The 144,179-nt window shown below is 43.1% G+C and overlaps 1 protein-coding gene across 4 annotated transcripts; it reads right to left on the reverse strand.

Annotated features, from left to right (window-relative positions):
• Positions 1-18,129: 18,129 nt before the first annotated feature.
• HNF4G (hepatocyte nuclear factor 4 gamma) lies at positions 18,130-78,424 on the reverse strand. Of its 4 annotated transcripts, none has more exons than XM_081919796.1 (11): positions 78,232-78,335; positions 54,591-54,676; positions 35,874-36,045; positions 31,960-32,054; positions 27,614-27,720; positions 26,023-26,178; positions 25,164-25,251; positions 24,053-24,205; positions 23,128-23,364; positions 22,198-22,317; positions 18,130-21,159 (listed from the first exon to the last, which is right to left on the reverse strand). In XM_081919796.1, exons 3-11 carry the CDS (start codon positions 36,017-36,019, stop codon positions 21,041-21,043), a joined length of 1,221 nt encoding a protein of 406 aa, XP_081775922.1. In that variant the 5' UTR covers positions 36,020-36,045; positions 54,591-54,676; positions 78,232-78,335; the 3' UTR covers positions 18,130-21,040. The 4 variants fall into 4 exon arrangements, with proteins under 4 accessions (XP_081775922.1, XP_081775921.1, XP_081775923.1 ...); XM_081919795.1 differs by lacking the exons at positions 54,591-54,676; positions 78,232-78,335 and adding an exon at positions 38,607-38,776 and having other exon boundaries at positions 18,130-19,443; positions 21,104-21,159; XM_081919797.1 differs by lacking the exon at positions 54,591-54,676 and having other exon boundaries at positions 78,232-78,424.
• Between the last annotated feature and the right edge of the window lie 65,755 nt (positions 78,425-144,179).

Consider the following 144,179-nt stretch of genomic DNA (forward strand, 5'->3'; position numbering starts at 1 on the left):
ATTTACAACTGCATATCAGTATTTATCCAATTATTTTCCTTCTAAATTATCCATACTTTCCATTTCTTTACAAGTGTGGTTAAAATCCTGCCAATGTTTTGACCTGCTTGCAATGGTCTCATAAACAATTTATAAACTTTTCCCATTCTTTTTTTAAAGTTCTTGTCTTCTTGATTTCTGAGCTTCCCGGTTCATTTTGACATCTCAGCATAGTCCATCATCTTGGTTTGCAATTCTTCTCTGGCCAGGGTTGACTCTTCCTTCCATCCCTGGGCCAGTAGTATCCGCGCGGCTGTTGTCATATACATAAACTATATTTTCTGATCCTTTGGGATCTCGGTACCTGTAATTCCTAATAAGAAAGCTTCTGGTTTTTTAACAAAAGTTATTTTGAACATATTTTTTTCCATTTCATTATATATCATCTCCCAAACGTTTTTAACTACTTTACACATCCACCACAAAACTCCAAGAACTGGAATTTTAGAGGCAACTCGAGAGTGCCATGTTTTCAAGGGCTATGTCTCAGATCCGGCTGAATCCTGTATCCTGAACTGATTTGCTCTGACCCAGATTGAGGCAGCCCCAGATGAAACTGAGCTGAATGAGGTAGCCCCCAGACTGATCCAAGGTTGTCAAAAGCAGGGTCTGGTAGTGAGGGAAGGGAGGAGGCGACATGCAAAAATATTCTGTGTGTCTCCTTTTCCTCCTTCCAGTCTGCATGCTTAACGAGTGTCTTAAACATGTGGCCATGTTTAAGGAACCACATCTCCTTCCCCACCTCCCACCTGATTACAAGGCTCCAAAATTGGCTTGGGACCTGGACCTGGGTCACGTTGGCCCCAGACCATCCCAGGTTGGAACAAAGCTACTCTGAAGCACTGAATCAGGCTATAAATCAGATAAGGGGGGCTGTGCATTGCTCTAACTTCAGAAGGCATGCTCAGAGGTGTAGGAAGCGGGGGGGGGCGGAATGCCCCGGGTGTCATAGCTGAGGGGGTGATATTTGGCACACCGCTCGCACGCCCCCTCAACTCCCAAGCCTACCCCGAGCCATCGATGGGGGGCAGACAAAAAAAAATCCACACTGGGTACCACGTGATCTTGCTATGCCTCTGGGCATGCTACTACTTCTGTTTAAAATTGTGCTGCAGACCATTTAGCACTGGGTCTCGGGCTGGATCTACACACAGGGGGAAAACCCGCTATAAATAAGTCAGAAATTAAATCATTATAACAAAAGAAAAAGGAAAAGTACGTAAAACCGCTATACCGTGGTACCTCGTGTTACGTTCCTGTTATGAACGGAGCTCCGGAACGGATTAAGTACATAATACGAGGCACCACTGTAGAAAGGTTTTCTGCTTTCTGGCTCTCTCTGGTGTTGTATGTTTATAACACATTCAAATCGCTGTTTTTGGACTAAGACCTTCGTGTGGCCCTTCCAATGACTGCTTTGAGCATTGGTACTCAGACGGCAGCAGGACAGCCAAAGAGGAGGGAAAGAGGAGCAGGGAAAATGGGAAGGGTTGTAGCTCAGTGGCACAGCATCTCCAGGGAGGACCAAAAAAGAACCCGACCGGAAATACTTCCTGTGTTCTAAAACTGCCAAAGCAGATGTACCCTTTCTTTACAATTAGTACCACGGCCATCACAATTGGCCCCATACAGTGGTACCTTGGGTTACATACGCTTCAGGTTACACACTCTGCTAACCCAGAAATAGTGCTTCAGGTTAAGAATTTTGCTTCAGGATAAGATCAGAAATCGGGCTCCGGCGGCGCGGCAGCAGCAGGAGGCCCCATTAGCTAAAGTGGTGCTTCAGGTTAAGAACAGTTTCAGGTTAAGAACGGACCTCCAGAATGAATTAAGTACTTAACCCAAGGTACCACTGTACTGAGTATGAACCATCATCCATTCTAACTGACAAGTACTTTATATTATTATTACATGAGTGTATTAAAGTAAAGAAAAGCCCTGCTTAATCTGACCAAAAATCCATCTAGTCCAGTGTTCTGTTCTCACAGTGGCAAACCCGATGTTTATGGGAAGCCCCAAAGTAGAATGTGAACACAATAGCACTCTGGCCAGAATGTTAGACTGGAATTGTGTATATTTCAATTCAGATTGTTTGACATTAAGCCCACTCAATAGTCTTTAGCAAGGTTCCATCTCAGCAACATGGCTGTTGTGGGGATAAAATAGCAGACATCCACATAGGCTGCTAGAGTTCTTTAAGGAAAAGTCTGGATGCAAATACAGTATGGCAAATAAAAATTAACATTTTTTTGCATTCATCCATTTATGTGATAAAAAGCGTGGGCATGTCCTTAACTCTCCCATGGAAATGAGTAAGACTTAATAGTGCTTAATTTGAGCTCAGTTGTGCCCTTAATACCGACTACCAAAGTAATAACATCCGATACAATATGCATACTCTGATAATTCAGTTCCATTGCCGTTGATATAGAGCAATAAATTATCCTGTGTTCACGTACATATATATAGAGTACATCTGTCAAAAATATTTCTATATATCAGCAAATCTGCAGTTCTCGGTTTGAAAACTGCCATTTTTCCTTTGCCTGTCTCATCTCTCTTGGAAGGGGAAAAAATCCTAAATATAAAAAGAGCATTTGCTGTTGTCTTTCTACTAAAGCTTTTAAATTTAAGAAATAATAGATGCCTGTCTAGACAACCCTAAAATTGTTTTAGTTACTGATGTATGGATGACTGATAAATGTCATCTTTTTCTGCCTGCAGTGCATTTTGCATCCAGTCTACTGACATTTGTCTATAGCTGACCTGATTTTGCATGAAGCATTTAAAATTTTACCACTCCGAAACTTCAGGATTCAGTGTGCAAAAAAAAAAAAAGGGACTCCTTATATCTTCCTCTTTTCTTTTCTGGTAGTCACATTAGCGAGAAAGATTTGTGCAAAGACCCCAAATAATGAAATGCATTGCATAACATTCCAGGTGAAATAGCAATTAATTCTCTAGCTTCATGTTCTCGTCTCCCTGCACAGATAAAAAGAGAAATGTTAAAGTATGGAAATAATGAGCTAATTTCGTCAAATATACTTGCTTTTGAAGTCAGTGCTGCAAATGTGCTTGTTGTTTACCACTGATTACTATAAAATCACAGACTCATAGAATTGCAGAACTAAAGGGACCATGAGGTTCATCTAGTCCAACCCTCTGCAATGCAGGAATCTTTTGCCCAACGTCGAGCTCGAATCCTGCGATGAAGATTCTCATGCTCTACCGACTGTAAAAGAAGCTATATTTCTGTCAATAGCTCTGACTCTGGGTCCGGAATCTTACATGTGCCTGGGATTCCCAGGACTAGCAGGTGAAAATCTGAAAGCACAGGACTCTGGACTTGCCACCCGTTTTACATTTTACAAAGAAAGATTCCATTTAAGTATAGGTTTGCCGTTCAGCTGGGAAAAACACCACCACCAGTTGAACAGCGTATTTTGTGTGGCATAGTCAATGCTACTCAAAGTAGCTTACAGTCAGTAAATTCAAAAAGAAAATGCTAATGAATAAAATAATATAATATCCATAATAAAACAGTAACCAGAGACTATCAGCATAAATCAGGGACTCATCAAACGATCGAATTTCCAACACCGCCATTAAAATCTCCAGCCAAATCTAAAATGGAATTGGAGAATAGGCATCAACTTAGCATTCAGTAATATGGTTCAGTCCCAGTAAAAAAAAAACACACCAAAACTTCTTCCAATAGTGTTCTCTGTGAAGGGTGGGAATATGCACAGCTAAATCCCAACCATCAGAAACAACAATGCATATTGAACTCTAATTTTGAGACTAATAAATATAGCTGCCCCATTCAATGGCCAACCCTTATTTATAGCACAAGCCTATGCCTGCTGCTCAGAAGTAAGCCCCATTAAGTTGAATGGGACTTTCTCCAAGGTAGGTTTGCGTGCAATTAGTCCCTTAGTGATTAATCTGCAGGGCTAAAACCATATTTTATATTCAGGATTTGCTAATTTGTCCATATTGCAAAAACAGTAGGAAAAGGTTGTCACCTTCCTTGAGCTTGACAAGTGGCAGTAAAGCATTGCCTTTTCTAGGGTACAAAGTCAATGATAGGAGGAAGCTTCACCCGCTGGCTTTGTACTTCTGTTCCGGCTCTCCAGGAGAGAGAAAAGAATGGGCAGCTCTGAAGAAGACTAAGTATGGAAAAACAATGACAGAAGTTGTCTACTCAGTGGCTCAGAAGAACAATTGCATAATGCAAAATAATAACACTGAGAATTTCTATAGCATACTTTAAATACTTAACGTGCTTCCTGTTTATGATGGGCAAGATCTCCTTAGCTTAGTTGTGAATTGGCTCAGAATGTTAAGTGAGCTTTCCAAGAAGCATTCAGGAAAAGCTTTTCCCTTTGTTTGGCTTGGCTTGAAATAGTAGTGCATACATCCCCACACTAATGTTGCTGTGTGTATGCTCCTGATCACACTACTGCCTGGGAATTGTAGTTTGATGAGATAACCATATGCATGATTGACATGGCACCAAATGCATTATCTGCTGCAATGCCACAGCTCAGACATTGCCACAGTTTATTTCTATCATTTATTAAATTTATATCCTGCCCTTCCTCCCTAAGGAACTCCAAAAATGACTTGATTTGTGCACATTGCATTGTTTTGTAGCTTATGTGCCCATTAAAAAAAACCATGCAGCTTCATGTCAACCCCTCAGTAGAGCATCAGACTCTTAAGATCTCAAGGTCATGGGTTCAAACCCCACATTGGGCTACAATATTCTGTGATAACCAATTCTATGATAACCAAGGAGAGGTTAATCCAAAGTAAGATATTAACACGGAGGACTTTGGTGAACTCACCTACTTCATCTAGACACAATGGGTTGTAGACAATGCTAGTCATACTCAGAGTATACCCAGTGAAATTAATAGACATGACCAACTTAGGTTCATTAATTTCAATAGGTCTGCTCTGAATAGAAGTTAGTTGAATACAATGCCAGGATTCCTACATAGGTTCATCTTTTTGGTGCTTGGTTGTGCCATATTGCTCTCTGTTCTTATTGTACTACTGTGTGCTTTTTATGGTTGCAAGGGAACCTTGTAAGGTGAGGTAGGAAGGCTTTTATAAATAAATCCTTCTCATTTAAAATGCCAGGCCAGAGAAGAACTTGGGAAACGGTGCTTGATCTGGAATGCATCCAGCCTTTATGACCTAGACAAATTTGTATCTCCGATCAGGTAAGCACAATCTTCACATCATCACTACTTATGCAATTATCTCAGTGACAGCCCTGTAAGAAGGCTAGAACTGCAGTTTAGGGGCAAAGGATGAATTTGAGTTGAGATTTAAATCAAAGACTTTCAGACTTCCTGCTACAACTCTTTGTCCTTGGTACTCACTGAGCTACCAGACATTTCCTCTGAAGATTGACAATTATTTACATCTACTTACTAAGGAACCCCAGAGTCTAGCAAGACTGGCCCGTACGGGCAGGGGTACCTTTACCTTTACCTTTACTAAGGAATAGGTAGAAACTTACATGTATACACTAGAACACTTTTTTCAGGGTGGGATGGAGATGAATCAGTATTCTGCAGAAAATTGGGATGCTGCCAAAGTTGATAATTATCTGGTCCAAGTGTAGGGAACCTTTGGCCCTCCAGATGTTGCTGATCTACAACATCCATGGCCATGCTTGTTGGGCCTGATTGGAGTAGAGGTTCCTCAACATCTGGAGGGCTCCAGGTTCCCCACACCTGATCCATATTATGACCTTGCTCCACCTGCAATGCTTGGCTCCATTACAAGTAGGATCGCCGCACACCCCACAATCCCTTTTTAGTCTCTGTGCAAAGTTCTCTATCACTGGGAATGCTGCAGTAACAGTGTTAATTGCAAAGCTTAGGACAGGGGTGCCCAAACTTTTTTTCAAAGAGGGCCAGATTTGATGAAGTGAACATGCATGAGGGCCAACCGATTCAAATTTTCAAATTGAAGTTGTTCAGCTTTTTTTTATGATTTACCCCAAAGTTGCTGAGCTTTTTTTAGGATTGAAGTTGCTACAGACCAGCTCCTATCTAATCATATGTTTCTCCAAAGAATCATGAGGACTGGAATCTTAGCTCGTTTTAAGGGAATCTTAGCTCATTTTAAGGGAAAAACAGGCAGGGGAAAACAGGCAGCCCTGTTTAGGGAATCTTTTAATGTTTAATAGGTTATTGTATTTTAGTGTTTTGTTGGAAGCCACCCAGAGTGACTGGGGAAACCCAGCCAGATGGGCGGGGTATAAATAATAAATAATAATAATAATAATTGTTATTAATGGGCCACAGCTCAGGGGGGCAGCACCTGCTTCGCATGCATCTCCCTCAGGCAGCATCTCCAGGTGTCGTTGGGACTGCCCCCTGGCTGAAACCCTGCAGAGCCACTGCTGCCAGTCAGTGTTGGGAATATTGAGGTAGATGGACCTGGTGGTCTGACTTGGCAGCTTCCCTAAAATCCTGGGCAGAGTTATGGAATGAATGCATGGGGGGCTGCATGCAAAGAAGAAGAAGAAGAAGAAGAAGAGTTTGGATTTGATATCCCGCTTTATCACTACCCGAAGGAGTCTCAAAGCGGCTAACATTCTCCTTTCCCTTCCTCCCCCACAACAAACACTCTGTGAGGTGAGTGGGGCTGAGAGACTTTGAAGAAGTGTGACTAGCCCAAGGTCACCCAGCAGCTGCATGTGGAGGAGCGGAGACGCGAACCCGGTTCCCCAGATTACGAGTCTACCGCTCTTAACCACTACACCACACTGGCCATATGCAAAGATATGGGGGTGCACGTTTCTCTGGCTGGTGGAAAAGGCTTGCTTTTGAACCCCCCCCCCAAATAAACTGTCCCCCCCAAATATTGCACCCAGAGAGAGTGTGGAATTGGTCATGTCAATGACCACAGCAAATGCCCCCCTTTAACCCAAGCAATGATTTCCAAACGCCTCCAAGTACTTGCCCCCCCTGCCCACTCAACGCCCCCCCCCACAATAGCCCCTCTTTTTAATAATGCCCACTTAGTCTATATCTGTCCCCATTAACACTCCCCCTCCCTGTTGCCCTAGTGGTATTTCCCAGGTCTCCCCTCCCCCCCTCACTTCATGGTCTCGCCCATCCTCCAATCCCATTGGCCTCCGCAGCTGCTCACGTCGGTCCACTCTAGGTAAGCTTTTTCTTCTTCTGCGCATGCCTTCGCCGCTGCGCTCTATTGGGCAGAAGGACTCGTCGGGTCGCGCTTCTGGTTGGCTAAGATGAATAAAACTTTGCCCCACATTCAAGCGAGTACTTACCGCCTACCGGTAAGTAAAAAAAAAAAGAGCGAGAATAAAAGGTGAAGGCTGGTGGCCGGCGGCAGCTACACGGGCCACATGACAAGGTCTGGTGGGCCAGATTTGGTCCGCGGGCCTTGTGTTTGACACCCGTGGCTTAGGATATTATTAACCTCTAAATATCATAAACTGGAAGGGACGCGGGTGGCGCTGTGGGTTAAACCACAGAGCCTAGGACTTGCCGATCAGAAGGTTGGCGGTTCGAATCCCCACGACAGAGTGAGCTTCCATTGCTCAGTCCCTTCTCCTGCCAACCTAGCAGTTCGTAAGCACGTCAAAGTGCAAGTAGATAAATAGGTACCGCTCTGGCGGGAAGGTAAACAGTGTTTCTGTGCGCTGCTCTGGTTCGCCAGAAGCGGCTTAGTCATGCTGGCCACATGACCCAGAAGCTGTACGCCGGCTCCCTTGGCCAATAAAGTGAGATGAGTGCCGCAACCCCAGAGTCAGTCACAACTGGACCTAATGGTCAGGGGACCCTTTACCTTTACCTTTACCTTTACCATAAACTAGACAACCAGTTAGCTGTCTTAGGGAAAATGAATATCCCAGGGTCCCCAGTGGCTGGCACGCTTGGGGGAGTTGGGGACAGAGAATTTAGACCTCATTACCCTCCCAGTAATATAGCTGAGAGAACAATAGGAACCAAATTCAAAACTGGACGTATTAAAATATAAATAAGAAGGCTATTTCCTGACTTTTGGAGGGAAGGAACTCTGTTTTCTGAATCCAGTTCTGAACAGAGGAGAGAGACATTGCCCATCACTAGCAAAATGTCAAGCCCAAGTAGGCTTTGATTCCAAGTATTATACACAAGGCATAATAAGAAAGTTTCCCATTTTTGTGTGAATTTAGAGAACTAAGTTCTCTGACTTTCATTCACATAGAACAGTTGCTATTTGCAGAACTGCAGCTAAGGTTATGATTGAAGAAGCTCAGACAAGTCAGATGAAGTCCTGGAAAGGACATCAGGAAAGAGTTGAAAATAGCAATAATACCGTGTAATGAAAAAAGGAAAAACTAAAAAAGACCCGCAAATCCCCCTATAGGATAAAAAGGAAAATGGTATAGGGATGGGAATTCAATTGCCATAATAAAGCAACAAAAATGAATAAGAGCAGCATCCATGCAGGGATGGTAATTGCCTTTGCATCCAGTGTCTAATGCTTGAAATAAAATAAAATAAAAAAGCTATAAAAGCAGAAAAACAGGAATAATCATCATCATCATAAACAGTTAGGTCCCATTGTGATTGATGGTCCTCCTGTGTCCAGTTTGCCTCTGCAAATTCAATTTGTAACCAAATAAATATTTGGCACTGCTTGCTGTGGTTCCTGCGACAGCAGCAAGAAATCATTTGCACATAAATAGATTTGTCCTCAAAAATGCAAAGCGTTCCATGTCCATCATCCCAGAGGTGAGACAATTCTTTACAGCTGATAACTACTTTTCCATAATGCCCAGTGCCAGGTAGGAGTGTCAAAGTTCTTTTTTTCTTCCACTGACAGGTGCTATGTGTCTCTAATAGGGTGCCCAAGTGTCCATTTTTTTTCACATGATTTTTCAGGTCAGTTCTTCACATTTCTGCAGCAATTTGTGGGGTTTTTTTAAAAAAAGATCTTCATGACAATTTGTCAGCACTTCGGGTCTGAATTCCTCCTAATAAACATATTTTTTGAATGCAGTTTTGACTAACATACAAATTTATGCAAGTGATTCCCCCACCCCCATATAACACAATTGATAAGTTATTATACCCCAGCATATGGGGGGTTTTCTCCTCCCACCCCTTTTACACATTACTTGCCTGGAGGACTGCATCGCAAAATTCAGAGAAGGGCACCGTTCAAAAAATGGCTGTGTTTTAGTTCTTGTATTATTCTGGGAAGTGCAACTCAGGTAGGTTTGTGTTTAAATGAGTACTGGATCAACATTTTCCCTTCATCCCTTAGCCTGGCCCCAACTCTATGAGTTATAACCTTTTTTAAAAAAAAATTGTTTATTCCAATTATTATTATATACCACTTTTTACTTCCAAGGAGCTCAAGGTGGGGTACATGGTTCTCCTCCCCCCCCCATTTCATCCTCTCAACAACCCTGTGAGGTAGGTTAGGCCAAAAGATGAGGATGATGAAGAAGAAGAGTTTGGATTTGATATCCCGCTTTATCACTCCCTTTAAGGAGTTTCAAAGTGGCTAACATTCCTCCTTCCCCCACAACGAACACTCTGTGAGGTGAGTGGGGCTGAGAGACTTCAGAGAAGTGTGACTAGCCCCAAGGTCACCCAGCAGCTGCCTGTGGAGGAGCGGAGACGCGAACCTGGCTCCCCAGATTACGAGTCCACCACTCTTAACCACTACACCACACTGGCTCTCCACACTGGCCCAAGGTCACCCAGTGAGCTTCATGACTGAGTGGGGATTCAAACCCTGGTCTCCGAACACTCCTAGGGGCTGAGGTCCCTTTGACCCTCACAATAAAATATTTGAGTTGATGGCCATTGCCATTCAACTGGTGTGTTTTCACCACATCATGTGATTGATTATATGGGGCAGGGCTTACCTACCCCTTATAATTTATTCAAGATGGCACTCCTGGTTGTAGGACACTCCCCAAGCAGACTGTGAGGGATGCAGAGGGGTGCAGAAGAAAGGAGAGGAAGGGGACTTGGGCTGTCACCATTATGTTTAATATTCTTCAAATTGGAATAGAAGCCTATTGCAATACAGACATGACTATGATCCCCTCTTTACGTCTCTTCAGAGATGAAGCAGGAAACCAAGATAATTCAGATTACAAGAGGTGTAGTGGATTAATTTGTGGTGGAAGTAAAAGAAAGAAAGTTGTAACGAGGGTATTAGTTAACAACGTCCAGAAAGAATTCCAGAAGAGCTGTTCTTGCTTTACAAATGCACTGGACTTTTTGAAGATATTTCTGGCACGAAAGATAAAAGGAGCGTTAAGTGCATTATATATTTAAATTTTCCAAAGGTATTTGAAAAGGTAGCACGCAAGTGGCTTGTTTTGAAAATAAAGACCCACACGGTACAGCAGAAGGAAGAAAGTGAATAAAGAAGAGGAGAGGTGATAGTGGGGAAAAGAAGGAATAATGAATATAATGCATTTCTTTAATGATGGGCCTATTCTCCTGAGAAGTCTGACAAGCATCAAAGATAACCCTGCTGCATGGAACCAGTGCAACTGTGCCTTTGAAATGTAATCTCACAAATATGCTGTCATTTGACTGCAAGAGCAAAAATGTTTATCTACAATGCAAAATTTTCTTTATCTTGGGTTTTTGAATTAAGCTTCCTTCTTGGTGCCAGACAAGGACAAGAATAATTACTACTATTTCTAAATAACTGTGTGTGGTATCTTTAAACAACTGGGAGCGGACACATTGAACTCCTTTGTGTGTTGTGGAGCACCATACAAGGAAAGATAGTGAAGAAGAAAACAGGAAAGCACAGTCCTTCAATGGCTTGTATACTGATGTCTCTCAGCTGACGCATGATCACTTCATGCTGAAAGGAGACAATTGATGCACATAGAATTTCCTCCGCAGGGTGGGAACACTGGTCAATCAAAGCTCTTGCCCCCATAGAGAGAACCTACATCCATCTTCTCCAACTTGGTGCTCATTAGGTTTTTTGGATTGCAGCTCCTAGTCATTGTTGCCAATTGTCAGAGATGATTAAAGTTGTTGTAGACCAACATCTGGAAGGAAGGCGCCAGGTTGGATAAGGCTGCCTTATATACCTTCAAGTTGCTTCCTTCAGACTGAACCAATCACACGTCAGCTGAGGGATGTTGCTATCACATGTATCATCTTTTGTCAGGGTGCTGTCAGCGGCTCCTAGTTGGTTGCCCAGGAAATTCTAAAGGCAAGGAAAAGTTTCTTACAGTCCTTTTTTATTTCAAACTTTACAGAGAGAGGCTATAGAACCCAGCCTCTTGGATAATGGCATTGTCCCGAGTAAATCTCCACTCCCCGTCTCGCCCACTTCCTCATTCATCACTTCTACGTGTGCTGCTTTGTGCCCTCTGTCTTTGAGCTCTTTGCTCTCCTACTTTTAAGGCTTGCCGGGTTCTGGGAGATACTTTCTAGTGGTCTGGAATACTTTCTAGTGACAATATGTTAACCAGCTGCTGCTCTGGCTCCGCCTGCTCCCAGGCTTGCCCAACTCCCCCCCCCCATCTGCCTCTGAGCTGTGACCTCCCTCAAACCCCTCTTGCACAACTATACGGTCTTCCTCCTCCTCCCTGGAAGGGTCAGGATGAGGAGAGGGTCTCCACCACCACTCCTCCTCTGCCCAGCCCCTGACATCTTTGAAGGAGCAGAGCTAACTCAGTGCATTTCTGCTGGTTCCCATATGTGCCAAGCCTCCACAAACCATCTTTCTTTCCATGTCCATTGCATTAGAAGTGGGCAATTTGTTGATTAAAAGAGAGTGGCTTCTAACTAGGTTTTAGCCAGAGTAGACCCTCTGAGATAAATGAGCATGTCTAAGTTTCGTTCATCTAGTTCAATGGGTCTACTCTGAGTAAAACCTAATTGAAAACCACCCGAATTTCCTACATTGATTGCTTTCTCAGCTGTCCTTTCTGTCGCAAGCGTACGCCATGTTGTAACTGACCTGCTAGATCTGGCAAAAGCTTTCATATCATGCCTGGTGCCAGATGTTGACCACATTAGATCAAGCACCCTGTGGGCTTGGGGAGGGCTTGTTACCAGCTCAACTTAATTGCATTCAACTTAATTGCATTCCTAGATAGCCCTGCAAATTCTTTTCAGCCGTGAGCCAATCTCAGCACCCATTCAGCTGTGAGCCAATCACTGCCATTTTAAATTGCCAAAAGTAATTTCATATATCGTTTGGTCCAGGCATTGCATTTGGGGTAGTTTAAGATGGTTGGCAGCCAACATGGATAGGAACTGAGGATTGCTCCAGTTCTGCCACTCACACATTGCTGAAGTGTTTCCAGGGGTGGCAGAGAAAGCATGGCAGCTGCTGCAAGCACCCCAAACAGGGCTGGACCCTTCCCTGATTTGGGGGTTAGGAGGGGTCATGGTTGGCCCCATGCCAAAGGCTCTATGAAGTCTGACACCAGCCCTGCTTCATCTGTTAGTGGTGACCATAACATGTGCTATTTCACAGAGAATGATTCCTAAGGAATCCTGACCAGAACAGCAGCAATAAGTGTCCACGAGCCCTTTTCTACAATACATAATGTTCTTCAGATGTGTGTTGAGAAAGGAATCTGGCAGTGTAATCAAAACTTGGTTAAACCATCATACTTCATTTATGGCACCACTGAAGTCTGGAATTCATTCTGCATGAGCCATATTCACAGTGAACAAATGTGTGGTTTGCTTTTTCTTGCATTTGGTAATTGTGGCATATGACTTAATTGATAAGCACCCCTTGTGACTATGGCAAAGGATGGAAAAGGATGCTATGTTTATTTCTATGAGGAAGAGGAACCACTGAGTCCTGTTGATTTCAGTTGCACAGGCTGAATGACCCAAACTTGTAAGTTTCACAGTAGATGTTATTTCATAGAATATAAACATGTTGCCTCAGTAGTGATACTGGAGGCTTGTCCGCCAAGCCTGATTTCTGATTATTTCTCTTCCTTATTAAGTTCCCTACAACTTGCCCTGGTGCTCAAAATGGGTGAAGCTGTTCTGTCATATTAGTAGAAAGTGCTTGTTGCCTTTCTGCTACTTCAACAGCAACGCTTGAGCAATGCTATGTCACTTCATTCAATTTTCAGCCCTCATCGCCTTCCTTTTCTCAGTTTTGATCAAAGTCAAAGGAAGTTGGTGGTTTTGCTCTGAATAAATGCCGAAGAGCCATTTCCTTTTCTTTTTTTATTCTGAAAATAATGCATTTGATTAAAACTGACATGTGCATTCCTAGAAAATTTTAGCAGATTATTCAGTGGCCATTTCATGACACTGATGAAGTTTGCAAGAGTGGGATGGCAACCTATCTGTATGCATTGAGAAGCAGGTCCCACTCCATTCAATGAGAATTGCTTCCAAATAATTATGAAAACAGTCGCAGCAACTGTTTCATGAAAAGAGCAAGTTTTATGCATAAACAGTCATACGTCAGGTTGCAAACGCTGCAGGTTAATTCTGGGTTTCGGTGCTCGCTCATGCGCAAAACCACAAACTCGCACTTTGAGCATGCACAGAAGAGCCGAATCGCATTACGCGCCTGCGCAGATGCAGTGCTGTGGGTTGCGAACGCTGCAAGTTGTGAACGTGCCTCCCGCTCAGATCACATTCGCAACCCAAGGTTCCACTGTATATTGTATTTTCATAAACTGCAACTAGGTAGTGTTCAGATTGATATTAATGAGTTTGAATTCCTCCAAGATCTGTGAACCCCTAACTCTTAAATATTTAACCTTATGTATTAAACATACTCGGGTTATAATCCAGACAGACCTAAACTCATTCAAAACCCATTGACTTCAATGGAAGCATCAATCCATGCTTAAATCTCTCACATTGAGATGGATCTAAAATAAGGCTGTTGCTTGTAAGGAAGCTAACTTTTATATGAATTTCACTGTGACCAGTGCTGCAATCCTATACACACCAGGAACAGCCTCATTGAACTCAACTGGGTATTTTTCTGAGTAGACACAATAGGATTGCATTCTTCGAGATAAGAAAGTACAGTAATACATCTGCAAATGTCCACCTCATCTAGCGTCCATTCCTGTGAACATCCGTGGCAAACCCGGAAGTACCAGAATGAGTTACTTCTGGGTTTGCAGCTTGTGCATGCGCAGAAATGCTAAATTGCACATGCGCAGAAGCACAAACCGCTCCACACGTGTGCGCAGATGCAGCACTTTGCCCTGCGTCCTTTTTAGCGAGTGGCTGGGGCTCCGGAATAGATCCTTGTCGCAAAACAAGGTACGACTGTAGATGAATGAATGTGTCAATCTACTCTTAACAGTCTTTAACTTAGGGTGGCGGTTGTGTGTAGGGTTCAGCATGAATACCTTTCACAACTGTATTTTTTTCATTCATTGATTTCACTGATAGTAAAACTATTTCTGGGAACAAAGGTAATTTAAATGGTCTGTTATTCTGCAAGTTTGCACCCATTTTGAGTACATTCTTTATATTTTAATGTTGACAGTTACTCATGGATGAGCGCTGTTAAGATCCAGCAGTTCTACAGCCTAGGAGCAAGACTTTGTTCAGCACACCAACCTGCTTTGACTAAATCCCAGGGGAAGAGCAGCCGAAGAACTGTTTAGATTGAAAGCTGCCATCTCCACAAGTTGGACACAAATTCACAATTGGGTCATCAAATGTTCGAACTACATGGCTGCTGCTATTGTCTGCCATAAGAATCTCCATTTTCCTTGCATTTGACAGTAGCAAAAATGAAATATGAAGTTGTAAGAAGATATGAAAATATGAAATGGAGAAAGAAATACTTGACTCTAGCTTTGATGGAAATCTATGTGTATTGAATTTATTTTGGCTGGTGTATAAAAACTTTTTAATCTATGCCACTTTTTTTGCCAAAGTAATTTTTCAGCTGCTGTATTTATGTACTTGTTCTACATCAAAGTTGTTTCTGAATTCCCAGAGATCCTGAATCTGCTTCTCCCTTTCTGCCTGCACTTTGAATATGTAGATTTCTTCCCAAAACTTAGAAGTTCAAACTGTGGCCACTGGCTATAAAGCTGAGCGATTTCAAAAAAAGTAATTATCTAGAGTGCTGTATGGCTACCATTTTTTATATTCCTTCTTGTTTTCTTTTCTTTATTCAGGTACGTAAGCAGAGTGTAATATGGATAGTTACCGTATTTTTCTGTCTATAAGATGCCCCCATGTATAAGACGCCCCCTATTTTGTGGGACTCCGATTTAAGAAAATGGGGAGAGATCTATCCGTGTATAAGACGCCCCCAGATTTTGGACATTATTTTTTAGGGGGAAAACCTAGTCTTATACATAGAAAAATATGGTAGATAGCCGCAGATAATTCTATTTAAACTGTACAAAGGTCAGATCAACTTTAGAGGATCCTTCCCCATGTTAATAGATAATCTTTATAATAAAGGTTGCGCTTTTGTATCAGTGCCTTTTTTATAAATAACTCCTTCCATCCATCCCAGAGCTTCTAAGAACAGTAAGCTACATTCTGCCTATGCAAAAGCATTCAGGAGGGACTGAGCAGGCCAAGTAGGAGCGTGGGCCATTGTGAGGGCATGAGCTGGGGAGAATCTGCAGGGTCAGATATGCAGGCCTTGCTGGCTGCATCCATTTCCTGGGCCTGAGGCTCCCAACCTCTGCATTAGAGGAAGGCCACCTTTAGAGCCAAGCCATAATTTGTATCAAATAATTCTTTTTGCCAAGAGGAACATTAAATGGGCAGTTTATTTGAAGCATACAACAATTGAGAAGTTTTTTTTAAAATGCATTTGCCCACCTACAGATACCATCAATGTGGAAAATATTACCTTTAGCCTTCATCATGAGCACTGTAAAGAAGGGCCAAGAGGAAAACATTTTTTCTTGCCTTAAAACAGTCTGGGCTCTATCTTTTTAAATCACTTTCCTGTGGCCTTATTACCTCATCTTTAAGGCACGATTTGCTTTAGCAAATCATTTGGAAAGGATGTGGGGATATACTGTTCCTTATTCCTTTTCCATTACTAACACAAAGTAGGCCATTTGAACAAGTAGTCCACTAAGGAAATGTTGCTTGCTGGGTAGACAGATGGTGGCTAGGACTGGCATTTGCCTATTTCAGGTGTCACCAACCTTTTAAGATACATTTGGATTTTTGAGTGTGTGTTATGGGTGCCACCCCATCTGGTCACTTCTCTTTTCCCCTCCCTCCGATCAGCTCCCCATGAAGAGAAAGTGAGATTTTATTTTTCAAAGGGATCTGGTTAAAGCTGAATCCAGTAGAATTAATCTGAAAAGTACAAAGAGCTTCAAGAGGTAGCGGGAAAGAATGCCATTCTTTCTCTACAACATGACTCTACTTTATCACTTTCTCAAACAAAATTCACTACTTGTTTTACCACAATAAATTTAATCAGGCAATGCCATTATGGGTTCCTTAACTCTTTGGAAGTACAAAGAGCATAGCATGTCTCATAGCTATATAAGTGAGCAGCAAGGTAGCCAGATTTGCTGGTGGTGTCAAATTGTTCAGGTGGGTGAAACAAAAATGGATTGTGAGGTGCTCCAAAAGATCTCCGTAACTTTGGTGAATGGGCAGTAAAATGGCAAATGCAATACAATGTAAGCAAGGGTGTACATTTCAGCAATAAATAAATCCTAATTTCACATCCACCCTAATGGAGTCTATACTGTGGATGATTATGGCTGAATCTACAGGCATATGGAAAACACAGTGAAAATGCTTTTTTAAAAAACGTTTTGAAAAATATATTGAATTTGACATAGCTCACCATCGCCATCTAGTGTCACATTCATATACTGCAATTTACAACACACTCAAAACGTTTTAGTTGCAGCTGTATAGCTCAGTCCCAGGAATGAGATCTTGGCGTCTCAGTGAACAGTTCAATGAATATGTTGATCCAGTGTGGAGCAGTTAATGAAAACGGCAAATTCCATCATTATGAAAAGGATTGAAGAATTGCCAGTTTAATAATAACATCATTATACAAATGTATGGTGCAATCACAATTGAAATGTTGTGTACAGTTTTGGTTCCCTCGCTTAAAAAGGATATCGTAGAGCTGGGAAAAGCTCAGTAAAGAACAACCAAAACTGTTGGTTGGAGTAACTAGTTTGAGTTACAAAACGTGTAGCTTTTCAAGTTTATACATAAAAATAAGGGACATGATAGAGATATAAACAACTATGCAAGATGTGAAGAAAATGGATAGAAGGGGAAAATCTTCCTCATAATACTAGAGCCTGAGAGTACACGATGCTACTGAATGTTGGGAGGGTCAGGAGAAATAAAAGAAAATAAGTTTGCATACAGTGCAGTTAAACTATGGAATTCCTACCAACAGGATGTTGTGATGGCCAGAAACTTGGGTGAGTTTTATAAAGGTTTAGACAGATTCATGGACAAGAACATCATCACTAGCTATGTTCTGCAACCACTGTTGGAAGAATTATGCCTCTGAATACCACTTGGGGAAAGTGCTGTTGCCCTTATGTTCTGCTTGAGGGCTATGGATAAGCATCTGGTTGACCACTGTGAAAACAGGCTGCTGAACTAGGTAGGTCTTTGACCTGATCCACTAGAATGTACATGCAGAGACTGTAAATTATTTTCCTTTTAAAAATTGAAAAAAGACACATAGATCGAAAACATACAATTATCTGACCGGAGAAAAATTAATCTCATCCATTCTTCCCTGAATTAAATCACACATAATTTTCTGATCTGAAACCTCAAAAAGCAAAAAAAAGGGGGGGGGGACTCTATTAACTTACAGTACAATAGCTGCCATCCCCAAAGAGCAATCTCACCTCTTAGAAATTCTAAGGATTTCAATGAACTGAGTAAGAAATAGAAGGAATTTAGCCTAATTAAAGCTCTAACCGATGCAGTTTGAGCTGTGATGTGGTTCTCATCTGATTTCAATAACAGTTTAACTTTTTCTGCTCATAGTTATGACAGCCAATTTTTGTAAAAACAACTCAACAACCCAACATTGCTGTTTACATTATGCAAAGAAAAAAAGTTACTTCAAGGCCCATTTAACATTCATATGTTTTCAATATCTGTTTATTGAGCATTGATGAAAAACAGTCTATCTGAAAACATTTGCAGCAGTCATTTCATGGCTACTCAAGCCAACATCCATACATTACATCATGGTTCAAACAGCTCAGCACAATATACCATTCGAACAAAGCCAGTCATTTTGATTTTGTACAATTAGGCTTACAAAAATAATTTTACACCTAGAAAATAAATCAGATTCTCAATAAATTACAATATACTTATTATTTAACAAGGAAAAGCATTGTATAAAATAGATAACAATATTAAGAGTTTCAAAAAGGGAAAGATCTTCATTTCATTTGGCAGTCTAGGAAATCATTTAGTCATTCATCTGAGAGCTATGTACAGTGTTAAGCACCAAAAAAACTCTGCTCCTCTGCTTTCTTGCTGCAGTGCTCAGGTAACAATAGACACTTGGACCAGATAGGAAGTATCCACAATGTGGACCTGCCTCCTTCACCATCACCACTTTATCTTGTCCTATCCCATCATGAAATGGAAGCCCAAAGGGCAAGGCAAAGTAGAGGTACAGGACCTTGGAGAGCTCCAGGTGATCCACTTACTACTCCAACTACTCCCTTTTATGGTACTCAACCCAGATTGCCATGCTCAGGCTAACTCACTCCCACTCTTGCTGTTCGTTCCCTCTTGGTTTGTTGCCTATGCCAGAGGTCCAGTGATGTGGTATTTGGGACTCTAGGTGGAGAAGCATTTTCTGGGCATTCCTGCGCAAAGGTCTCAGCTCAGGGCCAGTGCTGGACCTGTGTCTGGATTAAACAAATTAATGGAGGGTGAGCCTATTAATGGCTACTATCCAAGATGGCTATGTTCTGCCTCCACTGTTGAAGGCAATATGCCTCTGAATGCCAGTTGGTCAGAATCACCTGGGGGGGGGAGTACTACTGCATTCAGGCTTCTTATAAGTATCTAGTTGGCCACTATGAGAACAAAATGGTGAACTAGATGGGCCACTTGCTTCAAAGAGTAGGCTCTTCTTGTGTTCTTATATCTAACTTTTCCATAGCCTTTACTGCAGGGCCTTCTGGGATCTGCTACCCAGAGTGGGCATGATGACACAACCCAATCTCTATTAGGAACAACTTTGGTGTAAGAAAGGCGCCATGACATTGGTCCAATGGTTTTGATGTCACCGGAAAAGCATGACAAAGAACTGAACTGCAACAGCTTTGATACTATGCCGATAACATCAGAAGGGTCTACAGTTGTAAAATCTATGGATATTTTAAAGTCACGTGGAGGATGTTTTCCCATTTGTTTGTTTTTTCTAGAACAAAAGAGAGAAATTTGGGGGGAAATTGAAATATATCCAGTACTTGCTTATAAAAGCTAAACTTACTTTGCTCATTAAAAAACTTAGCACAACACATAACATTGTGCTATTCAGTATGTGAAACTTTTTTAGTTGCATGACATTTTAAATTGGGTATGCTTATTTTTATTGATTAAAAATCCAGTGTATGACATGATATTGTAAGCTTTTGATATCAAAGTCTTTTGTAGTCCCCCTCCCTTTTTTGCCAGCTGGGAAAATAGAGAAAGATAGAAGATGAAAATATAAACCATCAACATTTGAAGGTCTTGTATGAACTGAAGCAAGCTTCTCGACACTTTCCTGTCTGCGTGTTATAAGAGGGCATGTGTCTATTTTCTAACATTCATCCATTTATTTCACTTGATACAAAAAATGCAAAATAGAATCAACAGTCAGAGGCTGTGCTTGCTAAGCTACTAGCTATCTGAACGTATTCTATACTGAAAAATATTTAGATGTACTTATCAAGTGATAAGACTGTTGCTTGTTTAGTAACCAAGGCAAACATAGTACCAATGCTTTAATCACTAATATTCCCAACTTTGAATGTTGGAACTAAAAAAATTGCAGCTGTGTGTATTGGCTACAACAGTGCTATTTTAGAACACTGCTCTATTCATTCTAATAGAATACTACAGAAGATATGTGCTTTTTTTTTCAATTTCCCCCAAAATTTCTAATTTTTCCACTTCTGGAGAAAGTGTAAATGGGGAAAATATTTATCCACTTTTTGCTAACATCCTTATTTAATTCTTTTTAAAATTATAGTTCACATTTTGAATAGTAGCTTTTTAAAAACACACAGTTCGACATTAAAAGCAGAACTTATTTACAAAAGACTCTTACTTAAGAGCAAAAGACAATACATTTTTAAACAAATCCCACAGCAGTATTCACTGACTTAAAATAAATTCCATTGAAATTAAGGAGATTTGCTTCCGCATAGGTTAGAATCCAATGCATACTTGCCTGAGAGTAAGCTCTGCTGAACACAATGGGTCTTATTTTCGAGTAAACATGTACAGGATTTCACTATACAATTCACACATACGTCACATAGATGCTTGCAGGAAGTATTTTGGCTTTCAACCTCCATTGTATATTCAAGAAAATGAGACACCTGCTTTGATTAACTGTTAAAACTACTTGCTTTGCTGTTTCATTATTTCTAAATTTCAGCTTGCAGTTCTATTAAAATCAGGCTTTGCATTCCGCTAGTGATACTTAAGACTTTTTCATGTATAAGGGGACAATAAATTAAATTTCTTCAATACTGATTCAAACGCATTGCAAACAGGAAACAGCTTCCCCTTCTCCGTTCACCTACGTGCACCCACAAATTATATCTGAATTCAAGCTTTTTTTAAAAAAAAAGTGTTAGTAAAAGTGATTTATTTGTTGTTTTCTTATATATATATATAAAACTTTTCCAAAGGGAACTGTACTTGTCTCTTTAACAGCAGATCTGAGTTATCTGTCCTGAGTTTTCCAGTGTCACAATGGCTTAATGCAGTGCTTGTATTACAAAAAGAAGAAGCATTGATCAATATCACAATGTCTTTTGTTTTGGAAGAGATTGCTGTGAAATAACCGTAACTTGGTTTGCAGCTACCTTGTATTCCTGACCAGAGCCTTGTGGAGGAGAAGGCAGAGGAGTTTCGGGAGTTGCTGGGGAAGAATTGAAAAGGAATTATCAGTAATCAAATCAAGCTTCTCTTAACTTAGGGCTGCGTTGAAACAAGAGGCAGGGAATGTGCTTTTCATGAACGTTTTCCACCTGCCGTGAAGAAGTCACTACTATTTCAGTGAGGGCTTGAATGTGGGAAATATGTCCACAGGGGCTTTCCAGTTGTCAAGGCCTTTCAGCGGATGCTGACTCTCCCAGTGCAGCATAGTAGCTTCAGCCCCACAGTCAATTTGGACTGAGTCACCACCACCTCCCTATACCCTTTAGAGTGAGGACACTGGCTTGTTGGTCCTCAGTGCCATCATCATGTAGCCCAGTGTTTCCCAAACTCAGTCCTCCAGCTATTTTTGGACTACAATTCCCATCATCCCTAGCTAGCAGGACCAGTGGCCAGGGGTGATGGGAACTGTAGTCCAAAAACAGCTGGAGACATAAGTTTGGGAAACTCTGATGTAGCCAACTCTTTTATTTCATGAATTTTTATTTACTTCGTAGAATTTATATAAATTCTATATTGTAAAAACAAAACCAAAAACCCCAAAACCTAAAACATCTAATCTTATTGGTTACATGATATTGTGGCATCATCATATTTGATGAAGGATCTGCAGTTGGCTGAGATAACATCTAAAGAAAGCCCAGAGGGAGAAATGATATCGAAGAAGGAGCAAACTACAAAATGAATACTGTGAACCTCTTCAAATAACAGCGATGAAAAAGGTAGTGTTAAAGACTTGTTCAGAAAAACATTTCATGCACTCTGAAAGCCACTCTTTGAACCCCCCCCCCAAAAAAAAATGTATTTCTGGATGAAGATTTGGCAATGCTACAGCCTAGCCTTCACTAAAAATTTGCTCAATATAAGAAATTAAATTTTAAACTCAGGTTGTTGAAATGTTGTTAGTAGAAAACAATTAAGGTTGAAAAAAATGATGTGAAGCACTGATAACCAACTGAGCAGTTAATTAAAAATAACCCACAGAAGTTACACTCAAGTGATATATTTTCAATAAACTTACAAATCGGTTCTGCATGTACAGGAGCAGCCACTGAACTTATAAGCAGAGTTTGTCCAGTGAGCGGATCTTGGGCTAGATGAGGATGAACTTGGTGGAGATTCGTGGCATCACTAGACGTACCTGCAACAGAAAACCCAAGCGTTTGTCTGTGCAAATGGACAGAGAATCAGAGAACTGTAGAGTTGAAATGGATCATTAGAGTCATCTACACCAACCCACTGCAATGCAGGGATCAACCCTGACATCAAGAGAGTCATGCTGGTTGCTTCTACAAAATAAAATACATTTCCCTCACTAAGAGGAGCTGCAAGACCTTAATTCAATTATTGACAAAGCCAGGATGAAAACAGAGGAAGATGAGATGTACCACTACCCCTTGACTACTAGTTCCTACTGAGTGTCCTGTGAGAGGACATTCTCATAGGGCACAGAACAGGTCAGGCCAGGTGTGTGGCCTGGAGAGAGTCTGCAGAGGGGAACAGAAATGCCTACAAGGGGGGAATTGGTTCCAGGGCCTGAAGTTCTCCACATCTGTTTACATAAAGTTATTACATAAATGTCAAACCCCCTTAGCTTCCCTTAACCCCCTAAATTTTGCAAAAATAATTTTAGACCCAAAAGTAGCAGGAATATGTATCTCGGGGGGGGGCACAGCACTTATATAAGTGCATCTGAGTACAGTGGTACCTTGGTTCTCAAATGTCTTGGTACTTAAACAACTTGGAACCCAAACACTGCAAACCCGGAAGCTGTTTTGGGGGTTATTTTTTGAAGTCTGGATTTTGCATTATTTTCTATGGGAAATTGCACTTTGGTTGTCGAACGCTTTGATTTTGGAGCAGACTTCCGGAACAGATTAAGTTTGAGAACCAAGGTATCACTGTACAGTTAAACACAAAGAAGTCCAATAAAACCTACTGACACACCTACCTCCCAATAACATTTCTTGAAGCAAACTATCAATTTTAACCATTCCGAACAGTTTCACGAATTGTATTTGCTCAATCATTTGCCAGGTGATGCTCTGAAGGGTGGGAAGAAGTAGTAAGAGTTCTCCAAAGCGTCCCCTGGAGTCGTACTGACGGTCATTGATGTAGTCCTCCAAATTGATCTGAACTTGAAACCTTGTGTTCCTGATCTTCATTGGGTTACTAAGTCCTTTTGCATCTTCAAACAACAAAGAAATCTTTCATAAGGGTATGGAAGAAAGCACCAAAGCAAGGAATCATTGGTATTCCTATCCATGTGGGCCCTGGGGATAAAGAAGACTCACAGATCAATCCAAATTCCCCAAATACTATGCTGAAGGGGATTTGGGGTGGAACAGAGGTGTCCCTCCACCATCTTGGGGCTTCCCAATGTAACTGGCCCAAGGACAGATGGGCAGAAGTTACAACCAGTGGTAGCCTGTAGAAAAAACCCACCTCTATACTCACAACAGGGCATTTCCAGAGGAAGGAGGGGCGGACTAGTTCCTGTGCAGATCTTTCTACTATCATGATGGTGCCTTCTGTGCCAACTTTTAAACATCTGCTTTAAAAAATCCTATTTTGCCAGGCCTATGTAGGCAATCAAGACCATATCCTTTGACAGTGGTTTACTGATTGTTGTTTTGAACTTTTTCTGTTTTTAACTGTTGTTGGGAATGATAGGAGTCATAGTCCAAAGACCGGAGAGCATTGGGTTGGGGAAGGCTGACAAAGACACATTTTGTTAAATTAGGAACCACATCAAGGTCAACATTAGCATAGGAAAATCTTCAGCTTTTCAGCTAAGACTATGCTATCCCTAGCACATTGTGTGTGTGTGTGTGTGTGTGTGTGTGTGTGTGTGTGTGTTGGATTCTGAAGTATACCTGGATCAAAGAAGACAATTGCTTTTAAGCAAGCATATTCATTATCATCAATTTGGATCTCCTGAAATGGTCGAATTATCTCATCCAGTATCCTGTTCGCTACTCGGCTGATCTCAATTTCGGAACTGTTGCGATGGATTACAAAATCATTACCTAAAGAAGCAAAAACAAAATCAGAACTCTTCTGACAACGTAAGTAGCCTTAAAATTCATATTCAGCTTCCATTTTCTATAGTGCATTTATGCAGATGAATGTGTTCACAAAAGACCTTTCTCCACACATGCAATATTTATTTCCACAAATAATATGCCAGCAGAGAAATCATAATCATAATATATCCACCAAGAAGGAGAGCAAAATCTTCAAGGTTCATCTTAAGACAGATGGGTGACCGAATCTTCCCTTTTTGAATCCAATATACTTACCATGAATCCTATATACCAGGGTATTTAGCATGGTGCCCTCCATATGTTGCTAACTACATAGCTCCCATCAGGGCCAGCCAGCATAGCTAATAGTCAAGGATGGTGAGAACTGTTGTCCAACATGTGGAGGGCACCCCATTGACTAATGCTGCTATATAGAATGGATTCCATTCGACTTCCAAGGTACGACTGGATTGTGGGAAATTTTAGTGTACATGTGCACTAAGATTCTGATGACTTTATTTTTTAAAAAGTTGTTTACTGATGTGGAAATGTTGAGAACTAAAAATTGGGAAAAGGAGAAACTTTGAGAAACCAAAACTGGCAGATTCACTCATCCCTAGTTAGAGCATGATGTGTCTTAGGTGGTGATCCTATGTACAATTACTAAGAGTAAACCCCAATAACACTGTGCAAAGAATCCAAGCTCTTCCAGTCATTCCATCAACATATTTCAGCAAGCCTGATGGAATAATCTCCCATCTCCTCTACCTGTGGGTGGGTGTGTTTCTCTATACCAAATTTGAGCCAATTTGGGCTGGAGGAGGATGGGGAAAGTCCCATTGTCCTAGCAGGACTCATGAGCCAGCTCCCACTAGCACACCTACTTAGTTGAATCAGGCCCAGTGAGACAGAAAATATGCCCAGGACTGTGTTGTAAAAAGTAAAATAAAGATAAACTTACCTAAAAGAATAATGTCTTTGTAAAGCATAGAGCGTTTTGCTGCTCCAAGCAAAAGGTGTTCTCCAGCATGTGCTCTTAACAGGGCAACCTGGGGGGAAAATAATGTGCATAGAAAAATAGTAACTTCAAAAATAAAGCAAGTGGAATAAGATGAATCACCTACACTAGCTGTTGACACTATGTGAAGACACCCTCCCTCCCTCTTGAAGACAAGAGGTTTCCACTTTAGAAATACAATGGAAGTGTGTCTATTTGGATAAGCAGTTACTCTGTTTTGGCTTTGTTTCCAGTTTCTGAATATGTGCAATACCTGATGACGTCCTGAAAATCAGGCCTTGAGACTCAGTCCCTCAGCTCTCTCTGCTGTTCCTAGAGCAACTAACTTGGTGCTCTCTAGGTGTTTTGGACAATAGCCCTTGCTGGTTAGGCTGATGGGAGTTGTGGAAAGCACCAGATTAGTGAAGGCTGAACAAGAATTGCCCATTGCCTCCCACTACCCCTGTTGAAAGCAGGTAAGAAGAGGCCTTTTGGCATTTTTCTTATAGAGTAACTTGACTGTGTCTCATAAAAGGTAGATTTTTCCTGATTCTTTCACCTCTTTTTACTTCAATCTCAGTTGCTTACTGTGGATTTGTTTGCACCTGGGCTTGTTTGCTTGGCTCCTGCTGTGTGGCGTGATCTTCTCTGGACCCAAGCCTACCCACTCTCTTGAATCTAACTGTATATATGCCAGAACAAGCTCCCCCATGATCTCTGCTTCCCTTGATGTTTTGGCTTAACATCCTAGAAGTGTCTTCTGTGAAAAAAGAGCCTTCAACACGGAACCATTATTGTAGCTTCTCAGCTCATTATCCCATACCTGATCATCCAGCCGTAGTTCGCAAAAAGCTGGAATGTATTTTGCCCATTCTACAAGCACCAGGAGCTGCTGCCTCATAGATTCACATACTTCGCTAATGCCAGCAATTTTCTTAACACTGATGTCAGTACCAGCACAGGGGCTTGAAACAGGGAGCTGGTTATAGTGGAGAGAAATTATGAACTTGCATTATTCCAGCAGTCTTTATAATAAAGTTTTGTCGGCTTACAGTCACCCATTATAAGCCCCCCCCCCCCATACCAACAGAAAATAGGTTTATAGTGAGTATATGCTAGCCCATATATACACCAAATAATGAGTATATCGTGTTCATATGCATGGTGAGAGAGATGTGGGATGCAGTCCTAAACTATGCAATTGCCTGAACTTTGAGCTTTATGGGACCAACATGCATAGGATTGTACTGTTGGACTTTCCATTTTGTAACAGTCACTTCTGCATCCACACTACAAAGTCAAGGAGTTATAGGAGGAGAAAGCAAAGGTGGGAGCCAAAAGTAATAGGGGTTTCTGAATACCATGCGAAGGAAAAGAAGAACAATATTTGCTAAACCTTAAGAGGAAAGGATGAAAAAACGGCGGAGGTTCAGACGAGGAGATAGAAGTAGCATCAAAGACAAGCAGGATCTGAATTATATAAACAATTAGAAGTTGTTCTGTATGGTTTCTTGGTTTTTATTTACTCTTCACCATAAGGTCACAGGTCAGGTTAAAACAATTAAAACACTACATTAAAGGTAAAGGGACCCCTGACCATTAGGTCCAGTCGTGACCGACTCTGGGGTTGCGGCGCTCATCTCACTTTATTGGCCGAGGGAGCCGGCATACAGCTTCCCGGTCATGTGGCCAGCATGACTAAGCCACTTCTGGCGAACCAGAGCAGCGCACAGAAATGCCATTTACCTTCCAGCCAGAAAGGTACCTATTTATCTACTTGCACTTCATGCTTTCGAACTGCTAGGTTGGCAGGAGCAGGGACTGAGCAATGGGAGCTCACCCCGTCACGGGGATTGAAACCACCGACCTTCTGATCGGCAAGTTCTAGGCTCTGTGGTTTAAGCCACAGCGCCACCCGCGTCCCTTTTAAAACACTAGATTAAAAACAGTTTAAAACAACTTAATCACAGAAATAATGTTGGTCTTAAGAATATTCCTACCGCGTGTCAAAAACCAACACTATACCTCTTTTCCTTAGCACCCCACAAACCAAGCTCTGTTTTCACTGTTACAGAAAAAAATGGACCTTTAGAATTAGGCATTCAGCCCCTGATATTTCACTAACTTCAACAGGAGTATTCCAAGTGGTCAGTGAAACATTTCTTCAGATAGCTTACAAATCACACCTGATAGGGCTAATGGCTCTACCTGAATCAGGCGGCTAATTATTTTGAAAGTGAAAGATGTATAAAGCTTATTGCAAAAGAAGCTGAATGAGATTATAATTTTCTAGAGAGAATCTTCCCATCTCATTTCTGTATTGCAAATGCAAAAGGATAGGTGCATGTATAAAACAGAGAACATTTTAAAGGTCATGGGGATATCCTATACGCCATGATGGTGGATTGCTGTACCTGGTGAGAAAGCAACTCAGCCTGGGCCAGCATATTAATAGAAGGAATGTTGCTGCCATCAGATGCACTTCGTCTTGTACTTATCCTGTCCCGTTCATTTTGCACAGCTGGGAAAGGAAACAAAATTGCACATTGGTTTGCATGCAGGCCATGCTACTGAACAGCTTTTCAAAGGTAGCGTTTACATATCACTATAAGCCAGAGTTTCCAGCTAATCTTGGTTTACCAGGAATGAGCAGGGTGCTACCTAATCACTCCTGCTTTTGTCCTCCCCTGGCAAGAGTAGGAGGAAGAAACCTAGAAGCCTTGGTTTGCCATTATGTACAAATGCAGGATTGTGGTTTGCTTCTCCCTAATACAATCTGCAAGCCAACATAAGCCAGTTGAAACAAGCAGCAGACCAACAATAAACCATGGCTTGAGGCTGGCTAGAAATTGTAACTTCTTAGTGAGCGACAAATCATGTTCCTTGATCCAGATGTAATGGGAAGTCAAAGGTTTGTGATTTGTCTATCTTGCTCATGCCAGGGGAGGGGCAATGCTAGAGCAGTCAGACAGCTTGTTTCTTTGCGGCATGTTACAGTGTTTCTCAAATTTGGATCTCCAGCTGTTGTTGGACAGCAACTCCCATCATTCCTGACCTGCTAGCAAAGGATAATGGGAGTTGTAGTTCAACAGCAGCTAGAGACCCAAGTTTGAGAAACACTGTAGGATAAGCCAAAAGTCCTACCTTGTTATGATTTGTGTGCAGTCAAAGTGTTATTAAGAAACTGTATGAACCATAGACAACATTATTGCAGAAAGTCATGGAAGAGCAATGGCAAACATTTTATATATGCATTATAAGAAACGGTCCTAAAATAATTTCTGTTTACAAAGAACACCATTTCAACTTTAGAAATTTTGAAGTCAAAAAAGTCTCATAACTTTTAGAGATAGGTCTGAACCTTTCTTCCTTGCCCCTGCATTCTTTTTTCTGTACAGAGCTTTTGAACTGCTGCAGTAGCTGATGGATTTGGGGGGGGGGAGGGTAAGCAATCACACTGATAGCTATGTTTCAATCTGCATATCACTTCGGGACTAGTAACTTAGGGAAGTTTGCTTTAAAAAGTGGATTAAAAAATAACACAACTCCATCCCTAATGTGAAACTTCTCTAAAACCACTTTCAGCTTTCAAAAACAACTGTCTTCCAGCCAGAGTTCATTTTTAAGGATGTAGCATTGAGAGATGCTAGTATTAGGGTTTGGAGCAGATAGTATGGAACAAAAATAATCGCATACTAGCCTTTCGAAAGAGAATGGCATGGTGGAACACAAAGCTTGTGTTCGAACAAGGTGTCCCTTTTAATGCAAAAATGAAAGAGATAAATAAGACTACCCATCAGCTTTGCTGAACCTATTTAATATCCAAGGTCATATCAAGGAGAGAAAAACAGAGTTGTGATCAACATATTTCTCCATTCCACACAGAACCTCATAACCTTTTGTAAAAGCATCAGTTGTATTTCCAATGATCCGTTTGTTATTTTTAAGGAAGCAATCTGCATCATAGAAGTTGAGAAGGCAGCACCAATGCTTCAATAAAAATGTGCTCAGTGCACTATATAGTGTTCTGCAGTTTATATGAAGAATGAACACGCTTTATAGTGAAGGCGCACTAGATTCTTAGCCAAGGACATTCATGATGGGCCTTTTATTAAGGTCATAATAAGAAATGTCGTACAGTGATAAACACTAAGTGATAAATGGTCACGTAGATGTGAATCAAGAATGATGCTCCAGTCTTTTTTAACTGGAGAAAAGCTATCTTTTTTCATTTCTTAACTCAGCACCTCAACAACAAAATGTAGTTATGCTTTAAATACAAAATTATACCAGAGGACTGGCATCTAACTACTTTGATCACCCTGAATAAATGGTGGGAATGCATTACAAACCATTTTTTTAAAAAAAGAATGAGAAGTTTTTCGGAAATAAATGTTTTGCCTGCACATAATTCAACTTCAAAGTTTGTTACTAGTCAGTTTAAAAAGCCTATTTTTTGTTTTGTTTTTTGTTTTATTTTTAAAAAATGTAATAAGCCTATGGTGAAAATAGAATGAAATGGTATTCCTTAGCTTGGAGGACTCAATGAAGAGCACAAAGGCAATAATGGAGGAACACTGGCACAGCTCCTAGTGCCCAGATAATTTTGTTCCTAAACTCTCGCTTGTGATCCTTTATAAACTGGGAGAGGTTGAAACTAACTTTCATTTGAGGGCTGCAATGGTGGGAGAAGAGGAAAGCCCTGCCAAATATATGCAAGACTTTCTACAAACTTAAAAAGTCTTGGATTTTACAAGGTCATATATACATAAAAAGAACAGTGATAAAACTAGTAAGCAAATACTATGATTAAGGTTTGATGGTGCCAAGTGTGCAACCCAAACCACTTTTGTGCTGGACTAGGGGTTGGATTAGTGTCCCTTCACCCAGAGAATTGAACCACTGTCAGTCCTTACTGATAGTCTCCAAATGGATGGAGACTGAGCTGGTGTGGGAGCCACAGGATCCTGAGCTGTTCCTGCTCCTTGATGGCAGCAAGCCCAATCTTGGTCCAAATGTCTGCTCCCAACCTTGTGCCTTGGCTCACATGAGAAACAAGTCTGCAGATATGGAAGTGGTTCCATAGCTCCATCTCTCTCCACCTCTGCCCAATCAGGCTCTGAATTGCCCTGGCTGCTCAATGGGGCATACTCTCAAGTAGGTGGGTACAGAAGTGCAGCCTTAGCTTAAATTGCAGTTATTTGATGCTAAGCAAATCTTATTGATGTGATTTAATATGTCACGTTTCTGTTTTCAAAGGGATGCACTTGAGAATTTTGGGGAGTACCGATCTGAAATTACAAGTATAGCTGCATGTAAGTCTTCTACAACAAGAGAAAGGTCTTTTCCATGGAAGCACTAAGCAATTTCTGTCTGTCTGTCACACACCCACAGAAGGCAAAACAAAACAACATTGCAAGAAGCCTGAAATTTAACTTCTACTTTGAATAGAAGTACTTCAGCATTACCACCTCCTTTTGACTTAAAAATCAACCACCATACAATGTTTTCACCTGGAATTCAGAACAGATCTGATTTGTTTATTTTTTCAGTGTGAATATGTAAGCTGCCTTCCAACGAAGCTCCTTCAGTCTGTCCAAAATGATATTGAATTCAGCACATGCCGAGGGCTAAAAGCTGCCCTTGTAGACAAAGAGCAGTGGACACTGGGAGTCACGTGTCTCCTTCCCAAAAACAATGTTTAAAGAAGAAAAAATGAAAAGCATCCTCTGTGGAACAGCAGAGTATGGAATGTTGAACCCCACTTTTTAAAAATTCCATTTTTATCTTTCCATGCAGGAAACATAAGAACAAAGGAATAGCCCTGCTGGACCAAGCCAGTGGCCCACTAACTCCAGCATCCTGTTTTCGCAGTGGTCAACTAGATGCCCATTGGAAGCCAGCAAGCAGGACTTGAGCACAACAGCAATGTCCCCTCCTGCAGTTTCCAGCAACTGGAATTTAGAAGAATACTGCTTCTGACCATGGAGGCAAAGTGCAGCCATGGTGGCTAGTATCCATTGACATTCTTATCTTCCGTGAATTTGTTGAATCTTTTAAAGTCATCCAGCAGCCACCACTACTTCTGGGGTGAATTCCGTAATTTATCTATGCCTACTTCCAGACATGCTAAAATATAGGAGAACTCATGAGTCTGCTTTTAAACATCCTTCTGCATAGAAATGAGCTCTGTATAGAACCATCAATGGTTCTATGTCAATGGTTCTTTTTTTCCTGTCCCATTACTAAAGAACTGGATGCAGAAGGTAGTTTGCAATAAACTGGGAATACTATCAATAATATGAGAGGCCTCACAACAAACCTATGTTTCCTATTACTATTACAATTTTACAGATGAAGATCTGAGGACAAGAGTGTATGTAAGGCCACCAAACTACAGCTGAACTCAGATTTTACCTGCCTAAATCCACCACTTTGTCCATGAGGCCACAATGACTTGAGAAGAGTAAAAAAAAATTATCAACTTCAACTAAAACAAAGAATATCTTGTAGCATGCAAAACTAAGGAAAAGCATGCTTTGTTTTGTTTTCAAATGACCCATGTGTCAAATCTTAGCATTAACCAAAAATTACATAGCAAGTTGACTTCTTATTGAAGACATATTTCGACTGCTATAAAAATCTCCTTCTTTTGTAGGCACAACCAATATATATTCATTAGGTATTTGCTTATAGATTTTGTTTCCTGCTAATTGATATGAAGTGTTTTCCTCTGAACAGGAGGTTAAAAAAAAGTTACCTTCCTTCTTCATCCCAGCGCGAAAACACTTTCTTAAACGACAGTATCTGCATTGATTTCTCTTGTCCTTATCAACAGTACATTGCCGGCTAAATCTGTTGGACAGAATCGAGGGTAAATATATTAGAGTGCAAGTAAAGGAGGGTCCTGATTAGCACGGCTGAAACAATTAATGGGCACTGTCAAAACAATGTCTCCAACTATCAACCTTCAGTGGTATTTTTTCTTTAATCAGCCTTGAAACATTTCTCTTTGCCATTCTTCTACGGAATAATTCCTTGTGATGGGCAAGTAAAATCCCATTAGGTTATTCATCATCTTGTGAACGCAAGGCATATAAATTTTGCTCCCAGTCTCGTGAATGTTTAGGATGAATTTTCTTACAGCTTGATCCAGTCCTGCTGGGGCAAATGGTCAGGAATAGGAAATGAAAGAAAAGCACTGTAAGATCAGAGCAAAGATTTGTCCGCTCTGGCACATGATTTCCAAGGGGCCCCCCAGATATTGTAGAAAGCATTCAGGCAAGGCATGAAGGAAACAACTTCCTGCTCTTGCTTGTCCCTGGCATCTGGAATTCAAAGGTAGACTGCCTTTGTTCATGGAAGCTACTGGAATGAGCCTGGCTATAGCCTTTGATAATGAATCGTAGAATCGTAGGGTTGGAAATGACCATGAGGGTCATCTAGTCCAACCCCCTGCAATGCAGGAATCTTTCACCCAATGTGGGGCTCAAACCCACAACCCTGAAATTAAGAGTCTCATGTTCTTACCAACTGAGCTATCCCAATGTACTTATACATTTATAATGTATTAGTTTAGGCTAAGAGATGGTGACTGGCCCAAGGTTACTCAGCCTCCATGGCTGAGTGAAGATTTGAACCCTGGTCTCCCAAGTCCTACTCCAGCACTCTAACCACTACACCACACTGGCTCTATTTTACCAAGCTACCTTTTATAACTGAGTGCAGCCCAATGGTCATATGTGGCCCTAGGCCAAATTTCACAAACAATCACTCAGCTCTTCAGACATTGTGTGCTCACTCTTGCTATCCTGGCTGCCCCTCTGAGAACTGCTTCTGCTTCATGTGTGAGTGTATGTGCACTTGTGTGTCTGTGTGAGTGAGCAGAGGTAGAGAAGAAGAGAAAGAATGGGGTGGCACACGGAACGAAAGAGCCAGGCAATAATGCAATTCTAACCCTGCTATTGACTCTGTCCACATTCACCATACACTGAAAGTGCTATTAAACAATATTAAATGATCATGGCTTCTCTCAAAGAATTGTGGGAGCTGTAGTTTGTTAGGGGTGCTGAGAGTTGCTAGGGGACAGCTATTTCCCTGACAGACCTAAAATTGTCAGAGTTCCCTGTGAAGAAGGATTGTTTGTTGAACCACTCTAAGAATTGACTGATTAAAATGGTATCATAGTATTGTATCTGTATGGTCTCTGGCTCTACCCACCACTGATTGACTTTTCCCATGGGTCCACTGCCCTCCATAGGCGAGAGGGCCTTAACCAAATTGAAAAACAAACCCAAACTCTGCGAGTGATACACATGTCAAAACAAAGTGATATCCCCGTCTGAGATGCACTGACACACCTAGGAAGGTTTTCTTCCCCTGAAGCGACGGTACACCCTATAACACATTTGTCTGTCTACTTTAAAGTATAGGGAGGGAGAGTGCAGGGCTTTCAAGTAATTATGAGGCAAGGCAGGAGGATGCCCCAGCCAGAGTTTTCGGCTGTTGGTCTGGGTTAGACCATCATTTTAGCTGTGGTGGTGCAATTAACTAGAGCTGCTGCGCTTAAAATGGACTGATGCAATCAGGCAAGTTAAATTGCTTTATTTTCCAGGTGTAAGGACTGAAATCAAGTACACACTGATAAATGCTGAGGTTCTCCTGGATTTCAATATTAACATACGGAGATGTCTTTGTATCCGAAAGTCTCAAGATAACTGAAGATCTCGATAAGTCAAGTGATGGTAAAAGCAGGAGGGAGAGTACCTTTTAACCTTGGCAACAGTCCTAGGCAGCCTTCCTGAGAAACGAGAAGGGGATAAAAGGAAATGCCAGAGGGCACCTCGTAGCACAGATCTAGTCAGACTTGAGGGGGGAAAGAACAGAGATAGAGGGCCAAAATAGAGCCAAGGATAGGAAGGAACCTCACAAGACAGCATTGCTTGTGAAGCCATAGCTGGCGATCAAAATCTACATTTGTTGCCATTTGCAAATGAAAATGGTTTGGTCCAGGATTGCAAACGAATGCTGAGGAAAACAGTTTCATCTTTAATGTGCCAAGTACCACTCTGAAAGGAAACTCTTCTGCATTCAAACAGCGGAGCATTGCAAAGATTAAGAGACACGATTAAAAGAACCCATAGCAGAATCTTGCTGTTAAGAAGTGGCAGTGGGCAGCTGAACACCCAGGGGGCTCAAGTCTTGCCAGGACTGGAATCAGAATGAAGAGTTGCCTGCAGGGTAGACTGTTGTCTACCTTCAGTTCTAGATTTTTGGATCCAGATCTGTTCCTGTACATGCCCTCTCCCCAGTTAAGAAAATCATGTGATTGAACTTGCTTTGGCTGTTCCTAATTGGCAAATGTTTAGTACCTACAGATCATTTCGCAGACAGCAACTCCCTATAACATAAAACCATTAATGGGTTCAATCCTGTGGAGCTGTTTGCTAATGAAATCTGCCACTGCCCATTCTGCCTTGCTTTTCAAAGACATATTTTCATCTGAACAAGCTTTAAACCTCCTGTAACTGGCAGATGTCCTTTTTATTGTGCATTCATGATTACCTGTTCTCGGGGCGGTATTGGGACGGTTATACAGTACGTGATCCCATTTTTATGCGTGTCTGTGCCTGCAAAAGTTTCAGGGTAGACATGCCACTTAATTTCCAATCAGTGCATGTCCCGTAACTTCCCACTGAAACCCTGTAACTTTTCATACCACAAAAACTCCAGTTTATTTTCTAGCATGCTTTTGTTAAGCCTTAGCTCAGGATGGCAATACTGTGGTGACATCTGGATAGCATCCACAGGACAACCAAAAAAGCAGAATGGTGAGTGGATGGTCCAGTATAAATCCACCACTGAGGCATTATTATGGAGTCAACAGTGTGTTGAAGAACACACCTGCCAAAAGAGGAGGTGCACTTCCTGGCCTTTACATCACCACTCCATGCATCAGGGTCTGAACTTCTGCAATGAGAAACTGCACAAGTAAGAAACCTGATCTTCCCCTTTTTTTACTTGAGAGCGGGAACCCTGATGCAGACCTTCAACTCCCCCAATGTGGAGGGGGCTGTGTAAGCTGTGACAGTGGCCTTTAGTCTTGGCATTGTGTAGTGGTAAGGGAACATTGGGATGTACCCAATACCATGGCCAGACCATTTGCCCATCTAGTTCAGTATTGTTCATTCTGACTGGCAATGGCTCTCTGGGTTCTCTTGCACACTGCCTGCAACCTCATCTTTTGAACCTGGGACCTTCTTCATGGAAAGCGAGTGTTCCACCAAATAAGGCATGATCCCTTCCCATTAAATAGGACACCTGTCATCTCAATACAGTGGTACCTCTGGTTAAGAACTTAATTCGTTCCAGAGGTCCGTTCTTAACCTAAAACTGTTCTTAACCCGAGGTACCACTGTAGCTAATGGGGCCTCCCACTGCCGCTGCACAATTTACAATTTCTGTTCTCATCCTGAAGCAAAGTTCTTAACCCGAGGTACTATTTCTGGGTTAGCGGAGTCTGTAACCTGAAGTGTCTGTAACCTGAAGGGTCTGTAACCTGAGGTACCACTGTATATTGGATTCTGGAACCCCTCCTGGTTTTATAAAGAGTGGGATAGTAAAGGTTCAAATAAATAAATACTGCATGATGTACCTCTGAGATGGTTCTCCTACCTGCAGGTGTAAACATGATTCTTTCGTATGCTGCGTCGGAAGAACCCCTTGCATCCATCGCAACTGGAGGCGCCATAATGCTTGCCTGTTGCTCTGTCTCCGCATATTGCACAAAGGCCGCCAATTCCACTGTCTGCAGTGTTCATGCCGAGCGGCTCTGCTGAGCAACTGTCTGAGGAAAGGGAAGAACAAGATGTACAGTTTGGTGTAGAGCCTTGACGGGGAGGAATACAACAATGTGGCTAAGTTATACCATCCGGGCGGGGGCTTACTGGCCTTCTCTTTTAATTAGCATTCACCATCCCAAGACTGCAGAAAACACAACATGCCTAATTACCCCTGATTGTTATGCTAATGAATGCCTTCAAACCTATCATGCCCACTTGTCAGAATTTATGATGCTCATGACAACGAATGCTTTTTGTTTAAACTCCACGGCTTGCGATAGAAGTTGGGAGTACTGACACAATTGCCCAGCTCTGCATGTGTAGCTAACTACTTAAATATCTTTGTTAGTTTAAATAATTGAGGGACAATGCCATAAAGCAACATTTTCTCGGAGGCTGGTATGCATTAAGTGTGCATTAATCTTCAGATGACTTGACAGTGGCCAGCAACATGGTTGACTCCCTGTAAGAAAGCTGTAATATCCAGGGGCCTCCATCCACACAAACAGAAACTAGGGAAGCTGTATTATATGTAGTCCGGCCTTGGGTTATTAAGCTCAGTACTGTCTATGCTCACTTCCTACATTACTGGGCAAATCACCCTTGCCTACTGGGATCAGGAGCCAATGGTTTCAGATACTCAATAAATGCTGTAGAGTGAGCCTAGGACCGTCTGCATGTAAACTTATAGCCCTAGCATCAAGCTACTGTATATAGTGAAGCTTTTGGGTTTTCCCCCCAAAGCCAAGGATCTTGTTGCTAAAAAGGTTTGATCAGCTTAGACAGCATCTGTCACCACTGTTTAGGATTTGTGTTTCGATTCAACCTTCTGAGGCAGGTGACTGCCACTGGTTAAAGTGACAGGACCCATTGTTCTTTGGTGGAAGTATGCAGTCTTAATCCAGTTAAGGAGCAACCAGGTGGGCAGATTTCAGCTGCTGGATGTTAGATGTTTTTACTGCATGGAACATACTGGGTTGGAAACCTTGCTGGAATTCTGCGACTGGAAAGCATTCTTATATTCTGCAACCAGAAAAATGTTTATGAAACAATTTCACTACATTAAGACACTTACATAATAGTAAGTGATTCAGCTGTTGTTTTGTTCAAAGAATTCAGTGGAAGCATGTTGGGGTTTGCTTTCGGTGTTGTGAGGATAATGTTGTTGTGAATATTTTTTAAAGGACAGGAAGTAGGAAGCATGCCGAGGTTAATGGGGTATCAGAAGCTATGTTCAATTAAATCCCACCATTTAATGAATGTAGGAAGTCTTACTGGTTGCAACGGCTAAAGAATTCTACCCAGAATTAATATATGGTTACCAGACGTCCCCGTTTCCCAGGGACAGTCCCCGGATTTATAAATCAGTCCCCACACAAAATCCATTGAAGTTGAAAAGTGTCCCCGGATTCATTGAAAAAATCTGGTAACCCTAAATTAATAGTTACATGAAAATTTTATTTCTCTCTTCAAAAATCAAAATTATGAAAACAAATAATCAAATTGGCAGTTGACTGGTATTTCCCCAAAATTTCTTGCTTCCAGTATTGCTCCACTTCTGCCTATTCTGTAATTAAACCAGAGCATCAATGTATATTACATGTATTCCAATGCAAAAGCTAACATTTTAAGTAAAGCAAAGCAACTGTACACTTTCAAAATCATGGGGAGATTTCTCTTTCATTAAATGGTTTTGTTCCTTTCACCTTGATAAATACCAATAAATACCAAGAGATCAAATTTGTGTGAATATAGTTTTAAATGTAATTAGCACTATTTAAGTCTTAAATGTCTTGATACAAAGTATAAAGGATGAACACTTATTTACAAGGAACATGATCAAAAAGATTTAACCATTATGTCCAAACATGTTAATCTGCTTTTATATGAAAAGTTAAATAGTACGGTATTTGCTTCATATCCCATTCACGAGTTCTTATTGCACTCTATGTGTCGGCAATTTCTACCCAACCAAAGTTAAAAAGTGACTTTAACCAAATAGCTAAAAGTTGTCCCAGCTAACCATTAGCCTGGAGAGAGTTGTTGTGATTAACAACTCAGTCCAGTTTGCATATCAACGCTCTGGAAATATTACCGTATATTAAACTTATCAGCTGTAAATAGACATCAATATACTTTTTCTGTGTGACCCATTATTTTTCCCTCTGGACATTTGTATCTTAACTGTCATTTTAAAATATCATGTACAAAAATATTTCTCATTCCCAAACTGCCAAAGATAGTTACTCATGCATCTTACAGTAAATAAAATAAACAGAGAAAGAACCTCCTCTAACATTTTTCTTTGTTTGATTAACTGACCGATGACAATCCTGTTCAGTTACTTTATTATGCAGAACTGCCATTTTATTTTCTGTACCATAAAGATGGTATAATGTTATTAACATGCATTTTGAGATGAAGTCGAGAGAGACACAGAGAGATGTAATTTTCAAAAGCAAACCTCAGCTACACAATTAAGACTAAAACCCTTTTATAATGTTCATTTCTTTTTCTTTCTTACTCAAACACTCAGGTTTTCATCTCTGAGAAGATACAAACTCACCACTGCCATTATACAAGACTTGCATTGTTTCAAACTCCAGACTAGTATAACTGGGATCTAAGACTTCTGTATAATTTGCCATTTCCATGTCCAGGACGGACTCAGAGATCCTCATCATTGAACATAAACCTTGAAAGTGACTACTTCTCCAGGAAAGAAGATGTGAACCACTCTGTTTTTCTGGCAATCAGTAATTGATAATCCAAGTGCTAACTCTTTACTATATCACTTATGTGCAAGGGAGGAGTCATAAAACCAGCTAAGTGTGCCATGCTACGCCTTGTATCATTCCCCTTTTTATGGGACACAATTAGCTATTTCTTGCGATAATATTGGGACATTTCATGGGAGCCTTTAAATGAGAGTTCCAACTGGCTTGACTCAAATGCTTCCAGTTTTTCTTAAAAAACACAACAAAACTGTCCCCCTCTTTTTTGTTGTTGGCTGACAACAGATTGTCTCTTACAGCACACAAATTATAGGACTTAAATTAATAGAAACTCCATAGTATGAGAGCCAGTGTGGTGTCAGGGTTGGACAAGGCCCTGTGGGACCAGGGTTCAAATTCCTACGCAGCCAAGAAGCTCACTGGGTGACCCATGGGCCAGTCTTCATCTCTCAGCCTAAGACACTTCACAGCCTTGTTGTGATGAGAAAATGGGGACAGGGAAGAACTATATGTGCCAGCTTCAGTTCCTTGGAAGAAAGACAAGATATAAAGGTAAACATAAATAAGTACAAGACTGCAGAGGCAGAAAGACTTTTTCTAATTAAGCAGCTGTGATTATTACAGTCCTCCTTGCGTAGCAAGGCAAGAAAGAGGTTTGTGAATATTGTATGGCAAAGTTAGTTCCAGAGAGGGCAACATGGGTCACTACCTCATAATGAATCAGACCATGGGCCCATATAGCTTATCAGCACCGTGACAGACCTGGCAATGGCTTTGCAAAGTTTTAGATAGTTGTGTCCCCCAGACCTACCTGGAAATGCCAGATTGGAAATGCTGTACCACTGAGATATGGGCCTTCCTCTAACTGAGGTGGAAATTGGCAAGCAAGAGATATAAAACTGGGGGGACCGGATCTTAATTTCACATATGGGGTCTGAACAGAGGGTGGCTGACTCAGAATGGGGCCATGGGATTGTACTGGGTGGCTTGATGGAGATGTCAAGCCAGTGAGCTGCAGTTGGTAAAAAAGGTAAATTCCATGCTAGGAATCATTAGGAAAGAGACTGAGAATAAAACTGCCAACATCATAATACCTTTACACAAACACACACACACACACACACACACACACACATTATATGTTATTTATAGTCTGATCTTTAAAACATTTTATTATTGCGTCACAACACAGACTGCTAAATGTTTCTGTACTTATAGACTATTTTCTCTTTCAGAGATATGTATTTAATAATTATTCAAATAAAGCTACTATGAAGGCAATGCACTTTACACCTGTAAGTATGTGAAATGTCAAGGAGGAAGATGGTTGTTGCTCTTTCTGGCTTGACTGGCATGTGTCAGAAGTAATCCTGCAACTGAGATTGAAGATATATCTGACAAGAGTGGCTTTGAATAGGATATTGTCATGATTTTGAAACAGTTTTTTTCTCATAGCAAATACTTACTAAAATGCAAGCTAAAATGTAAAAAGAAAACAGGAACATATATTGTAAAGACAGAATTTCTCTAGATAATTTATCCTAGTTGGAAAAGTACTGATACTTACCCACCTGGATGGAAATGCTAATTTTATTTTCATTAGCTTGGTTTATACGTATTTCTCTTAATGTGAAAAATAAGATGATTTCCTCATGGGAGAGGGAAATAATTTGGTGTATCTTGCTTTGAAATTTTAGAACTGTAGCTATAAAGCTAGTTCACAATATTTCACAGTGTGTAAGTTATAAACATGACAGGCTATGGCAGCAAGCCTCTTTAACTGTGAACAGCATCTAAAACATGTACACTCTGCATAACTAGTCTCCGCCACACATACAACTTACCACAAAAAAGTGAATGAGTTAAATATATGTGGCATGTTTGTGTGTTGGAATTTACCAACTTAGCCCTCAATTATTCCTAGAGATTCTGTTCAGCGGAAGGTTTTTGTAAACCACTTTGAGGTTTTTCCTGCACTCATGAGGTATATAAATTCTATTACATTAATAAATAAGGAAATAATGATGATGATGATTGTGATAATAATTGCAAGTTCATAGTTTGGTCCTGCACCCTACATATTTACACTTTACTCACTAGAGAGACACAAATACATTCTTAGCAACCCCCATGAAAGCAGTCAATCCAGTTCTTTGTTGCAAGTGCGCCCATTCCACAGAAATGCACTAGCTGATGCAGAACGAATACTTTCTTAGATCCTCTATTCAGTGTTATTACTTTGTGTTCTCTGAACATTTGCTGACAAGCTACCACACACACACACACACACACACACACACACAGACACCAATCAAAGTAATTCATTACTTGGCAATGTACTCTTTGTATAATACACTCCCCTGAAAGAGCTGTAAAACGGTGACTTGTTGCATCCCATTAATAGTTAACATGGTATTCTGAACCTTGCTCAAATGGGGGAAAGAGTCTCAGATAATTGAAGTTGTTGATGAAGCACAAAGTAGCCGTCCTACAATTCCACAAATACTACATTCAGGCTTCCACATTTTCACTTGCCATGCTTGCTGTGGTGGGCAACCTGCTGCAGTCTGACAAATGTAATATGCTGACCACTCTTTGGAGCTTTGAAGCTGTGGGAGCATGGATGGGTAGTCCTCCACTCATTTCCTAGCTTCAAGGTTAGCTGGGAGTGGTTTGGTTGCCAAGTCTCCACACTTTCCTGCTTTGGAGCATGAGCTCCTTAGCTCTACGGCCATCAAGTGGGGAAAACCCTCAGGCTCCCTCTCTCATAGAAAAGAGAAGCAGCCTATGTCCTTGGCTGCCACTTGATTGAGGCACTCGCCTTGGTACCCACACAACTTCTACACATCTCGTTCCCACATGAGAGGGGATTTCCATAGCTGCTGCTACTGCAGGAAAAGGGGATGGTGGAGTCTGCTTGGCCAAACCAGCGAATGTATAGGCTGGGGTAGGTTACCACAGTTTTTGGGCTTGGCAAGAAAGGCCAGCCCAACTTGTGAACCCCAGAAAACATTCATACTAGAGCAAGCAAACCGTCACTCCTGAACTATCAGCAGGAAACTGTATGGCAAGGAATGGAAAACCATTTGATTTACTTCTAAAAATAAATATCTCCATCCATGTTCCATCTAACTTTAAATCCATGGAATCAATAGCCAATTAGACTCTTTTCTTCTGAGTAGCTTATAGTACTTATCTCCTCTTGCCTGGAACCCAGGAGGCGGTGGAGGGGGAAAGCGCCATTTCTGTCTTACTCCCTCAGGAGACTCATAAAAGTTCTTTCTACAGCTCTGAGATCCCATTTGACCGTAACAGCTATGGGGACCTGAGCCCGTGTTCAGCAGATGCAACACATTCCCATGTCCCAATCTTTCTCCACTCATTCCTATTTTATTTACAGGTATATATATATTTCAGTTTTTTAATAATTGTTAATCTGTTTAAGAATTAGGTTATAGGCAAATTACAAGCCCTGAATACTGTACTAGTGTTCTTGCTCGTGTGTGGTTTGTGATAATGTAATGTATTTCTGGCCTTCAGGCTTTTGTTAGAATCTCACAGGCCTGAGCATTTTAAAACTTACAGATCCAGGAGTGTGTTTGTGATTCTAGTTGTCAAATCTCAAAACAGATATGGAAGACTGAAGTGTGTACAGAATGGGATTTAGCTCAATGGTAGAGCATTTCCTTAGCCTACAGAAGGTCCCATCTCTTGTCAGGGATGGGAAAGGTTAGAGTTTTATTTAAGAAGCCTTCAAATGTGGTTTTCATACAGCAGCAACATTTGTTTCTAAATAAATCATCTTGTTCTAAACCAAATATCAGAAAAGGAGATGCCATGCCATGCCTCCCCCCCCCCACTTTCCACTTTAAAGACTTTCATGCAGTGATCAATATAACTGCAAATGTTCTTGGCGCACCATGAAGCAGAAGAGAAGAAACTATTATGATTTCTGGGACTTTTACCAAACTGTCAGGATTACAATCTCAAGTATTAAAATGTTTCATGCCAAGAAGTGTCAGGATTAAGAATGTTGTCCTAATACTATTTTCTGTGTGCCTTGCGTATGTGTGGTTTTGTGTAGGTTGTCTCTCCCCAGTATCCTTCTCAAAACTTTATTAATTGCTTTTTCAAACAGCATTTTTAAGATTTCCAAGAAATAAACTGCGAAAGCAAATCTTCACTTGAAAGGCTTATAGCTGCTGAACAAAACTTTTCTTGAGTTCCTTGCCAAATGGTCTAGGATCCCTCAGGATTCAATATGAAAGCTGCATTCAATTCAAAGCTCCTCCTGGGAACAGCAGCAGAAGAGATAAAGTAAGCTTTGAGAAGTTTTCTTTCTTTTTTTCAATTGCCATTGATTTTTCTATAAATCTGGATTTTTAATTTAAAAGATCAGCTCCAGGTGCTATAATTAAAAGTCAGGTCTAAACTAAACATAAAGTCAGAGAGAGAGAGAGAGAGAGAGATGTTATAGGAAGTAACGAATTCAGCAAAATCACTTGGCCTAGAATTTCTCTCATTATATAGACCCTCTTAACACTCTAGCCTCAAAGTTGATTTCAAAAGTATGCAGTTGTTTCCCTGACTCCCTGACCCCTTTCAGTGGCCCTGCTGAAGGAGCCTCCTGCGTTGACTTAGTTTGGTTGTGCACTTTCTGCAAAGGAGAGGGGGATACAAGGACCAGGCAGGGGCATCTTGGGCATTTGTGGGGACAATCCAAACACTGGCCTGGCTCCCTGGTTTCCTTTATGGGCGAAGAAAGAGGAGGTCTTTGGGGCTTCTGGAAAAAATTACCTATACAGTCATACCTCGGGTTACAGATGCTTCAGTTGCATTTTTTTTGGGTTGCGGAAGTACCAGAATGGGTTACGTCTGGGTTTCGGTCGTTGCGCATGCGCAGAAGTGCTAAATTGCGCTTTGCGCATGCGCAGAAGCATGTGTGCACAGATGCACAGCTGCGGGTTGCAAACGCTGCAGGTTGCGAATGTGCATCTCGCATGGATCACGTTCGCAACCCGAGCGTCCACTGTACACAGAGCTGCTTGTATGCCGTCACTTGAGCTGGACATCTTGGCTCTGGTTTTCCATTTAAATCAGGCATGTCCAAATTCCGTTTCGGGGGCCTAATCTGGCCCGCCGGTCAGTTTAATCTGGCCCCTGTGGCAGTTTATTTCCTGGCGTAAAATCCTTAAAAAAAACCCCACAACAACTTCAATCCTAAGAAAAGCTCAACAACTTTGGGGTAAAATCGTAAAATCAACAACTTTAGTTGGCCCTTTGGTTGGCCCCCACGGCCCTTCACTTCATCAAATCTGGCCCTATTTGAAAAAAGTTTGGACACCACTGATTTAAATACACGACTTTCCACCCCCACCCCCACCAATTACTTTAATTTAGCTTGGAGAGAATTGTGTGTCATTTATTGCATTCCTGTTCTGGGGGCAGGGTTTCTATTTAATTTTAATCTCTGAATTAAGTGTAACCTCCATGGTGCTTTAAAAACACACAATAACAATAACAGGCCCTTTAGTCATTCACTCTTTAAATAAAACACCTTTTAATTATATATATATATATATATATATATATATATATATATATATATATATATATATATATATATGCAGGTTTTGGTGTCCTCGGGTGTCTTCCCGTGTAAAAGTTGGGGTGTCTAGGCGACGTTTCGACGAGGTCTCACTCGTCATCTTCAGGCTGGTGCTTTCGGCTTCTTGTTACTGGAACAGAGCAGGATCTCAGTGTTTGAGTTCCTATAAATACTGTTGAGGGGGTGTGGTGTATAGCCTCCAATGTTCTGGGCAGAGAGGAAGTTCCCAGGCTAGTGTGCCTTTTCTTCTTTTGTTCCTTAATTACTTGAGGGATATCTTGAGTGATTTCTTGAGTGATATCCTGAGTACCACTTAGGTGGGTCATTAGGTGTGGATTAGTTGCTAAAGTCTTTGTGTCTTGACCTCTTGAACTTTGTGAAGAGTTTTTCTGAGAAGATGGCTGTACTGCACTTAGTTGTGCTCTGGCTTGGCTTCGTGTATAGGGGCGAGCTGTGGTTTTGTGGCCTGTGTCAGCCAGATCTGTGTAGGGATTGCAGGGGGGTGCAGCATCCGGAGGTGCCACCATGGTTTGGCTACTGGATGGTGTCTGTAATTTATCTGTGGAGGGGGTCTGGGTTTGGGTCTGGTGTGGTTGATTGGTGATGGCGTTCTGTGTGCCTCTGGATCTGGTGTCAGTTTTTGTGGGGAGGGCTAATTTCCAGATGTCTGGCAAGCGGGATGTGTCGTCACGCTTGTTCATGTTGTGAGGGTGTTTCTCTATCTCGATGGCTTCCATGATTATTCTCTTGTGGTGATGTTCCATGTTAAAGAGCAATTTGGAATCTGCAAAATTAATTTCGTGTCCTGTTTCTTTCATGTGTTGGAAAAGAGAGGAAGTTTTTTCTTCTTTTTTGACGGCATTCTTGTGTTCTGCGATACGTGCATTTATTCGTCTGTTTGTTTGTCCAATGTACGTGGCTGGGCAGACTTTGCAGGGTATTTCATAGACCCCTTGGTTTTCCAACTGGATTTTATCCTTGGGGTTTCTGAGGATATTGGCTATTTTTTGGTTGGTGCAAAAGGCTGTTTTGATATTGTGTTTATGGAGGATTTTGCTAATTTTATCTGTAGTGCCCTTGATATAAGGAAGGAGGGCCATGCCATTGTTTTCTTCTGTGTCTTGGTTTTTGGGGGGTGTTTCTTTTTGGATTAGCTTCGTAACCCTGTTTTGCTGGTATCCATTGGCAATTAACACATTTGAGAGATTCTGTAACTCAGTTGTCAAGTGGTCTTTGTCAGCCAGGCGTTTGGTTCTGGAGATGAGAGTCTTGGCTACGGAGTTTATTTGTGCAGGGTGGTGGTGTGATTGTGCATGTAAGTAGCGGTTGGTGTGTGTTTTTTTCCGGTAGATAGTGTGTCCTAGGGAGCCATCAGGTTTTTTGTAGATTAGGACGTCAAGGAAGGGAAGTTGGTTGTTGGCTTCTATTTCCATAGTGAATTGTATTTTGGGGTGTAGGCTGTTGAGATGTGTGAGGAAGCTATCCAGTTTTTCCTTCCCGTGTGGCCAAATTACAAAGGTGTCGTCAACATATCTGAGCCAAAGTTTGGGTTTGTGTTCTGACTTGTCTAAAGCATTGGTTTCAAAGTGTTCCATGTACAGGTTTGCGATGACCGGTGAGAGGGGTGATCCCATAGGTGCTCCTTCTATCTGTTTGTATCTTTGTCCATTGTGGATGAAGTACGTGTTGGTTAGGCAGTGGTTGGTCAGGTCCAAGATGTATTCTGGAAATTAGCCCTCCCCACAAAAACTGACACCAGATCCAGAGGCACACAGAACGCCATCACCAATCAACCACACCAGACCCAAACCCAGACCCCCTCCACAGATAAATTACAGACACCATCCAGTAGCCAAACCATGGTGGCACCTCCGGATGCTGCACCCCCCTGCAATCCCTACACAGATCTGGCTGACACAGGCCACAAAACCACAGCTCGCCCCTATACACGAAGCCAAGCCAGAGCACAACTAAGTGCAGTACAGCCATCTTCTCAGAAAAACTCTTCACAAAGTTCAAGAGGTCAAGACACAAAGACTTTAGCAACTAATCCACACCTAATGACCCACCTAAGTGGTACTCAGGATATCACTCAAGAAATCACTCAAGATATCCCTCAAGTAATTAAGGAACAAAAGAAGAAAAGGCACACTAGCCTGGGAACTTCCTCTCTGCCCAGAACATTGGAGGCTATACACCACACCCCCTCAACAGTATTTATAGGAACTCAAACACTGAGATCCTGCTCTGTTCCAGTAACAAGAAGCCGAAAGCACCAGCCTGAAGATGACGAGTGAGACCTCGTCGAAACGTCGCCTAGACACCCCAACTTTTACACGGGAAGACACCCGAGGACACCAAAACCTGCATTCCTGTACCCGTGAAAATCTACGAAAGCATATATATATCGTATATGCACATTTGTCATCTACACCAGGGAATGGGAAATCTGTGCTCCTTCAAATCTTGTCAGGCTCCAACTTTCATGAGCCTCAGCCAGCGTGGCCAGTGATCAAGGATGTTGGGGATGGTAGTCCAACACTTGTAGGGTCACAAGTTGCTCATTCTTGAGGCCCGCTCTTCTACAAAACCAGAGGGGCCTCACATAGTGGTGCATCATGCAGATAGGGCTGGACACAAGAGGGAGAATAGAAGAGGGCACAGCTCAATGATAAGAGGACTTAAAAGATAATACCCTAGACACACAGAGAGGAGTGCAAGTTGGGGCCACCACCTCTGGCAACAGCCTTGTCTTACTCATAGTCTCACCCTTAGAGGAAGGATGGCAGTTCAAGTTATTGTACTGTACTTTTAAAAGATTCTGCGCTCATTACCAGCTGATAAGAATGCTATCAGAAAGCATTCCTGTGCTATCTGCAAGGCTCCCTCGGCATGCTAATTGTCCTGTTTTCTATTAGAGTTTGATCATTCAAAGCAGGATATAGAATAGAAAACACGCTAATAAAAATCAAGGTTATAAAAAGCTTCCTGAAAAACCAATTCAAACAGCCACTGTGAGTTCTCAGGTTTGCACCCTGAAACAGCTATCGAACTCTCTATTTTCCTTAAACATCCACCATACTTATGAGACATTTCTTTCATGTCACTGTTCTTGGGCTGCCAAATCCTCACCAATGCTCTATCAATCACCAATAGTTAACTCTCTCATCACTGGTAAAAGGTAAAGGGACCCCTGACCATTAGGTCCAGTTGCGAACGACTCTGGGGTTGTGGCACTCATCTAGCCTTACTGGCCGAGGGAGCCGGCGTACAGCTTCTGGGTCATGTGGCCAGCATGACTAAGCTGCTTCTGGCGAACCAGAGCAGCGCACAGAAACACTGTTTACCTTCCCGCTGGAGCGGTACCTATTTATCTACTTGCACTTTGACATGCTTTCGAACTGCTAGGTTGACAAGAGCTGGGAGCTCACCCTGTCGCGGGGATTCGAACCACTGGCCTTCTGATTGGCAAGCCCTGGGCTCTGTGGTTTAGACCACAGCGCCACCTGCGTCACTGGTAGTCCATGTTATATTGAAGACTAGCACTGGGAAGATGTAATCAACCCAACGAATTCCTTAAATTTCAATGAGGTGGGGCAAAAGCATTCCCCGAACATTGGCTTGATCTTCAGTGGATGAGTGAATTTTCAGAATATTTGTCTTTCCCTTAAATACAATTCTGTCAGGTTGCTGTCAGCAGCTTCCGGCTGGTTGCCCTGGAAAGTATAAAGACAAGGAAAAGCTTCTTACAGTCCTTTTTTATTTCAGTCCTTACACAGATAGGCTATAGAACCCTGCCTCTTGGATAATGGTGTTGTCCCGAGTGAATCTCCACACACCCCCATCTCTCCCACTTCATCACTTCTATAGGTGCTGCTACGTGCCCTCTGTCTTCGAGCTCTTTGCTCTCCTACTTTTCAGGCTCGCCAGGTTCTGGGAGATGGAGGGTCTGGAAGGCTTTCTAATGACAACACATCAACTGGGTGTTGTTCCAGCTCTTCCATGATTTCCCAGCTTTTCCCCATCTGCCTCTGAGCTGCTACCTCCCTCAAACCCCTCTTGTAAATCTATATTGTCTTCCTCTTCCTCCTCCCTGGAAGGGCCAGAATGGGGAGGCGGTCTCCACCACTCTTCCTTCTCTGCCCAGTCTCTGACACCTTCCCTCTCCTCCTCCTCCAGCATCTTGTTCTCACACTTCCACAACTTCAAATAGTCAGCATGTGACTATGCTAGTTCCCAGGAGCACTGCTGGGAACAAAAGATGGCTACCATACACAGAATTGTGGCCAACTTGCTAGCACGCATCATTAGACTAATGACCACCTGAAATATTTTTCCATCTTCGCCGTATCAAGCAGTCAGTCCCTGACCTTTCCCTCCCCGACCTGGCCATAGTGATCCATGCGATGGTCACCTCCAGGCTTGACTACTGTAACTCGCTCTACACGGGGCTGCCCTTAGTTTCAAGTCCCAGAAACTCCAGCGGGTGCAGAATGCTGCAGCAAGGCTCCTCACGGGGTCCTTACCATTCACCCAGTGCTCTACCAGCTGCACTGGCTCCCAGGGGAGTATAAGGTGCTGGTTTGGGCCTTTAAAGCCCTATGAGACCAAGGACCCTCGTACTGACAAGACCACCTGGGCCTTAAGGAAACCAGACTATCCTCCACCAGGGCCAGGGCTTTTTCACTGATGGCTCTGACCTGGTGGAATGCTCTGTCCCACAAGACTAGGGCCCTGCAGGACTTGATCTTCTTCCGCAGGCCCTGTAAGTCAGAGCTATTCTGCCTGGCCTTCAATTTGAATTAGCCGGATCCTCTATTCCCTTTTCCCTTTTCTCTTCTCTGAAGAAACCCTTTCTGGGACCCCACATTTAAATTCTTCCCTGGTCTCATTGCTGGCCTTAGTAGGACCAACTTAGTCCTACTAAGGACCAGCCCTGGTGATCATTTGATGTCTACTGACTGGGGTGGTTGGTTTTTTCCCCAAATGACCCCTGAATTTTTGAATTTTATTGATATTGATGCTGCATTTTATGTTGTATTTTATGCTGTTTTATGCTGTTTTTAAGTCACATTTTAATCAATGTTTTATATTTGCTGTTAGCCTCCCTGAGCCCAGTTTTTAAACCAGGAAGGGCAGAGTATAATAAACAAAGAAACAAAGAAACAAACTAAAGTTTATTTGTACAGCAAATCTTCCTCAGTGTATAATTTCACTTTCTTCCATTTATATCCCCCTTTTTTCATCATAGAAGGTGATATACATGGGATTCCAGTAGATGAGTTCAGTTCATTGAGTTCAAATGAGGCTTATTCCAAGGAATTCTGCCAGAATTTCCCCCCCCCCCAAAAAAAACATTGTTTTGACCACTCAGGTTGTAGTTACTTCTTTCCACCATGTGAATGAATAGGAACCACAATAGCTTGAAACCAGACACATGTGTGGACTATAAACCACAAAAGCATTGCCTGAGTGCATCCAGTCCCTAAAACGATAGCTGTGCATATGACTGTCCTCTTGGTGCCTTATCATTATATTTTGAATGTAGGAAAGTTTCTGCAAGCGATCCCCTGGGGATGTGTAAATTAGGGCTGCAAACAATCTCATAGCTGTGTCATCTAGTGTGATCATTTATAAATTGACAAAGAACAATTTTAATAGGTGAGGATGAGACTGAGATCACTTTGAAAGTGTTCAGTCTTTAACATTTGTCTGACCAGGCAATCCTAACCATGCCTACTCAGAAGTCTGTCCTACTGAACTCAGCAGGGCCCCCTTTCAGGGGTTAGGACTGCAGCCTAAGGGCAGGATTGACTTAACCAGACCCATCAGCAGAAGCCCTGAGCAAGGACTTCTACTTACACAATGGGTCTTTCTTCCCTCTCCTCCCCCCCCCCACATGCCCTACACCCCCCAGAATTGGCTCTGGGGTGGATTGGGAGAGCCTCTGGATTAGCACTCAGGGGGAGGGGGAAAGGAGGATTGTTTTGTCTGGCAAGCTGGAATGCTTATACACACAGATGACTGGAAGAGTACCATTTTTAATTCCACACTCAAGAGTAGGCACACAAATGTTATTAAACATGACTACCTTAGGTTGATTAATTTAAATGGATCTGCTCCAAGGAGACCATTGCACCACACTGCCTCTAGGAATTGTGCTTCCATATTTAATGTAGTATAGAACAGGGATGGGAAACTTGCAGCCCTCCAGATGTCATTGGCCTATGGCTTCCATCATCCATGTCCATTGGTCATGGTAGCTCAGATTGGTAGGACCTCCAAAGTCTAACGTTTGGAGAACCCTAGGTTCTCCATTCTTGTTACAGTATGTGAGTAACAGAAATGGAGAGGGGGGGTGTTAACCTGTGTTTCGATTTCTGCTGTGTTTATATAATCAGGATGGTGATAATATTTTCATTTTCTAGAAGACAAAGTGTTCTAGGGTATAGATTCGCAATCATCAGGTGGAGATTTGCTGAGTTACAGTTAAATGACATGTGACTAGTGCAGTTAGTTAAATATTGCTTAAGTCAAGTAACTTATTCTTTTTCCAATTTAGGAGACAGAAAAACTGAGGGAGGGTAGAGTGAAAAAAAGGGGAGGAAATAGGAGAGAGTTCACATGTAAGATAAATGTCATGCTATGGTTGGTTTTATATGATAAAAAGCCTCCTTGTTGAAGAATAGTTAGGCAATTACTACTTTGTTAATAATTTTTCATGGAAAACTTTGGCTCATGTTTGATCATAAACATTTTATGTAGATGATTAGATAAGTTTTATACACATCTTATCCTCATTTACCTTGAGAAACACATACATTCATAAAACAGCTCTCTTTATTGGAGAATTATTGCTTGCTTGGGGTTTTTTACCCCTGAAAAGGGAGGTGGAATGCTAAAAACCAAGACTGGAGCTTGATAACATAATGGAAGGGGGTGCCAAATTTTTATTCCCAGTTTTCCATCTGCTTTCTCTTCAGTGATCCTCTAATGGAAGTTTGTCTATTGAGACCTTTCCATATGATCACTTTTTAAGGTGACATGGCATAGCAACACTTTAGGGCCGCAACTTGGATTTCTCCTACCAACATGTAGTTCTTAGGTGACTGGGTCTCTTCTGTGCTTGGTGGGTTTCTGCAGGCATGAGGAAAGCAATTTCAAATAACAATTATTTCATGGTTCCAGTTACAGATAGGTAGCCGTGTTGGTCTGCCATAGTCAAAACAAAAATAAATAAATAAAGAAGAAGTGTGCATGCACACGAAAGCTCATACCTAGAACTAACTTAGTTGGTCTTTAAGGTGCTACTGGAAGGAATTTTTTTTGTTTTAATTATTTCATGGAAAACCAGCCAGGGGCAGAAAAAGTGGGTTTTGTCTCGCCACCCTTTCAGTAATGGTGGTAAGGATCTCACAAACCAGACAGGTCAGTAGCTTTTAGGCAGGCTGGCAAACGCTGGTCCACCCTACAACAAAGGGGGGGGGTGAGAATGAGATGGTAGAGTGGACTGACCCACTTCAGATTACTGACAGGGATATATTAATCCTGCACACTCCCCTAGGTGACCCCCACAAAAAAATCCTAACCCCCACAAATTAGTATTTTAAGGGAATATGTTCTATCCTAGCCTTTACCCTACTATACTCGTTTTGTATTTGAACTGAGTTTTTAAACGAAATGAGGCATTCAAAAATGTTATCCTCTACCTGTACCCTAAAGTGGCATAGTCTACGCTACCAACAAGCTGGTCATGGAGTGATGAGCTATCAGTCATTGGATTCTTTATGTGACACAGACTCACACACCTCACTTAGGAACATCAAGGTAGCCACATTAAATCAAACTAATTCAATCATTCTTTTGCAATAAGTAGCTGGTAAATGTGTTTCAAAAATCCAATCTAAGTTTCTCTACCTCTACTAATTATTATGTACCTCTAGTATAGTCTATGCAAATCATCAGAGACAGTGGGATCTGTTATTTTTCAGCCTACTCAAGACAGCTTTACATTTTAACTAGAAGCTAAACTGACACAGCAGATTCTTGCTCAAAGGAGCCATGACTAACTGCTTAATGCTTCCCAAGGGGTATGTGTGTTGGCACATCACTGAGATAAGAATTTCAATACATGTGCTTGGCTGCTTGGCTGCGCAATTAGTCTCCTTTTTGTCATTAAGTGAGTTGGTAACAAAGTTTTAGGTTGCCTGCACTGTACCCATATAATGTACATGTCTGAAATTAACATGAAATATGGTCTCTGCTCAACCAGGAAAAGGTATATTTGCTTCAGAATATAGTCGTGTCCTATGTTTATATAAAGTTTCCCTATTAGGGAGTTCTAGGCGCTGTGGGTTAAAGCCTCAGCGCCTAGGACTTGCCGATCGAAAGGTTGGCGGTTCGAATCCCTGCGGCGGGGTGCGCTCCCGCTGCTCGGTCCCAGCGCCTGCCAACCTAGCAGTTCGAAAGCACCTCCGGGTGCAAGTAGATAAATAGGGACCGCTTACCAGCGGGAAGGTAAACGGCGTTTCCGTGTGCAGCTCTGGCTCGCCAGAGCAGCGATGTCACACTGGCCACGTGACCCGGAAGTGTCTCCGGACAGCGCTGGCCCCTGGCCTCTTAAGTGAGATGGGCGCACAACCCCAGAGTCTGTCAAGACTGGCCCGTACGGGCAGGGGTACCTTTACCTTTACCTTTTAGGATTTTCCAGAGAACCTGTTTAGAGCATTACTCTCATTTGTTTGCACAAGGCAAAGGTTAGACTTGATCCATTCTTTATTGAGCATTTATTCTGATTTGTTCAAGAGGCAATTATACAACAAGCATTTGTCCTGATTTGCTTCTGGGGTGTTTACACATCTTCCCACATCTTCAGTACATTCCATCTTCACTTTTCAAACCCTAAAAAGTCAAGGTTTTGTTGTTGCTTTAAGTCAACTTGTTGCTCTAAGGCAACAGAGCCCTTTATCCACTTTAAATCTGCAAACAGGGCTGGCTTACCCATAGGCCCTAGGGGTGCGGGGCACCCAGGCACTGGGCTCTCAGGGGTGCCAGGCCGAGAGTCCAGGGCCGAGATTTGGAGTCCGGGGATTGAAGAGCCAGGCCAGCCAACAGCTGCTGCCATAGGCTTTTCTGTTGTGGGCACTGAGGCTTTTCTGTTGTGGGCACTGTGTACCTCTGCAGGGTGCAGGGATTGCTCTCCTTCTTCCACCCACAGCGGCATGGGAGAGAGTTGCATGCTGCCCCCCCCCCCTAAAAAAAGCTCAACAACTTTGGCCTCTGCCCCCCCCAAAGAATTGGGGGCACTGGGAAGTTTTTTGCACCCCGGCACCACATATGCTAAAGACGTCTACAAACCTAATATTCTGGTATATAAAGCAAGGGCCTATAGCCCTTTTCTATGTGTTGTTCCTTCCCAACTGTAACACCTGAAAAGGATGACCATATACATCAGGGATGGGGAAAATCAGGCCTGAGGGTCAAATGCAGCCCTTGGGCTGGAAAATGTCCTCCATTCCAATCAACACAGGATATGGGCTATTCCTAAGCTAACTGAATAAATGAGATTAATTGGACTAACAGCATGAACTATGCTCATGTGAGTTCATTACCATTTCTCCTACACACACACACACACACTGCAATGCTGGGCTCAAGGTGTGGTGACATCCCTAGTCACTCTTCAAATACCAAGAGAATACTATACCCAGAGCATAGTCTGGCAGTGATGTTCAGCGATGGACAAATACATTTCCAGTCCCTGTCTCTATCGTATGTTATACCTAGGGCTGTGAAGCAGATTCTGAGCCTAATCAGGTTGGCTTGAGACTGTCCCAATCACTCCAGGTCAGTTGAGCAGCCCAGACATATCTGGGGCTGTCAAGGGGTAGGACGTCATGCAGAAAGGAGAGGCAGGTATGAGTGAGAAGAAACCATTAAAAGGATGGTCCTACTGGGCAACTGCAAGTTCAAGGAGAAGCAAGTTCTGTGAAGGCCATTGCAACAGGCAGGCCCTTACACACTATAGCCATCAAGCCAACTTCTTGTATGTCTTTAAATACTCCATTCCTTCTGAAAAGCCTTTCCATTGCTAACTCCATCATTCAGGCTGCCAGATACATACGGTAGTAAAGATCTGCTCTCCACCACTTCCAATACCACAAAGAAGGTTTTCAGTTAAATGTTAGGCAAAGGAAACTCATATTACCTGGCAGGTTGGCTGGGTTAAGTTGTTAAGGGTGGTGGTACAATCCTGATCTCCAGGGTTTTTGCAAACAGGTGTTAGGCAAGCATCTGTAAGAAACGGTTTTGGTGTATGAGTTCTCTAGCACAAATCATCGGAATAGGTGACTCTTGGGGTTCCTTCGAACCTTAAACTCTGATGATTTCACTATCATGTATGCCAGGGTTTTGAGGGTTGTTTTTTTTTTTACTTTGATTCTTACCTTTGAAAATATAAGAGCTTTTGCCAAAGGTGCAACTCAAGATTCAGAAGAAGTTAGCAACTTCTTAAGTTCAAAGAAAATCCGCCAGACATTTCTAGGAAAACGTGAACTCTTTGTACATTAAATATGAAAAGACGTTCTTTGAAAATGTATTTGTAGTTTGTTGTGAGACTACCCCTTGGTGGCAATTCCTTTAACAATTTATGGAGAGGTGGGTGTCTCTAATACCTTAGGTTTTTTTTCACATGGCCTCAGTTCAAAGAACCAGTTTGTACTTGCTTTGTAATCAAAAGAAAGCTACACCCGTTAAGAAATTTGTCCCATATTAGAATATTCAGTGAAAAAAGTTGCCAAGAAAAAAGTTTAAAGAGCTGCTCAATTTAAATGCTTTAGAAATGAGAGGGTGGAAATCAAAATGAATTCTAAGCATGAACTACATTATAGATTTGCCTTGAATTGTCCTGTACCACTTCCGCCCCGGCTCCAATACACAAAAGAGCAACAACGTATGGCGCTTCTCACACAGTTGATTCAAGCACACAATAGCAGTTGTTAGAAACCAATGCCTGATGATCGTCTTCCAAAGCAACTACTCTATTCCAAACTTAAAAATGGAAAGCATAATGCTGGTGGTCAACAAAAGAGGTTTAAAGACTGTCTCAAGGCAAATCTAAAAAAATGTAGTATAAACACTGACAACTGGGAAACAACTGGCTCCAGTTGGAGAACAGCCTTTACCAAAGGTATTATGGGCTTTGAAGACACTCGAACTCAGGACGCAAGGGAGAAATGTGCTAAGAGGAAGGCACGCTTGGCAAATGCACACCATGATCATCTCCCGCCTGGAAACCAATGTCCCCACTGTGGAAGGACGTGTGGATCCAGAATTGGCCTCCACTTACGGACTCATTGTTAAAACTGTGTTACTCAGCTACAAGTGATTGCCAAAGAGAAGAAGAGCTTGCTGGTTTCCCACAGGCATCTGGTTGGCCACTGAGAACAGGATAGTGGACTAGAGGGATGATTGGCCTGATCCAGCAGGCTCTTATGTTCTTATTAGCTTTCTCCGTCCTTGGTTTTTCCCAGCCTTCTTGGGATTTGTTGCCATGTGACAAATCATAGCTAAAATATTGTGGTATCTCGTTCTGTCGCATACCTGCACAATTTTTGAACCACCAAGCTGAGCACAGACCCACTATACCCAGGTTTGTGAGCCTGCCATTTGCTTAGCACTACAATCAGGGACACACAAAATCTAAAGGGCAAAAATGTTGTTTGTGTCTCCTGATTTCCTTCTACTAGGGAGAAAAGTGGGGGTTGGGGTTATGTCCTAAAATATAACCTGTAAAGCTTTGAAAGGGGGAAAGAGACAAAAGGCCTCTTCTGTGCTGACATACCACAGATGAGAGTGGGGGGTGGGGTGACTGTTTTTTCAAAGGATTGTAATCAGAGACAGCAGGTATTTGATCCAACCATCTCAGATCTCGGAGACGGCGACACGTGCTCTGCTTCCAGAGCTACATCCGTCTGCCCTGTGGTGCCCCAGCCAAACTGGGCAAACGTAGCCAGAGGTCTAAAGATCTCTGTATAGGTCATGAACCTACGAGGCTACAGGAATTGTTGAAATGAATACTCTGTGTTCCAGATGCTGTGAGTCAGGGTTTCCCATGCTGTTCTCAAGCTAGAAATGCCTGCTTCTAATCCCAATGACTTTAGAAGCAACGATGAATCTCTCTCATTGCCTCTGCCCCTTTTCCATTCCAAAGCATAGCATCTGATTTAACAATAACCATAAATGACTGCAGCCCGGTATAGGGAAGAAGCACCACAACATAGCAGGGAGGGGGCTGGCCTGTTGGCCTCTGATCATGAACGCAGCAACCTTGTACATCAGAGTGGAGGTTTCCTTCTCTGACATCACTCTTACCATTTTCTCCCCTTCAGCTTTCCTTGCCTTACATTCTCTTCAGAGCTTCCCAACAGAAAGCAATAGTTGGAAACTCTTGATAACCATGCAAACTGGGACTTGTCTGGATAACACTGACCCTGCAGTGGTGGTGAAAAATGGTTTGGCTGACATTCGAATGTGAATTTACCTAATTTGCAACAAAGTCCACCCCTGAAAAAAGGAAACTCCACATTGGCAGATTGATCACTTGCTTGGAAGCAGTTAACTGGCAGAAAGGGAAACCTCCTTCCAATCCACACACAGCCTGCAGCAAACCCAGAGGTGGGGTGGGGGTTGATTGTTCTGTGATAAACTCAGCTAGCTGTGACCATGAGATCTGGCTTATTTCACTAGAATTCCTGGACCATCTATCTCACTCTTTTCCTTAGTAAACACATGAAAAAGTATTAATAGATGCTGGGGACTGGTGATTACCATAGGTGCAAGGAGAAAAGTTTAATTTGTCTTCGTTTAGATTGGCACTTCATGGTAGATTGCAGTGATTTTAATGGAACACCTTTCTTCACAAGGACTGCAATCCACATAAAGCTAGCTCAAACCCTATTAAGCCAATTAGTTCATCATGCAAGCCTGATCTTTACCACGAGACATTCTTTACTCCCACATTGCAGCTGAGAGCTGTAATTTATTTCAGCGGCATTTCTGACCTGCAGTGGATTGTATCCAAAGTACTTAGGATCAGGCTATATATTGGGCAGCTGTTACTACTAAGAAACTGCAGAATAATTTTGGTTTCCAAAACAGTTTCCAATCTCTTCTATATTCACTCTCATAACAACCTTGTAAAACATGTGTAAAATGGGAGCAATGATGACATGAGGAACAAAGAGTGAAGCACAGCCCCTTGGTCAAGCTCAGGCAATGAGTCTATGATGTAGAACTCGAATCCAGGCCTTCAATTTCCAAACCTCTACTCACTAGATGAGATCAAAGGAAGCATCCTCCCCATCCTCCGTGTTTCAGACCATTTGACTATTCCTCAGGAAAATTTGCATCTCTGGTCAGTAGGGATATCAGGGAATTATGATAGAAACAGGAGCAGAGATTGCTGGTGTCTCCTTTTCCATCTGATGTCAAACAAAAATCGGTGCAGTGAACACAATTGTTAGTCACTGTTTTCAGTTTGAAAACAATATGTAATTGATGACTCGCTTTCCCCGCATTTGCATAGCTTTTCCTTTGCACTGAAATGAATTGTGCAGAACAACGTAACGTAATAAATTAACTAGGCAACTTTCCATCACAGTGAGGTTACCAACCGTTTCGTCAGAAGCCAAACTGCGGTGCAATGGAAGCATCACTGCATGTGACAAACACAGGTTGGAAGATAAATCAATGCCTTCGTACATCCTTACTGGGCAGTCGCTAGTCCTATGCACTGAGTGACTAGTGTTAAGAACAATGACGTAGACCTATAATACGTGTGTATGCCATAGGCACCTATGCTATAAAAAAATGTCAGAAAGCAATTCATTCTCTGTTGGTAACACTGCTCAAGTCAGGAATTATGGCTGGAATGCTAAGCAGTGTTGGGAGATTGCTCCGGCATTGCATGCCTGATGGAATGGTCTTCTCTCTCCTCCCTGTGTTGGGGGCAAGCTTGGGATGACAGAGGGGAGGGGAGGGGAGGGGAGGGAAGAAAGCCAATGTACTGGTTCTCACAAGCGCAACTGTTTAGTTGAATCTGGCCCTATATATTTGCGCAAACAAACACAAACACACACACACACACACACACACACAAGGGAAAAAACAATCACGATAAATTGTCTTAAAATACACTGGGTTTTGCCATTTATCTTTAGTTGCAATGGTACCTCGGGTTACATACGCTTCAGGTTACATACGCTTCAAGTTACAGACTCCGCTAACCTACAAATAGTACCTTGGGTTAAGGACTTTGCTTCAGAATGAGAACAGATATCGCGTGGCAGTGGTGCGGTGGCAACGGGAGGCCCCATTAGCTAAAGTGGTGCTTCAGGTTAAGAACAGTTTCAGGTTAAGAACGGACCTCCGGAACGAATTAAGTACGTAACCAGAGATACCACTGTATAGCCTACATGGATCTCACTCTATGAGTCCACCACTGAAATTGTTGAATGACATGTAGACTAGGACCGGACAAACCATATTACTTTCATATGCATTCACTCAGTCTATTTCATTCTATTCCCACATCTATAGCTTATTTTTGTTTGAAAAAGAAAAGAAAATCCATGTGAAAAAAATCATTCAAACATATTTTTTTACTTTATTTATTTAAAATATGCATTTCACAATGTGTTTTGTCAAAATTATTTTATTTGAAAAACCCTGGACTTTAAATGCACTTCGATAGTTTTTTAAGCCAAGAATTGCACTCCCACATTTGGAGAAGTGCAAAATCCAATTTTTAGAGATGTTCAGATCTGCAAATTAACCAGCGAGATGCAAATCAGGTCATTTTGTATGCATCTCAGACATCCTAATGTAGGCTACACTGTCTCTTAATAAAATCTAATTTTAAGGCCTAACTTTAGGTAGGTTGTATACCCCCCCCCCAAAAAAAGAACTTGACTATGCATCCACAGCTTCCTCTTTTTATTATTTTTATTATTATTATTATCATCGCCTGAAGCAAATGCAAGATAGAAAACAAAAATTACTGTAGGCCATCATTGTTCTTTCTCCTTGGGAGTACTGTTCCTAACCTAATCTCCCAGATTTATTTTGGAAATATCCACAATGGCGAGAAGGACTGTATTTAAAAATTAAAATAATATACAATTCAATACCGAGCACTTTCACAGCACACGGATCAAAAATGGGTAAATCTTAAAAACAAAAGCATTGGCTGTAATAACAGCCTTTCTCCCAAAGGGACCTCTATAAGTTTACATTAAAAATAATGGCTGCACAGCACTGAGCATAATAAAAGCATGGAATGGACCGGGTTTCAAACCCACCTCCAATACCATCACTTATCTATGCAAGGTAAATTAGTCTCTCCATCAAATACAGAAAAGCTAGACTCTCTGTAGGAAACATTTACTTTCTTGCATACTTCTTCCACCGCATATATTTCGTGAGCTCTTATACACCTAATCTAATAACCATTAGTAGGACAATAAAATGGCATAAAGTGAAGGGAAGGGCACTAAAGTAATCCTATCCTAACCTGTTTATTTAGCCATGCTTCTTAATGACAGACCTTCGTACCAGGCAATGCCTGTGACTAAGGAGAGCATCACACAACCAGTTTTCCCACACCCACCTCAGCCCAGAAGTTCTAGAGAGCTCTTCTCTAATGTAGAATCGTTAGAATTCACATACTTGTCCAGTTTCGCTCAGGGAATTTTGCCGCCTGTACAAGTTGTCTCTCCCCACTGCCCATTCCACGCGTAGAAAACTGATCAGACTGGCAACTGAATGTTACTTCAGCACTGGGGACAAGGCAATGTCTTCCACCACACCTGTGGTCAGGGAGTTAGCTTGTTGGCTGGGGAAGGCCTTATGGCACACACGTTCTGTTGCTCTCCAGCTTCTACCACCTGAGGTGGCTGATGATCAAGCCATTCCTGGGCACTTTAAACCCATTTTGTCGTTTTTTCTGACATGAGCCCTTCCCATGTGATCTGGTGTGTCACCTTTGCACTGCGGGATTGGGCAGTTCTGCTGTGTCTCCCACATAATATGAAGATAATTTGAACAAGGCAAGAGCGCAGCATGCAGGGTTGGTGCAGATATGCAAGAAATAGCCATTACCCATAGGATGAAAAGAGGCACTCCTTATTCTAGAAAAGCACAGATCAAATGCCTCTTCTAAAATGGCAATTGCTACTTCCAGTTTTTTAGTATGCATATAAAAATAACATATTTGGGTTTGGGGTTTTTTAGAAGTCTGTATGTTTGGAATAAAAGTTCATTCAATCTAAAGCTTTTTTTAAAATCAGATCAATTAAGTTTTACAGCTCGCAGAAAGAAACAATACACATACATTTTACTGGGGTCCATATATAGATTTTGAGATTATTATTATTATTATTATGGATTCTTTTAGTTATCTGGATTATATTCTTATATTTTTATTGCTAAATTTTATTATGAATAGTGTTTAATTTTACTTTATAGTTATTAATATGATATACTTTTATTAGTCTATTGCTTATATGACTATCTGAATTTTGTTATGTTTGCAATAGATAGCTCTATCAAATCTATCTATGCAAGCTATTTTTCTCCTAATAAGCAGTACAGCAGTATCTCACTGTTGTAGCAAAACTGCTACAATTAGCAAGGTAATGATAACTACTGCCACCAGAGGAGCTTGGAGACTGGAAGTGCTCTGCTGAAGAAATGTCCTGACTCCTGTTGTTTTAGCAGAGGATCTGTATTCAAACTTGCTTGAGAAAAGTTTGATCTTAAGGTTTATGGCACCTGTAGGCAATATAGCTCTTTCTTTTTATGGCAAGGGGGGGGCAATAGATCCTAAGCAAACACTGATAAGCGCTCTGTTCTGAGAAGTCTCCACCTACCTAAGTGTCCTGACATTGGAAAGCCCCACAGACTGATAAGGGAAAGCAGCCGAACCTTTCTAAAAAAGAATGTTGTTTGCAGGGCCATCTTAAGTATATCCCACATCATGGTGCAAACATCCCCCTGGCGCCCCCCCCCTTCCCAGAATTGTTGACCTTTTTATAGCACTGCCGGCAGCTTTGCAGGGCTGGAGGAGGCAGGCAACGGCTGGAGGGCAGCTGTAGTGTGGTGTAGCCAGTGTGGTGTAGTGGTTAAGAGTGGTAGATTAGTAATTTGGTGAACCGGGTTTGCGTCTCCACTCCTCCACATGCAGCTGCTGGGTGACCTTGGGCCAGTCACACTTCTCTGAAGTCTCTCAGCCCCACTCACCTCACAGAGTGTTTGTTGTGGGGGAGGAAGGAAAAGGAGAATGTTAAGACGCTTTGAGACTCCTTCGGGTAGTGATAAAGCGGAATATCAAATCCAAACTCTTCTTATCCAGAGGGAAAGAGGCGGAGGCTGGACGCAGCACCTCCCAGCACAGCTCACCTCCCTCATCCACCTCGCTGAAGTAGCGCCATGCCCAGCCTCTGCCTCGTCCCTGGTGCCCTCCAGAACTTGGTGCCCTGGCACCCCTCACCATTTGCCTCTATGGGCAAGACGCCCCTGGTTGTTTCATATGGTAAAAGGAATGACTCAAAATGGAGAAATATTGCAGCTACACAAATATTTTGTACACATCTGTGCACCAACGCACAATGTGTCAAATGTACCCGGTTACTCTAAACCAGGGTGGTCCAATGCCTATCCCGAGGGCCGCATGCAACCCTTGAGGTCTTTTTGGGTGGCCCTAGTCTGCAGCCATGCAGATCCACCATATAGTATGTGCTTCTGTCCAAGGGAACTGAGATGATTTGGATGGCTGCTGTGACACCAAGATGAGACACAACTATTCTCACACATGAAGTCAACCGTACTCAGTTATACAAGCCACCGGATGACCCTGCGCCAGTCACACTGTCTCTCAGGCCTTTGCAGGGCTGTTGTGAAGTTATAATGGGGAAGGGGAAAGGACCCTTCAATACTGTATATTGAGCTCCTTGGAAGAAAAGCTGAATCATATATAAACAACACATCAACACATCACCTCTTTGGGAAGCTTAATACAGTATGTTTGTCTAGCTTTTGTTAACATGTTGCCCTCCAGATACTTGGGACTACAACTTCCATAAGCCCTAGCAAGCACCAACAGGGATACCAAACCATTTAGGGCTTTATAGGTTGACAGAAGTATCTTAAAATAGGCCCTGTAATGAACCAGCAACCAGTGTAGTTCTTTCAAGAGAGGTGTAATGTGTGTCCAGCCAGTGGGACCTACCAGTACCATGGCTGCTGGGTTCTGCACCAGTTTCCACCCTGTCCTTAAGAAGAGCCTCACAGAGAGCTAATGTCACAGAAAAATAAGGGGGGAAATAACCAGAAGAGAGAAGTAGCCAATTGAGGAGTGGGAAATTAGCAACCCCCTTGTCTGTCTGAGGCAAAATAATCCCTTGTGCCTGTTTGCTGTTTAGAGAATATAAGCATATGAAGAACAAACCCTGGCTCAGGTTAAATCCAGTTCGGATGTCTATCTCTCTTACACACAAGCACACATACCTCCTCTCATTTCCCTGCAAACCTAGTTATTTTATCTACCTCAACAAACAAGCTACTCTACCCTGTCATTTCAATTTTCACATATTTTCTGTTTGTGTATTAGTTCTATGATTCAACGAAATCTCATCTCAACCCACTGCCATAAGCAACTGTCTGGAACAAAGCTCTTTCTCAAATTCAATCTCAAACAAAATGAAAAGAAGCAGGGAGGGGGGAGAGAAAGCAAAGAGGGGGGGGAGAGAAAGTGGACCACAACCAATCCTATGAGTCCCATTCTCACAGGTTCGGCAAATTCTTTTTTATTCATCAACAGACCTGAGCTTGAAGAGGCGGCTACTTCTGCAGAGTTAACAACAAAAGGATTAAACAAAATAAGATCTTCCAAGAAAGCCTGTGTGTGAGAGCTTATGTGTGTGTTGGTTGTTAACTCAGCACACAGCTAAACACAGTAACTTTCTACTAAATACCCAAACATGTTTTATCTATCTATCATCTATCTATCTATCTATCTATCTATCTATCTATCTATCTATCTATCTATCATCTATCTATCTATCTATCTATCTATCTATCTATCTATCATCTATCTATCTATCATCTATCTATCTATCTATATCTATACACACAAACACACACACACACAAATATTCTCCCTTATGTGTATGTTAGACATCTCCTGAAGGCATACCTTGGTGCTTGAGGTTTCCCAGCACTGTAATGCTGGGCCCTATACCTTTTGTACAGCTTGATGCTGTTTTTATTCATATTATAAATTTTATACTGGCAATTTCATTGTCTTTTGACATGCGCTGTTTATAGATTGTTTCAATAATAAGCAGTCTAGAATTTATTTTTCTAAATAAATGAAATGAATAAGAAAAAGAAATCTCCCAGTCCCACTCAAGTCTTGTTTCAATAAAAAGATTTATTTATTTATAAATAATAATATCCCAGCCTCTCCCAAGTCTTATCTATAGCTTCCCCCTTGATGTCTGCAGGTCCAATAAAGATGTCCTCATTAGGGTCAAACTACATGTGACATTTGTCAGATGCTTTGCTCTTGCATAGCTGATATTCTAATAAACTAATCAATAGCCAGGAAATGGGAGAAGTAGGCTCTGCCCTTTTGCCCCTAGTGCAGTCCCAACTGGAATCTTCCTTCCTCATCTATTCACCTAGGCAGGGGGCAGCTCCCATTGCCACCTCTAGCATAACACTCTCTTCCCTCCCTTTTTAGCTCTATGAGGAGCCATAAAAAAGAACAGGCCGAAAAGGGTCCAAATCTCACATGGTTCTGCCTGCGATGAGACTTCAGAATCCTTACTGTAAAAGGAAAAGTCATTGCACCACCTTAGCCTGTAGTCTCTCGCATAACCCCAGAGTCCCACTATGTCCTTTCGCTACAGATTGGGTGAACACAGCACCCGTTCCTTTCTCCATGGGAAAAATGTTGCCTTTGTTTCTTTTTTCTTCTAAAGGTTTGCTGAAGCTATTTACAAATGGCACACCAGACTTACTGTACAAAGGAATGTCCTTTGATCACCTTTAAAGCACTACTGTCTGAGTTTAAGGTAAAGAAAGTGTTGTGGTTGTCTGAGAAATTGTTTTGTGCCAATTTCCTGCCTTTACAGAATCCATCGCTGCATAAATGAATAACTGAGGAAGGCTTGGGATAGTTTTACTAATGAAAACCGAAACAAACAAGCATTATCTGTTAGAAGTTGAATAAAAATAATTGCTTGTAGGAACACACACACACACAGTGATCATTACCAATTGTCCATACTTGATAGGATGATTATTCTAAGCAGAATTCTCAGTAAACTCATTAGAAACTTTGTTTTACATTTGATGTCAAGACATTTCAAATGTTCCGAGTTTGTAAAGGTTTCTCTGCATTGTACTAGCCTGTACCATGAATTATTTGCTAGACAGGCATTCCTGCACTAGCTCACTCCTCCCTCCCAAAAGTGCATAAGATCATTTTGAAATTACAGCAATTACTCACATGGATAATATGAGGGGAGAAATATTTAAATGGGTTTTTAGTTTCTGCTAATACAATTTAGCCTCTGTAAATAAGGAAGACGATATACCATCAAGTCATCCATCAGTTGTTTGCAAACCACCCGGAAAAGCTTTCTGGACCACAATGCGAAAACCTCTGATCTATTTATTCTGTAAATGTGTGCGTCGAGAGACCACCAGGCACACATGCAGTTATCAAGATGCTGTGTGACGGGAAAAATAAAAATAAACATACTAATGACACTGTATAACAGTATGTGGGTAAGGCATTTTACCCTTAAATTACATTACTAATGAGGTATATAAAGTGGCTCTAAATGGATTTAGGTCAAGCTGTAAGGCTGCCCTTTAGCAGCTTATCGATTTTCAACAGTGATCTAGAATGTCATATCCCAATAACAGAATTAAATGCTTCTCGTCAGCATGGCGAGATAGGCTACTGACAATCCCATCTCACACATCAGATTTCCGTCCGGCTATGGATAATCCAAAATTCTTCAAATAACACACACACACACACACAAACATTCCTTGGCTGCATCAGAAAACACTAAGATAATGCTGCAGGGGTTGTCATGGATGAAAGGACAACTTCCTGTAGGAAATTGATGTTATGCAACTCCTTTCAGAGAGTGTAAAGACAAGGGGCTTGTTTTAACAAGTCAGTGTTGAAGAATTAGAAATGGGCTGGAAACTACCAGATAGCGTTATAATACAAACTGCTTCCTGCATCCGAGTGAATCATTTTGCGCTGAATTTGGATTTGTGACAACAACCTCTTCCTTGACGGCTTCAGCAGTGATGCAGCAACAGCAGTTACTGCTTAGAAGCATAAAAGCACCCAGAGATTGAGGGTGGCTCATAGATCATGTGGTCCATCCCCTATTTGAAGCAGGAAATCAAACGAGCAAAAACATCACTAACAGATAGCTGCCCAGCTTCTGCTTAGAAACCACCAGGGAGGGAGAGTCCTCAGCTGCACTGGTGGGTTTTTGGTTCTATTGTCAAAGTGTTCTTACCATCAAAAAATTTTGCCTAATATTGCACCCAAGCCTTACTTCTTGTACCTTAAGTCCATTAGATCCAGACCTGTCCTCTGGGGTAGTATAAGGCCACATTTGGAAGAATTTGATCATTTAGTGTGGTGGCGCCTACACTTTGGAACTCCCTGCCTGCTGAGATCAAGAAGGTGCCAGCATCCTTGTCCTCACAGTGCCCAACCAGATTGCTTATGGGATGCTACCAGAGAAGGACCTGTGCACTCTTCTCATCCAGCTAAAACCACTGGGAAGCTCCATCCCAAAGTCTATGCTTCTATCCAGTCTTCCACTTGCAGTCTTGCAGCTAGAACCTCTGGAGATCTGTTGGCCCCCTCTGGAGGAGGAAGGAGGGAGTCAGCTGTGACTCACCTAGCCCAGCAAGAAGTCTCTTCTTCCTCTGAACTGTATTTACTCATGCAATGCTCGTTTGTTTGTTTATACACAAGTACAGAGCAAAATGAAAGTGAAGCCTAGGCTATTTCTTTGTAACGCTGAACCCATTCTGTTTGTTGGGTTTTGTTTTGTTTTTCATTTGTTAACTGGTTTCTCTCCCATGTATTCTGATAATAAATGGGTATCTGTTGTAAGGCCACAGCTCACTGTTGCTTGAGTACAGCTTGCTGTGGAAAAGAGGTGTGTAAATAAAGTGAATTAAATAAGAATATCATAAATGTTGGTAAAAAGCCATTTCTCTGTGATATGCTAGCTGGAAGGTGACTATTTAGATACTTCCCAACTGCATGTTTTGTTGTCCAAAACATAATACAGCCGTACATTGATTCTTGAATGGAATCCATTCCGGAAGTCCGTCCGACTTCCAAAAATGTTTGAAAACCAAGGTGCAGCTTTCAAGCTGCAGGAGCTTCCTGCACTCAATCGGAAGCCTCGGAAGCCACATTGGACATTCAGCTTCCAAAAAACGTTCGCAAACCAGAACACTCACTTCCAGGTTTGTGGCATTCGGGAACCAAAATGTTCGAGTCACAAGGCATTCCAGAACCAAGGTACAACTGTGTGGGAATAGATATTTAGACAACGGAGTAGTCTAGTTGCTTTCACTTTTCAGGACTATTAGTCTCTCCCTCCCTCCCTCCCTCCCTCCCTCCCTCCCTCCCCCCCCCCCCCGTGTGTGTGTGTGTTTTAGGTTCCCAGTCACAAAGACTAGTCAGTTTCACTTCTTTGATTCCAGTTACCGATGGACTGGAGCCCAGAGAAGATTAGACAGATTCCTAACTGCTTAACAGCACAGAACAATGGAACAACATAACATAAACATTCAACACTGAGTTTTGCAAGAAGTTGGGATCCATTTGTGGGCCTCTCAGCCAAGTTTCTAAAAGATACAAAGCACCCACGTTTCAAAATTTGCTTTTAACCATTTTACCTGCCTCAAACCATCAAAGAGAACAAGAACTGGCAGATTTGGCAATCAGATTAAGATGCAAGGCCTCTGTCTTCAGTGTGATTTAATACAAAATACTGTGCAGCATTTCAACTGGCTCTCTGCTTCCTTAAGAATAAAATTTCACAAACAAGGAAGCCTTGCCAGAAATAAATGGGCAGGCAATGGACAGTGTCCACTAGTAATTTCCAGACTTAAAATAAAAAAATTAGGATGGCCCACATTAGGATGGACAATAGATACCACCTTCAGTGCTCTAGAGATAAGTATCACAGAAATTTCAGTATCCATAGTATGTAGCCTTATCCTACGACAACTCTGACAAACATTTTGCTGCAGTGTTTCAAAACCCTGCAAAACCTGTTTGACAACGGGTGGGGGGAACAGGACAAAAGAAATGCATCTGAACCTGAAGGGAAATTATATCTCCGCTTTTCACTCTTTTTTTAAAAAAGGGTTTTATCCAACTAAATTATATTCAAAGTAGAACTGAAGAGATAAGCTAGTCATGTTTATTAATTCCAATAGGTCTCCTTTGCATAGGACTAGTACTGGCTACAGCCCAATATTTTGGCTTTCCTTGGGACTTTATTCTATAGTCTGTCCTTAAAAGGCAACTTCCCTATAGATCCTCTTTACAACCAACTTCCTGCAGCACAGCAATAATCTTTGAAGAGAACATACAGTAGCTTTTCTTTCTATATTTTACAGACTAATGGTAATCATGGGGACCTTGATCAGGTCCAAAATAAGCTTCTTCTTTGGCGATCAGTCATAGCCAAGTTAGATTGTCTTCCATGAACACGGTCTTAACAGTGAGTCAATAAGTGTCTGTGGAGGCCAATTCTGGATCCACACATGGAGACATAGGTTTCTGGGCAGGAATTGATCAAGGTGAGGGTTTGCCAAATGCGCCTTCCTCTTAGTACGTTTCTCCCTTTCATCCTGAGTTCAAGCATCTTCAAAGTCCATGAGACCTTTGGAAAAGGCTGTTCTCCATTTGGAGTGCTCACAAGCCACTGTTTCCCAATTGTCGGTGTTTATTCTACTTTTTTTAGATTAGCCTTAAGAAAGTCTTTAAACCTCTCTTATTGACCACCAGCATTACGCTTTCCATTTTTAAGTTTGGAATAGAGTACTTGCTTTGGATGACGATAATCAGGCAACCAAAGATGACGAATCCAATGAAGTTGATGTTGAAAAATCATTGCCTCAGCACTGATCTTTACTTCTTCCAGTACACTGGCATTAGTTTGCCTGTCTTCCCAAGTGATATGCAGAATTCTTCAGAGACACAATTGATGGAAGCTTTCAAGGAGTTAGAGATGGCGCTTATAAGTGGTCCACATTTCAGAAGCGTACATTCAGGTCGGTAGTACAATAGCTTTGTAAACAAGCATTTTGGTTTCCCTGCAAATGCCCCCTTGAGCTTTTACTCACCAGGTTCTATGGTTCTTCTTTGAACCTCAGCCTTAGCATTGGCATATGTTTCTTTCTTAGTGGTGAAGTTTCTATCTCTTTGCCAGATCTGAAAGGCCTTTCTTTTCTTGTCAATAATGCGTTCAATCTCACTTTCATTCTCATCAAACCAGTCCTGGTGTTTCTTGGTTTGGTATCCAATAGTTTGTTTGCAGGCTTGCCATAATGGATGTTTTTATCTTGGTCCAGTGTTCCTCAGTGTTATGAGGGAACTCTGAAAGCAAATGGTCCTTAAGGGTCATTTGGAAGCAATCCTGCTTAATGGGATCTTGAAGGACTTGAGCATCGGTAGGCAAACTAAAGCCTGGGGGCTGGGTCCGGCCCAATTGCCTTCTAAATCCGGCCGATGGACGGTCCAGGAATCAGCATGTTTTTACATGAGTAGAATGTGTGTTTTTATTTAAAATGCATCTCTGGGTTATTTGTGAGGCATAGGAATTCGTTCATTATTATTTTTTTCAAAATATAGTCCGGCCTCCCACAAGGTCTAAGGGACAGTGGACCGCCCCTCCCCCGCTGAAAAAGTTTGCTGACCCCTGGGCTTGAGTGTTCATTTTGCACCTTGGTTTCCTTCCTTGAAGCCTGCGTTGAGGTATAATCTTGATAGCCACTGTGGAACGTATTGATTGTCATCTGTCCAGCAGTCGTCAGCACTTGTCATAGCTCTGGTAAGGAGCACATCACAGCGATCTTCAACTCAAACAATTACATAGTCTAAGAGGTGTCAGTGGTTCAACAGAGGGTGCCCCCATGATGTTTTAAATTTATCTTTTTGTCGAAAGAGTGTGTTGGTAATAACAAGGTTGTGCACTGCACATATAGTCAAAAGTAAGATTTTATTCTGGTTACTGTTGCCAATTCCTTCTTTCCCAATAGTTCCACAGATTGAAATCTCACCCAACTCTTGCATTAAAATCACCCAGGAGGATAATATTATCCTCCTTAGGCATCTCTGATAGGATGGCATCCAGCTGAGAATAAAAAAATTCTTTAATGTCTTCAATGGCATCCAGTGTTGGTGCACAAGCACTTAAAATAGTAGCCTGTTGGTTTTGGGTGAGTTTTATTCGAAGAGTTGAAAGTCGCTCATTAATGCCAGTAGGGACTTCTGACAAGAGCTTCACAAGATCGCTTTTGATAGCAAAGCCTACTCCATGTATTCAATGTTCTTGTTCAGGTGAGACTTTCCCACTCACCACAAGAAGGTGATGATCCAGTGAGTGAGACAAAAGAAGCACGTGCTTTAGGAATGGGGAAAGCTTGGTCTGCATTTTAATGCAAGCAAACCTAATTTGCACCACCTGAAACAATATATGAACTTAAACGCAGCTAGCTATCCTTTGAAATTCATACTTCTCTAAAACTTGTGATGCAGTTGTCCAGCTAAATAATGTGAAGAGGAATGCAAGTAAAAAGGGGGGAAGTGTGCAAACCTGTATATTTTAGTGACTATAACATACAAAATGCATTAAGGGAATATCACAAGAATATGCTGTTAGGCAAAATTACATACAGAAATGTGCACAAAAATCCAGAATGGATTTTCATAAGGATATTTTAAAACAAATAAATTGAAAACTGATGCAGAAATGGGGAGATCTGGAAACTGGGGAAATAAGAAACTGAAAGAAGCCAACATTGACAGATTCATCCATTCCCAAGATGCTCTGCTAGTTGTGAAGGGTGCACAATGTCTACACCCCCACCCCATTCCAAATACAGAAGCTGCAGAAGCTCTCGCTGTTAATGGCTCTGGCTCCACTACTATTGGTCTCTCTGCCTTCTGCCCTACCAATCTCAATGACTGCCAACGACCAGTGAAAAATTCACATGCTTGAAAGACCTACATTGGCTCCCAGTACGTTTCCGAGCACAATTCAGTTTTGGTGCTGACCTTTAAAGCCCTAAACAGCCTCGGTCCAGTATACCTGAAGGAGCATCTCCACCCCCATCGTTCAGCCCAGACACTGAGGTCCAGCACCGAGGGCCTTCTGGTGGTTCCCTCACTGTGAGAAGCCAAGTTACAGGGAACCAAGCAGAGGGCCTTCTCAGTAGTGGCGCCCTCCCTGTGGAATGCCCTCCCACCAGATGTCAAAGAGAACAACAACTACCAGACTTTTAAAAGACATCTGAAGGCAGTCCTGTTTAGGGAAGCTTTTAATGTTTGATGTATTACAGTATTTTAATATTTTTTGGGAAGCCGCCCAGAGTTGTTGTTGTTGTTGTTGTTAATGTGCTCTTTAATGCACAAGTGCTTACAATAATGTTGATTCTATCACCATAACCTTAAGAATGAAGAGGAGAAGGAGTGAGAAATTAAAATTGTATTTTAAAGTTTGTAAAGCCACTCTGAGGCCCTGAGAGTTGAAAAGGGAGATATAAATCCTACAATAAATAAAATGCAGAGGCACAATCCTAAATTTCACAAGTATTAAAAGTATTTCAGTGCATAACTTTCTCTGGATTTTGCCCAATGATGGTTGCTTATGGCACAGTGTGGACAGAACCAACCCTGGATGATAAACTTCACCTGTTGTATTCTGGCACATTCAGCTTTACCGGTGAAACTAACACTAGCACAATAGGCGATATGCACATTTTTAAAAAGTAAGACATACACTTATTACAATGCCTGAAAATGTGATCACTGTAAAAGGCATACATATAATTTCTTAACTGGTGCCGTATCATAAACAAGGCTTTTCTGTTATTGAATATGCTTAGAATATGTGGAAGGGGAACAAAGATAACCAATTGGTTTATGTGCCTGGAGATAAAGCAGGAAAAGGGAGCCTGCTTGTTTGTCTCTCAAAGGCTATTTGTTTCCTATTAGAGCTCCAGTGATCCTCAGGCCCCCAAAATTGTTGCAAGCACTACATAGCAATCCGTTCCTGTTACTTACAGAGTAGTGAGACATGGAGTCTGGTCTAAAGTTCCCTCCACTCTTTCTCCCGAGGAGTTACAAAGGGCAGGCAGCTAGCCCATAGTATTTTAAAATCTCAAGGGCTGCCATGTCATGTTGTGAAGTAAATCTCATACAATTCATCACCCAAGTTGGAGGAAAATAGTTCGAAGCTCAAAAATAATGAATTCTGTCATTTCCAATAGAAGTGTGAAGGGAGAATTATGAATGAACCTTTTAAAAATACGTGTGTGGAGGGAGATTGCCCTTCTATGAAATGAAAGCAGCACGCCTGTGTTTAAATGGCCCAATCCTGAAACCAAGACCTTTCGCTTTCAATTAACTTAAATTGACAATTGGAAAAGGTTTGAAAATGTAGCCCAGCTCTTTCAGTTTGATAGATTTCAGCTTTGACATTATACGTGTTATTCCAACCTGAATTTAACATATATATATATATATATATATATATATATATATATATATATATGAATGAATATATATGAAAATGCAAAGTGAAAAACCTGATTCAATCAGAGTTGCTGAATTACATTTTAAAATACCTCTAAAGTGATCCAAAATTTAGCACTATTTTTATTTTTGATTCAGCCCCTTGCCAATTATTTCAGTTACACCATTACATCTGTGCTAATTTACCATGATAAAACATTCACAGTCCAACCCAATGTCTGTTTGCCCAGAATTAAATCTTACAAACTTCAGCGGAACTTATTCCCTCTAAGCTTGCATCACGTTTCAGCCTTAGCTTCAATAAGATGCAATGCAAATAAAAGTGGGTGCAATGTGTGTTCCGTTGCTGGAAGTTGCTGCACGCTGTGCTACCAAGATAATTTACTAGGAGAATGCCGTTTCATAAAAGACCTTATAAAATTCAGCTTTGTGATAAGTTGTATCTATCGCCAAAAAATAGCATTCCTTACCTTCAATGGGGCTCTGCATAAGCACTGGAACAATGCAGCTATCAAAAACAATAAATCAGGCAGCAACAAGAACTGGTTCCGTATAACAGATACAGGATATGCAACCCTGCTTACATTTCATGCTTAGCGTCACTGTAATAGGGAATCTCTTAACCTGCTTTTCAACTCAAGTAGGGATGCAAGAAAGGGGTTTTGTACATCTGATTGTTTCTGTTAAACAAGGCATCAAAAAGAAATTAATCTTCACATTTATACAATTGTATACGTTCCTATAAAATTACCATTAATACTACTGAAAAATTAAAGTTAAGATCAATGACTCAGGGAATCTTGAAGCAAGGCTCGCGTCATCTGAATCCCTCTCTTTCATTTGCTATTATGTGGCTAGATAAATCATGTGATTTGCTGCCTGCAAGTCTAAAATTGAAATCCTAAGAGTTCTTAACAGACCTACACCCCATGAAACTCAGTAGGACTTAACTTCAGAGTAAAAACTATTTAATCAGCTAGTAAAAGTAAGTTCAGTTGTTATCTATAATGTGATAAACTGTGTGGAAGAAGATACTATTTCTGTACAAACCACTTTTAACTTATGGAGATACAAATGTTTCTTTGTTTGCATAAGATACAAAGAAGAGGCAGGTTTGCATAGGATTTCCACACATAACTTATTTTCAGTACTGCGCACCATCATATATTTAGTAGTATCTCTCTGCTATTCTAGAAAGAACAATTAACTAAGTAATTTTATGTAACTATACTGGAAGCACAGGATAAAGGGAAAGAAGTGTTGCTAGAAAGCACTGTTATATTTATACATACTTCATGTCACTAAGCTAAACAGAGAGTCAACATTTTGCAGATTCACTTTCAGGTACTCTGTTCACTTGCAACCAAGTGCAAAAAGAGTTAAATTTTTGAATGCCTTCCAAATGCTTTGCTTCCTTCTGTCCTGCAGAAGCTGCAATATTCTTCTTATACTTTGGTATAGTGCTTTCAAGTGCTCAAAGCACTTTACATGCCTCATCTGATTTTGATCCTTACAACAAGGGTGGGGAACCTGTGGCTCTGCAGATCCAGGATGGAAGGAGTTCTCCATCACCACTGCTTTACAACAACCCCGTTAAGTAAGTCAGAGTTATTGCCCACCCCCCATATTGCAGCTGAGGGTAAGTGCAATGGCGGAGGAAGCCGCTCGGGCACCTGGGGAGACCCGCCCAGGGGCGGGGCAAGCTGTCCATAGGGGTGAGGGCGGGGCAAGCTGCCCATAGGGGCAGGACACACAGCAGGGCCTCCAGAGTTTGCCTGCCTCCTCCCACTCAGCCGCTCTGCATCTAGGGGGGAGGCAGTGGGTGAACCGTTTGGGCAGCGTGGAGCCTCCACACACCAAAGCCACCGCACCTCTCTCAACACTTAGGCGCACGGCAGGCCCCGTGGTGACTGCCGTCCGGCATTTTATCACACACACAAACCCAGTGGTAACACCCGGGGAGGTCTGCACCCACAGAACCCTCTTCCTCCGCCCCTGGCTAAGTGAGTGGCTTGACTAAGGCCACCTAGGGAACTTCATGGCAACATTCAATCTGAGAACTTCCCAATTTAAAACTTTGATCCACTACACCACTCCTATAGAAACAAAAGTGGCAGACTGCAAAGGAGAAAACCAGAACAGTGGTCCGCAATACAATTTTAGAGACAAATTCTGAGTTGTGGGAGGGGGGACACAAGGCAGTGGATTACCCACCCTACTGACAGTGCTGCTGAGTCCTACCAGGCAGGTGGAAACGAGTGGGACAATTTTCCCATCTATTTTGCTCCTTTTCTGCATTTTGCCTACCTTGTCCTTAAGAGAATCCTTGTTAACCTGATACCCAAGAATATGAAGTCTGCTTCCCAAATATACAACTTTATTAATGCAGAGCTTCGGGGCCATACTAACTTCAAAAAAACTGAGGTGTGATATGCCTACTGACACAATTCAAATACATGGCTTCCCCCAAAGAATCATGGGAACCACAGTTTGCCCCCTCACAGAGATGCAATTTCAGCGCCCTTAAACTATGGTTCCTAGGAGCGCTGTTTTTCTAGAAAAAGAGGTGCCGGAACTCGCCATGAATGCCTCTCTTGTACTCTTATAATGGCAGTGTTGCCATGTGAATAGCGAAGGGGGGGCAGGGGGGCAGCTGCCCCCCCCAAATTAATAAAAATACATAGTTAACTGATGTTCTGCCTCCCCCCCCCCCCCCCGCAAACAAAAGGCCTGCCTCCCCTAACTAAAATCCTGGCTACGCCCATGAATGGTGCCCACCTCAGAGGTGCTGAAACCAAGTTCCGGCACGTTCCGACTGAAAGAAAGCCTTGGCTAGGAGTCTTTGAGGGAAGTGATGTGTTTTAAAGGCATGTTATGTACACAGCCTTAGAATTTCACAAGTGATTTCCCAAAGGTGATAACTTCTACATTAGACACACACCCCACCTAGGATTTCCTCCCACAACAGACTTCTTCCCTGTGGCCTCAGAAATGAAAAGAACGTTTACCCAATGGCGAGCTACTCTGCATTTACCCAACAGTGAAAGAGAAATGGGATTTATTTCAATAAAACTTAAGGAAAGTTGAGAAAGACGAGGAAGAGTGAGAAGTTTTTTTGTGTGTGTGCTCCAGTTGCATGAGCCACTAAAATGAAAGACAACATTCTGAACAAGGCAACTGCATTGGGATCTTGTCCTACACCTGATTTTTTTAATGTGTATGAGGTGAGCCTCAGGCAGAGCTGCCATGCATCTGTGAGACAGGAAGAAAGGGACAGGGAATTGAGTACCAGGCAATGAAAACAGCATTTTTAACTGTGGTGTTTTTTTTTTCCTTCCTCAAAGCTGCAGAGCGACAGAGGAATCATGGGAAGTATGGAGCAGGTTACAAAAGAGCATTCTAAGTGCTTTCCACCTTAACTCCCTTTACACAAACACACACACACACAAAGGGGAAGAGAAACAGAGAAAGGGATGATCAATAAAATGTTCACAATACTCTCCCCATATCTGGCTTTAACAGAATATTTCATTGTCATGGTTTTCTTTCCTCCTTGTGTATATTGCATAAAATGCAAACATCATACTTTAAGGCTATAATCCTATCCACACATCCCTAACAGTAAACCCCCGTTGAACACAGTATGGCTTATTTCTGAGTAACCGTGGACAGGATTAGGAGGTAAAATGCATCTAGGGCCGCAATTCTATTCCCATTTACCTTGGAATAAGCCCCCTTGAACTGAATGGGCATACATCTATGCAGTTGTGCATAGGACACACAGTAATTTATTAGGTACTGCTTACGGTGTTTAACTCTGTGCCAACCAGTGAGCCGATTCCGGGTCATCATAATCAGTTTTGTCAAAGAGGGGATCTGGAAAGCAGGTTCAGCTTTCTCAACATGGCACTACATGCCTGATGAAATTGTGTTTTTGGCTGGAATTAAAACCACACCAAAGCCCTAAGGACTTTGTGGAGCTGGCTAAGAACTAGAAACCAGTCCTAGAAGGTAGGAAAGTTGGGTCCATCAAGCCAAGAAATAACATGGCTGAAAAAGAGTACAGCATAGGGTTGCTGGGTAAAAGAAAAACAGAAGAACAGGGTTTCTGCAGCTTTAATAGTTGTGCTGAAACTCTGCTCAAACACAGCTATTAAAGGTGCAGAAGTCCCATCCATTTGTTGCTGTTATTATTATTACCTTTACTTGAATAAGCTTAAGGTGGTGAACACAATTCTCTGTTTCTCCATTTAATCCTCACAGCAACCCTGTGAGGGAGGCTAGTCTGAGAGGGACTGGCCCAGGGTCATGCAATGAGCTTCATGGCCGAGTGGAGATTTCAATCCTGGCCTGTCTGGTTCTAGTCCAACACTCTAACCACTACACTGACTGCTACCATAGCTGAAGCATAAAGGCCTGGTAATTGTGATGGGGTTAATAGAGTCAGGTTCCCAATCCCTGCTCAGGAATGAAGCTCATTGAACCCAACCTACCTCACAGGGTTGTTGTGAGGATAAAAGGAAGAAGCTATTGTGAGTGTATGCCACTTTGACCTCCTTGGAGGAAAAAGGCAGGATAGAGATATGATAAAGATGCATTGATGAAGAGGAGGGTTGGATTTCACTTATTGATTTTAAACTAACCAACCAGATGTGGCAGCACAGAGCTATTGGAGCTTGTTTAAACAAAATAGGCTAGCTAGGAATGCTGTGTTCAACAGTGGCGTGTGGCCTTGCATGCATGCTTATTACCACATTAAACAATGTAAGCTCTGAAGTGGAGAAATCCCTATTCCTGCAAACCCTCCACCTCAAAATGAGGGAGATTATGGGTAGCATTCCGTCTAATAATGAACTCAGGAACTGAGTGTCAAGAGGCCTCATTTTGGGTTATCAGCATGCTCAGAGCAACCCTGAAGTTTGCACTGGTGAGATAATTTTTTTAATGTTTTAAATGTTTGGTGTATTACTACGTTTTGATTTGTTGGAAGCTGCCCAGAGTGGCTGGGCAACTCACCCACATGGGCGGCATATAAATTATTATTATTACTTAAACTGAGGGGGAACCACACACACACCCCAAAAAACAATCCTGCCCAATGAAGACCGAGTACCCACAGAATGTTGTGTGCTGTCAGTGGGAAACAAAACCAAAATATGGTGCATTGCTGGGTAACTGGGACCCTGAAGTCTTCCTGTTCAATTGTGATTGGAAGCCCCCCCACCCTCCTCCCAGCATCTGTTATAGATACAAACTCTGTCACATCCATAGTGGACCCCCTACCTGTATGGAATCTCTGATTGCCATCAGAAGTCCTCAAGAGTTTGTCTTCCAGTGTTGTAATCACATGACCAACAAGGAAGAAATGTCTCAAGCCACGCCTCTTTGTTGACTATCTGGAGCCACTGGGAGGGGAAGCCTGTTTCTTTGGAGTGCTCCCAGCGCCCACCCAGCAGGAGTTGTGTGTGTGTGGTTTGTCATTGTGGGATGAAAGAAAAACTCTGCATGCTGCAGGAGGTCCACACTTTTTTTTTCTTTTTAAAGAGTCTGTCGTGAGTTTAAAAATCATTTCAGTGTTAATTGGGCAAGTAAAACAAGAGCAGAATAGCAACTGGGGAGTTACCCTTTGTGGGGGGCAAGGAAGGGAAGTTGCCCCTCCCCAAATCAAGAGCCCATCCATACGAAGCTCTTTCAGGGGGTGACACGTGGTGGGCGTGCAGGTTTGCCCACCAGGCAAGGCGGGCACGTGACACACACAACCCCAGATCTCCAGAAGCCATTGCTCGCTCTCTCGCTCGCTCTGTCACATCCTCTGCTTTGGCACGGCTCGCCCTCAGCACGCGGAGGAATTTGGCTGCGCGCTGTCCTCGTCTCGTCCCGGCCAGGAAGGGCAGTGCGAGGCGGGAGGCGCTGCGCCGCGCTCGCTCTGCCGGGAGGCGCCAGCGGCACGAATGAAACTTACCTGCCGGGTCGAGTTGCTCCTTGGCCCTCGGGCGGGTCAGCTTAGCGGCGGTTGCCGAGCATCTCCACGCCTCCTCCCGCCCCCAGCGCGCCACTTTCTCGTCTCCCTCCTCCTCCTCCTCCTCCTCCCCTCTTGGGCCTTGGGCTTTTTTCGCTTCGCCCAGCTCCTTCGAGCAGAGATCTATGCCTTGGAGGGGAATCTCTTCACTTTGGCGCAATGGCGACGGGGCGAGAGACGGAGCCCCAGCGGCATCAGATCGATTTACTAAACAAACTGAAACGTGGGTGGGGATGTTAAACAGTAACCAGGAGCCTTGAGGGAAACTGAAAGCGGCCGCCGCAGGGCTACCTTTCCTCGTCGCACGACAGGGCCCGGTTTGCCCGTCCCCTGCAGCTTTCCGGCTTGACCGCTAGAGCTCGGCGCCCGAACGCGCATTAAGAAAAAAAGGAGGCGAGCGTGCCTCTGAGCGCATGCAGAGTGCAATTCTCCCAACCAGCAAATTAGCCAGGGAATTGAAAGGTTAGGGGTTTCGAGTACCAGGCAGCCTTTACGTCTTGTCTCCTAAACCCGATCTCCTGTGTGTTTATTGGAAAGCAAACCCGTTTCGTTCCAGGGGATCTGGTCCCGGGTTTGAATGCGGAGGGTTGCCATAAATAAAGGCGGGGAGGGAAGTGCAACTGATAGCGACCGCCTGTCACCTACAGGATCCCGCGCATGCTTCCTCAGCATGAGGTTTCCTGGGGTGCACCAAGGTTTTAGTACTAGCGAGGCAACTGAGGATCGCTTGCGCTCAATATTGCTTACTCTCAAGTAAGGGCAGGGTGGCAGTTTTCAGACTCTGCGCGCGATCCTGAGCATTTGTGTCCAGAATATGAATGCCACAGAACTTACATGGATTTCCTGCGATTCGTATTCTTTAGTGAGCCGTGTAGGTCGCTGACGAAAAGCAGCTCATTTCGCCTCCACCTGAAGCTAGCGTGCATCCAAGACTGCGATCCTAACCCCACATGCTTGGGGGAAAGTCCCATTAAAGTCAATAGGACTTGCGTCTGAGTTGATACATGGTTAGAATTTTGCTGTAAAATCTGTTTGGGGCTGCGGTTTAGTGAATTGCTCGGTAAGGAGAATGCTCAGTAAGGCTGCAATTCTGTACTTGCTTACTGGGAATAAGTCCCAGTGACTTCAGAAGGGCTGCTGAGTAGACATGTCTAGGATTGCACTGCGCTGCATTTCTTGTTTTGACTTCGCTTACCCTGTGAGGGCTGTATTAAAAGGAAACGCGAACCCTTCCCCTCGAGAAATAAGTTTAAGCACGGATTTAAACATTGTCTTCAAATGAGTAGGACCTAACCGTGTTCCGCCTAGGCTGAATTGGTTGTGATTCAAACGAACCTCTCCACCCCCACCTAAAAGTCTACTGCCTTTTCAAGAACTCTGTCTCACTCCAAAGCTAATACGCGCTCACGTCCATTTTGATAGGCCAAATTCAGCTGCCTCCGTAGAATAAACGGACGCAAATAATTCACAAGAGTAACTTTCAGGGAAAGGAGCTTTTCAATTTCCCCGGGTATTCTGCAAGCAGCTTGGAAGTGTCGCGGTGGAATCATTTCCACATTTGATAGTGTCAGACTTGGCCTCAATAGAGAGACGATGTCCGAGGAAGCACAGTTGGCAGCATCAATCTTGCTCTCCTCATTCATCATCGCTTGGGAGTGGCTTCTACTCATTCTGCCTGGCCTCCTCGGAAGTCAGTGCCAATTAATTCAATGGCGCTCACTCCCAGCTGAGTGCGCATAAGATTGCAGCCTGACCTCTCTCTCTCTCTCTCTCTCTCTGGATATTGTTCTCTCTTGTGCTTTTCCTAACCATCTCTTGCATTTATAGGCCTTCGGGTCTGACTCTGACCCAACAATTGCCCCGTCCTCTCCTGCCTATACTGTACTGGCTTCCCTGCTAGATAAAACTCGCCTTCCATTGAGAAGCTCCGCTTCGCCCAGGAACATAGGAAGCTTTCTAATTCCGCGTCCGACCGTTGGTCACACTGACTGGCAGTGGCTCTCCAGGGTTTCAGGCAGGGATCAACCCCACTTCCACCGGGAGATGCGAGGATTGGAACCTGGGACCTTCTGCGTGCGGTGCTTAGTCATTGAGCTACAGCCGCAAAGGATGCATTAACCCCGGATGTGCAGTACATAATTTGAGGGTTGCAGCCATTGCCTTTTATCAAAGACCAAATGCCCCCCGATTAGAATATTAATTGCTCGCATTCTGTGACAGCCTTAGCGGTGAAACGATCTGAATGTTCAGCTAGGTATTCTTGGAAGAGGAGGACTTTTGAGGTAGGAATGGAAGCTAAACATGATCCCTGTCCCAGCAAGGCAATGGATGTAAAAGAAGCAGGCGAAGCAGCGCTGGCTGCGCCTAAACCGATTGAAATCTGCGAGATTCTGCGCGCCTAACTCTGCATAGATCGGGCGGTGGATCTCTCAAGCTGGAGGCTTACTGCAGTTTCCTGTTCGGACAGAGAGTTATTAGCCAGATTGCCAAAAGGGAGCGGAGAACCGCGCAGAGGCCTATGATATACATACCCTTTCAGATTTCCCTTTGCTGCCCCCCCCCAAAAAAATAACATGGGAGGAAGGACACACACACACAAATGAGAGGAGGCAAGGGGGGGGAGAGCCGCGTGGGTGTGCGGTTCTTCCCCCACTTCCCCCCGCGTTCTCTTGGACCAGCTTGTTTTGGCGCAGGGCAATAGGCAAGCTTTCCGGTCTTGCAGAACTCCTCAGCTTTTTCTGCACTTGAAATCTGGAGAGTGCTGTGTAGATTTGAGGAGCTCAACCTCCTCAGATAAAGCCTGCCTTGCTCCTTTTTTCGTGTGTGTCAAATACATGCAGGAGGAGCCTTACCAACGGGATGGTGGCCGGAATTAAACCAGAACCACAGAAGTAAACAGCTATTTGATCTGCTGTGGTTGAGTCTTGATTCTCTTTTTAAAAAGATAATCGTGACTGGCATTCAAAAACAATTAAACCTGAAACAGGCTTTTCTACTTTAGGAAGATGGACAAAAGCAGAGGGCTGCTCGACTCTTTTCACTGCTTAAATCCCCGATCCAGAACTTTGCAGCTGCATTCAGCTGCGTGTGAAACAAGAGGCTGCAAAAGGGAGGAGATATTTGGATGCCACCACAACGAAGCGCCTTCTTTTCAGCCGGATCCGCAGCCCCTTCCCTTTACGCTCCTGTTAAATTCCCACTGGGACTCGGGTTGCGATTCTATTCCGGAGGAAGTATCCTTGATGGGGGGGGGGGCTCTTAATCCCGTGTAAACGCACAGAGGACAGGACAGCAAAGCAAATTCTAGGCTAGGCTGTGCGACAATATTGGCAGAGATCCTAAACACATGGTCATGTTCCGAGGAAGAAAAAGGAAGCCCCATTAATCCTCGCAAATGAAATCCGGGTTTCATTCAGACACTTGGCAATTAACGCGTGACAAACTTGAAAATCCGCCGAATGGTTCGTTTTAAAGAAATGCTGTTTGGGATGGGACGCTAGTAAATTTAGTTTAAGAGAGAAATACTCTTTTTCAAGCGTTTCCTTTTACCCAGAAAGCCGGATCCCGCCAAGAGGGGGAGGATGGGAGGCTTTCGTTACTTAGCGGGGCGGAGAAGGCACTCTGTATATGCCCAGAGACATTACTTACTGCTCTGCCATCCCAAGCCTAAAACATATCATGTGAAACTAGAGGAAGCGATCCTAACCTTGTACTAATACGAATGGGACTTCGGTGGCAGGGTGGTCTATTTTAGGATTTCGGCGCCAATAGCTTTCCCTGGGAGAAATAGGACTTTTGCTGGCGGTGGGATAGGTTTCTATACTCGGGTTTGGTTCTGCCAGAACCATATGGTTTTAAATAAAGCCATGAACTCCTGAACAGAATTGAGTCCGGGGGTCGCGGCTGCGAATGTATCCCCTCCTTCGCGAAATTAAACTGAGTTCCTGGAGAGAAGAAAAGTGAACGATCTGGAAGTATAAATTCAACAGGTGAAGCTTGCCTCGTCCCTGCCTTCCTGACAGCTGCATCTTTACCTGTTTATTTACATTACAATGCAGATCTTAATTTAAGGCTTCACTGCCGGGATATGCTGAAAAGAGCGAGCACCGGGCGCTGATCGCAGCGGCCAACGTATTTATAGTTCTTTTTGCAACTCGGTTAAATTCTAACTAGAATGTAGCTGGTTGAGTTTCCATATATTTCTAAGCGAGGTTTACACGGTAGAATAGTCATTTAATGGTTGGGGATGCCGGCGGGGGGGGGGGGGGCTTCAAGGAGGCCGAATGAGATCCCGATCCTAAGACTGGCAATCCATCTCCCCGCGGGACTATTTCATTGGCCTGCAAATCACGAACCGAAGCGTCTCAAACTGCGCGCTGGCGCGCCATCGCAGCCGGATCCCATGGAACTGGAGCTCGCGAACCTATGTTCAGCTTGCCTCATGTGCAGCTTGTATTAAAACCCCACCGAGGCTTGTTGGTAAGCAAACATGCGTAGGATAGGGCTGCGCGAACGCAAGACGGCAAAAAGCGTGCCGGACGAAACCAGCGCACAATGTGGACGTATCGTGAACTGTGAGGTTCTTAGTCGCAGCAGTCGCGTTGGAAGGTAATTTAGGACAATTCATCGGGATTTAGCGAAGCCTTCCTGTGTCCCTTAATAAGGGAACAGGCATTTAAAAGGACATATTTTGACAGAGAACACCAACAACAGGCTAGCGCCAGGAAGGAATTCTCGAAAAGCTCCCTTCCCCTTTCACGAGGACCCCGTGATTTCGTGGTCTCCTCAAAAGTACACTGCAAATGAACCTTCCCCCCCCCCCACACACACACACTGGAAGGACAACGTTAGAAAGTAGATTCAGCAACGTGGGACTGCACAGAAACCACACATCACAGAAGCAAACTGAATACCCATTCAGATCAATTGTCATATTTCCATTCCCTCTCCTCCCAGTTTACATGGCAATAAAGTCCCATGGATCACAAAGGAATTGACTTCCGCCTTCCAAGGGATCCTGTATGGAGTCTAATCATGCTGTTTTGTATCCCCTTCTCTTCTGAAGATATCTTCAGAGTGTCCGCAAGGTAGACCTGGCTCTATAGCTAGTTGCTGATTTGCAAACATTTTGGACTTCCGATTGCATCAACCGCTAAATGACTTCACCCACTCCAGTTTTAAATGGCTTGGGGCAACCAGAGCGTGCTTTCCCCCTCTCTCCTGGAAAGACTGCGAGCTCCGGTCAATTCTTGGGACTCGAAGCAAATCCGTAGGCTCTGGGGTCCTTTAATTTTTAAGGATCTGGCTTTTGACACCAGGCGGATCTTGGGGGATCTTGGTGTTCTAGCAAAACCAATAAGCTCAAAGCAGATCCCCCTTCCGGCAAGCCTGAAGTCTGCAGACCCCCTGTCCTGGATAACCAGAGGAGCAGTCAAATAAGACTAGCAATTAAAGCGAAATTAATCTCCAGCAGTTAAGCAACAGTCAGTCTCGCTAGTGTCATTGTCTTTAGAAAACTTACATTTAAAAGCTTGATTTAGAAAGAGCCAAACGCCTAATTTCACTAGAGGTTAACCGAGGATATTCTGACGGTCCTATTTTGTGAGAGGCGCTCATATATACCTTAAATCGTTTGGGAAATGTTGAAATCTGAGAAACACACAAACACCCCTCCCCACCTAATTATGTATAAACGACTGGAGGGGAACACAGCCGGTTAGGGGGCGGAGGCGTGAAATATGGGGAGAATGCACCATCTGAGAAGACCCTGCCTCAATTGTTGCCCCTTCCTGAATCCATAAACAGGTCCCCAATTCCCACCACTAACATAGCAGGATTTGGTGCCACTCTAATCTATATGGCATTTTAGGACTGGCAAAGCCTTTATGGTAGAACGTATAGTTTGAATGCAAAAAGTTCCCAGTTCGATTCTGATGGATCTGTGGAAATGGTGTCTCCTGAAACCCTAAATTGCCATTGTCAACACAGTACCTGTATCGACTCCTCTTAAGATAGCCTCCTAGGTTCCTAGTCCCTATTGAGGACGATTTCTCAGCCACTTCTTGAGACAGGTCCACTCCGTGGTCATAATTTCAACAGACCAGCACCTAGGGAGAATGTCAAGTAGCTCCCTTGCCCTTTTGAATGGTGCGGGGTTTAATTCGAAGGAAGGAAGGAAGCTGAATTAAGACCGGTCCTGTTCTCCTCTAGGTTACATATTCTAAACACAGGGACTAGGGAGTGAGTCACATTGAACTCGTTGTGTAAACACGTCTATGATCCTGCTGCAAGACCTGAACAGAAAGCGTGGGCCTGAACACTTCCCTTTAATCCCTCACTTTAAAAAGCCCAATCAAAAACAGCAATGCTGCGGATGAAGCCCCTCAGGATCCGGTGCTTGTAGCAGCTGCCAGCGGGAGGTACCCATATGCCTGTAGTAGCTGCCAGTCATGCATGTATATATTTCCCTAATTTTCACACACCTCAGAACTCGAAAACTATAAGGCATAGGAAATTTTGATTCACGCCAGTGAAGTGTGACACATAAGGTACAGTACAGCAATTTCAATAAAAAATTGAGATGTGGTGATCTGTCCTGAAACAACCCTATCGAAGAACGTAACAGTGGTTAGCCAGACCTCGTTGCTGCTTGCACCCCTTCCCCTCCCCCTCCAAATTCTTATATGGCAGGCCCAGGATACAGCTCATTTTGCGTCAGGTGCTGCCGATCCCGAAGCGCTGCGATCTTATGCAGCTTGAGTTGGGAGTCATTCCCTTGGATTGCGGTAGGACCTGGCTTCCAAGTCAACTCGGATAGGATCGGGCCCCGCTGCCTAGGTCCCTGCAAGCCAGCGAAGCCCTCCGTCGTGAGAAAGGGGTCGGATGCCAAGTTCTCTGAATATCTTTGGCAAAGGGGCTTGCTTTCCTCTATTAATTTATCTGTTCTTTAACCCCACCCTCTCAAATTGAGCACAATTGTCAAGGCACCTGCAGAAACTCTGAACTGGCAGGCTGTACTCTCTCCCTCCCCCTCTCTTTTACAATCCCCTTTATTGCAGGGGCAATAAAGCACCCGGGAGACAGGCGCAGGCTGGTTCAAGGCGCAATGCAAAGCGCGGCGAGGCGCATTGGCAACTATCTGAGGGCGGGACACGCCCTGGGGCTGAACTCAGCGGGTCAGTTTCGCGAAGCGCACGGAAACGAGCGCACGATCCCCAGAATCGAGCCCCCGCACCCAGCAGTCGCGGGGGAAGGTCAGTCAGCCGACACAAGGAAATGCTATGCGCGTGCTTTCCTTGGAAACAGTAGCCCCAGTCTCCATTAGAGACACACACACCGGCTTGTTTATTTGCAGGGTTGCAGCAATCGTTCCAAGACTGCAGATTTCTCCGGATGTCGCCGGCGTCAGAAGTTAGCCCAGCGAAGTTTATTGTCCGAGGGAATGCGTGCATAGGATGGACCTTAGTGAGGGCGTGAGAGCGACCGGTTGCCCTGCCGTGAGATCCAGCTAGTTTCATCTTCCATAACAAAGCACGTGCTGTTCTTGTGTTTTAAAACAAACAAACAACTCAGGATGGGAAGTCAGACTGAAGTGAAGTGGTAGAATTCTCAGAGATGTTGAGCTTCCTCCCCCCAGTGGCGTAGCGTGGGTTGTCAGCACCCGGGGCAAGGCAAGTAATTTGCACCCCCTAACCCGTGGATTTGCGCCCCCTAACCCTAACCCCCAGATGTTGCGCCCGGTGCGGCCGGCCCCCCCTGCACCCCCCACGCTACGCCACTGCCTCCCCCCAAAACAACACACTCCAGCTCTATGAACTATCCCATCTGCGAGGAAGATTTAGCATAGTTTTGTTCCTGATGGGCTAGATTACTACGCGCAGGGAGTGGAGGTTGTCACGTTTTGTTTTTGTGGAGGCGTTTACAAACACTGTGTCCTCCCCTCCTGTGCTCTGAGGTAATACAGTCCAAAATTCTACAACCCTGTTTTGGGTAAAGCAGGGGTTGGCAAGGTTTAGCTCCCCTGGGCCAATTCATTCCAGCAGAGATCCCTTCGTGGGCCAGATTGCGCATGCACCCATGATTCCCAGCACCTACGCAGTTGTGATTTCCGGTGCTGCGGAAGCGAGTCCCCGCACCACGCTGGTTTAGCGCAACACGTGGGGACTCGCTGAGTGGGCGGCTCATTTTGGGGGTGGCTCAGGGGCCGGTTAAATGACCCCTGTGGGCCACTTGTGGCCCAGGGGCCTTAGGTTGCCTACCCCTGCTGTGAAGTGTAGAAGGGCTCCTATACTTCCTTATAAGTAAACCTGCCATTGGTTCCAGTGACTGACTTCTATGAGTGTTTAGAGATCACAGGGCTTCATGGAATTACAGTAGTACCTCGGGTTAAGTACTTAATTCTATCCAGAGGTCCGTTCTTAACCTGAAACTGTTCTTAACCTGAAGCACCCTTTAGCTAATGGGGCCTCCCACTGCTGCCACACCACTGGAGCACAATTTCTGTTCTCATCATGAAGCAAAGTTCTTAACCCGAGGTACTATTTCTGGGTTAGCGGAGTCTGTAACCTGAAGCGTATGTAACCTGAAGCGTATGTAACCCAAGGTACCACTGTACACTTTTACACATAAACACATTTGGTTTATTTCTTGGTAATTAGATCAACAGCACAATCCGAGTCTGGCCTTCTCAGAAGTTAGCCCCATTGAATTCAGCGGAGCTTCTTCCCAGACAAACAGGTATGGGATTTTAGTCTAAAGATCCCAAAATTAACTGGGTTGCAGATGACCAAGCAATGGAAGACACTTGGCAAATTCCAACTGCCGAAATCAGCAGGATGAACAATTCCCAGTTTAAACAGATACTGATCAGAATGGAAATTTAATATTTCCATTTCATGATAATAATAATAATAATAATAATAATAATAATAATAATAATAATAATAATAATAATAATTTATTATTTGTACCCCGCCCATCTGGCTGGGTTTCCCCAGCCACTCTGGGCGGCTTCCATAGAAACCAGAAAACACTAAAATATCATACATTAAAAACTTCCCTGAACATTGGATACAAAATATTTTAATAAGGATGGAGAGATTCCTTCTATAGAATGTTAGAAGAATTGTTATAAGATGTATTGGAAGGAATTCTTACATTTGTTTTCCAAGGCAGAGAGAAAGGGCTTTCCTGAGGCTATAGCCACTTGCCTGGGAGTAGGACCTACTGAGTCTAGGCTTGCACTGCCAATCTCTTAAAGGCCTTGGATGTTGGTAACCATCCTGAGGCAGTTGGGCATCCTCAAAACTGCAAGTTCAAGCGCCACAGCGCAAAGGTATTCAGAAACCTAGCCATGCCATCTAGTGGGCATTCCGGGAAATGACAAGCCGGGTTCCTTAAACCGCCCATCTTTAGACTGAATTGTTAATCCATTTCCAGACACCCATCACTAGCTTGCACATTCAAATGGAAACAATGTTTCGGAGAATGGGCAGTTCCTGCCAGCCGCATTTCATTCTTTACCTGTTTATAATGTGTGAGATGGAAGTTGAAGGGGAAAGTGCTAACAATTAAACAGTGTAGCGCATAGGGTTGCAGAATTATAGCATGATCCTATGCACTCAGTTTATTTATGAATATGCACCCACAGGTCAAAAACACAGTAGCAATGGGATCTCTAAAAGGCATAAACTCTGTCTGTAATTTGGCAGGTTCATGCAGCCTGGGTGGGCGGGCGGGGACTAATATGCCTGCAGTTTTCACCCACTTCTGTCAAAAGGGGGGGGGGGTGTCTTAAAACCATTTTTTGTTTGTTTTCCCAATAGTGACTGGGGGTTGGGGAGAACAAACCAGACTGAGACGTCTGAGTGAGATCGATAAACTAACAGGAAGAACTCGAAACCGACGGGACCAGAAATTCACGGAAGACTGAAGTAAATTGACGGACTATTTGAAAAGTATTTGTGAAGATCAGACGGCATTTGTAGGTTTGCAAGAAGTTCTGTGAGGAGTATTATTGGAAGTATTGCAAAAACAGATGGGGAAGGATAATTTGTTAAGAGACTTAAAGGCAATACAAAGAAATGTTTAAGAAGTAGATAAAACGGTGGATTATCAGAGGTGCTGATGGAAGTAAAAAAAAAAATATTGTATAAGTGATAAGTTTTGTGGTACATTTTATAATTGATATGTTAAAATCAATAAAAATTAATTCAAAAAAAGAAAAGAGAAGTCTGAGTGAGATCAGGCAGCGTTCATATTGCTCTGAGCCAGAGTGGGTTGCTTTACAGAGTACTGTGGGAGACGCACACCCATAGCCTCTCGCTTCTAGGCAATTAAAAAAATGAGTGTACATAGAAATGATTTATTGGTAAATGAGCGATTTCCCCACTCCCCATGTCTTCTAGGAAGATGCAAATCATATGTGGATATTTGTCCTTCAGGCAAAACAACAAGAACAATTCTTAAGGCATCCATTGCAATTTAAAGGAGAGCTGGGAACCTTAGGCCTGGCACCACAAAGGTATTAATGCAGGCTCTAGAGAGGTTTCTCTGGGACATTGCACAGTTGAGGAGCTACTACTCAAAGCCCCCTTTCCCTTGTCACTGTCCACTGTCATTAAGTGAAGGCACTTGGCAAATGCCACATTTAACAGGTTTAAAAGAGAGCTAACTAAGGGATCTAATGCATATATAAACAAGCTCATGAAACCTCTGAGAAAGAGAACCCTGGGTCACTTTGAAGTGCCCATCAATTTGACAGACTGTATTGGCTTTCTCCAAGACAATGCTTCCCATCATTTCAGTGAGGGGAGAAGTATGCTTTATTTACTACATTTCTCCCCTCTGCCAACATTCCTTCAATGAGTGGTTCAGGATGTCATGATTCTCCCTCCTTTTATCCTCACAGCAACCCTATGAGGTAGGCTTAGCTGAGAGGTGCTCAGTAGTTCAAGATCACCCAGCAAGCTTCAAGGCTGGATCAGTTTTCAAACATGGGTTTCCCCAGTTGTAGTACGAACAGTCTAACCACTACACCACACTGCTTCCTGGTGATTAACTGGGGATGCAGTTAGCTAAGGTGGAGAAATTCCTGTTCCTGCCTCAAGTAATGTGATCTCAGCATCGGAGCTTGCACACACACACACACACACGCACGCACCCCTAAATGGTGTCCCACATTTTAGTCACTTTTCCTTTGACCCATAAGTTCATGTTTGCAATTGACCTTTCTGGGAGAAAGTAAACATTCAATTCTCTGCTTCCTCACATTGAAATCAATGGAATGATGATGGACATTTTGCTAGACTGACATTGTGAAAGGCTCTGTGGTGGGAGGACACTCAGTGCCATCACTTTCCTTCAATATCCTTTTATCATTTCATAGCAGCATAAGAACATTAGAAGTTCCCTTACACTGGTCCATCTAGCCCATCATTGCTAACACTGACTAGGAATAGCTTCAGAGAGGAGGTTCCCAACCTACCTGGGGATGCCAAGGATTGAACCTGGACCTACAACCGAGGTTCAACCCTTGCCCTTCTTTGTGCACCCTCGTAAGGTAAAGGGAGAAGAGGGCACTGCCATATTGGAAGGCAGGCGCAAAAGACCATCTATCTTGTACGTAAGTAGCAAGCATTAGGCCAATAAATCAGCAAGTTGAAATTCAAATTCAAATGCATTTGCTGTCTCGGAATCACAGGATACCTGGTAGTAAGTCCCGCTGGTGTGTACGATCCTACAACAGATGCTAGCACGCAGTCCGGCAGACCCACAAGTCCAAAATCCCATCAGGCCAGGTTTCCACCTCTGCAGGGGGAGGGAACCTGGAGGTCAGTCCCACGTAAGCACAGTCTTGGAGCATCCAAGCCGTGCTCCAACCAACATAAGAAGTTGAGAAGACACAGTACATCAGCCCTGCTTCCCTTTTATACATTGTTTACTGATTGCAGCATCTGGGCTTGATGAGGCGTGTGACTCTCACCTTTCCTGAGCCCACTTCAGCTGAGGAATCACACACCTCTGCCTGGTTTAGGGAGGGAGGTGTGATGCTCACGTACATGATGTTGTTGTCCCCCTCCCTCAATTGCCTTCACAAGCTGGTGCCTCTGGCCCTAACCCTTCCCCTGTGAAAAATTTCACTTCTCCAGCAGTGTGATGCAGAAGAATAGATTCTTATGCTTCATACAGCAGGTGGGAGAGACTATTTTTGAAAGTTACCTTTAACAGAAATCCTTGTGCTTAATAATAACAATAAAAAACCTAGCATGGCAGGGGATGGGCTGGGTTAGAAACGTTACCTCTGCTAATTTACAGTGATTTAAGAAAAAAATATCCTTGGGATAGCTCAGTCAGTAAAGCATGAGACTCTTAATCTCAGAGACATGGGTTCAAGTCCCATGTTGGGCAAAAGATTCCTGCACTGCAGGGCATTGGACTACATTGTGGCCACCAACTCAGTTTCTTGTGGTCACCACCTCAGTTTGTTCCAGGTGATTCCAATGCATGATCAGCCTAAGACTGTTTGGCATGAAGCCTTTAAGGGTGACAAACAAAATATAATTTGTGTATGAAGCATCTGAAGGGGGTAGCATGCCCTCAGATTGGTTATACCTATATGTAGCCGATGGTACTGATAGAATGAACTGGGCTGTTATTTCTGTTGCCCAACACAAGATGGCAATATAAGCTTTGAATTCTGGTCCCAGTGAATCTCTGCTAATGGGAAGGCTTAGATAAAATAGCTGTAATCTGGGTGAATAAATAACACACCACATTAGAAAATATCACTGATTGTAGCTATAAAAATTGTGGGATGATATGCTACGGTTACCCTGATCAGGTCAACCTTTCCCAGATCACATTGCTCTGCTGACAGGAGGCAGTAAGATGCAGCGATGGGTTGAGGTGCGCATAGGAAACAGTGCCAGAATGCAACATGGGCATCAGAGGGGATACAGGGCTAGAAGTTAAATCCAGCTTCCATATAAAGCCTCCAGTTATTATCTTCTCAAGAAACTCTTCTCCAGATGGCTCCTGCAGAGCCACATGGTATCTCCCACGTTTCATGTCCAGATACATAGTACCCAAGGCAGGTCAAATTATTTTGGTACTTGATGCAGAAAGTTTCACAATTGCTTCTTTCCCTCTCTGGCAGTAAAAATACAGCAACAACGTATTAAATGACTCACAGTTTGTTACTCTCTTATGAGACTTAGCTGCCGGAGACATCCAGCTCACTCAGCTAGGTGTTTGGGTGCCAAAGAGATGGCCTTTTCAGAGGTTATGCTCAAATTGTGAAATGCTCTCCTCAGGGATATCCATCTGGTGCCTTCTTTATTTCAGGTACCAAGCAAAGTCTGTTGTTCTCTTTGGCTTTTAATAATTTCTGACCTGCTGTCTTTATTTATTATATCTCACCATTTCTCTCAAGAAGCTCAAATCCATGCTCTGCCTCCCATTTTATCCTCACAGCAACACTGTGAAGTTAGGATAAGTGAGAGACCACATTCACTTAATATATTTAAAGCACTTCTGTTATACCACTTCACTTCCCCCCCGCCAAAAGATCCCAGGAACTGTAGTTTGTTATGGATGTTGGCCTCAAAGACCTACAATTCCCAGCACCCTTAACAAACTACAGTTCTCAGGATTCTCTGTGCGTGTTGGAGTGCTATAGGTAAAGGTAAAGGGACCCCTGACCATTAGGTCCAGTCGTGGCCGACTCTGGGGTTGCAGCGCTCATCTCGTTTTATTGGCCAAGGGAGCTGGTGTACAGCTTCTGGGTCATGTGGCCAGCATGATTAAGCCGCTTCTGGTGAACCAGAGCAGCGCACGGAAACGCTGTTTACCTTTCCACCAGAGTGGTACCTATTTATCTACTTGCACTTTGACATGCTTTTGACTGCTAGGTTGGTAGGAGCAGGGACGAGCAACGGGAGCTCACCCCGTCACGGGGATTCGAACCGCCAACCTTCTGATTGGCAAGTCCTAGGCTCTGTGGTTTAACCCACAGCGCCACCTGTGTCCCTTGGAGTGCTATACAAGTGCTTTAAATGTATGGTGTGGAAGTGACTATAGTGTGAATGGCCCAAGGTCACCCATAGTGTGGCTTCATGGCTAAGTGGGGGTTTGATCTGACTCTCTCCTGAATCCTAATCCAACAATATGCAACCACACCCTTTTAGGGTCTCTCTCTCTCTCTCTCTCTCTCTCTCTCTCTCTCTCTGTGTGTGTGTGTGTGTAAGAGGGTTGTTGTCTGCTGTTTCGCTCTGCTCTTTTATTTTATTTTTGGTGCTTTTAAAATTCTATAGTAAGATGCCTCGAAGCTGTTGGGGTAAGTGGGTTAAAGACAGCTAACATAAATAAATAACTAAATACATCACATAAGCAAAGCCAGGAAGAAGAGATGTTAACAGATTGCCCACAGGTAGAGAAACAAAGTTGAGAGGGTCTAACACTGACACGTGTGTGTTGCTAATGGGGATTCATCTTTTAAAATTGTGATTCACTTGGCACATTGTCTTCTTGAGTGCACCTAGAATAACTAAAGTGGGTCAGTAAACCTCCTTGAAGGTAAGAATAAAGGTGACATTTGACCTACACAGGAGAACGAATGAAAAAACCAAATGCACACAAATTCCAAATGGGAAAAGGGAGTTAAAAATAAGGATGGCTGTCTCCAAGGGTAAGAAAGCAATGAAACATATATTTTAAAAATTCCTAACACTGTGAGAGTAAATATGGGCAGAAACCACTGCAAACTCAGTGCTCCAGTCTGAGACAGGGCTCAAAACAGAGCCTGGTTTTTTCCAACTATACCTCAGCCATAGAAGACATACATAAGTGATGAAGAGGGTTTCTTTGAGCATGTGCAGAATGATTTGCCCTTGCCACTGAGAGGCACAACCTCTCTAGAAAATCCAGGATTGGCTGCAGGAATTTCAGGTCTGATGGTGTGACCTTTTTTTAAAGGTTTCAGCCCAGTAATTCTCATTTTGGGATTTAGCCTCTGTGCAGGTTGATATTCTGTGTTGCTGGGTTTAAGCAACTGTTTTTACAGATAAGAACAAAAACTCAAAATCCCAATTCACACTTCAAAACATGTTCACTGAATATGGAGGGTTAGTGGAACTTGATGACTTCTTCAGCGCCTGTTTCCAGCTTCTGAAAATGCCAGACAAGGGGTGACCAGCACCCTATACACTGGCAACTATATACATAGGGTGACATTTCAATGGGTCTACTCTGAGTGTAGCTTAGGCCACAGTCACACCATACATTTAAAGCACTATGATATCACTGTAAACAGTTTTGGCTTCTCCCAAATAACTATGGGACGTGTATTTTGTAAGGGTACTGAGAGTTGTTAGGAGACTTGCTATTCCCCTCACAAGAGTTAAAATTCTCACATGTGGTTTAATAGTTATTCTCTCTTCCAGGGAACTCTGGGAAGTGTAGCTCTGTGAAGGGACTAGGGGTCTGTCAGTACCTTTAACAAACAACAGCTCTCAGGGGTATAAAAGGGTATCATAGTACTGTTGCATGGTACCCCAACTGTCGAGCCGTGTGAGATTTCAGGGGTCCCTGGTGCTCATTCAGGGTTGTGTTTCCTTTTGGGAATGAGGTACAGCAGAGACTGTGGTGTCTTTATGACATATGGTTTATTTATACATATATACAACTTGAACCTGTGATAGAGGGGTTCACAGCACCCCAAAAGGGTCTTGTTTCTCCCTTAGCCACACAGCCTTGGGTTCAAACAGAAATAAAATGTTGCTCTCAAACGTTGCTCTGACTCTCTCTCCAGTTTGCTGCTTTCATACCCGTTAACCGCCCTGTTTTAAGTTGGAAACCCAGAATCACAGAAGCCGATCCTGGCTTGTGTTTAATTCCCAGATGTCCCATTTTCTTTGGTCCTCGTCCCAAAGTGTTGGTCCTAAAGAACCTCACTCTGGTGCTCTCAGCAGGGTCGCACCAAAGCTTCTGAAGGTCCAGCACTCTGGTGCAACCATCTGAGAAATTAAAATGGTGGGTGTCACAACTGTCCAATACAGAGCTATGGGCTGCTGCCACTGGCAGCAAGTAACCCTGGTAGGATGAGGCCCACCCGAGGCCGCTTTGCTGTGGAGTTTGGGGAGGGGGACTCAAAACACCAGGAGCCAGGTGCAAACAAGCAAATCTCATTTTAGAAATGAAGTACCAAAGATGAAAGTTCTTGTGTTAGCTGAGCTTTAGAGTTTTCCCAGTGGTGAAAATTGCTATCTTGCATCTCTTGCTTTTCCTATAATCATGGAAGGAGCCATCAGAAAATCCAATTACTTGGGGTTTAAACTGTTCGAGACCGACTTAGACTGTTTGGTTGCTAGAAAAAGTAAATGTCCCCAAAGTTTTACTGAATAAATCCCTTTAATAATAACCTTTTTAAATGGGAAATCACAGTGTTTGTGCACCCAAAAAAAGTAATTTTAAGGCTTATCTTAACACCGTGACATAGTAAATAAAACCCAAAGCTTTCGCCCCTTTTCACTCTTGACCGAGGAATCAAAGCAGAAAGGCTGCATTTCAACAAGCAGAGAGGCTTGGACAAGTATTCTACTGTGAATTTTAACTGCAGAATGTAGGGACAAGTCCTCTTTTAGTGGTGTTTTTAGAAACTGTATACACACATACGAAACCTCTTATTTATGAACCTATGGTTAAGGCTGTGAGTGACACAGTTTCCACAATTAACGTAATGTCTGTACTCAGGCCCTTTCCACTGTAACTTGTTCAGAAAAAAAATCATTGCTGGAGTGGGGAAATAACTTTCTTTTACCGACTAACTACTTATTACACACAAATGTGTGCAACTGAGACCCAGTGCTGGGTGAGGGGGGGGGAAGCATGTGTGTCCTATTTTTCAGAGGACAGGCCTCTCTTCAAAGGAGTCCTTTGTTTCAAAGGCTATCCAATCTACGATCACATTCACACCATACATTTAAAGCACTATTATACCACTTTAAACTGTCATTAGTCACCCTAAAGAATCCTAGGAACTGTATTTTGTTAAGGGTGTTATTAGACACCCACCCCCATTCCCCTCACAGAGCCACAGGGCAGAGAACCACATTTGGCCCCTGGGGTTTAGATTCCCCTACACAAAAAGATTGGGATTGGAAAATTTAGAGCAGTGAAGTCTGGTCTAGGGAATGGAGAGCACTGCTTAACCATTTTCCGGCCTGCTGTTTTTCTGCTCAAAATCCTTCTCCTGACTGACACCCCGCCCCGCAATGTTGCAAAGATCTCACAGAAGCCAGCAGAGGTGAAGTCCAGTGCCCTGGCATCAAATTTGGTGACTGACATGCTTTTTTTCTCCATGCTTCCTTTAATTCCCAGGTGTGCTGCATTTCCAGGTGTGCAGTGTGTCAAATGGACCATCTCATGTGTACAGCACAAGTGCAAAGTCAGAGCCTTCTGGCAATACTCTTATTAAATAAGAGTAAATAAATGAACCTTCACAAGAACAGGAGGACAGTATAGATTTAGAACAGTGGTTTGCAGAAGGGCATAGTTCAGAGGCTGCAGAGGGAGAAAGTGGGGAAATATTGGAAGAGGAACAGCAGGAAGAAGAAGCACCAGGGAGAGACAGCTGACAGACTCAGTGTCTTTGGAGAGCATTCCTGACACCCCCCCCCCCTTCCAGGACCAGGCAAGCATTGAGGGTAGTAGAACAAAAAGCTCAGAGGCAGAAAGCTCAGATTAGCTGACACAGGACTGATGTAGGATAAGATAGAGGGGGTTGGGCTTTACTCGGAGCAATGCCATTATTGAATAAGGACTACATTCCTTTGTCTCTCTATGTGAATACTGAATAAATTATGTGGTAAGGACTCTTCATATTATCTTCTTCTTCGGCTGCCACTGAGGGAGGGATAGGATTCCCTGAACCTTGACACCTTGGTCATATTGAAGGGGATGAGGGCCAGTGGAACTTTGAAAAGTCAGAGAGTTCATAGGATATGCTTCCCTACACATGTAGAGGAACAAAAAGCACACATACTATCCCTGTCTACTCAGCACACCTGCCCTGCCTCTGATGCTGCTGGTCATTCACATTGAGAACTCAATATCCAATTGGCACCTCCACACACACAGGCAGGCTCCAATCATGTTCTTAGTGGCTATGATTAATGTCAGGAGTCCAGTCCCTGGCTTGATAACAGTGAGCGTAGTTAATTAAAAAGGATGATTTATTGTCAAAACAAACAGATAGCTCCAGACGGCTTTAACACAGCCTCCACTCTCATCAATCAAGATGACCCTTCTGAAGACTGCTTCTGGCATGACCAGAAGCAACTGAACTTTTGCTTCATACACCTTTTGTTTTGCTTCCTATCTTGCAGCCTTCCATTCGTCGAGACCTCAGGCTGAGTGGATCAGCTCCCTCTTCTTCCCCATTCTTTGAGAGGCTGTCTCTTAACTCTTTCCCGCCTGTTTGTGCTTCTGGCAAGTTTTGACTGCATTCTAGCTTGCTCCCCACCATTCCCTTATCAGCCAGCATTCCAAGGGGTGGGGGTGTTGGCACTAGTCAATGCTTATCCTGCATGGCCGTTAACCCTCTCTGTTCTTGGCTGCTTTCAGTTGGCAGCAAGCTTTCCCTGGGAGCTGGCTGCAAACCTTCCCTGGAAGCTGGCTCATTCATGACAATTAAAAAATCTGAATTCAGCCATAAACTTTTAACTGTACGTGCAATAGTTGCCTCTTGGAGACTTGGATTTCCTCTGGATTATCTTCTACGATTGCTTGCTGAATTGTGCACTGAGAAACTAAGTTACTCTGGCACAGTGACAGAGACTGTATAGCTATAGACAATGGAGCTCATGTTCATTGCAACAGTGGAAACGCAGAAATCCCACTAATGAAGTCCTGAATAGTGTCTGGGTAAGAAGTAGTGAATTGGGGATTCCGAGCTCATGCACTAATAAGTTCTGTGGCAAAGGTGGCACTCGAGATGTTGTTGTGGTTCAACCAGCTTTGGCCACCATGGCTAAAGTTCAGGGAAAATGGGAGATGGAGTCAAGCAACATCTGATCTGGTGAGCCACCCTGTTCCTGCTCTATGGAAAGAGTTACAGGAAGAGCTTTGTTCTATTACTTTTGGGTCAGGTGAACTCTGTGCCTGTTGCTTTCAATAGAGATGCAACCCAGCAAACGTGGAAGTTTCTTCCATCTTACCTGGCTTGTGCACCTTCTTTAAGGCCACAAAATAAATCTCACAGAGAGAAAGGTAATAAGCTGGAGTCCTCGTGATCATTTTACAGCTTGGCTACTGGTACACTGGTATAAAGGCTAGAGGTTGCTCTTGCAAGCATTTTAATATCCACACATCTTTATATACTATTGTATTTCACAGGCTATATTGAACATTAAACTTCTGATGTCTTATTATCATGACAAGAACAGAAAATAGTACCAAACCGAGGCAATCCATTTTCGTGACAGGTTTGCAGCGTGCATGAGGAATAGCAAACATAAGCCATTCTCATTACGGTTTGAAGACTGTAATCTCGTTGTCCTCCATGGATGTCATTCCTGGGGCAATCATCACAGAGGTGTATGTGTTTTTTAAAGGATCATATTTCATTTTTCTAGAAGTTCTCGAGCAGTCCAGTTATCAGTTCCAGCTACTTCTCAAAATGAATGTAAATTTTTCTTGCCGAGGCAGTTCAAGAAATGCTTGTCAACAGTGAATAATAGCTATGAATATTTATGAAACATATAAATACTTCAGAAACATTCAAGCTTTTCCTGTAAAAAGTCAGGTTATTCCAATCACATTGTTTGATGTGCATGCAAATAAGTCTCTTGTAGCAAAGCTATGAAGATTTATTTATTTATTTATTTATTTATTTATTTATTTATTTGCAGAGTACATGTGTACATACCTGCCATGATCCGTAAGGTTTGGTTCACATACAGAAGGTTTGCGATCCTGCGTAAAATATCCAGTGTGCATGGAAGTTCTGCAGTCCTGGTTCGTGCTTTTTATGCCATTGTGTTCTGTGTGGAGTCTTGTGGCAGAATCAGCTTTTTAGACATGATGATAAGCTTTAATTAAGAGTCTCGGATGTTATAGGATTTAAGATCTGTTTTGTGAAATGTCACCAAGAGAAGCTGGAATGAGTTTCAGAGAGCTTTATTTATACAGTCACATCTTCATGGGTAGATGACCTCTTAATAACAGCAGTGCCCCCCACCATCTCATTTATGGACTTGTGCCCACTGACTTCACTAGGTAGGCTTCACCAGAGGTCCTTCTACAAAGTTGAGGGTGCGTCAGAGACACAGGATAACGCCACATCTGAAGAATCCAAACTGCTTCCCATCACAATCCTGGCACACGCCCATTTTAGGCCCTACCAAAAGTTATCTATTTATAAAAACATCTGCAAACTATTGTGCCAAAAAAAATATCAAAGCTGTTTACAGCAGTAAAAATATAGAACCATACAAAAAATGCCGTAAAAATGTTAAATGGGCATCAACCATTGTGGAAGGGATGCATTCTGAATTGCCTGCATAGGCCTAGTCAAAAAGAAATGTTTTCAATGGGACTTTAAAAGCTGGCACAGAAGGTCACTGCTGAGTCTCTATTGGTAGAATATTTCACAGGACTGGGCCAATGACACTAAAGGCTCTGTTTCGTGTTGGAGCTCTGACATTGATTGGGCCAGGACTTTGAAGGAGGTGCATGAGACAGGTGCTCTCCAACATCAGATCTCCTACTCCCATACTTCTCAACTGTCCCATTCTAAGTGGGACATCCTAGAATTACAGAAGCCATCCCAGCTTCTGATTGGATCCTATAACATTCTGGGGTTTTTTGTCTGGCGCTCTGGTATGAGTCAGCTGGTTCATGCCACAGTGTCAGACCAAAAGACACTTATTTGGTCTTGCACTCTCACATGACTCCTGCCAGAGCTCAGGACCAAAAAAACAAGCTTCCTGATTTTGATCAGTGGAATGTTCGTTTACAGCAGTGGAGGGGTAGATCTGACCTATCCAATGGCCTCTAGGACACCCTCCCAGAGATCATAGCCTTGCACCCTAACTTGTATGGTAAGATATAATCACCATTCATTTCTCTGCTTGCTTCTGATAACACAGAAGTCAAAGAAGTGACCACATATGTAGAAACTTCCAAAGAAGCAGATATTTGGCACTGGATGAGGAACCCCCGGGGGAAGCACAAGAACAGAGCCAAGTGATGTAGCCACCAGCTGTATTTACATGGAGAAAGTGTGGATATATATTGAAGGAACCTTCATTGCCTTTTTGCCATCATTCATTTTCTTGGCCCATTACCAGTTTCCTTATACCGCTTTCTGACTGAGCTGACTGTAGCCAGAAGTAGTCATATGCATATTTGGAAATGTTGCCTTTGAAGTCTGGAAAGTCTGTAAAGCGGGTCTTTCTACTAAGTGCCAGCCAACAATTTGGGTGCCACGAGGCCTTCGATCCATTGTATACCTTATGAATGCAGATGTGCCAGCAGCTCATTTATGCTTCAGTGCTACATGTACATGCGGGGAGAAGAAAAGAGGCAGGGTGGTGATGTGTCCTACTTTAGAGAGGAGAGTCCTCTATATGAAGGGCTGTCAGGGGACAGTGAAAGAGTACTTCCTTGGAAGGATGTTCAAAGTCTGGTTTAAAGTAGAACCATAAGATGGGAGAGCCTTGGTGTTGCCCATTCAGTTAGCACCTGGGCAACAGACTACGCAGGCACCCAGGTTACCTGTTCACAGTCTTCCCCCCTGTGGTGAGATGTATTGCATATTTGTTAAGATTACAGTCATTATTTTGAAGTTTGCAGCTATACATATAAAGTAGTAGATGCAAATTTTAAGCATAAATGTGCCTTACTTTCTCCTTGCTTTTGGTGAGGTACTTCCTCTTTGAGGCAGGATGCATAAGTGGCTCCTGTTAATAGAGGTGCACCTCTTCTCCCATTCCAGTTTTAAAATAGTGGGGACAGGTCTTCTCACAAGGCAGGTCCTTTGTTGACCTCCGTGAGTGGGGAGGAAAGGCCCAGGGCCGCTGGTGAAAGGAGCAGTGGATGGAGATGGCTGTAGTCGCACACTCTCCAACATTCATCTGATGGAAATAAGGTCATTCTATTCTACATCAGTATCACTGCCAGGAATACTTCTAGATGCTGTCAGATTCCAACATCCATGAGCGCAAGCCAGCATGGCCAATAATCAAGGATGGGGAGTTGTAGACCACCAGATTTGCTAAGGTCCTCCTGAGCCCATATGTTCTGCCTCAATCACCAAGGTTTTCCTGATGCACCACTTTCATGGTCCCCCATGCCCCTGAGATTTGGCTGTCCTTTCCTAGGAGCCAAGCCTCTAGGGTGGCAGCTCATGACTTGTGGAACTCCTTGCCGATAGAAATGTGTCAGGAATCACCCTGCTCATTTTCAGACATCTTCTAAAAACTATATTATTCAGAGAGGCCTTTCAAACCATACTTTGGCAACCAGCTTTTACTGGTGTGCTTGGCAGTTTAAGATTTTTTTTTTATTGTAAAAAATTATTATTACAGATTGCAACAAACACATGGAACAACAAATAAGCATAAACCATGAACCAAAGTGTGGCATGGAAATATTTTAATTATTGAACAAAGACCAGTAACATGTAAAGGGCCACAGGTCTGCCGACCTTACCATAAAATAATGCATCACAAAGCCAGAATTGATTTGGGTTGAATCCATTATTTAAAGAGGATTATATAATTTCCACAAATGTCTTTCTAGATTATAAGCATTTTGAAGAGAGAAAGAAATGTGATTAGGTAGCCCCATACAAGGCCCGTATCCTGTTTTTACTACTGAATGCATAAACTTTCCTCAGCGAATCTGTTGCCATAGTCACATTTGCAAGGCAAACTAAAAGCTTGCTTTGTCTGCCTTATGTTTTAAGATTGCCTTGCCATTCTCTCTCTCGCTCTGTGTGTGTGTGTGTGTGCAGGAGAGACTATTGCCCAACAGAGTTTGTTTAACAAGGCTTCTACATATGGCGCACATCTGAACTTCATGTTTACAGAGGTTTTACAGTTTAACCTACGTTAAGTCTAGAGACACAGAGAAGCATTGTGTGACAAGGTGCTATCAACAGAAAATGGAAATGAAAGCCATTTGATGTATGTCCCTGTATGGAACATCATTTATTTTGAAAGGTGACACTAAAGATCTGGATCATGGCTAGGATGTTTTAAAATATACGACTCAAAAATATAATAAACCAGCAGCACAATGTAAGTAGCTGGCCGAAGAACCAGAATACATGTGGAAACATTAAACATGGGATTTTCAGCGTGCCAAACTTACCCACCTTGCACTTGGTCCAAAGCACCATGGAGGCTCCAAGGTGCACACTGGGCCCATTGTGGGATGGCAAAGAAAAGGAAATGCATCATACACAGAAGGGAAGCCCACAGAACTACAGAATTGTAAGTTGGAAGGGCCCCCGAGGGTCATCTAGTCCAACCCCATGGAATGCAGGAATCCTGCTCACAGCTATCCCAGAGCCAGCTTGAGCCACCAACTGTCCGGTTAACAGCCAGACGCACTGACCCATTTATAAATCTTCATATGCTGGTTTATACGTATAGATGCAGATCTAGAAATATTTACTATAGTTTAAACAGAAATGCAACACTTTTCACTGTTGTGGGGAGGATTGTGACCAGGCGATGTGTATTGTTGCTTCACCTGCTGCCCAGCTGTTAACTGTTGGACGGGCAACTTTATGGCTCCTACTCTCATCCTTATGGTTCTTTTATCACAGCATCTTTATCACTCTAGGGCCATTCAATCAGAATGATACTACACATTGACACAGCGATGTAGTGTCATCCCAGAAGTGTTATGGCAGATTAAATATTGTGTCAAGCAGCAGTGGGGACCCAAGGAAGAACCTGCATTTTGTGCCACAACTAGGTATAGCCCTCTGAAATGCAATAGAGGGGCAGTAGTTTTGCCCCACTATTTCACCACAGGACCACCTCTTGCAAATTTAGGCCAGTTGTTTGTAACTCTGTTATAGTGGTCTCCAAACAATTCTTAACACCCTTAACAAACTACAGTGCATAGGATTCTTTGAGGAAGGCCATGACCTTTTAAGGTGATATGATGATGTTTTAAAGTATAGTGTAGATGGGGCTTCAGTCACCCCCCCCCCCAATCATTGGTCATCACAAAAATACAAAGAGGATTGACATATATTTCAGCATAGATGGTTCCCACAACTCTGGCCCCCATGTTGTACAATGAAATTTTGTCTGATGTGTTTATCCCTATCCATCAGCAAATAACAACTTTTATCCCTACTATTCAAGAAGGAAACTCTCTGAAGAACTCCTTTGAGAAATCTATTTCTAGTAGAATTACAGAGGGACCAACACAGGCAGCAGTAAACAATATTTTCCTGTTCCCCCTTGTCATAGACCTATAAATGACAATCTACTTCTCATCTAAATATGCTCCTGCCATAGTCTGGAATCTTGAAGCTGTAAATGCTTTCATTGCATCAACCAATAATTCAAAAAAGTAATCTGGAAAGCCACAAACAGATTTTAGGGAATAATAAAATGGTGAAAATGGCATAGTTTGGAGATGACATCTAGGTTACAGGGGGTCCCACTTTTTAACTGTACCAGCATCCATTCATACTTGATTATAAGCATAGGCAGATTTAGGGGTGTGTGACTGGTTTGCCCACACTGGATGCTGAGCCAAGAGGGTGCTGCAAAAAATGACTTAGAACAGAAGGCAAGAGGCAGCAGGATGCCAAATTTTGGCACCACACAGGGCAACGCTGAAATTCGAAAGTTCAGTGTCTGCCACTGATTATAAGGGTTTCGCATATGTTGGCCCAACTTTGTACAAAATTTTGGGAATTTGCTCCAAATAACATTTGGCGTTTGGAGGGCAATGTTGTGTCTCCCACACGATGTAATTTCAACCAACACAGAAGCAAAGCAGCATGAACTCTGGACAATATGGAAAAGAACCCAGATCAAAATTCCTCCTGACAGTGGGAGTACCATTTGGGAGATTCAAGAGCGAACTCCAGTTTAACATCATTTCCCAATTCCACACTCCTGCACCACGCAACACTTATGAGATAACCTTTCCCAAAAGAAATCTTAAGTACAAAAGGTACTGAGTTACCACCTCAAAGATGAGTAAAGTTTAATATTGCCTTAGTTACGGACACAGGTGGCATTGTGGGTTAAACCACAGAACCTAGGACTTGCCGATCGGAAGGTCGGCAGTTCAAATCCCCACAATGGGGTGAGCTCCCGTTGCTCGGTCCCTGCTCCTGCCAACCTAGCAGTCAAAAGCACGTCAAAGTGCAAGTAGATAAATAGGTACCACTCCGGCGGGAAGGTAAACGGCGTTTCCGTGCACTGCTCTGGTTCGCCAGAAGCAGCTTAGTCATGCTGGCCACATGACCCAGAAACAGTACGCCGGCTCCCTCGGCCAATAAAGCAAGATGAGCGCCACAACCCCAGAGTCGGTCACGACTGGACCTAATGGTCAGGGGTCCCTTTCCCTTTCCCTTTCCCTAGTTACTTGTATGGACGAGAGCCTTGTGGATTCCAAATGTACTTCCCAAGTATGGTTCTGGTTGGACTGAATTCCCAGATATTTATAATCCTTAACTTGTTCTATATTTGTATCATCTATTTTCCACTTATGTGGGCAGAGTCTTTTAGCAAACAGAACAATCTTAGCTTTGGCAGAATTTAATGTAAGAAATGCCCTCTTACAAAATGATTCCAGGACTTTGAGAAGATGCCTCATACCTATTACAGCAGTAGAAACAACGGCCATGTCATCTACATAGAGCAATATGGAGAAATTAAAAACTATAGTAGAAAAATACTGATGATTTTGGAGATCCTGGGCAATGTTATTTATATAGAAATCAAACAAGAAAAAGGCTAACAGACACCCCTGACTTATACAAAGTTGGAATCATGTTGGTAAGATGGCAATTCAAATCCACTCTAAGATGTGCCTGCAAATGAAGGTGTTAAATTAAAATGAGCAACCTCTTGTCAATACTTTTACTATGCAATTTGAACCAAGTCTTTCTCTGTTTATCAAGCAAAGGCTGAGGATAAGTCTATGAAAGCTACATAAATATGTTGCCCCTTCTTGATGTTTATTTAGTAATTAAATGGTCTAAGATCTGGTTTTCTATGTGGTTGTGCGTGCGCCCGCGCATGCTGTTGTTTTTAAAGAGGCAAAACAACAAAACAAAACCATCAGTTTACATTAATTAAACAATAACCATTAGCACATCCATATTAATTTACACATATAACTCTATCTACACCATCCAAAAGTTTGAATATGTATAAAATTTTGCATTTATGAAAAGTAACATGAGCACTCCGTGCGTGTGTGTGCGCGAGCGAGAGCGAGCGCATGCACGCGTGTGCACATGTACACACATATAGATGACCAATTCATCATATAAGCCCTCACATGCCCTCACATGCCGTCTGGTACTGTCCAGGCACAGGTTTACTATGTACACATAAAAGAAGTCTTTAGGGTCCAAGGATTCTTCTCTTTTGATTCTTCATTTTTCAATAAGATCGTGAGCCTATGAGTAGGAAGAAACTTGTGTCATTTATCCATGTACCTAGTTATTTAAGTGCTTCTATAAATGAAGATGTTGCTGCACACAACAGCTTGCCATCTGGAGGCAGTCATCTTAGGAAGGAATTTTAAATAGCCTCCATCTGGTAGTTTTTGTGCCTGCATCTCCCACAAATGGAAGGTGTTATCCAGTCCATCTCTAAAAGAGTAATTTCCCCACCTCCCAAAAAAACTTCTTCTCAATCAACAGTGACCATTTTAGGTGGCCACCACTAGAGGCTGCCATTCTGTCTCTTCCATACCCTAAATTACAGAAGATTTAAGAGATGGGTATGCAAACTAAGGCCCGGGGGCCAGATCTGGCCCAATAGCCTTCTAAATCTGGGCCACAGACGGTCTGGGAATCAGCATGTTTTTACATGAGTAGAATGTGTGCTTTTATTTAAAATGCATCTCTGGGTTATTTGTGGGGCATAGGAATTCATTCATTATTATTTTCAAAATATAGTCTGGGGCCCCACAAGGTCTGAGGGACAGTGGATCAGTCCCCTACTGAAAAAGTTTGCTAACCCCTGATTTAAGATATCATCCTGCAGGATGTTACTCACAAGACCCATTGATTTCAATGGAACTTTGATGAGTCTAGATCCCATTCCATTCAGTAAAGGTAAAGGTACCCCTGCCCATACGGGCCAGTCGTGTCCGACTCTAGGGTTATATGCCCATCTCACTTAAGAGGCCGGGGGCCAGCGCTGTCCGAAGACACTTCCGGGTCACGTGGCCAGCGTGACGAAGCTGCTCTGGCGAGCCAGCACCAGCGCAGCACACGGAAACACTGTTTACCTTCCCGCTATAAAGCGGTACCTATTTATCTACTTGCACTTAGGGGTGCTTTCAAACTGCTAGGTGGGCAGGAGCTGGGACCGAAAGATGGGAGCTCACCCCGCCGCGGGGATTCGAACTGCCGACCATGCGATCGGCAAGCCCTAGGCACTGAGGATTTACCCATAGCGCCATCCGCGTCCCTTTTCCATTCAGTAGGACCAATATTGATTCAGAGTGGCATGTGAGTTGTTTCTACATTGGGGATCCAGTTATTCTACAGTATTGTCCGTAGAAAAGAACTGTATGGGTGATATATGTAGTATGGTTCTCTCCAGCACCATATTTGGCTGGATCCAGACTATGTTAGTTGAATATAGTTCCCGCTGAAGTCAATGAGACTTAATTCATGACTGACTTGTCCCAAGATTTTCAGTGAGGCCTGAGTCCAATCAAATGAGTCTGGATTAAACCCAATGCCATTTGTGCAGGTTGGTGATAAGAGCTGGCCGTTGTCCTTTCAAACACTTATAATGACAATAACAAGACTGCTTGAAAGGGTCTTTGATCTAAAAATATGGATAACAAAAATATACATTATGATGCCATTGTTTCCATTTATCTCCTGAGTGAAAGCTATTACAGCTTATGATAACACTCCATTCCAATATGGATACATATATTATGATTCAGCTACATTCAATAGTCAGCTTTTCCTTAGTCTCCTTTTCTTGTTAAGAATTGGGGGGAGGGGGCTTCTATTGTTATGCCATATTCTTCCTTTTTGTCACCTACATTTTATAACTTTGTTTCAGAATCGAATTCCTTTGAAAAAGAAGGATGTTTCTGGGGGAAAACCTGAAATTAGAAACTTGCTAATGCAGAAAGGGACCTTTTGTGGGTCTGAACACACATAGTGCGTGTTCCCTAAATATGTGACAAAATGACAACTAGACAGTAAGTGATTGGTGGCATCACTTGCTATCCATCCCAACCTGACTACCATCTTGCCATGGCTTACAGAACACTGTGTGAAATTGGCTTCACACTAGGTCTTAAATAAGCCAATGAGTGTGGTAGTAACAGGAGAAATTTGGGGCCAGTTACACCAAAAGGAATGGCATTACCAAAAATGTTGGACATCCTGAACAATCAAATTCAGGCTTGGTTTACTATTTGAAAGTGAGAGGTGTGTGTGTGTGTGTGTTTGTGTGTGTGTGTGTTTCAGCTGAAAATGTAAGGCGAGCAAGAGAACAATGAGTGACTTCCAGAGATATAAGGTTTCAGCATGATAAAATATACCTCCCATTTGTAAGGCAGGCACAAACGGTCGGTTGCATGAATGAATGAAGAAATAAAAAAGAGCTCACAGAGCTATTCTATTTGGGCTGGCAGATCTGAAGGATAAAAACAGTCCTTTTTGAAAGCTCAAAAGAAAGAGGAAAGTCAAGTGTCAAGGAAATCAGATATTACTTTTTCCTGATCTCTCGCCAAAAATCCAGTTGAGGAGGCGGACTGTTCTTCCAGTAAAGAGACTTTTCCTGCCAAAACTGTGGAGGTGGCTACTTCACTCCTGGCCAAAATAAGGATGAACTAGGAAAATAAAAGCTATGCTTCCAATCCTCAGACTACTCCATTAGAGCAAGCTCCATTCATCCCAACAAGACGTGGCCTGGTGTAACACCTTGAGGATTTTCTGGTTTTCTGAAGGTTTCCTTGCAGCCTGTTGGAAAGTGACTTCACTCAGGAAGATCTGGATTCTAGCTTAAGTTCATAGGAACTTTATGGTTCCTTTTTTCTATTTCATTACAGCTTTATAGTTTGCAGTAAAGTAACGTTTGATGTTTGTGACTGCCATGTGAAAGTTGACCTTAAGATGCTAGTTTATTTCAAGGGAGAGAGCTGGGACATTTGGTATGCTGGTGATGGCTGGGCTCCCCGCCCCCCAGATAGGAGACACATTGGTCCCACTGAACAAAAAACTGAAAACAAGAGAGAGGATCCTGTCCACATGGAGTAAGCATTCCTAAAAATACCAGAAGTAAGCTTCTATCCCAATAACTGAAACAAACAAACAAATGATCCACGTACAAGATGCTGTTTAACTTGAATAAATAGTGCAAGTTACTATCTATCTATTAATGGAGAGTGACTTTTTTTTCATTTTTCTTGTACAATAGATAATTGGCTTTCTCCATTTGAAATAAACACACTCCCAGCGAATGGCTCTGGGGGTATTTATATTAGCTTTGTTACCAGCAGAACTCTGTAAATGGGTTCCAGGCTCAAGGTTATGCACCTGGAGTCCCACTGATTTCTATAGCAGAGTTAAGTGCATGTTTTCACGCTGCAGTCAATGGGATAGAAAGCATCCTCTAGCCTCAGCTGCATATATTGCTGTGTATCAGCAGAATAAAAGTGAAAGTCGACATGTCTGCATTAGTGGGTGAGATTAAAAACAACCCTTACCGCCTGTTGAACACCCAGTTGACCCCCGGCTCAACCAAATTCTGTAAAAGCTTAAGGTTGGACCTTCAGGACTCCCTTTCACAGCACAGCACAGAATAGCTCTCGGAAGGGGGCTTCTGAAGATCTCTGTAGTCCCCCAAAAAAGAGGTCACATGACATCCTTGTGGTCCCAGGTGATTGACAGGTGGGGCTCCACCCACCTGTCATACGTGGTCTACAAGGTGGTGGAGGGATATAACAGTCTGACCTACTGGACTAAAATGATTCCCTATCCCTGCTATAAATGTAAGATCTGAGGTGAGGAGCAAAGTGTAGCTACTCCAGGCATCTTGTTTTGCTATATAAGAGGATCTTTTCATGCTTAGCTCTTGTGAACTGCCCTGAGATTTTTGGATGAAGGATGGTATATAAATTTAATAATAATAGTTGTTGTTGCTATTGTTGTTACCATTATTTTTACCATTATTATTATTATTATTTCAATGAGTGGCCCTTATTTGGTACAATTCAGACTTGGCTGCAAAGCTAAGTTTGCTTACTAGGAAGCAAGTACAGTCATACCTTGGAAGCCAAATGGAATCCGTTCCGGAAGTCTGTTCAACTTCCAAAACATTCAGAAACCAAAGCCTGGCTTCCTGCAGCCAATTGGAAGCAGCGGAAGCCCTATCGGCCATCCGGTTTCCAAAAATAGTCCACAAACCAGAACAGTCACTTCTGGATTTGTTCGAAAATCAAGGTATGACTGTACCTTTTACTAGTGGCGGAGGACCCTCTCTGGCACCCATACAGAGTGTGCATGTACGGCATCCCGTACCGTCTCCACACATGCACAGTCTGTACGGGCTGCTGCTTTCACAGCATCCACACAGGCTGCCACACATGCGCACATGCAAGCGGCAGCCCAAATGGATACCGTGGAAGAGGCAGCCCGTATGAACTGCGCATGTGTGGCATCCCATATGGAGTGCGCATGTGCAGCATCCCGTACAGTCGCCGTGCGAGAGGCAGCCCGTACGGACTGCGCACGCCCTTGGCCACTCTACAGCTGGGGGGAGGCAGGGGCCATCTTGTCAACACCCCCCCCCCCGAGTGGCACCTGGGGCTGCCCACCCCTCCTCCCCCCACTTTGTATGCCCTTGCCTCTTACCATAGTGGAACTTCCTTCCAGATCAGACTCTGCACATTCGTTGTAATGATGATTACTCCTATCACTGCCACCAGGGGTCAATGTAAGGTCATATTTGACAATTGTTTTAAAAATAGCATTATAACAATAGAAAAATCCCTCTCTCCTTTTCCTTGTCCCTCCATAAACTTGTTGCTCTAATATATATATATATATATATATATTCCTTTTCAGATATTTGTTATGGTTGAACACTGGCATACTTTATGGTATTTTTCTATGCCAGTTATTGTGTCAGCCGCAAAAGCCAAGTTACCAGGAATCAGATTTTCCTTTTATTTCAACTATATTTTCTTCCACAAAGCGGTTTGTCCAGGCCACACAAAAAGTAGGAGGCAAAGAGAATCCAAATCAAATATATTTCATGAAAAAGTCACTAGCACATTATTCTTTTTGATTTCATGCAATAATCTGTTAGCTCTTGTCACATGTGTTAAAATTACTTAATGTATGGGAAAGAAGGATGGATGGTTTGGTGGGGGTATTCCATTCATCTTACACTGTCTGGGATGAAACTGGGTTTGATTGTATTTGAAAGAACTCAATATTTTCACTAGAACTGTAAAGAAAGAAAGAAAGAAAGAAAGAAAGAAAGAAAGAAAGAAAGAAAGAAAGAAAGAAAGAAAGCCTTCAGTCTGCAGCTTTCTGAACATTAAATCCGTATGGTAAAAGGTAAAGGACCCCTGGACAGTTAAGTCCAGTCAAAGGCGACTATGGGGCTGCAGCACTTGTCTCACTTCAGGCCAAGGGAGCCGGCGTTTGTCCACAGACAGCTTTCTGGGTCATGTGGCCAGCATGACTAAACCATGACTGAAGCCAGAGCACACGGAAACGCCATTTACCTTTCCGCCGCAGTGGTACCTATTTATCTACTTGCCCTGACTGGTATGCTTTTTAAACTGCTAGGTTGGCAGAAGCTAGATAAAGGGTCTTTCACCATTGCTTCCATCAAATTCGCCTATAATAACACAAATTAACAAGTGAATTAACTTGAATTATTGACTATAAATTCCACTTCTGGAATCTCAGAAATGATTTTCATTATTCATCACTCATCACTTCAAAATAGCATTGCATGATCTGTCTACTTCATGAGAGTTTATCTCTACTATTTGAATTGCTTCCAGTTGTACAAATCTAAATCATCACAGGGGTGCCTATATATAAAATAATAATAAAATGTTTTATTTTATATTTTTGTAAATTGCTTAGAGTTTCTTTTATAAAAAAGAATCAAGCAGTATATAAATCTTGTTAAAAAAATAAATACATTTAACAAGTGTATCCTGTCTCTACCTGTATTCACAAAAGACTTGTTCACATATTACACTGAACACAGGTACAAGCTTGCCTAGCTCTACACAAGTGCAAGTGTAGACTTGCTCATTTGTTTTAGACTGATCCTGAAAGCATTAGGCTGTGATTCTAGAATAACAGCAAAAAAAGTAATAAAATATTACACAGATAGCATCAAGAATAACATTGTACATTAAGACCAAAAACACAATTTGAAACAGCAGCAACAAAGCAAGAGCAAAATGCATGGAATCCAGGGAGAACTATTCCATGGTGATAGCAGGCAGTCTCCATACATGCCAGAGCAAAAGTCATATAGCAACCAAACAATGCTGTCAGTTAAGACAAACAAGGGACTGTGGAACTCACACCAAGTTGTCCAACACCAGCTTAGGCATGTACAAGGTGATGGCTTCTGGCTTCCAGAACAGGCAGTGAACCTTCTCTCTGTGCCAAGCAGAATAAATGTTTGGGAATATTAACATCACAATTCCCACCTGTTGACCCTGCTAAGATGGGATGCAGGGCAATTGCACAGAGTACTGTATTTTTATGAGTAAACCTTGAATACTGACGTGTGATGAGTGACTAGATACTGAGCTAGCTAATGGTCTTTGTGCCTCTGCAAGTTAAACCCTCAAAAAGAGAACAGGGCAGACCTCTTGCTTTGAAGCTATGTAGTCTTGTGTAACAGTGAAAGAGTCGGCACTAGAGAGAAGCGATTGATGGCCCGATTCCTCTGGTGTATAGAAAAGGACAATGACCGCTCCCCGCTTAAAATGGGGGGCGCCCTTTGCGTGGATGCGCGCAGCCCTAGATCTGGAGTGGCCCCATCAGCATAGGCTTGGCTTTGCTTTCCCTCAGGTGGGATACCTGGAGGTCTCCACCTACCTCAGTCAGTTGTCCAATCCCACCTGGGGGAAGCGTTGCCAAGGAGACCAGGCCCGGTAGGGGAGGGATTACCTGCACACACAATAGAGGGAGGATCTTACCTGGGAATCCTCACTTGGCTCCAGAGCTTCTCCTACCCTACCCACCCTCAGTTAATGTCTTCTTTTGCAGATTAACTTTTCTTCACAGGTATGCGGGCACTGCTACGTTAAGGTCGCTGTTAAAGGGCCGGAAAGGAGTTTCCCTGCATTGGCAGGTTTCGCCTTTCCCGTAGCAAAACGTCACAACTTTGGCGGTATCAGGCCTTGGGCGGAATCCTTTAGTCCATCTTCCTCTTTGCGGTGGCGATACCAGGGTTCCCCGTTAAAGGGGTTTCTGAAGGGAGGCTTTGACCGTACGCCAAAAGGTCGTCAGTGCTCTCCCCTGCGGCGGCAGCGTAACGGGAGCGGCTATCTCTGCTTGAACATATGTTCTCCAGAGCCGGCCCATCCCCCTCCACACACTGGATAACCCTGAAGCTCCCTAGGTCCCCGGCTGGGGACTGGGGAGGGAGAACGCCCAATGCCTGAGCTAAGGTCTACCCACATTTGAAATTTAATAAAGTTGTGGCCAATTTAATCCCATAGCACGTTGTCTTGAGTCGTTATTCCACATGACGGGGGGGGGGGACCGTTTGGGATCTGGGGACTCCGCCTGTCCACGCAATACACACTACTGCAGATGATACTTAAGAACCATTTATAATCTCTGTGTGGCAAACTATTCTGACCAAAATTGAAATACTGTCCACCATAGACGCTATATTAGGCATCTTTGCCTGAACATACAGATGATCTCTCATGTACTGGGGAAAATAGCATCCCTGCCTCCACTCTCACAATTGGTTCTTTCAATGTTTGGACTTCAGATCTCAAATTGAAAGGTAAACATGTGCAAATTACACGTGGAAGCATTTATTTATCAAATCACTATTAACTTAATCAGCATTTTGGGGAAGAAGGGTTATGAGAAGTGTTTTCCTGTGCAAGTAGTTTACAGTAGTAGTTCTCAGAGTTTGCTGACCTGGGAAACACCTTTCACAATACTTTGCTAAGGATCTCTGTGCACTGCAGAGGATTATTTAAGGTGCACATTCACACAAAACGCTGGTCAGGCCTGCTAGCTTTGGAATGCACTCAGTGCTCTGTTGAGACTGTGAGTTGCACAGGAAGATTAGCAAGAGGGACAATTTGTCCATGTTCTCACAATGGAGGGACGTAAGAAAAAAAAGTGTAGAAAAAAAGGCAAGCAAGAGAGGTCTATAAAATTATGTATCTTGTGGAGAAAACTGATGTAAGGAGAAACTTTTCTCTTTCTTCTACAATACTAGAACCTGGGGGCATCCAATGAAGTTGGAGGGTGGGAGATTTAGGAAGTACCTCTCCTCCACACAGTGCATAGTTACCCTATGGAATTCACTATCCCAAGAAGTAGCAATGGCCACCATCTTGGATGGCTTTAAAAGAGATTTAGATAAATTCATGGAGGATAAGGTTACCACAGACTACCAGCCATGATGGTTATGTGCTATGTCCAGTGTCAGAGACAGAGTTGAAGAGTGTTCTTGGGCTCATGCTCTGCTTGTGAGTTTCCCACACTTACTTGGTTGGCCACTGTTAGAACTCAGTGGTGGATAAGAACATGCATGTGGTTTTCTCCAGCAAAGGATGTCTTATGTTAATGGCCTATGATAATGGAAAGTGAAGTTCAACAATATCTTGAGGGCCCACTCTGATTATCACTGTGTCAATCCTAAGCACATGTAAGTAGAAGTGTTTTTCATTGATTTCAGTTCAGTTTACGTTCTTGGGATCACAGCCTTTTGATAGAAAGTAATTAATCTGTCTTGTTCCAGAGAGCAGACAGTCCAACAACATTACATAATCATTCTAGCGTGCTCATAAACATAAGGCAGACACAGTCATGATAAATATATGAGATCGCACATCAGATTTATGTTTCCATGCCTAATTTAAAAAGAACAAAGTAAAACAAGTAAAGATTGCTTGATGAATTTAAACTTTCTCTGCAAATGGATGACAACCTATTTCAATGTTTACTTTCAGTAATTAGTATTTCCTTATGGTATAGCTTAGCCGTAGGCAACGTGATCTAACTGGGTGAAAGGTTTCAACAGTATGGAACTGACAGAGCGAAAATATATTATTTGCCATAACGTGAGGACTCCCCCACAGAAATCATAGTTCACAGCAAAGGAAGGATGAAACAGCTTCAAGCAGTTTTAGTGTCAAGATATTATGAGAGTGCTGCTTTTTCAATTAGGCTGTAATTCTAAATCTGGCTAGGAATGAAGTTCATATTCCATAGATCCAAATCAGGAGGCATCATATCTGAGAAAGGAATGCACAGATGAACTATTTATTTGTTCTTTTGATCCTGGAGACTGGATACAACCCTATGTCTCTTTGCCACCCTCCACCAAGATTCTCTGACATGGAAACAATTAATTGGCTGGTTTGCACATCACAGTAAACCATGGTTAATGGCTTACCATGAACCAGCAGGTTTTGTTATGGAGACTCCAAGCTAAGTGGGGACCCGAAATTTCCAGTGCCCTATTTTACAGAATGAGCAGGAAGGTGCCTGAAGTGCAGGACTGCCTTCCCACATTTTGAAGTAAGAGAAGTACAGTGGTACCTCAGGTTACATATGCTTCAGGTTACAGACTCCGCTAACCCATAAATATTACCTTGGGTTAAGAACTTTGCTTCAGGATGAGAACAGAAATTGTGCTCCGGCGGCGCGGCGGCAGCAGGAGGCCCCATTAGCTAAAGTGGTGCTTCAGGTTGAGAACAGTTTCAGGTTAAGAACGGACCTCCAGAACAAATTAAGTACTTAACCCGAGGTACCACTGTAATTCACATTGCCATCTAAGGAAGGGGGGTTGCTGTAAAACCATTAAAGTTTTAAGTTACCTAACCTACGGCTGATGATGGCATTTTTGATTTACCTCACCCAATGAGGCCTACAATATCCCCAAGGTGTTAACCATTCATCCTGGTCAGAGGTGCAAACTGTAATCCAAACTGTTAATTGCACTGATGGCAAAAAAGGAAGTTGCCCTTTACTTTGAATGTCTTGGGTTTAACCTTCGAGTTAGTCACAGCCTTGTGAAAAGTAAACCTGCTCCAGAATTACAGCCTATGCAGGGGACATTCAAAGTTGTTATCAATTCTCCCCAAGTAGATGGGGAGGCTGATAACATGCTTGTTGTCTCTGGCTTGTTTTCCTTCTTCATTTCAATCTTGCTGCAGATCTCCAGCAGCTTCCCTGCTTGCAATTCTTATTTGACCTTTGTGTTGCAAAGTTACTGTGGATGCTTTAAATAGTTCTTTATGAGATCTCAGTGGGCATTTCAATATAAAATTCAGGACGAGTTCTTGTTATAATCCCACGAATCAGCATATACAAGCTGACCTGCAGCTTAGTGTTCATTTCAGCCCCAAATGTCTATTGTCTCTCACAGTAGGAAGAGAAGAACACAGCCCATGGAAGGAAAACAGTTTATTAAAACTGCTGTGAAGCAAGCATGAAATGTGGAATTCTTACACCTGGCTGTCCTTGCCACCTTCTTCAACTTTTCAGTTCACATTAATGCTGCAACAATGAGGTGCCTTCCTTTCAAGTCCTTCCATCTCTCACAAATAATGTGATATATTTTAAATCTTCTGCACAATTGCTTCCAAATCCCTGTTGCTTCTCTAACTATTAAATATAAACGGACCCTAACATTTCCCCACTCCCCGTTTTGAGAACAGGTTATTGTAAATTGAAAATATATTTGTGACACAAATACATAGCAAAATTCATCCTCTAAAATGTCTGTTAGTAGAATAGCAGTGGCTGATTCTTCCTAGCCGAGGCAAATGTGAGCATTTATTTTAAAATATATCTCCAGGAAGGTTTCCTCTTCTCTTGGCTGTAAATTAAAAGAAAACTACATTTAAAATGCCAGTTACATGAATGGAAAATATATTATCTGCTTTATTGTTCTTCAACCAGGTTGGTTGTATGAACTACAAACCTATGACTGATCTCTGTCTGATGAATAAATATGGACAAACATTTATCAGCTGGCAAATTGCCATAGTTTGCATGTAATAATTGATTCCTTATGATCCACAATTCCTGAAGCCGGATCCAGAGAAGCATGCATTAGCTAGTAGGAAAGGGAATTATGTCATTAAATGATCATGGATCCAGGCATTGATCCATATGCCAGGAGTTAACTCATATCTGTAAATAGTTCATTTGTTAAAGATATACTTGGCAGCTGGGGAATGAGTTAGTACTGCCTACACTGTGTATCTGAAGAAGTGTGCATGCACACGAAAGCTTATACCCAGAACAAACTTAGTTGATCTCTAAGGTGCCACTGGACTTTATTTATTTATTTATTTATTTATTTATTTATTTATTTATTTATTTATTCATACTGCTTCCACTGACTGTCATCAGCTCTCCAGGATTTAAGCCAATGTTTCCTCCCACCTCAACTTGCCATATGAACTGATTCAGACCATGAGATCATCCTCTGAGGCCCTTTTTCTTGTGCCTCCACCACAAGAGGTCCAGAAGATGGCAACATGAGAATAGGTATTTTTTAAGATGGCTCCCCAGGGAGGCTCACCTGGCATCTTCGGTACATAACCTTAGGTGCCAAGCCTAAAGTAACCTCCACCAAGTTGCTGAGCTTTGGTGGAAGTGTTCTCTTCCCACAAAGCTCAGTAACTTGGGAGGAGGGCAAAGGAAAGGCAGAAGTGGCCGGTGCTCCACAGGCCTTGGCAGAGCATCATTTGCCAGTCCCAGAATTCATAGTGAGAAGCAGCTATGCATGTACTTTCTTCTGGGTAGAAGACCCTCTGAGACCTTCAGAAGGCCGTTCTCAACAGAAATGGTTACAGCTGCAATTCTAATCCCATTTATTTGGGAATAAATCCCGCTGAATTCAGTAGGACTTATTTTTGAGCAGGCATGGTTAAGATTGCACTGTTAGCTCCAATCCCATCCCTGGTGAAAGGACACTCAGCCAAGCCCTAGGGAACAATTGCCATTTCTATTACCTTCCCTTGGGTAAAATCCCAAGCATTCAAGGTGAGCTTGGGTCCTTGCTCACCCTGCTCACCTCACCTCTGCTTGTAAGCTTTTGAATAATAATAATAATAATAATAATAATTTATTATTTATACCCCGCCCATCTGGCTGGGCTTCCCCAGCCACTCTGGGCGGCTTCCATAAAAACCAAAAATACAGTAAAATATCACACGTTAAAAACTTCCCTGAACAGGGCTGCCTTAAGATGTCTTCTGAATGTCAGGTAGTTGTTTATCGCTTTTACATCTGCTGGAAGGGCGTTCCACAGGGTGGGCGCCACTACCGAGAAGGCCCTCTGCCTGGTTCCCTGTAGCTTTGCTTCTCGCAATGAGGGAACCGCCAGAAGGCCCTCGGCGCTAGACTCGCAAGAATGGTTGCTTTTCTAAGTGGCCATATTCAAATGCTTGTGATGTTTGTACACTTCGAGACACCATGTCTCTCTCAAACCACATACAGCTCTCTTGAAAATACTGTTGCTGCCTTCAACCTGTGATTGCTAAAGAACTGAGGAAAACCCACCCCACAATCATTGTATTCCATAAATTAATGCAAGCTGCCCAGAGTCTTTCGGTAGAGAATAATAATAATAGGGGAAAAACCATGACTAGCCATATTGTTTAAACTGAATGGCATAAATCACAGGGGGTGTGCTTATCAAAACAGGGCCATGTGTTCTGCATTCTTAACTAAGGGCTGTTTATTCTGATAAGTCAATACAGTGTGGAAATTCCAGAAGGACATTTTGTTACATGAAAGGACGTGGACTGAAAATATATTCAGCTTCAGCCTTCATATTAGCCGACCTTTTGTTTTCATCTCTTATACCAGCAGGGAAGTGAAAATCCCATTTTCCCAGATAGCACAAGCTGGCTGAGAGAAATCATTTTCTTCATTTCATTTAATTTCTTGTGCAGGATGAGCTAAGGATATAGCCTGAAGGCACCCCAGGGTTCCTTATACAAAGATGCCAAAGCACTAAATTTCCTAAAGAGGAAATCTACAGTAAAAAGGGGTGTTCTCTCCACTCATAAATCATGAAATGCCAAATATTGATTTGTGATATTCTGCACTTCCTCCTCTGTTGCACTAATGCACACAGCACAAAAGGGTACAAAGTTGCATCATATGTTTCAGGGTATTTCCTTCCTGACTTATAATATTTCTGGGAGATTAACATGGGAAAACTGAAATGATCAAATATAAAATTACATGATATTATAACCAGAATAAAAGCAGCAGCAGCAGCATAAAGACAATAAAAAACCAGCAACAGTGAAGAATATTAGTACAAAGTATTTTAAAACTACTTGATTTTAAGGTTGAAAAGGTTGGGGCATGCGCGGAAAAAATCTTCACCTGACACTGAAAGGGTTACAACCAATGGACACCACCATTGAGAAGACCCTCTCTCCAGTAGCTTCTTGTCACACCTCCAGAACAGCTGGAGAAGTCTCAGCGGATTGTCTTGACATTTGAAAAGCTATATGTGAGATGTTGATTCTACAGGTAAGTCATTCAGGGTTTGGGAGGTTAATACCAACAATTTGAATTGTGTCTGAAAGTCAGCGCAGAAGATAAAGTATGAGCACAACATGGTCATTTCATCCTCTCCCTGCTGTTGCTCTGTTTTGGACCAGCTGAGCTTGCTGGACCACTTCCAGAAACAGCCCTACATACAAGACATTGCAAGAATCTACACAAAAAGGTTTTGAAAGTGTTGATAACTGAAGCAAGTCTGTGATAGAGTCACAGTTTATCAACTTAAGCTATGGGACCCTTCAGGATGGAATGGCACATTAGGCTGTAATCCTATTGCCACATGCTGGGGAGTAAGGCCCTGTTGAATTTAATAGGACTTGTTTCTGAGTAGATGTGAGGAGAAAAAGAAGAAGAGGAGGAGGAGGAGGAGGAGGAGGAGGAGGAGTTTGGACTTGATATCCCACCTTTCACTCCCCTTAAGGAGTCTCAAAGCAGCTAACAATCTCCTTTCCCTTCCTCCCCCACAACAAACACTCTGTGAGGTGAGTGAGGCTGAGAGACTTCAGAGAAGTGTGACTAGCCCAAGGTCACACAGCAGCTGCATGTGGAGGAGTGGGGAAGCGAAGCCAGTTCACCAGTTTACGAGTCCACCACTCTTAACCACTACACCACGCCACTGCACTGTTAACCATCATTATCATTTCAGGGTTTGCAGCATTATGTTTGCCCCAGTGCTAATTATACTTAAATGCAAGCAAGGCCCCTCTTACTATGGGTGTTTAGGCCAACTCCCAGGCTTCCTTATCGCAGGAATTCTCATTTGGTAGTAAAATAATGTTGCCTAGACTTTTTATAAGTAGAAAGAAAGATATCAGGGTTGAAATCAAATCAAAAGGTGTTCATCACCTTCCCTGCTTATTTTCCTTAGAGTCTGTCAGCATTATGCTGGCAATAAACATTGCCTTAGTCCCATTTCCAGGTAATGTAGACATTTCAACAAACTTTAGACTTGAATGTTCTGCTTCGTCTCTTGCACGTGCACACACATGCACAAAATGAGCTCCTTGCCATTTAATTATTTAGTTATAACTCATTGCCCCAGTGAAACATGCCAACAACGTCTCTGAGAGGCCTGCACATTTTTAAATCCAAATTGCAAAGTGGTCATGAAGGAGTTAATTAGTCTGATTATAATAACTTTTATGAAGAGTGGGAAATGACTGATTACACTGTAGGTAAAGCAAAGCACAATGAAAGAACTGTATTAAGACTGCAATTTCAAATGATATTAAAGTGAAAGAGAGGTTAGAGCAGAACTCTCTCTCCCCCCTCACCCCTCTCTCTTTGTGGCACCTTCTAAGCTGTCATTAACTCAGGAGAGATTCAAGTGCATGCTGGGAAATTTGGGCTTGTGCAAATGCAGTGGATTCCCCATTACCCTGGCGCAACAAATCCACTTTTTAAAAAAGAAGCAGACTTTTTGAGGTTAGGAAAAGGACGGGGAAGGGCACTGAAAAGCATGGAATGAACAAATGATAAATGGGGAAATATACGAACATCATGACACAAAGAAATTGATCAGGCATTCTGCAATAACTGAAGCTTCTGAACCATTTTCAAAGGCAGCCCCATGTAAAAGGCACAGCAACAGACCAATCTTGAGGTTACCAGAGAATTAAAAAAAAAAAAGAAGGTAAAGGACCCCTGGATGGTTACATCCACTCAAAGGCAACTATGGGGTTCATCTCACTTTCAGGCCAAGAGAGCCAGTGTTTGTCCATAGACAGCTTTCCGGGTCATGTGGCCAGCATGACTAAACCACTTCTGGCACAACAGAACACCATAATAGAAACCAGAGTGCATGGAAACACAGTTTACCTTCCCGCCGCAATGGTACCTATTTATCTGCTTGCACTGGCGTGCTTTCAAACTGCTAGGTTGACAGGAGCTGCGACAGAGCAACAGGAGCTCACTCCGTCGCGGGGATTTGAACCGCTGACTTTCTGATCGGTAAGCCCAAGAGGCTCAGTGGTATCCTTGTCCAAAGCTTAAACTGGTGGAAGGCACTCTGCACCACCAAGGCTAACAGTGCCACAAGTTGCAAAAATGGATGCAAGAGAACATCCCCACCCCCTCCCCTGCCAATGAACCTGCTATTTCAGAGAGAATGTGACCCCTGTCTACAGCAGGCTACACACCACGTAGCCAGTCAGAGGAATCACCCACAAGCAGAACCTCAGTCTCGTCTGGATTAAGCTTATTTTTATTGGCCCTCATCCAGTCCATTATCATAACCAACCACCAATCCAGCCTGGAATTCTCTCCCACTCATTTATTACCTATTAATTCACCATTGTTGATCTGTATAAGCAACTCTTCAGGACTGACATTCAAGTCATAGTGCAAAGAGTACCCAGCACTCCTTCCATGACTAATGGCAGCTGTGACTGGTCCAGATACATGGAGTTAGGAAGATGGAAAGGCAAAAAATGCCCAAGAAACCGTGTTGCAGCACTTGTCAGGGAAAGCACTTCCTTTGTCATGCCTACTCCATTTGGCCTGCTCTAGTCCCAGCATCCATCATGTCCAAAAGATCAAATGACCCGGAAGGCAATGGATATTTTCTGCTAGGCTCAGGCCAGCATGTTTCAACACATGTATAATTCAGCTGAGGCCCAATAACTTTGAAAAGAATGTTTCTGTTTCCATTTAATGAGAAGAATGTGTTTTCAACATTTGCTAAATCACTCTAATTTATGGTACCAAGTTTCAGAAATATTAAGCCAATCTGCATTTGTATATGTTCCATACCAAGGAATGTCATGTTCACAGCACAAAGGGAAACACACACTCAGAAGAAAGAAAAGCAGGAAATATCAAAGTTAAACTTGCAGGCATACAGAAAGTTGTACACTTTCAGAATGGTCCTTAATTTCTTGAGCACATGTGAGATGTTAAGCAACAGATTGTATCTTTTTCTGTATAAACTTCTGCTACACATATATCCTCTGCTAAAGTGCTCTACATGATATGCCAAGCCAGTCCGAGTCCAGACAGATTAGACTCATCAGCAATGGCGTGCGGTGAATTTTTTTTGTAGAGGAACAGTTAGAGCCAAAGGTGCCAACTTGCAAGGGAAATGGTGTGTGTGTGAGAGAGAGAGAGATGACCAAGACTTTGCCCGTGTGAGCATTGCACCTTCTTCCCAAAGCTGGGCAGATGCTTCCCAGGCTTTGGGAAGGAGGTACCAGACTTTAATGCTTTAATTTATTGGGAACATTTAGGGGACTAGCCTAGTCCCCCTAGTCTACTGACCACACACCACTTCTCATCAGAGGTTCTTTTAGACCAGGAACAGGAAGCCTCAGCCCCAGGGGCCAAAAGCGGCCCACCATGCCTCTCTTTCTGGACCTTGGGACTTTCCCTGAACCCAGGTAGCCCTCCTTTCTCGATGTCACACTGCGCACCAGCACGTTCTGCACGCTGCTTTTGCCTGATTGGAATATGTCCTTGAAGTCTGATCATGCCTCTTGCTAGCATGGATGGTGGAGAGAGATGGTTTACTGGAGAGAACAATGTAGGTCCAGGGTACTTTAGGCACCACCCGAAGCCTTGATCTGAGTTAGAAGTAGATTATAAAATGGCGATCATAATCCAAAAGATTGGAAGATTACTATGATAAAGGGATTATAGGGATTATCTTTTTCACAGCAGTCATCTCCTGTGAATGCTGTCCCTAATCAAGGAGTGTGTGATTTCCTTATTATTTTTTTATTTATCCAATCCTAAATTCAGTTCTTCATATTTCCACATCAGTGTGTATGTTTTTAAATTCCCCCTGAACATTTATCAGCCTTTTAGTCAATGTACTCCTCATATACCCATGAATGTATGAACTTTTGCCATGCAAACAATTTCCCCTAAGAGAATGCATTATGTTATTGTTTTGCACACTTTACAGTAGTTTATGCATTTTGGTACATATTACTCGGCTGGAGATTTATGTTGCAAAATTCAGAAAAGTCTGAAATTCAGAAAGTCTGAAATTCAGAAAAGTGTTGCTGCGGAAACTGCAAATTAGGTAGATTCGCCTTTGAATGTGAACTGACTCAAATTTCCTCCCCACCCCAATTGTAGTCATTTTTTTGTGTCAGACAATTCCTCCCCTATTTTTGTATGTGTGCTTGTGAGGGAGGGGGAGGGAGAGAGAAGGGGGGGTTCCTATTCAGAGAAGCTTTTAACTCCTGGAATATTCAAGTGGCTTTGGCTGAACTGCTCTTTTGCACTCTAGGTCGGGGTGGGGGGATATGTGCACCTAATTGCCTTTGTGACAGACAGTATTCCAAGGTCCCACAAAGGCATTTTTATCCAATGAATTCCACATGCCAGCAACACTCAGGACTGACAAATGCATTATGGAACCAGTTCCTTTTGAAGTGGGCCTGCGAATGCAGACATGTGGAAAAAGTTCTCAGAATTAGTTTTCTAATTAATCTCTCCCCCAGAAGATTATCCCATAATCAAAACACCAGAGCCCTGTGCTGGTGTTCTGCTCTTGGGTAAAGCCTACATATTAGCAGGAAGGGTGGGGGCTATCAAGCTATTTCTATAAGTAGTATATGGGCAGGATTCCACTAAGTTGTTGTATGCACCTAAGGAGGCCTGCTTGCACATTGGGACTTCCCCCTTCCTCTTCCCCCTGCATGCTTCTGCACGCCCTAAATCTGCTCTTGAGGGCTGGAGGAAACCCTAGAATAGGTTCAGGGAGGCACACAGGGGGGAACGTCCTATTGCATGAGTAGGCCTCATACCCCGTGTGATACCCTCTTAGTGCTACATTGCAATCCACTCTGTTTATTAGTCTGACAGACCTTATAATCTTTCAGGATCTATCCTTTCCTAGGAGAAGACACTTTCTTTAGGTCTATAAACAGAAAGGTCTCCCATTTTTCTTCCAAGGAAGATTCCACAGGGCATAGGGAGGCAGGTCAGTTATCCCAACACGAAGTAGAGCTCAGAGTAGCCAGATTTCTCCAAGAAAGGCTGAAGGTTAACTAGGGCCTTTCAAGCCCTCTGTGTCTGGTCTGTTCTCTCCTATGCTCTTCCTCTTTTGTTGGAGAACTGAAGACTTATAAAGAGCTGAGCCTCTGACCAGAAGATGGTCAATTCTCCCTTGGTACATGACCTTCCACCTGACATACTCCCTGGTGAGATAACACTAGAGGTCCTTGCTTTCCCAGGTCCAGAGGAAGGTGCCCTTGACCTTGAAGAACCTGCCTCTGGTTCCATTGGCTCTGGTGGTTTCAAATTCAATGGGTTTGTGATACCAACATCAGGCTCAAAGCCAGGAATCTGCTCCACCTCCTCAGGCAGTGACCCTGCAGCCTTTGATTCAGTGTCCTGGTGCCTGCTGGAATCCACAGTCATGACAAAGGGAAAAGCTGCAGGGCAACTTATAGCATTGAGCTCCATCATTTATGTAGGGCAGCAGCTGCCACTGCTTTCGGCAGGGTCATAAAAGTAAAGAAGATAATGCAATAAAACTATCGGCCTTATATAGGTTGCCATGAGAATGAGCACACACTTCATCTGTTTCTGTTTAACTGCCTTTTTCCTCTCCAAAGTGAAATCACACTTGGGAGGCATCTTAAGTTGACATAATGGCCAGCAGAACACTGTTCTTTTTCCTAATTTGAGTTTACATTGGCTGTTGTTTGTCTTCCTTCTGTGTTAACAATTTATTGATACTCTCCCCAGTGCAGATTACTGCAAAGGCTAACTGCACGCTGCCTTTTCTCATATTCTACTGAGATTTTCCCAGAGAAGTCCATTAATTGTTGCATTTCACCCTGTTGAATTTCTTAGGTTGTATAAAAAAGCGGGGGAACTCCCCAAAGATTGGAATCTGATTTTTCTCATGAGCAATGAGAGCATGCTATACCTTGAAGATAGGGTGCAGCAGAAGGAGGGAAACAACAAATCCATGAGAAAAGGGGTGGAAATTTGACAAAAATAAGAGAAAAGATGAAATTTTGCTTTGACTTTAGTTGAAACTTAATAAAATATAATTGAAACAGAAAGATAGAGCATGCTATGCCTACACATTTTATGTCTTTGTTTCTTACACTAATATCCTACCAAGGAGCTCAATGAGGCCTACAGGTTCTTCTCCCCTGTTCCATTTATCCTTACAAGCAACCCTGTGAGGTGGGTTAGGCTGAGAAATAGTGATTGGCCCAAATTCATTCAGTGGGTGAGTAGGAATTTTATCCTGGATCTCCTCAGTCTAATCCAACATTCTAACCCAAGGGAAATCAATGTGTGTCATCCTGATGTTGTATGACTACAACTCCCATCATCCCCAGTCCACATGTTCATGGATAATGGGAGTTCTAATGAACCAATGGAGCCAATAGGGTGTTCTTGCTGGTGCATTTGCACTGCACCAACCTTTCCACCGCCTTTCCCCTTCTCCTCTCCATTCCCGTAAGCAATAGATACCCATCTGCTGGGAAACTAGCATAACATGCCTGCCCTACCTGGTGAGCTGCTTCTGAGCTAAGCTTCTTTTCAAGGATATTTTTATTGCTGACTCAGATTGATGATGATATGTAACATCAAGCACTTTTACACATCCTGTTGATGCTACTACTGACCTTCTTAGAACTCACACTGGACTTGTGTACAGAACACAGAACTATACAACCCATTCCTTAGAACCATATAGTCATAGAGTTAGATGATACCTTTGAAGTTATCTAGTCTAATTACCTGCTCAGTGCAGGAAATCATGCATCCCTAACAGTCTCTGTCTGAAGACCTTCAGAGAGGGAATGCTCTTCCCCAGACAAGTGGCTCTGCTGTCAAACTGCTCTTCCTGTCAATACATTTCAACTAATATTTGATGGAAATCTACCTTCCTTTACCTTGGGCCCATTAGGTCTACTTCTGCCCTCTGACAAATCTTGCCCTCATGAGAGCCGTTCTTTTTGAAGTTTTTACGTTGACTTTCACAAAATAAAACTCTAATTGGAAGCCAGTAAAATAAGCAAATCAAGAAGCCAAGAAACATTCATTGTTTCTGCTGACACTGGCACATGGAAGAAAAAAAGGATAGGAAAAACATTCGCCCTCCCCACAAATGTGTGTTCATATAGCCAAAACAGTGGTGAGAAAATACTGTAATACAAAAATATGAGGCACTTCATGCATTGTTCACTGTGTTGACAGGGAATGCTATAAAGAAGCGGTGGTTGTCAAAACCTAACTGGACTGTCAAAAACAAGGGGGAAATGGCTTTGTTTGCATCAAGAAGATAGCACCCTTCTGCATGGCTCAGTAAACTTTAGTCTGTGCTTTAAGCTACAAGTGGTTAAATGGATAGGTGTATGTGTATGTACATGTATGTGTGTGTCCCTGCATGGAACCTTCAGTCATTGCAACCTGAACTCTGAACTTCCCCTTAGTGGTCTGCCAAAAGTTTCTTTCTGCATTTCTTGACAATTCTCCGTCAGTTAATGAGAAAATAAATTGCCTTGACCACCACACAATGATAATGCAAGCCCACATTCATCAAAATTATAACAAAATTCTAAAGTATCCTGTAAATGAGACGTAAAAACAGAAGCTTCTTTCATGGTGTAAGAAAATGTTTTAGAAATTAGAGTACAGGTTTTGGCATGACACTAAATCCCATGTTCTCAAGTTGTGTGGCTGTGTTTCTTTTGGAAAGTCAAAAACTAGAATATAAGACTTTATGCTCATTCCTTTTTATATATATATCCTTGCTAGCATGTCATACAGTGCAATCTTATACTCAGACATAAGCCCCACTGATTTCCAGGTAAGTATATATAGGACTGCAGCCATAACAACCCACCTTGGTGTGAACTCCTAAGAAGCAGGTGCACCATATTACAGGTGGGTCATATACTATCAGTATGTTTATTTACACTCTCAGCCTACCCTAGTCCATGTCTTACCTGGCTTCATGCAGGTCCAGGATGTGGATTGCAACTTGCCTGCCTATTTGGCCAAAGGGAGGCAGGCTGTGGTGCTGGCCCTGCCTTTGGGGCAGATTGGTCTGACCTGGCAAGCTTCACTTGTCCAGTTTTGAAATACCATATTTACATCTTTCATCTGTTGCTTACCGTTGTAACATAGAGTTAAAGTTGTAGTGATTACTTTCTTTTCTAAATAAACACACAAAATGCAAGTTATAACCAATCAGTGGCCAAGTCTGCTGACAAAAGGTAGATTTCCAGGGGGCAATGAGGTGTGTGTGTTTTTTCTGAAAATGTGGTGGTAGGCCAAATAAGTTTGGGGACATCTGATCTAGATTGTTTCTGCTGCCCTGGAATATGAAGCATGTATAACTGGGTCCATTGGGAGCAGCCAGAAACTGGGTTAGAAAGCTGAAAGGATAAAAATGCAAACAAGACGACAAATTGCTGATAAAAACTTTTAATGATGAAAATGGGAGCGGGAGACGTGAGGAAGTCCAAAGAAGTTGTGAAAATATGTTATGACATATATTGTATTGTGAATTATCTATGCATTTATATGGAAAACCTTAATAAAATATTTTAAAAAAATAATAGAAAGCTGAAAGGAGGGCAGTGTTTCCTAATGGTATAGATCTCCACATAAAACAAGTATGGCTAACAACATATTCCGCATCACACAATGATGTTCTGATGCCCTTTACTCAATGTCCACTATCATAGTGATTATGCAGCACCACAATACGCACCATTATACCTCAAGGACGGCTTCTTCCCATATGAACCAACTCAGACACGGCATGAACCATCAGAGACCCTTCTTCCATTGGCATTCTGGAGAAGAACAGGCCTTTTCGGTGGTGGCTCCCCACTTGTGGAATGTTCTCCCCAGTAACGGTTGCCTGGTGCCATCATTACATATGTTTAGGTGCACCAGCAAAAAAATTCCTTTTTCATCAGGACTTTGGCTTTTAATTACCTATGGCCTTTTTGCGCGGGTGAGATGTTTTCATCTAGTTTTAATCTAGGAGCCTGACGAGAGCCTCGCTAATGTGGAACACACATTTCTACATGCATCTGAACCTATTTTCCACGTTGGACCCTGATAATGAGTCAATGGGTGCTTCAGAGGGGCACAGACATGGTCCAGATCACTGAAAGGGGACCAGTGGCTCCCTTTGCCAGCACTGAATTCAAGTGTTCTAACCATGCTGGATCACTACTGAGTAATACTGCTTGAGACTGGGCCATAGTTTCAGAGAGAGGTTATTCTGCATACTCAGGAAACGGAGTCAAATCCGCAAGTAGTGTTCTGAACTCCATGAGCTGTTACAGCTTTGTCCCGCTAGCCATATGATTTCAAAATAATTTGGCACGTGTGACTTGGTCATGGTTACAGTTGCCTTGTAAAAGGTAAGTGAAACAGATAAATCCAATACACAGATAGAACCACATGCTGTCTTTTCTAACCAGAAGCTGAGCTTGCAGTACTTCAAGAACCAGGAAATAAAAGCACCTGGTTATAATTTACCACAATTTTCTTTGGCTAGGTGAAACTGCTAGTCTTGTGATCTTTTATTGCTCTTGAATTCTCTCATTAACTCTTTCAAACTTCTTTATACTATTATTGTATTTCTTATAATCTGCAGCAATATGTCTAATATAGAACCAAAGAGCAACATTTATGGTAAGGGGAATAAATCTGGTCATTTCCTCAAAACAATGCAATCACTTGGAAGAACATTCCAAATCAACGTGTTAGAGGATTTATGGTTCAATTTGGTTTATTTATTGCATGATCCCTGCTTTTTTAATTTCGATGGAAAACTGCTGTCTGAAGGAGAGATATCCCCAATATGTTCTATAATTGCCTTGATTAAGTGATCAAAATCTTTGACCGCCTTAGTACAGCTTGCCATATGGGCAGTGTAACCCTATTCATGTTCTCACTGGGCCAAGTGGGAATTGTACAGTTCTATGGACCAATAACACTACAAGGAGCCCCACTGAACTCAGTGCGATGGCTGAAGAAGCATGCTTAGAATCAGCAGCAACACAAAAGGGGGGTTCAGGTGACAGCAGTGTCCCATTGGTGGCAGTGCTGTCCTCCTCAGGACAGGGATGAGCTCCCCCAACTTCACCACTGCCATTCCCTGCCCCTCCATACCAACACATGCAGCACCTGCCAGGATGGTACCACTGCTGCTCAGACCCCTCCCCATGCCACTGTTACTTGGGGTGATGCAGCATCTCAAAGGAAAGGGCCACAGCTCAGTGGTAGAGCATCTGCTCTGCATGCAGATGGTCCCAGGTTCAATCCCTGGCCTCTCCAGATACGGCCAGGAGAAAATCCTGTCTGAAATCCTGGAGAGCCACTGCTAGACAGTGTAGACAAAACTGCACTAGGTAAATCAGTGGCCTGACTCAGTATAATGCAACTCCTGGTGCTCCTGTGCACAACTACTAGAGAAATGCAGGATCTAGCTAGTCATTGCAAATCAACAAGAGTTTTGCACACTGAATCACTGGTCCATAGGTACCCAGACCTTTTGCTACTAACATCTTCAATCACTATATAATCCTACATTATTTTTAGCACACCATCCAAAGTTCACTACAGTGGTACCTCTGGTTACGTACTTAATTCGTTCCGGAGGTCCGTTCTTAACCTGAAACTGTTCTTAACCTGAAGCACCACTTTAGCTAATGGGGCCTCCTGCTGCTGCCGCGCTGCCAGAGCATGATTTCTGTTCTCATCCTGAAGCAAAGTTCTTAACCTGAGGTACTATTTCTGGGTTAGCGGAGTATGTAATCTGAAGTGTATGTAACCTGAGGTGTATGTAACCCGAGGTACCACTGTACTGCCTTTCCAGAGGCAGCTACTGCTATGTTTCTCTTCTGCTCTCAGCCTGTCCAAGTCACTGCAGCTGTACCTTGGTTCTTGAACGGCTTAGTTGCTGAACAAATGAGCTCCCGAATGCTGCAAACCAGGAAGTAAGTGTTCCGGTTTGTGAATGCTTTTTTTGGAAGCCGAACGTCCAACATGGCTTCCGCTTGAGTGCAGGAAGTTCCTGCAGCCAATCGGAAGCTGCACCTTGGTTTTTGAACAGTTTTGGGAGTCGAACGGACTCCCAGAACAGATTAAGTTCGAGAACCAAGGTACCACTGTATTTATTTTCTTCTAAAGTGGGGAACAGTTATGGGTTACAGGATGGGCTTTGTTTTCTGCTACAATAAGGGAAGTGGTTACTGCTTCCTTATCATAGAATTCTAGGTGTGCAACCCAACATCTGTAGAACCTAGAAGGAACTTAGCCTGCACATGAGGTCTAAAAACTGACCTCATGGCTAGCATATCCTGCCTTGTGGTTGTACTCTTTAAATTATCCCCCTCCCCCACTTTGTGTGCTTTCATCTTACCTGATGAAGAGTTTGGGGGAGTTCTAAAGCTTGCACATATTTGTGACTTTTTAGTGAACAGCCGGCATTCCTGGTTGACTGTCCTGCCAGAGGCCTTGCGTATTTGTTGGCTATGAACCCGGGTAATTTCTTGGTGCTGATGTGACCTCTGACTTCTCTGTGATCACTTCTCACAGTGATCAACCTGGGTTCTTGATGGTTCCCAGGTGGTAGAGTGACCTTTGACGCCTCACCTCTGACCTTTACTGTGGAATAGGGCACCAACAGATGACTTGCATCATATAGCAATTGTCCTGTCTTCTTTTAACAAAGAGACTTTGAATAAATGTTCTGAGGGCCAGTTAAAATAAATTCATCTGCTTTAGGACAGCTTTTTAAAAGGCCTCTGTATACACAAATTGTGATGTGATGATACCTGTCATTTCAATTTGTGCTGTTTGAAATTAATGACTGCATACATTTTAGCACAGCTGGATGGCTTATCTTGCTCAGCATCTTGTTTCCAAGCAAGATGGGATAAATGCTAATAAATGAAGCAGAAGTCAATAATGTCAATGCGCTATTGCCTGAGGGCTTCTCTTAGCTTTGAGAAGTACAAAACTCAAAGACAGCCATGGATAAGGATTCATGAAATGATTCAGTTGAAGGCAAATAGGAGGCCACTAGAGGTTTGCTGGTGCACTGGGATTTTGTGTTTATCTATAAATATGACATTAAGCACAGAAGCTGTCAACACATGACAATGGCCACAACCAAGGAAATGGCTTTGACCGGCCAGCTAAACCTGGTGAGGGTGGCCAGTGCGTCTCAAACCCTGACTGTGTTAGGGAATTCTCCTGCATACAAAGACAGGCTCTGGCAGATTGAGCGGACAATATGAATAGTGCATCTAATGGTCAAGAAGACGGTTTCTATATGTGCTAAAGAGGGAAGTGAGAGGCAAGTGGGACTCATCAGCCTGGGAAGCCAGCCTATCTAGAAGAAAGAAGCCTCTGATCCAAAACCTCCATTGCCTTGTAGGATAGCATCAGGAGAAGAAAAGGCTAGGGAGTAAACATTACACAAATCCTGAGTGGAGTCCTTAAGACAGTTGGATGGCGTATTGTGTGCCTCCTTCTGGCAACTCCTGTCACCAAGCTGGTGGCAAACGCATTGCTCTGCTTTCCCTTTGGACCACATCATCAAGGCTAAGATGGGGGTATTGTCGTCTGGGAAGCTCAGGACCTCCATACACACTGCCCAGGCTTGCTCCCCGGAGAGGACACATTAGTGCTGCTAACACGGCGGTTTGCCTTCACTCCTGGAAGTGAACTCCAATGTTTCTTGAGACAGATGAGTGCCAACAACAACAAGCAGCAGGTGCAAGCCCAACATGAAACCACTCCAACAAATATTCAAAGTTCACTGCACCCAGGAGGCAACTAGAACCCAAAGATGCTGAAAGCCTTTTTGGAGCACGCAAGAAGCTCTTTTTAATTCTTTTCCCAACACTTGTCAATCTGACTTTTTGTTTCCTGCTTAAATTAAGCAGGGAGGTAGGGCAGAAGAATTTCCAGAACTATTTCCAGCTGTGAATAGAGGCATTCTCCTTTCCAGAACTATCTCAGAGCATTTCCTTAGCCATTGTTAAATCCAACTATTGAGATCCATCAATAAGCCAGTCTCCCTAACAAAAGGAAATCTGCCAATGGAGTGGTTTCAACTAGTGTGCTGTGGCACATGGGGGTGCCTTGAATGATGGTCAGGGGTGTTATGGGCAATACTGGCCTCTGTCCTTCTTTCCTTTTCCCCTCCTCGTCTGATTCCCTCTTGCGTCTCTGCCTCCCAAAGGCTTGCACAGCTGTTTTTTGCAGCAGCCCTGGCTACAATTTCCCCAGGCGAATGGTGCCTCTGGGGCAGGGCCCTGTGGGGTAGTGTGAAGAGGCACCTCTTTTTGGGGCAGGGGGGCAGCTCAGAGACCAGGGGTGGCAGCTGCCCAGAAGACTCCCAAGGAAAGGAGATAAGAGAGGAGGCTGAAGAAACACTCCACAAGGGAGGGTTCAAAAAGGGGGGGATGGGCTGCCAGCTGTGATATAACTGGGCTCCTGAGCCCCACAGGGGTGCCACAGAAGGAATGAAGGTGGTCAAGGGAAAACCTCTGTGCCAAGGTAAACAAATAAGACCCCCAAATAGCTTCAAAATTACCTAAGAAGTCCCAATTACCTAAGTCCAAAATTACCTTCTCCGGACAATGTTAAAGGGACTTTAGTTCATTCTGAAGCTGCATTTTGGTCTTTGGTGCTTGAGTGACACAATATTTTTTCATTAGACTCAGACAATGAAGAAGGGGGTGCCTGGTAAATTTTGAGAAGAATCTCTAGCTGTTTTTTCCATTTTCTTTGGTAGAGAGATGATCATTGCATAAAGAAAATTATTAAGAAGCCCAGGGTTTTAGTATAGTCATGATTGAGCAAAAGCATGTCCCCCTAGGTAGTAGCAAAGACATGAGTTTATGTGCTCTCTAACACAGGTTTAATTCCATGCAAAACAACTTGTCTTTTCCTGAGCACGTGAGCTAGGGATATGAGAATCCTTATGACACTGCACTGCATGTAGCCCAGATTTCTCTTCTTTGTCCAATCCCACATACAAAAAGTAGGATTCTTTTCATGTGTGTTTGGGGTGTTTCTTTTTGCACAAAATGTTATACATTGCTTTTGAGCTGTTCTTCAGACTTAGATTTAGTATTAAAAGATTTCCCAAGACTATGAAAGTTACACAAAAACAGTTTAATGATATACACATATTCAGGCAGCTAAAATAATTCAGCAAAGGGGAAGCCATCAATACTCCATACTAATTGTAAGCATCTTTATGACACTTTCATTACACATGGAATGAAACATTCAGTTTCTTTTGTTAAGTAGATAGCCTGGCATATTCAATGTTGTTGGGAGAATAGACCTTTGCATAACTAAAGAATTGGCCAAGTATACGTGATTTGTTTCCATAGTAGCTAATGGTCAGATATTTCGTTTGGAAGCAAAAATGTCAGCATCACACACATTACATCAGTACATTATGAATAAAAAATCCCTTCTTTTGTGGAGCCAAGAATCACTCGTTAATTTAACATGAAAACTGATGGAACATGTAAGACCATGTGTGTGTCCTAGGGCAGAATTGGGGCTGCTAGAGTACCTGCAATTTATGCATAAATGGAAAATTGGATTTTTTTTCCAAAGAATTTTATTTTTTAAAATTCCTGCTCATGCAAATGCATATGAAATCCACTATTAGTATATCAATATTGTGTTTGGGGTGGTATGGTATTATGGCTGATAAAACATAGGTTACATAAGCCCTGCAAAGTAGTTCATTGCTATCCTGATATCATGGGCTGAGAGAGTAGTGTATAACAAACCTGTGTCAAAGGCTCAAATCCTTTTTGCTGTTGTTACTATAAGCTATAAGTATATAACTGCCGCAAATGCTCTTAGAGTACTTTGCTTGCTTTTTAACTCTTTTTTTACTCTTGAATTTATCCAAGTACAGTCGTACCTTGGAAGTAGAACGGAATCCATTCTGGAAGTCTGTTAGACTTCCAAAATGTTCAGAAACCAAAGTGCGGCTTCTGATTGGCTGCAGGAAGCTCCTGCAGCCAATCAGAAGCTGCGGAAGCCCCTTCGGACATTCAGCTTCCAAAAATAGTTCGCAAACCGAAACAATCACTTCCAGGTTTGCGGCGTTTGGGAGCCAAAATGTTTGAAGGTAAGCTGTTTGAAAACCAAGGTATGACTGTATATGTTTCTGAATATTGGTTGCTGTCAATCTTAAACCTCTTTTGACACCCCACCCTGAATGTCACACTACTACTACTACTAAAGTTTATATACTGCCCTCCATCCAAAGATCTCAGAGTAGCTCACAAGATTCATACAGGATGGAAGCACAAAATAAACAGTTAAAGAGAAAACAAAATGAAACAATAATCCCCACCTCCCACACACTTAAAAGGCTGTAGAATCCAAATTAGCCAAAGACCTCGCTGAAGAGAAATGTTTTCACTTGGTTCCTAAAGATGCACAATGAAGGCGCAAGATGAACCTCCCTGGGAAGAGCATTCGACAAACAAGGAGCCACTGCAGAAAAGGCCCCTTCTTGTGTTGCCACCCTCTGAGCCTCTCATGAAGGCAGCACACAAGAAAGGGCCTCAGGTGATGATCACAGGGTTCAGGTCAGTTTACATGGGGAGAGGCAATCCTTGAGGTATTGCAGTCCTGAGCCGTTTGGCTTTATTGATCAAAACCAGCCTAAGATCAGCTGGGCTAAGGGAGCTGGGCATGTTTAGCCTGGAGAAGAGGAGGTTAAGGGGTGATATGATAGCCATGTTCAAATATATAAAAGGATGTCACATAGAGGAGGGAGAAATGTTGTTTTCTGCTGCTCCAGAGAAGCGGACACGGAGCAATGGATCCAAACTACAAGAAAGAAGATTCCACCTAAACATTAGGAAGAACCTCCTGACAGTAAGAGCTGTTTGACAGTGGAATTTGCTGCCAAGGAGTGTGGTGGAGTCTCCTTCTTTGGAGGTCTTTAAGCAGAGGCTTGACAACCATATGTCAGGAGTGCTCTTATGGTGTTTCCTGCTTGGCAGGGGGTTGGACTCGATGGCCCTTGTGGTCTCTTCCAACTCTATGATTCTATGATCAACCCATGAAAGACCTGCAGTAGCCAAACTGGTTACAGTTCATGAAACATTGATTCTCTGCCTGGTTTATGGTTGGCATTGGGGGAAAGCAGGGCTTTGGGTCTTTAATAGTCATGTGGCAGGCAGATATTCAACAGGTTGGGTAGTATGGAGAAATTATGGGGAAAGCCTCACTTGTTAATAATCTTTCTGTCTGACATCTTAATAATTGTGGGACCTTGCACCCTGCCTGCAAAAGAGGATGCAAACTTGCAAATGACAACCATATCGGCTGTGAGTTCTGGAAGACCTGCTCCCTGCCTTGCATGCCTTTTCCACCTGAACTGGAAGGGCAAGGCCCTGACTGACTCCAGCTAAAAAAGGTGAGGAAGGTTGGGTATTGTTTAGGGGTTTTGTTGCAGGGGTCTGTTGCTGTTATTATTGCCCTACTTGTTTAAAATGTATTACGGTAAATTGTGTTTAACTGCTTTTTAACTCATGTCGCTTTGGAATTTGGGGTTTTGTTGTTTTATAATGGAGAACAGAACCAGTGCAATAGATGCCTGTGATGGGACGATGAGCTGCTTGTGCGTAAAATGCAAGTCCCTCAGAGTTTGATCAGGTTTTCAAACCTCTGCCTGTGACGGAGCCCCTCCAGCATGGCTGCGTCAATCACTAGTAGAATCCAAAAGTGGCTGCTTTCGGAATCTTTTCCAACATAAAAGCTCTTTAACGGAAACACGTCGTCTGGCCTCTCGGCGTGACAGTTTCCGGCGAGGTGTGGGTGTCCCTATAGGAGGTCCTGAGACCTCCCCACTGTTTTCGCTGGAAGTGTCTCTGAGCCATCCCTCCGACTCACTTTCCCTTGGAGTTCTTGCTCGCCCTCTACTGGTTCCCTCTTCCGCTGCTACTCCTCTCTCAACCTCAGTGAGCCTTTGCGCCCCCGGCGCTTTAGATGGCAGTTCCCTGACATCCACCTCCCCTCCAGGGCCCCCTTCACCCCCTCCCGTCTCCTCCCCTACTGGCGGTGAGGAGGTAAAACCCCTGAAAGAACCTCCCTCATCTTCCGACGTCGCGAACACTTCCCTCCACTTGTTGCTGTTCCTACTCTCTCGGTACTCTTCGTCATCGGAGTCCACTCCCTCTTCCAACTCCGACTCCGCGAACCCTTCCATTTCCTCTTCCTCATCGGTGGTACCGAAATACTCCCTCCTAAACCTTGCTATCGGCTGAGGTTTCCTCGGGAACCTTTGGTGGAACGTTTCTGTTAAAACCTCGTCATTGACTTCCTCTGCACTTACCCAGGTGTTTTCTGACTCCGGTTCCCCTTCCCACGCCACCAAATACTCCACCTGATTTCCCTTCCACCTGGAATCGAGGATTTCCGCTACATGGTTGCGGCGTTCCCTCTCTTCCAAGGCTGGTCCCCTGACGTACTCCCCTTCACGTCCCCCCCTGTATGGTGACAGTAACGACCTGTGGAACACTGGGTGCAATTTCATGTGGTTGGGTAATCGGAGTTTGAAAGCTACCGGGTTGACCTGCTGAATGACCTCAAAGGGTCCCAATCTTCTGGGCCTCAATTTCTTACAACCCCCTTTGAACGGCAACCCTTGGGTTGACAACCACACTTGATCCCCCACCCTTATGGTTTCACCTTCCCTTCTGTTCTTGTCTGCCTGCTTCTTATATTGTGCCTTAGCCCTTTCTAAGTTAAGCTGGAGCTGATGATGGATCGCTTCCATCTCTTCTACAAAATGTTCAGCCGCTGGGACGCTCCATCTCTCCCCTCCTTCCCCTGGAAATGCCCTGGGGTGACACCCGTAATTAGCCAAAAAGGGACTCATCCCTGTGGACACATTCTCCGCATTATTGTAGGCAAATTCTGCCAACGCCAACTTTTCGACCCAATCGTTCTCTCTGTCATTGACATAACACCTCAGATATTGTTGAAGAATGCCATTTGCTCTTTCCGCCTGCCCGTTGGTTTCAGGGTGCCGGGCAGTTGAAAAATTGACTTCCACGTGCAGCAAGCTCATGAGCTTCCTCCAGAACCTGGAAGTAAATTGTTTGCCGCGATCTGAGATCACCCTCAAGGGAGCCCCGTGCAACCTAAAGATGTGTTCTACAAACAACTTCGCTGTTTCTTCCGCTGTGACTGCATGTGAGCATGCTACAAAGTGGCACATCTTAGTTAACAGGTCTACTACTACCATGATGGCTGTTTTCCCCTTGGACTTTGGCAGATCCGTCATAAAATCTATTGATATCGCTTCCCAAGGCCGTTCTGGTGTGGGTAATGGTTCTAATAACCCTGCCGGCGCCCTTCTTTCCCCTTTGGCTCGCTGACATTGGTCACACCCTCTTACATACTCCCTTACATCTTCCCTCACCTTAGGCCACCAAAATTCCCTGGTAACCAACCACATGGTCTTGTGTTGTCCAAAATGTCCCGCCGTGGGGCTATCATGCAACTGCTTGAGTACTCTCCCCCTCAATTCACCTTCGGGTATATACAGTGCCCCTTTGTAATACAATGCCCCATTTCTTTCCTCAAAACCTCCGGGACTCTCGCCCTCCCCCCTGAGACCTCTGAGCTTATCCTGGGCATATTCATCATTTTCCGTTTCCTCTACCAGTTCTCGTTGCCCCACCAGCGCCGCCCCACACACCCAGCGGTCCTCAGGGATGACATGTCTCTCTTCGATCACCCCCTCCCCTTCCCAATACTCTGGTTTGCGTGAGAGCGCGTCCGCCCTGACGTTTTCTGGGCCTGGCACATAACAAATTTCAAAGTTGAATTTGGAGAATTCCTGTGCCCATCTCACTTGTCGTTGGTTGAGCACTCGAGCTGTTCTCCAATACTCTAAATTCTTGTGGTCGGTGCACACTTGCACCTTGTGTTGTGCCCCAATTAATAAATGTCTCCACCTTCGGAATGCTTCGTGAATGGCAAGTAGTTCCCTGTCATACACCGTGTAATTCCTCTCGGATTTATTCAGCTTCCGCGAGAAGAAGGCACACGGTCTCCACTCCGACGCACTCCTCCCCGGTTGAAGAAGGACCGCCCCTACCGCCCGGTCGGATGCATCGGTTTCCACTCTCATGGGTTTTCGTAAATCCACATGCAGAAGTTGTTCTTCCGAGGCGAAAGCCCTTTTCAGTTCTTCAAAGGCTCGATCCGCCTCTACCGTCCAAACAAATTTCTTCTTGCTGCTGAGGCAGTCGGTGATGGGCGCCGTCAAGTGGGCAAAGTTCTTGATGAACTTCCGATAAAAGTTCCCAAACCCCAAGAATCTTTGCACGTCCTTCTTGGTCTTCGGTGTCTTCCATTCCAGTACCGCTTGAACCTTGCCTGGATCCATGGCCAATCCCTTGTCTGACAAGCGGTACCCCAGGAATTCCACCTCCTTGGTATGAAACTGGCACTTCTCCAGTTTCACCCACAGCTGGTTGGCTTGCAGCCTGCCCAACACTTCTCGAACGTCCCTCACATGCTGTTCCTCATCTTCCGAATACACCAACACGTCGTCTAAAAAGGCCACACAATTCTTGTAGAGCAAAGGTCCCAGTACGTGGTTTATAAAAGCTTGAAAACACGCGGAGCCCCCTTGTAGACCGAAGGGCATAACGAGGTATTCAAAGGCTCCCAAAGGGGTAAACATGGTGGTCTTCCATTCATCTCCCTTCCTTATGCGTATCAGATTGTACGCCCCCCGCAGGTCCAGCTTTGTAAAAATCTTTCCCTTCCTTACTCTGGTCAAAATGTCATCAATTCGGGGCATAGGGAAAGCCAGGGGTTCCGACACTGCATTGAGGGCCCTAAAGTCACACACCAGTCTCGGTTTGTCTGTGTTCTTTTTGTCCACAAAAAACACTGGGCTGCCCCCCACCGCTCGGGACTCTCTGATGAAACCTCGCTTCAGGTTTTTGTCAATGAACTCCCTCAGCTCCTGCATCTCCCTGTCTGACATGGCGTACAGCTTGCCTACTGGGAGTTGGGCCCCAGGGAGTAGGTTGATTTGACAGTCAAAGGGTCTATGCGGTGGCAGTTTGTCTGCTTCCCTTTCGCTGAATACGTTGCTCAGATCTGCGTATTGCGGGGGCACCTTCCCTTTGTCCATTACTTCCATCCCGGCTAGGGTGACTCTGTCTCCTCCCGAAACCTTCCCCTCCTTGCAGTGTTCTAGGCAATGCGCTGACCCAAAGGAGACCACCCTCTGATGCCAGCCCACTAGTGGATCGTGTAGCGCCAGCCAGCTCATCCCCAAAATGATGGGCGCTCCTCCCAGGATGGCCACATTAAACGCTATCTGTTCGGTGTGCCTTGCCACCCTCATTATCATCGGGACAGTCTGTTGGCTAACTTCTCCCCCCAACAGCTCTCTGCCGTCAATCGTAGTCACCTGCAAGGGGTTACTTAAAGGGATGGTCTGTATCTGATGCTCAGCTGCAAACTCCTTACTCATGAAATTACAGGAGCTGCCTGAATCCAAAAGCGCCTTGATCTTTAGTGGGTGTCCGTTTGGCAGTTCTAGTAACACCTCTATCACTAAAGCGGGTCTGGGAGGTTCCGGCGTGGGCACTTTCACTGCTCTTTGGCCTGGCTGCTGTGCCCCGACGGTGGCAGCCAGGCGTTGGCTTTTACTTGCTCCTTGCCTTCCTCTTCCTTTCCCCCAACAGCTCCTGCCATCCCTTGCCATTCCTTTCTTTGTGGGCAGACTCTGGCAAAGTGCCCTGGCTGTTGGCAGAGATAACATCTCTTGGCGCTCTTTCCCTCCTTCTTCCCCCCTTCACTGGGATTTGAAACTGCGCGCGCCCGCGCTGTTCCAACTTCCATCGGCTCTGCCGGCGGGAAAGGTGGCTCTGGAATGTCTGGAATGCGGAACTCCCTCCAACGGTCTCCTTTCCCTTCCCGCTTTTCCAAAGCCCTCGCCTCCTGGCGCGCTCCTATGGACAGCGCAGATTTGGTTAACTGATCCATAGACTCCGCCCTGGGCCCCCGGGAAAGCTCATCTTTGACGGTTGAAGAAAGCCCCTCTTCGAAAAGCATTTGGATGGGCTCCGCCGATAGGTCCCACCCCAATTTATGAATCAGCATAGTAAATTCAGTCCAGTACTCACGGACAGATCTGCTTCCTTGCTGGCAAGCCATTAACTGCCTTCGCACCACCCCCTGCTCAATATCGCTGGAAAACATCAGGTCCATGGCACGAAAAAACTTCCTCGTGTCCTTTAGGATCTCATTATTCGCTGCCATCAGGGGTCTAACCCAATCTTTCGCCCCGGATTCGAGATGGCCAATCACAAAAGCCACTCGCGATTCCTCGTCGGGGAAGTCATCAAACTGCAAGTTTAGAGCGTATTGCATCTCTGTTCTAAAGGCATGATAGTTCCTGGGATCCCCCCCGAATTTCTGCACCAATCCTGGCACCTTTCTGGCGAGCGGGGTGGTTTTCTCCTTTCCCTTTTCTGCATCCTGAGCCCTCCTCTCCTCAAGCCTCGCCGTTTGCAGCGCCAACTGGATCTCCAACGCCCTGTACCTTTCTTCCAGGCTTGGACCCCCTCCAGCTGCTCCTGCTCCTCCGGTTCCGGCTGGGTTGCTCATGATGCTTCTCCCTGCACAAGCTGGCTTTCGGTGACTTTCGGATTGCTGTGATGGGACGATGAGCTGCTTGTGCGTAAAATGCAAGTCCCTCAGAGTTTGATCAGGTTTTCAAACCTCTGCCTGTGACGGAGCCCCTCCAGCATGGCTGCGTCAATCACTAGTAGAATCCGAAAGTGGCTGCTTTCGGAATCTTTTCCAACATAAAAGCTCTTTAACGGAAACACGTCGTCTGGCCTCTCGGCGTGACAGTTTCCGGCGAGGTGTGGGTGTCCCTATAGGAGGTCCTGAGACCTCCCCACTGTTTTCGCTGGAAGTGTCTCTGAGCCATCCCTCCGACTCACTTTCCCTTGGAGTTCTTGCTCGCCCTCTACTGGTTCCCTCTTCCGCTGCTACTCCTCTCTCAACCTCAGTGAGCCTTTGCGCCCCCGGCGCTTTAGATGGCAGTTCCCTGACAATGCCTCTTTTAAGTAATTTTTAAGTAATCATTTTAAAGCTAATATTAAAGTACCATTTAACATCTAACTTGAAAATCCTAGTTTCTACTGTAAGTGCATTTTAATTAATAACCTATGTTTAAATTTTAAATTTAAGTTTCCTGGTCTGTCCGACCCATGCCTGAACTCAGGCTCCTGTTATACTGAATGTTTTTATATCGGAATACACATGCAAATTTAAAGGAAGTGGCAGAAATGAATAGACAGGTGCCTTCACTGTGTAGGTAGTGGGGATTCTACCTGTGGAAATAAAGGAAGAACTGTAAAACCAGACATTTTGCAGACATTCTCTGCAAAATCTGAATGACCAAAGACTGTCAGTCCCAGACAAAACTCTTAAGTGAAGAAGCAACCTACTATTCTGTTCTGGAATCAGCTTCAAATGTCAGTTCAACACTTCAAGCTGTGAAATTGCATTGGCACATAGTCATTGTGCTCCATCCTAAACACATATTTGCCAAAATAGCTACTCAGATGATGAGGCTGCTAGAGCTTTTAATCATCGCTACACCCTGCTCCTTGGGTTTTTCCATTTTCAGTAAAGAAAATAGGTCAAGCTATTATAACCCTAGCTGCCACAAATATTATTTCTTAAAATAGTCAATATCCCAAATAAAGCTTAACTGTTACACTGTTAATTTTAAGAGCCTCCAGTTATCAATAAATCTATAGCAAAACAAAAGAAAACCCACAAATAATTCTGTGGGCCAAAAAGTAGCCAACTCCTAAAAGCCTCATTTGTGATCTCAAATTGCAGCCTAAAAAAAACCATGTATGAAAAGGTAGCCAAATAACGATTGCAATTGTTTACAAAATTATACTACATTATGAAATGTTCGTGGTAATATAATGGACGAAGAGGAACTGGGATATGTAATGTAAAAGTAAAACCACTAGACATGACGTAGATTTATTTAAATGACTAGATGAAATTATAATAATCATTTCATTGTACGTGTGCATTAATTATGTCCTAAATGCAACATCTGTGCCAGATACCAAATTGTCATTTGGAACAGTAGCTACCTGTTGGCAACATTTTGACAAGGCACTCAAAGAAACATAAACAAAGACAAAGTCCTCCTGTGTTTGTTGGATCTGTCCTTGAGATTTCACCTCCAAGGAAAATCTGGTGCTGATGTGTTTGAGCTATGGTGTAACTGAGGCCCACTTGCATGAGTGAAAACAATTTTGAGAGAGCCAAAATTGGGCAAAATAACTATTCAGTTTCATGCCTTGGTCAAGTAAGGAGCAGAATTTTAATTCAGTTGACGATTCTTAAAGCAGGCTCATCTACTTTCTTGACTCTCTCTCTGTCAGCTTTTACAAAATTGTGGAACAAAAATGGTACCAGCCATTATTTAGCTGTGTCACAGATGATGAGGCTTTAGAATGTCATCCTGTATAGTCCAGCTATGGCATGTTTGGTATATAGGAACACATTTAATAGATTGTCAGATGCATGGTAGGAAATGTAAAGAACATTATGATGCTTTGAAAGTGGTGGGGTTTTTCCTCAGCTCTTCTGCTAGATAAAGGTTCTGGAAAACTTAAAATTTATCATTTACCTCTGTTAAATGAAGAGCCAGTCAAGAGGCTATACTGGCCTTAGGCACAGGTCAAGTCATGTTTTGCTACACACTAGCTGCAATTCATTATGTGAGTTGTGGCCATCCCTGTCAGCTTCCCTGTCCCCACCACTAAATGCCACTGATACATATTGTGAGTACTTATGATAGGAGGTTGCCTTATATTGAGTCAGACCGTTTGTCCATCTAATTCAGTATTGTCTACACTGACTGACAACGACTTTCCAGTGTCTCAGACCAAATCTCTCCCAGCCCTAAGTAGAGATTCTGGAGATCTCTATTCACTGAGCTATTGCCCCGAGTCTCCTGACTTTCCTTTGAGGTCTCCTCGGAAAAGTGTGATGGTTCCCTCATCCATCAGAGAAGAGATGGAGCTTTTCACCTATCCTGCAAATTCATTCCAGGGTAGTCATCAATAGGCAATGTTTTAATTATCTTGGTTGCAGATCTTACTTTGAAAGACTCACTCCTATGACTGAAAATAGATTTTATTGCAGGGAGCCTGGAACAATCACTTACAGTCGTTTCTCCCACTGTGACCTTAACTACCCTGGCTTTGCTTGGCTCTTCTCTTTCTGTAGAAAGGATTTCCAATTCTTGATTTGTCCTGTATCCTTCCTGGATGGGGGCCTCTCAGACTGCAAAGGAAAATTATCCTAGGCACACTGAGAGGCCCAGTTCTCTTTCCAACACTTCACTGTTTCCTTTACCTTATTCCTTCTTGGGTTTTTCCTTAAGTTATCATCATGAATTCAAGCACACTCCCTGGTTTGGATCTTCCTTATCTAAGGAACACTTGTCTAGGGACTCCCAACTAGCAGACTGCTCCATGTTCTAACATGATACTTTGGCAACGAACCTGTGTGATGAAGTAGAAATGAACCTTTGTGATGAAGCACAAGAAAACTGGGGGGGAGGGGCTGCTTCACTTCTTAAACAGGCAATAGCAGTACAATCATATAGTCATAGTAATGATATCAAATTCATCCATCTGCCTCAAAGATGGGTTTTCAGCTAGTGTTGAAAAATAGACAAAGACGGTACTAACTATAAGTTAGAGGGGAATGTCTGATAATCAGCAAGAATCAACAGTCAATGCGCCACTAGTGAAAAGGTCCTTATCATGTGATTTATCATGTGATCTAAGTCTCCTGATATGTACATCATTGCCAGATCTTGAGGTGGGAGGCAATTTGCAGCAGCAAACATTTCTTGTCACACTTTGCTGGTCCTCATACTTGTCCGGAGTATTAGGTCCATGCAGGGAGAAGCATTCTTTCCAATTAGGCATTAGTCTGCTGAAAAGCGATTCACTGGAATATGTATTGCAAGTTCTAAAACAACAACATTGGTGTGTGTGGTCCATATTGGAGTACAATTCAGAGCACTAGATTTAAGATCCTAAATGCCTTGGAGCTCTCAAAACAAAGGAATGACTCTTCTTTTCTTATCAGTGGCTGCAATCTCCTGGGTGATGCAAATGTTGTTAGGCAGTTGAATGTGCATGCGTACTCCGTCCAATTTTTTTCCTCCCTGGGTGCTGGCAACCCATGCTATGCCACTGTGCAGAATAAACATTATATGGCACTTGCCAAAGTGCAGGTTCCACAGACTGAAGTGGTCAAATGAAACTCTTTATGACATCGAGACGATCACGGTAACCTGATAATTAATGGCATTTTATTCTGTCTTTAGCTATAGGAGGGAGCTGATAGTTACAGAATGCCTCAGGTGTGTGATCTTAAGCAAACAAATTTGCTTATTTCCCCCCTCTATGGATTAAATTTGCTTTTGAAAAATCAATTAAAATAACCTAATAAAATAATTGGAACATTAATAACAGGAGTATTTCCTTCTTAAGGGATACTCATACTAAAATTAATGGGGTGGATTATCTCCTTCTTTGGAAGTTCTATGACTTTAAAAAGATGTGCCAATTGAAATAGGGAATTGATTTAAAACTTATATTTAAAACATTTTGTTTATCATTTAAAAAAAGTCACTAAAGCAAAACACCAATTTTGAATGGGTTAATAAAAATGAAAATAGTACCTTTTACTACAGCATTGAGCTTTGTTAGGCAAGATAATTTCCAGGTTAGCTCTACTGAAAGTATAATTTTTTCCAAAGAAAATATTTTTACTTCAACAA

Source organism: Podarcis melisellensis (genome assembly GCF_964234715.1).
Source record: "Podarcis melisellensis genome assembly, chromosome: 7".
Classification (NCBI taxonomy): Eukaryota; Metazoa; Chordata; class Lepidosauria; order Squamata; family Lacertidae; genus Podarcis; species Podarcis melisellensis.

Coding starts and splice junctions, on each gene's coding strand:
- HNF4G (XM_081919794.1), bottom strand. CDS start 38,724: ATGATGAGGATCTCTGAGTCCGTCCTGGACATGGAAATGGCAAATTAT. Junction 27,721..31,959: donor CGCTGGGATGAAGAAGGAAG/GTAACTTTTTTT, acceptor TTCCTTTCCCAG/CTGTGCAAAATGAACGGGAC. Junction 26,179..27,613: donor CTGAGTTGCTTTCTCACCAG/GTACAGCAATCC, acceptor CACTATAACCAG/CTCCCTGTTTCAAGCCCCTG.